The sequence below is a fragment of the Triticum aestivum genome, chromosome 4A (assembly GCF_018294505.1).
Source record: "Triticum aestivum cultivar Chinese Spring chromosome 4A, IWGSC CS RefSeq v2.1, whole genome shotgun sequence".
NCBI lineage: Eukaryota > Viridiplantae > Streptophyta > Magnoliopsida > Poales > Poaceae > Triticum > Triticum aestivum.
Genome location: NC_057803.1, coordinates 736,825,645 through 736,969,823, shown reverse-complemented (window position 1 = coordinate 736,969,823; position 144,179 = coordinate 736,825,645). Strand labels below are relative to the sequence as shown.

General features: G+C 46.3%; 3 protein-coding genes and 1 pseudogene across 5 annotated transcripts; 1 reads left to right on the top strand and 3 right to left on the bottom strand.

The window, feature by feature from the left end:
* Window positions 1–86,303: 86,303 nt before the first annotated feature.
* On the bottom strand, window positions 86,304–102,060 carry LOC123084460 (disease resistance protein RGA5-like; annotated as a pseudogene).
* Window positions 102,061–112,749: 10,689 nt separating this feature from the next.
* On the bottom strand, window positions 112,750–119,380 carry LOC123083491 (chitin-inducible gibberellin-responsive protein 2). Of its 3 annotated transcripts, none has more exons than XM_044505524.1 (7): window positions 119,154–119,380; window positions 118,534–118,722; window positions 118,212–118,470; window positions 115,965–116,178; window positions 115,732–115,855; window positions 115,084–115,384; window positions 112,750–114,091 (listed from the first exon to the last, which is right to left on the bottom strand). In XM_044505524.1, the coding sequence occupies exons 2-7, from the start codon at window positions 118,714–118,716 to the stop codon at window positions 112,935–112,937; spliced, it is 2,238 nt and encodes a 745-aa protein (XP_044361459.1). In that variant the 5' UTR covers window positions 118,717–118,722; window positions 119,154–119,380; the 3' UTR covers window positions 112,750–112,934. The 3 variants fall into 3 exon arrangements, with proteins under 3 accessions (XP_044361459.1, XP_044361460.1, XP_044361461.1); XM_044505525.1 differs by having other exon boundaries at window positions 112,750–114,079; XM_044505526.1 differs by having other exon boundaries at window positions 118,553–118,722.
* Window positions 119,381–125,815: 6,435 nt separating this feature from the next.
* Window positions 125,816–131,312, bottom strand: LOC123088457 (disease resistance protein RGA5-like). Its single transcript, XM_044510666.1, has 6 exons — window positions 130,416–131,312; window positions 130,232–130,324; window positions 129,225–130,140; window positions 126,975–129,095; window positions 126,735–126,862; window positions 125,816–126,641 (listed from the first exon to the last, which is right to left on the bottom strand). Exons 1-6 carry the CDS (start codon window positions 130,525–130,527, stop codon window positions 126,064–126,066), a joined length of 3,948 nt encoding a protein of 1,315 aa, XP_044366601.1. The 5' UTR covers window positions 130,528–131,312; the 3' UTR covers window positions 125,816–126,063.
* Window positions 131,313–132,530: 1,218 nt separating this feature from the next.
* On the top strand, window positions 132,531–138,390 carry LOC123084458 (disease resistance protein RGA4). The gene is made up of 3 exons (XM_044506052.1): window positions 132,531–134,061; window positions 135,861–137,959; window positions 138,047–138,390. The coding sequence occupies exons 1-3, from the start codon at window positions 133,271–133,273 to the stop codon at window positions 138,388–138,390; spliced, it is 3,234 nt and encodes a 1,077-aa protein (XP_044361987.1). The 5' UTR covers window positions 132,531–133,270.
* The last annotated feature ends 5,789 nt before the right edge of the window (window positions 138,391–144,179 follow it).

Here is a 144,179-nt window from a genome sequence, read left to right as displayed (position 1 = left end):
ATGAGGATAATCCTCAAGTTACGGACCCATCCCATGTAGTTGCTACCATCATCTTTCAACCTAGCTTTCTCTAGGCCATTGATTTACAACACGGATATGCAAAAAACTATCAGGACTAAGTTCATGATAAATTAAGTTCAATTAATCATATTACTAAAGTACTCCCACTTAGATAGACATCCCTCTAGTCATCTAAATGATACGTGATCCAAATCAACTAAACCATGTCCGATCATCACGTGAGATGGAGTAGTCTTCAATGGTGAACATCACTATGTTGATCATATCTACTATATGATTTACGTTCGACCTTTCGATCTCCAGTGTTCCAAGGACATATCTGTATATGCTAGGCTCGTCAAGTTTAACCCGAGTATTCCGCGTGTGCAAATTTAGCTTGCACCCGTTGTATTTGAACGTAGAGCTTATCACACCCGATCATCACGTGGTGTCTCAGCACGAAGAACTTTCGCAATGGTGCATACTCGGGGAGAACACTTATACCTTGAAATTTAATAAGGGATCATCTTATAATGCTACTGCCGTTCAAAGAAAAATAAGATGCATAAAAGATAAACATCACATGCAATCAAAATATGCGACATGATATGGCTATCATCATATTGTGCTTTTGATCTCCATCATCAAAGCAGCGTCATGATCTCCATCGTCACCGGTTTGACACCTTGATATCCATCATAGGGTCGTGGTCGTCTCGCCAACCATTGATTTTACGATTGTCGCTACCTCTTAGTGATGAAGTAAAGCAATTACATAACGCTTGTATTTCATACAATAAAGCGACAACCATATGGCTCCTGCCAGTTGCCGATTACTTTTACAAAACATGATCATCAACAATCTTTATATCATATCATGTCTTAACCATATCACATCACAACATGCTCTGCAAAAACAAGTTAGACGTCATGTACTTTGTTTGTTGTAAGTTTTACGTGGCTGCTACGGGTTGTTAGCATGAACCGTAACATACCTATGGCACAAAAACTACAACGGTGATTTATCAAGTTTGCTGTTTTAACCTTCACAAGGACCGGCCGCAGTCAAATTCGATTCAACTAAAGTTGGAGAAACAGACACCCGCTAGCCACCTTTATGCAAAACTAGTTGCATGTCTGTCGGTGGAACCGGTCTCATGAACGCGGTCATGTAAGGTTGGTTCAGGTCGCTTCATCCAACAACACCGACGAATCAAAACAAGACATTGGTGGTAAGTAGTATGGCAATCACTGCCCACAACTCTTTGTGTTCTACTCGTGCATATCATTGATACGTCCATTTTACATCATGCTTTTATATCGATATTTATTGCATTATGGGCTGTTATTACACGTTATGTCATAATACGTATCCCTATTCTCTCTTATTTTACAAGGTTTACAAGAAGAGGGAGAGTGCCGGCAGCTGGAATTCTGGGTTGGAAAAGGAGCAAATATTAGAGACCTATTCTGCACAGCTCCAAAAGTCCTGAAACTTCACAGAGGTAGTTTTTGGAATTAATAAAAAATACTAGCAAAAGAATCAACCAGAGGGGGGCCACCAACCATCCATGAGGGTGGGGGGCGCGCCCTACCCCCCGGGCGCGCCCCCTGCCTCGTGGGCCCCCTAGCAGGCCTCCGGTGCCCATCTTCTGCTATATGAAGTCTTTTACCCTGGAAAAATCATAAGCAAGCTTTCGGGACAAAACACCGCCGCCACGAGGCGGAACCATGGCGGAACTAATCTAGGGGTTCAGCAGAGCTGTTCTGCTGGGGAAACATCCCTCCGGGAGGGGGAAATCATCACCATCGTCATCACCATCGATCCTCTCAGTGGGAGGGGGTCAATCTCCATCAACATCTTCACCAACACCATCTCCCCTAAAACCCTAGTTCATCTCTTGTATCCAATCTTCGTCCCAAAGCCTCAGATTGGTACCTGTGGGTTGATAGTAGTGTTGATTACTCCTTGTAGTTGAAGCTATTTGGTTTATTTGGTGGAAGATCATATGTTCAGATCCTTTATGCATATTAATACCCCTCTAATTATGAACATGAATATGTTTTGTGAGTAGTTACGTTTGTTCCTGAGGACATGGGTAAAGTCTTGCTATTAGTAGTCATGTGAATTTGGTATTCGTTCTATATTTTGATGAGATGTATGTTGTCTTTCCTCTAGTGGTGTTATGTGAACGTCGACTACATTACACTTCACCATGATTTGGGCCTAGAGGAAGGCATAAGGAAGTAATAAGTAGATGATGGGTTGCTAGAGTGACAGAAGCTTAAACCCTAGTTTATGAGTTGCTTCATAAGGGGCTAATTTGGATCCATATGTTTCATGCTATGGTTAGGTTTACCTTAATACTTCTTTTGTAGTTGCAGATGCTTGCCATAGGGGTTAATCATAAGTGGGATGCTTGTCCAAGAACGGGAAGTACCCAAGCACCGGTCCACCCACATACCAAATTATCAAAGTAACGAACGTGAATCACATGAGCCTGATGAAAACTAGCTTGACGATAATTCCCATGTGTCCTCGGGAGCGCTTTTATCTATATAAGAGTTTGTCTAGGCTTGTCCTTTGCTACAAAAAGTATTGGGCCATCTTGCTTCACCTTATTTACTTTCATTACTTGTTACACGTTACAAATTACCTTATCACAAAACTATCTGTTACCGATAATTTCAGTGCTTGCAGAGAATACCTTTTACTGATAACCGTTTGTCATTTCCTTCTGCTCCTCGTTGGGTTCGACACTCTTACTTCTCGAAAGGACTACGATAGATCCTCTATACTTGTGGGTCATCAAGACTCTTTTCTGGCGGCATTTCCGGGGAGTGAAGCACCTTTGGTAAGTGGAACTTGGTAAGGAAAATTTTATATAGTGTGCTGAAATACTGTCACTTGTTACTATGGAAAGTAACCCTCTGAGGGGATTGTTATGGGTATCTTCACCCGGACCAGTAGAGAAAAGAGTTGCTCCTCAACCTACTGAACCTATTGAAAATGTTTACTTTGAAATTCCTTCGGGTATGATAGAGAAACTGCTAGCTAACCCTTTCACAGGTGATGGAACATTACATCCCGATTTGCACCTAATTTATGTGGATGAAGTTTGTGGATTATTTAAGCTTGCAGGTATGCCTGAGGATGTTATAAAGAAGAAGGTCTTACCTTTATCTTTGAAGGGAAAGGCATTGACATGGTTTAGGCTATGTGATGATATGGGATCATGGAACTACAACCGATTGAAATTGGAATTTCATCAGAAGTTTTATCGTATGCATCTTGTTCATCATGATCATAATTATATATATAATTTTTGGCCTCGCGCAGGAGAAAGCATCACTCAAGCTTGGGGGACGTTTAATTCAATGTTATATTCATGCCCCAATCATGAGCTCTCAAGAGAAATTATTATTCAAATTTTTTATGCTTGGCTTTCTCTCAACAATCGATCCATACTCGATGCTTCTTGTACTGGCTCTTTCATGATGAAGAATATTGAATTCAAATGGGATTTATTTGAAAGAATTAAACGCAACTCGGAAGAATGGTATCTCGACGAAGGTAAGGAGTCAGGTATAACACCTAAGTTTGATTGTGTTAAATCTTTTATGGATACCGATGTTTTCCGTGAATTTAGCACTAAATATGGACTTGACTATGAGATAGTAGCGTCTTTCTGTGAATCCTTTGCTACTCTTGTTGATCTCCCTAAGGATAAGTGGTGTAAATATAATCCTCCCATTGAAGTAAAAGTAGTTGCTCCTATATATTGAGAAACCACCTTTCCCTGCTAGAATAAAGGATCATGCTAAAGCTTCAACTGTGGTTCGTAAGAGTAACACTAGAACACCTACACCCCCTGAGCAACTTAAAGTTGAACCTAGTGTTGCTATGGTTAAAGATCGCTTGGTTAATAATATTGATGGGCATGTTATTTACTTCTGTGATGAAACTGCTAGAATTGCTAGACCTGATACTAAGAATAAACATAGACCTGTTGTAGGCATGCCTGTTATTTCTGTTAAAATAGGAGATCATTGTTATCATGGCTTATGTGATATGGGTGCTAGTGCAAGTGCGATACCTCATTCCTTATACAAAGAAATTATGCATGATATTGCACCTTCTGAGATAGAAGCAATTGATGTTACAATTAAGCTTGCCAATAAGGATACTATTTCACCAGTTGGGATTGTTAGAGATGTTGAAGTCTTGTGTGGGAAAGTTAAATATCCTGCTGATTTTCTTGTTCTTGGTTCCCCACAAGATAGCTTTTGTCCCATCATATTTGGTAGACCCTTCTTGAATACTGTTAATGCTAGGATAGATGCAAAAAGGATGTTGTTACTATTGGTTTGGGGGATATGTCTCATGATTTTAATTTTGCTAAATTTCGTAGACAACCCCATGATAAAGAATTTCCTAGTAAAGATGAAATTATTGGTCTTGCTTCTATTGACATGCCTCCTAATGATCCTTTAGAACAATATTTGCTCGACCATGAGAATGATATGTTTATGAATGAAAGAAGGGAAATAGATGAAGTATACTTTAAACAAGGACCTATTTTGAAACACAACTTGCCTGCTGAAATCCTAGTGGATCCTCCTCCACCCAAGGGTGATCCCGTGATTGAGCTTAAACCATTACCCGATACTCTTAAATATGCTTAGCTTGATGAAAATAAGATATATCCTATTATTATTAATGATAACCTTTCAGAGCATGAAGAAAAGAAATTATTGAAAACTCTGAAGAAGCACCGTGCTGCTCTTGGATATACTCTTGATGATCTTAAGGGCATTAGTCCCACTTTATGCCAGCACAAAATAAAATTGGAGAAAGACGCTAAACCAGTTGTTGATCACCAATGGCGGTTAAATCCTAAGATGAAAGAAATGGTAAGAAAAGAAATACTAAAGCTTCTGGAGGCAGGTATAATTTATCCCGCTGCTGATAGTCAGTGGGTAAGTCCTGTCCATTGTGTCCCTAAGAAGGGAGGTATTACTGTTCTTCCTAATGATAAAGCTGAATTGATCCCACAAAGAATTATTACATGTTATAGGATGGTAATTGATTACCGCAAATTAAATAAAGCTACTAAAAAGATCATTACCCTTTACCTTTTATTGATCAAATGCTAGAAAGATTATCCAAACATACACATTTCTGCTTTCTAGATGGTTACTCTGGTTTCTCTCAAATACCTGTGTCAAAGGAGGCTCAAGAAAAGACCACTTTTACTTGCCCTTTCGGTACCTTTGCTTATAGACGTATGCATTTTGGTTTATGCAATGCACCTGCTACCTTTCAAAGATGCATGATGGCTATATTCTCCGATTTTTGTGAAAAGATTGTTGAGGTTTTTAGGGATGATTTGTCTGTATATGGAACTTCTTTTGATGATTGTTAAGCAACCTTGATCGAGTTTTGCAAAGATATGAAGAAACTAATCTTGTCTTGAATTGGGAAAAGTGCCACTTTATGGTTAATGAAGGTATTGTCTTGGGGCATAATTTTTTTGAAAGAGGTAGTGAAGTTGATAAAGCTAAAGTTGATGCTATTTAAAAGATTCCATGTCCCAAGGACATTAAAGGTATAAGAAGTTTCCTTGGACATACTGGTTTTTATAGTTGGTTCATTAAGGACTTCTCTAAAATCTCCAGGCCTCTGACTAATCTCTTACAAAAAGATATTCCTTTTGTCTTTGATGATGATTGAGTAGAAGCATTTGAAATACTTAAAAAGGCTTTGATTTCTGCACCTATTGTTCAGCCACCTGATCGGAAATTATGTGTGATGCTAGTGATTATGTTGTAGGTGCTGTTCTAGGACAAAGAGTTGATAAGAAATTAAATGTTATCCAATATGCTAGTAAAACTCTAGACAACGCCCAGAAAAATTATGCTACTACTGAAAAAGAATTTATAGCAGTTGTATTTGCTTGCGATAAGTTCAGACCTTATATTGTTCATTCTAAAGTAACTGTTCACGCTGATCATGATGCTATTAAATATATTATGGAAAAGAAAGATGCTAAACCTAGACTTATTAGATGGGTTCTCTTGCTACAAGAATTTGATTTGCATTTTATTGATAGAAAGGGAGCTGAGAACCCCGTTGCAAACAACTTGTCTAGGTTAGAGAATGTTCTTGATGACCCACTACCTATTGATGATAGCTTCCCTGATGAACAATTAGCTGTCATAAATGCTTCACGTACTGCTCCATGGTATGCTGATTATGCTAATTACATTGTTGCTAAATTTATACCACCTGGTTTCACATACCAGCAAAAGGAAAAGTTTTTCTATGATTTAAGACATTACTTCTGGGATGACCAACGCCTTTATAAAGAAGGAGTAGATGGTGTTATTAGATGTTGTATACCTGAGCATGAACAGGAACAGATCCTACGCAAGTGTCATTCCGAGGCTTATGGATGACACCACGCTGGAGATAGAACTGCACATAAGGTATTGCAATCCGGTTTTTATTGGCCTACTCTCTTCAAAGATGCCCGTAAGTTTGTCTTGTCTTGTGATGAATGTCAAAGAATTGGTGATATTAGTAGACGTCAAGAAATGCCTATGAATTATTCACTTGTTATTGAACCGTTTGATGTTTGGGGCTTTGATTATATGGGACCATTTCCTTCCTCTAATGGGTATACGCATATTTTACTTGTTGTTGATTACGTTACTAAGTGGGTAGAAGCTATTCCAACTAGTAGTGCTGATCATAACACCTCCATTAAGATGCTTAAAGAAGTTATTTTTCCGAGGTTTGGAGTCCTTAGATATTTAATGACTGATGGTGGTTCACATTTTATTCATGGTGCCTTTCGTAAAATGCATGCTAAGTATGATGTTAATCATAGAATTGCATCTCCATATCCCCCGCAGTCTAGTGGTCAAGTAGAACTTAGTAATAGAGAGATCAAGTTAATTTTGTAGAAGACTGTTAACAGATCTTGAAAGAATTGGTCCAAGAAACTTAATGATGCATTATGGGCCCATAGAACTGCATATAAAAATCCTATGGGTATGTCTCCGTATAAAATGGTTTATGGGAAATCTTGTCACTTACCTCTCGAACTAGAACATAAGGCATATTGGGCCATTAAAGAGCTCAATTATGATTTCAAACTTGCCGGTGAGAAGAGGTTATTTGACATTAGCTCACTTGATGAATGGAGAACCCAAGCCTATGAGAATGCCATACTGTTTAAAGAAAAAGTTAAAAGATGGCATGACAAAAGGATACAAAAACGTGAGTTTAATGTAGGTGATTATGTGTTGCTATTCAACTCTCGTTTAAGATTTTTTGCAGGAAAAATTCTCTCTATTGTTCCGGTGCCATAAAAATCAACAACTTCGAATGCACAAATCCGAAGGTGGTGAACGGTCAAAGAATCAAACGTTATATCTCAGGTAATCCTATAAATGTTGAAACTAATGTTATTGAAACCGTAACCCCGAAGGAATACATAAGGGACACTTTCCAGAATGTTTCAGACTCCGAAAAGGAATAGGTATGTGGTACGGTAAGTAAACCGACTCCAAAACTGTTCTAATAGCAATTTTTCTCTGTTTTGGAATATTTAAGAAAATAGGAAAATAAGAAGTAGTCCAGGAAGGACACGAGGCATCCACGAGGGCGCAGGGCGCGCCCTACCCCCTGGGCCCACCCCCTGCCTCGTGGGCACCTCATGTACTCTCCGGACTCTATTTTCTTGCACGATACTTCTTTTTGTCGGTAAAAATCCATTATATAATCTTCCAAAGGTTTTGACCCTCGTATCACGCAAATATCCTCTGCTTTTGTTTCAAGCTGTTTTTCTGACAGATCTGGATCACCATGACGTCTTCAAGCATTCCCAAGGACAATTTTTTCGAGAAGGTCATCAACCCCTACCTCGTCGAAGTGCTGCAACACCCTCAAACCATTGAGATGCGTGAGGGGGTGCTACACATCCGTGATGTTGAGGGACCAAGGAGGACCGGAAGCGTGGAGACAAGGCTTGAAGCAATGGAGCAACAAGTTTTCAAGTGCTAGGAGATGGTGGAACATGAACTCGATGCCAACCACATAATGATCACAGAGTGCACCAACAACCACAAGCTGGATGCCGAGAACATTAGGGAGACCTTCTTCAAGCTTCACGAGAAAATCGAGCACCTCCAAGCCCAGATCTATGACCTGCAAAACCAAAACTATGAGTATGAATACAGATTAAAAAGGATGAGTTTGGCTGCAGATTTGAGGATCCCGGGGACTCGATCATCCTTTTATGATGGTGAGTCTATGCCTTGGAAGATGGACGACAAGCCTACATCATCAACAACTCCATCATCATCACTTCCGAAGGAGACATAATCACATGGGTATGGGCACTCCCCTTGGCAACTGCCAAGCTTGGGGGAGTTGCCCCGGTATCGTATCACCATCACACTCCTATCTTTACCATTTTTCTTAGTTTGATCCTTTTGGTAATATCTTGATCTAGTAGAATAAATTTTTGGTATGATTTAGTTTTGAGTTTTGCCTTATGACCCTTCTATGTAATCGAGTCCGTGAGCTATATATAATAAAGATTAGTGTTGAGTCAAGGGCTTGATTATCTTACTTTGATCTTGAGGGAATAAAAGAAAGAATAAAATAAATAAAAGAGATCATATTGATCTTATGGAGAGTAATGACTTCACATATAAAGAGTATGATGAATAAAAGTTGTTGAGAGTTGACAAGCATAGTTTTGGTCATCATTGCAATTAATAGGAAGTAATAAAGAAAGAGAAGTTTTCACATATAAATATACTATCTTGGACATCTTTTATGATTGAGAGCACTCATTAAAATATGACATGCTAAAGAGTTGATGTTGGACAATGAAGACAATGTAATGGGTTATGTTTTCTTATATCCGAAATAAAGTATATTGTCATGGATCATCCAACATGTTTAGCATGCCTTTCCCCCTCATGCTAGCCAAATTCTTTGCACCAAGTAGAGATACTACTTGTGCTTCCAAACTATCCTTAAACCTGGTTTTGCCATGAGAGTCCACCATATCTACCTATGAGTTGAGTAAGATCCTTCAAGTAAGTTGTCATGTTGCATGCAATAAAAATTGCTCTCTAAATATGTATGATTTATTAGTGTGGAGAAAATAAGATTTATACAATCTTGTGATGTGGAAGCAATAAAAGCGATGGACTGCATAATAAAGGTCCATATCACAAGTGGCAATATAAAGTGATGTTCTTTTGCATTAAGATTTCGTGCATCCAACCATAAAAGCACATGACAACCTCTGCTTCCCTCTGCGAAGGGCCTATCTTTTACTTTTGTATTATACCTTATGCAAGAGTCATGGTGATCTTCACCTTTCCTTTTTACATTTTATCCTTTGGCAAGCACCTTGTGTTGGAAAGATCCTGATATATATATCCAATTGGATGTTAGTTAGCATGAACTATTATTGTTGACATTACCCTCGAGGTAAAAGGTTGGGAGGCAACACTATAAGTCCTTATCTTTCTCTATCTCCGATTAAAACTCCATACCCATAAGTATTGCGTGAGTGTTAGCAATTGTGAAAGACTAAATGATAGTAGAGTATGTGGACTTGCTGAAAAGCTCTTATATTGATTCTTTCCGATGTTATGATAAATTGCAATTGCTTCAATGACAGAGAGCATACTTTGTTAGTCCTCAATGAAGTTTCTGATTCATACTTGACATTGTGGATAGATTATTAATTGAGCATAAGAAACCATATGACAATATATATATATATATACATATATATATATATATATATATATATATATATATATATATATATTGTTGTTATAAGAATGATCATGATGCCCTCATGTCCGTATTTTATTTTATCGACACCTCTATCTCTAAACATGTGGACATATTTTTCATTGTCGGCTTCCGCTTGAGGACAAACGATGTCTAAGCTTGGGCGAAAGAATCAACCAGAGGGGGGCCACCCACCATCCACGAGGGTGGGGGGCGCGCCTACCCCCCTGGGCGCTCCCCCCACCTCGTGGGCCCCCTGGCAGGCCTCCGATGTCCATCTTCTGCTATATGAAGTCTTTTACCCTAGAAAAAATCATAAGCAAGCTTTCGGGACGAAACACCGCTGCCATGAGGCGGAACCAATCTGGAGCTGTTCTACCGGGGAAACATCCCTTCGGAAATCATCACCATCATCATCACCATCGATTCTCTCAGCGGGAGGGGGTCAATCTCCATCAATATCTTCACTAGCACCATCTCCCCTAAAACCCTAGTTTATCTCTTGTATCCAATCTTTGTCCCAAAGCCTCAGATTGGTACCTATGGGTTGCTAGTAGTGTTGATTACTCCTTGTAGTTGATGCTAGTTGGTTTATTTGGTGGAAGATCATATGTTCAGATCCTTTATGCATATTAATACCCCTCTAATTATGAACATGAATATGATTTGTGAGTTGTTACGTTTGTTCCTGAGGACATGGGAGAAGTCTTTCTATAAGTAGTCATGTGAATTTGGTATTCGTTTGATATTTTGATGAGATGTATGTTGTCTCTCCTCTAGTGGTGTTATGTGAACATCGACAACATGACACTTCACCATTGTTTGGGCCAAGAGGAAGGTATTGGGAAGTAATAAGTAGATGATGGGTTGCTAGAGTGACAGAAGCTTAAACCCTAGTTTATGAGTTGCTTCGTAAGGGGCTGATTTGGATCCATATGTTTGATGACCCACAAGTATAGGGGATCTATCGTAGTCCTTTCGATAAGTAAGAGTGTCGAACCCTAAGAGGAGCAGAAGGAAATGATAAGCGGTTTTCAGTAAGGTTTTCTCTGCAAGCACTGAAATAGTAGGTGATAGATAGTTTTGTGATAAGATAAATAGTAACGAGCGAAAGTAAATAAAGTAAATAAAGTGCAGCAAGGTGGCCCAATCCTTTATGTAGCAAAGGATAAGCCTGGACAAATTCTAATAATGAAGAAGGAGCTCCCGAGGACACATTGGGAATTATCGTCAAGCTAGTTTTCATCACGTTCGTAAGATTCGCGTTCGGTACTTTGATAATTTGATATGTGGGTGGACCGACACTTGGGTACCGCCCTAACATGGACAAGCATCCCACTTATGATTAACCCCTATTGCAAGCATCCACAACTACAAAAAGGAGTATTAAGGTAAACCTAACCACAGCATTAAACATATGGGTCCATATCAACCCCTAACGAAGCAACGCATAAACTAGGGTTTAAGCTTCTTTCACTCAACCCATCATCTACTTATTACTTCCCTATGCCTTCCTCTAGGCCCAAATAATGGTGAAGTGTCATGTAGTCGACGTTCACATAACACCACTAGAGGAGAGACAACATACATCTCATCAAAATATCGAACGAATACCAAATTCATATGACTACTAATAGCAAGACTTCATCCATGTCCTCATGAACAAACGTAACTTTTTTTTGGGGGGAAAGGAACAAACGTAACTACTCACAAAGCATATTCATGTTCATAATCAGAGGAGTAATAATATGCATAAAGGATCTAAACATATGATCTTCCACCAAGTAAACCAAATAACATCAACTACAAGGAGTAATCAACACTACTAGCAACCCACAGGTACCAATTTGTGGTTTTGATACAAGATTGGATACAAGAGATGAACTAGGGTTTTGAGATGAGATGGTGCTGGTGAAGAGGTTAATGGAGATTGACCCCCTCCCGATGAGAGGATCGTTGGTGATGACGTTGGTGATGATTTCCCCCTCCCGGAGGGAAGTGTCCCCGGCAGAACAGCTCCGCCAGAGCCCTAGATTGATTCCACCAAGGTTCCACCTCGTGGCGGCGGAGTTTCGTCCCGTAAGCTTGCCCACGATTTTTTCCAGGGGGAAAGTGATGATATATCAGAAGATGGATGCCGGAGGCCCACCAGGGGGCCCGGGAGATAGGGGGCACTACTAGGAAAAGGGCTATAGATGGAATTGTCACTAATGGTGCACTAGACATGTGGTGCGCCATTAGTATATACTAATGGCGCACCACCTTCTGATGCGCCATTAGTGTTGAAACTACTAATGGCGCACCCTGCCCACGGTGCGCCATTAGTACCAATTTTTTTTTTGAACTAGTGCCCCTGTCCAAACATACTAATGGCGCATCCACTGGTGGTGCGCCATTACTAGTTGTAACTAGTAATGGCGCACTAGCAAGAAGGTGCGCCACTAAAGTTATTTTTTTATTATTGTTTTTATTCCTTTTTTTGCAAAAGTACTAATGGCGCACTCACACGCGATGCGCCATTACTAGTTCAAACTAGTAATGGCGCACCGTGGCAGAGTGCGCCATTAGTATGTTTTTTTTTGCAAAACTACTAATGGCGCACCACCAGGGGGTGCGCCATTAGTAACCTGGATTACTAATGGCGCATTTGTTGCTGGTGCGCCATTAGTAAGTGGGCAGCAACAAGATATTTTGGACAGCCTCTCCTCCCACACTCACTTTCTCCCCACTTCATTCTCTCCACCGCCTCCTCCTTGTCTCGGGTGCCTCCTCTTTTTCACCTCATTTCCACCATAGATTCATTCAAATTAAGTGGTTAAGTTACCTTGTTTTGCTAGGTAAGTAAGGGGGGAAGCTATATTTATGTTGTTCTCCCTACAACAATGTGCACATGCACTTTTTATGGCCTAGCTAGATCTATGTATGTTCGTGGTGTTGCATATGTTTGTGGTGTTGCATATGTGTTTGTGTTTGGAGGTGTACCGGTATTTGAAATGCGATAGTTGCCAATATTTTGCCGGAATGTTGATTCATTTCCGTTTCGGCGAGAATTTTGGCATTAAGCATTCTTTTTGGTCCTATTTTTAGGGAAAGTCATGCCAAATTTTTTCTTGGTTCTAAAATATCGTTTTGCTCTACCCCGCAGGCGACCATGGTCCGCACGATGACCGAAGGCATCGTGAATAGGTTTTTGAGGTCCGCGAAGGCCGAGATGCTTCAAAAGAACGAGACGGAGATAAGATGTCCGTGTCGAAGATGCAAGCTGAATAGCCTTATTGCGGACCCGGATTCCGGGCAGGTGCGGGACCACCTGCTCTTGCATGGTTTCATGGATGGCTATCGGTGGCAAGGTGATGAAGATGACTACGAAGTCGTCCATGGGGGCCGGGCAAGAAATGAGGAAGGGCAGCAAGACAACCACCGCGGCTCGGGGGGGGGCGAGAAGACGAAGAATCCCCAGGAGATGATCACGACGGTGATGCTGTACACAGTCATCATGTAGAAGATGCAGGACATGATGATGATGCCGGCGGAGCAGACGACGCTGGACCATCGATGGGCTGGGTGCAGGACCCTCATATTCAAGAGCTGCTTCTCAAGAAGACGGATAACGCAAGAGCTGCCGCCCGAGAGAAAGCCAAGATGGATCAACTTGAGTTAGACGCGGTTACTCCATTGTATGAAGGATGCAGGCCCGAGGATACCCGCCTGAAAGTAACGCTCATGGCTCTGGAGATGAAGGTAAAACACAAAATGACCGACGCATGCTTCGACGAGAACATGTCATTCTGGCACGAACGTCTTCCCAAGGGGAACAAGTGCCCGACCAGTTTGGAGGAGGCGAAGAAAATCGTGTGTCCTCTGGATTTACCGCACGTGAAATACCATGTGTGCATGAACAATTGCATCATTTATCGGGACGAGCACGCGGAGTCTACCATATGTCCGGTGTGCGGTGTCACTCGATACAAGAAGAGGAAGAAAGCTCCTCGAAAAGTGGTGTGGTACTTTCCGATCACTCCTCGTCTGCAGCGGTATTTCGCGGACCCTAAGGTAGCAAAGCTCCTGCGTTGGCACGCGGATAGGGAGGAGAAGAAGCGAGAAGATGACGCAAATGATCCGGAGATAGATAAAAAAGACAAGATGCTGAGTCACCCTAAGGATGCGAGCCAGTGGCAAGCGTTGAACTTCGAATACCCAGAATTTGGGAACGATCCAAGGAACATCGTGCTGGGCGCGAGCACCGATGGAGTCAATCCGTTTGGCAGCCAGAGAAGCACACATAGCACCTGGCCTGTGTTTGTGTGGATGTACAACCTTCCCCCCTGGTTGTGCATGAAGAGGAAGTACATTCACATGAGTATGCTAATTGAAGGGCCGAAACAACCAGGGAACGACATCAATCTGTATCTGGGGCTGCTGAAAGAGGAGCTTGACACGCTGTGGAAAACGCCAGCCAATACGTGGGACGCCGCAGAGAAAGAATATTTCCCTATGAGAGCCGCACTGCTCACGACGGTGCACGACTATCTCGGTTACGGATATCTTGCGGGGCAGGTAGTCCACGGATTTTCTGGATGCGTAAGGTGCATGGATGACACAACGTATCGCCAGCTAGATAGAGATCCCGGGTCTTCGAAAACCGTGTTCATGGGACATCGAAGGTGGCTTCGCGACGATGACCCGTGGAGGAAACGCAAGGATCTGTTCGATGGTGAAACCGAACCCCGAAAACGCCCGTGTACGAGGAGCGGCGAGGAAATAGACAAGCTGTTGAAAAATTGGAAAGACTGCCCACTGCCGGGAAAGAAGCAAAAGGCGCCAGAGCCGGGAAAGAAGCGAAAGGCGCCAGAGCCGCTGCTGAAGGTATGGAAAACGAGGTCTGTTTTCTGGGACTTGCCGTACTGGAAGATCCACCGTGTGCCTCACAGCCTTGATGTCATGCATATCACGAAGAACGTGTGCGAGAGTCTGCTTGGTACCCTGCTCAACATGCCAGAGAGGACCAAAGATGGGCCGAAAGCAAGGGCAGACTTGAAATCAATGGGCATCAGGCAGGAGCTTCACGCTATATATGATGATGATGATGATGATGATGATGATGATGATGAGGCGAAGCAGGACACAGAAAGTCGTCGCAAAGGCAAAAAGGCCAAGAAGACCGGAAATGACTACCCTCCCGCGTGCTTCACTCTAAGTCAGGAGGAGATCGAGCAGTTTTTCACCTGCCTCCTAGGAGTAAAACTTCCTTACGGTTACGCGGGGAAGATAAGCAGATACCTAGACCCAGCGAAGCAGAAGTTCAGCGGGATGAAGTCTCACGACTGTCACGTGCTGATGACGCAGATACTTCCAGTTGCAATCCGTGGGATCATGGACGCGCACGTCCGTGAAACGCTATTTGGCCTATGCAACTTCTTCGACGTCATCTCTCGGAAGTCGATTGGCGTGAGGCAACTCAGAAGGCTACAGGAAGAGATCGTGGTGATACTATGCGAGCTTGAGATGTACTTCCCGCCCGCATTCTTCGACGTTATGGTGCATCTGCTGGTCCATATAGTGGAGGATATCATCCAACTCGGGCCGACGTTCCTGCACAGCATGATGCCGTTCGAAAGGATGAATGGTGTCATCAAAGGATACGTTCGCAACATGTCACGTCCAGAAGGAAGCATAGCCAGGGGCTTTCTGACCGAAGAGTGCATCTCCTACTGCACGAATTATCTAGGCATCGAGAACCCCGTTGGTCTGCCCGTCAACAGGCACCTCGGCAGGCTCGCTGGATGGGGTCACCGTGAGGGTCGCCGCGAAATGCATGTCGACTTCGAGGGTCGACTCGCCGACTTTGAAAGAGCAAACCTAGTCGCGCTACAACACATAGACGTGGTCGATCCTTGGGTGGTAGAGCACAAAACCTTTATTAAGAAGACGTACAATGACCGAGGCCAACAGAGGACGGACGGAGATATACTCAAAGAGCACAACTCATGTTTCACGCGTTGGTTCAAGCAGAAGCTTCTGTCGTACCCTTTACATGAGGATTCTTCCGCGGAAGAACAACTCATATTCGCCTTGTCACAGGGCGCCGAGCACAACCTGATGACCTATGAGGCGTACGATATCAACGGCTACACATTCTACACCGAGGCCAAGGACATGAAGAGCGATGGTTATCAGAACTCCGGGGTAACGATGGAATCCTACACCGGTAACGACAAGGACAGATACTACGGAAGGATCGAGGAGATCTGGGAGCTGAGCTACGCTGGAGAGAAGGTCCCGATGTTCCGTGTCAGATGGGCCAAGAACGTCATAAAAGAAGACCGGTATTTCACCACCATGGTTATACCCGAAGCCAAATCCAAGACCGCGGGCGCAAACGTCACCGCGAAAAATGAGCCATGGGTACTGGCTTCCCAAGTGGACCAATGCTTCTTCATTACCGACCCGTCAAAGCCCAGTCGTGTTGTCGTGAGGAGAGGCAAAAGGAAGATCATCGGAATGGATGGAGTAGCCAATGAGCAAGACTTCGACAAGTATGGCGACCCGAGGATCGAACATGACGACGATGATGAAGTAGCAGCATACACCACAAGAAGAAGTAGGACCACCCTACCTAAAGGACATCCGTTCCACAGAAGAACTCCATTTGCGAAAAAGAAGGGCAAGAAGATTGTGAACAGATAGCTAGCTAAGATCGATTGTATTTAAATCGTAACCTTCATTTCTCGATTGTATTTCATCGGCAGTTTTTGAACTATCATGAATATTTTTAAATTTCATGGACACTCGATCTCGATCCCCCTCCATCTCGATCGCTATCCCACCTCGCCAGATCCGGCCGTCCCCCTCGCCGCCGAGCACCCCCCGGTCCACCGGCCGCCGCCGCCGACCCCCCGCACCCTCAATTCCCCTACTCAACCGCCGCCGCCGACCCCCCGCACCCCTCCCCTACTCAACCGCCGCCGCCGACCCCCTGCACCCCCCCCTCCCCCGCTCCACCGGCATTACTGTTTGATGATATTTTTTAAAAAATTATTACTGTCTTATAAAAAAATATATTACTGATATGATTTAAACAAGTTTGAACATATTTAAACACAAATAAGTATCAAACAACATTTTAAATGCATAAAAAAATTTGTGGAGCCTGGGAATCGAACCCAGGACCTCCTAGTGTGAGAACTGGCTGCTGACCAGTTGAGCTAGTAGAGGGGACTTGATGTGGATCAGCTCAGGTGGTAGATAACCTGTTGGCTCGAGCAAAATACTAATGGCGCACCAGGGTGAGGTGCGCCATTAGCATGGATGTACTTATGGCGCACCGAGGGGTGGTGCGCCATTAGTATTGTGTCGCCCCCGCCCATCCATACTTCCTCCCGGCCCAAACCTATCGATCCCCTCTCTCTCCCTTGATCCCCTTCCCCTCTCCTCTCCCGACGCCGCTGCCCCGCCGCCTCGACGCCGCCCCGACGCCGCTGCCCCGCCGCCTCGACGCCGCCCCCACGTCGCGACGCCGCCCTTGCCCCGACGCCTCGACGCCGCCCCTTGCCCCTGCGCCCCTGCGCCTCGACGCCCGACGTCTCCAACCACCGCCTCGACGCAAGCAGAAGGGCTTCTCCACCCCCTCGACGCCAGGCAAGCAGAGCGGCTCCTCCTCCCCTTCGACGCCAAGCAAGCAGAGCGGCTCCTCCTCTCCCTCGACGCCAAGCCAGGTGAGCTGCCCCCTCCCCCCTCGGCTGCTTGCTTCTATCCATCCTAACCCTAGCCCCTTCTCCATTGCAGCAACCCGCCACACTCCTCTCGGGGAGGAGAGGAGAGGAGAAACCCGCGCAGCGCCGCCATTTCCCGCACGGCCTCGGCACCGTCTCCTCCCCTCCAAGCTCCATTGAATCCAAGCTGCTGCTAAGGTGAGCTTTTGCATCTGAATTTTGCATTTGAATTCTCCTCCTCTCCTCCCCTCGGCACCTATGTACTCATTTTGCATCTGAATTTACTTTCTGGAAATATGGATTAACTTTCCTGAAATTTGAGCTTTTCTTAACTAATCAAGAACTCCCCTCTGTATGTGAAACACCTATGCATGACTAATTATGACTAGATGGTGATGCTAGGTGTGCTGATGTATACTTTCTGTCAATTGGATCATGCTTCTTTAGGTTTCATTGGTCATGCTGTCAATTTTCTTGTGGAATGTGGGTGTCAATGCGTACTTTGATGTCAATTGGATCATTCTTCTTTAGGTTTCATTGGTTGGCCTGTTATTTTGTTTGTTGCCGTCTTTGTCTAGTAAAACTGCCTGATTAGGTTTCTGTTCAACCTCAGAATGCTTTTAGTTCTGTTTTGTCAGACTATACTGTTTAGTTTATACACTAGTTACCCAGAAAGTTGGTCTTCCTCCTAGCAAGAATATACAGTATTAGATAATACATGATGGACAGTACTACTTGTCTATTTACAATGAGACAGGGGCCCGTGGTATCATTATGGGGCTGTGCTGCTGTATTATGCCTATGAAAACACTTGTTCGGTCAATTAAACAGGGCATTGAAAATTGACAGGGCATTTTTGTTTTCTGTTGAACCTAAGCAATTTCATACGCTTGACAAAGTTGATGCTTTATTCCTGATGTATAATTTGTTTGTCACATGCTACTGTTGATCCCAAGTTTGATGCATAACAATTGTTGTATGAGTTCTCCAAATGAACAGGAGTACTCCTCTATTTTGATATGAAATCACCATGATAGGTCCACATGCTACTGTTGTCAACATGATAAATAGTTTCAGTTAGTTACCTCTAAAACTATTCCTAATTAACTGAAGAAGAGAAGAGAGGAGGAGTAGTTTATTTCATAGAGTAAACATTAGCACTATTTGACAGTAAAAGGTTTTAGCTAATTTGAATTAACTGAAAGCAGCAGTACATCATTTTTATTGACAGTAAAATGTTCAAAGAAACAGAAATATCAGTACAATAGCTAGATTACACTATCAGTACACTACCAGTAAAATGTTCATTTAGTTTCAGTAAACAAATATTGCCAAGCATGACATGGCCTTTGTGAGCTCCTTTGTATAAAATCAAATGCAAGGTTGCTGATACTGTAACCCAGATCACACAGATCAAAAAAATTCAATTTATGCAACTGTAAGAGTACCAACCAGATTACACAAATCATTTTTTCTTCAGAAGTGTGTCATAATTTCCCTGTCCTAATTGTTGTTTTGATTCAGAAGTGATGATTTGCTACAACCAGTGCATGCATGCCTTTTTTCTTCTTCATTTTTAGTAAAGTGCTCTATTCTGGGTCATGGACTTTGTGCCATGGACCAGTGCATGCATGCTGCTGCTGCTGTACTACTTGTCAAGTGATGCTGCTGCTGCTATCTGCGAGTTGTTGCTGCTAGTTGTGATTTTGTCAAGTGATGCTGCTGCTACTTGTGATCTTCTAAAATAACCCCTTTCTCCTGAAACGTTGATTAATTTCCGTTTCGGTTGAGAAATGGGGCACTCCTAGGTCAAGAAAATTAGCAAAGGTCATGCCCAATTTTCTTGACCTAGAAGGTGCCCGATTCTCAACCGAAATAAAAACATACACACATTTGCTCAAGTCCACATTTGCTCAAGTCCACTCTGGCCCATGTAGAGCTGAAACCCAGTTTAGTTCCTTGTATCACTTGTCGCTGAAAACCGTTTGATTGTTTTCACGGAAATGATTTACAAGTTCAGCAAGTGATGAGCTGTGAGAATAACATATTCATTAGGGTAGGCGTCTCCTGCCCTATGCTGAACGTGGTGCAATTTTCGACGCAGATTCATAATTTGCAGCTTAGCTTATCTCTTGGCCCTCCAATTAAAATATAAGGGTTGACCTTCACCACGGCCGAAGCTTCTCTGCATCTATATATAATGGACATTCCCTAGCTTCTGAACAATCAACACAACGCAGCAGGCCTGAGTGTCTCCAATAGTCATCCTTGTGTTTGTGTAGGTTTTCTTTCCTTGGTCCATTGAGCCTTCATTCATGGTTATGAATGATATGCAATGATCAGCCTTCTAGCGTTTATCCTATCCGCGTGTTTGAACACCCTGCGGTGTAGTAAAAAGTAATTACAGATACACTCACCCACATAAGTATTCAACACAATGAAAAAATAGTACAAATTAAGGAAAGGCAATACCATTTCAGACGCTTGTCTTCTAAAAAGAAGAGTGAACTTTCTAGACACACCCCTCAAGAACTAGGTTACCCTGAGAACGTGGACTTGGACCTTAGCAACAACACACTAACAGGTTCTATCCCAAAACACCTAGGCAATATCACAAACATCTCTCAATTGTTCCTTGACAATAACCAACTTTTTGGCGACATTCCTCGAGAATTAGGTTATTTGGTCAACTTAGAGATCTTGTTCCTTGACAATAACCAACTTTTTGACCAAACTTTGTTTCTATTTAGAGAGAAACATGGCCCACAATGATGAGGCCGGGGGTTCGGGCGGCAAGGCATTCTGGGAGCTGTCCCAGGAGATGGAGGAACAACCTCACTTGTATGAGGCCGCCGCCTTCCCCACCGATCCTGAGACCACTGATGGTGCCGCCGAGGATGACCACACTGATGCCACCACTGATGGTGCCGCCGAGGATGCCACCACTGATGATGGCGGCGCCCGCACAGATGGCAGCCAACCGAAGAGGCAACTGAAGGACCGGCGCCCGATCGTGCTCCTCACCCTCAAGGAGGAAGTTACTGAAGTGGACTCCAACGGAATCCAACGGCGCCCGAACGAATAGTCAAGGGGTACTCGCTTCAGCTCGGGTGCATTGTCCGGAGCACCGTCTCGATCAACACCGAGAACCTGAGGCATCCTGACCGAGGGAATTTGCGCCACCTCCTCTTCACGAAGCTGCACGAACGATACAAGTTCCCCGCTGAATTTGCAAACACAAGCCTCAAAGGGAATAAAGTGAACAATGCTGCCCTCACGAAGATGAGCAAGGCCCTGTCTACTTGGAAAAGCAATGTGAAGAAAATGATCGAGAAAGGTGAGAGTTATCAGAAGATCAAGGAGAAAAATCCTTCGATCACCGAAGATGACTACAACGACTTCAAGATCAATTGCTCGAGCACCGCAAGCTCCCAATCAAGTGAGTGGGGGAAACAAATGCGGGAGCTGAACATAGGGGAACACACACTCGGTCCCGGCGGTTACAGAGTGGCGGAGCCTATATGGGACAAGGAGGAGGCGGACCGTGCCGAGCAAGGCCTACCGCCCCTCTTCGAGAAATACAGCGGTAACAAGCAGACCAGGAACTTTGTCAGGGCCCGGTACAAGAAGGACCCGAAAACAAAGGAGCTTACCACGGATCTGAAGACCAGGCAGCTTGAGCTTGTTCTGGTAAGGAATACACCCCCGCGTAATTAGCTCCATATGGTTGCATTCTAATTAATGAAGCCAAATTTCTAAATGGTTCACATTCCTTCCGCAGGCGACTGAAAGCAGTAGCGCGGGGTCGACTAAGAGCAACCCTTGGGACACCACTCTAAATAGGGCGTTGAATGTAATGAAGAACAAGGATAAGCTCAGTAAGCCGACGTCAGCTGGTCGTGTGGCCGGCAAAGGCTTGTCGACAAAATGGGGGTCATACTATACCGCTGGTGTGCGGAAGGAGAAAAAGACCAGCTCGGAAAGCCAGGCGCGAGAGGTTCAAGAACTCAAGGCACAGGTGGCGCGGATTCCGGAGATTGTCCAAGAGCAAGTGGAACAACGACTCGGAGCGACGATCACCGCCATTGTGCCTACCTTGATCTCGGGGTTGAGTGCGTGGATTGCGGGCGGCCAACAGGGGCCGCCCCCGATTCCTAGCTTCACGGCCAGCAACTCGCATAATGCGATGGCGGGGCCATTGGTGCCTCCGGCGGAGGCGGCATTGGTGTCTCCGACGCCGGCACGGGAGCTTAATGCACCCGGGTGTACGCCGGGCGGCACCTCTTCAGCAAGCGGCCCCTCCGTCAACTGCACGCCCGCCGTTGGCGGTGCGTCGACATTAGCCGAGCTCGACGCCATCATCACGGTAACTAATTAAGCCTCTCTCGGCCGAGGACTTCATCTCCTTGCCTTTGACTGGGCATCCCTGACGCCCTACATGTTTTCGCAGGGCGCCGCCGACGTTCCGTGCACTCTCCTCCACTTCGTGAACAACGAGTTGGTCGATGTCGCCAAGGGCAAAATCGTTCAACCGGGCAACCCCTTGTTCCACGGTACCCAGATGCCACCCAACTTGTTTAGGGTTCAACTGGTTCGGGTGCTGCCAGGCTGCGACGACTTGTTACCTCCGATTCGACCCGTCGGGGCCGACGATGAAGACGTGATGACCCTCAGCGCCTGCCTGAGCTGGCCCCTGCTTTGGCCGAAGAGCCAGATTCGTTTGGGGGCGGGGGACACCACCCCAAAGACAACACCGCCAGTCGTGCCGGCGCCAAGTCGGCCCCATGGCAAGACCGCCGTAACGGTGCCGGACATCCCTATGCCACTGGATCCAAACATGCATATGGCACAGGATCAGAACGACGACGACGACGATGATGATACATTTGGCAACGTCGATCAGTACTTTGCCGATCATGGGTACGATGGCGACTTCATGGGGCCTCCTTCTCAAGAACCAAACCCAACAAAAGACGTGTGCGATCTAGCTGGTACCGCGGAGAAGCCAAGTTGCAACAGGCGCCGTCTGGCGTTCAGCTCTCAGGAGACGCCTCCAGCTGCCGACTTCATCGAGCCTCAGATAGGCGAGGTGCGAAATATTATCAGCCCCAACACACTCAAGAAGGCGGTCTATGAGCAGAACTCGGTCCCATTACAGGAGAAGAAGAAGGCACGCAAAAGAAAGACTAAGAAGGGTGCGAGCCAGCCGGCACCGAGTACGATCCGTGCTCAGGACGGGCCACCTTCACCGCAGGATATCTCGAGGAGGGTGCATGTGGCGGGTAGGGCGATGCTACCGACAAATATGCTCAATGCTGCAACCGGTGCTATGCGGAGTCTGCATGACAGTGTTCTTGCTTTGGAGAAGCGGCGTCTCAGAGAGAAGGATGTGGCATACCCGGTTTTCGCGGCCAAGGTGCCAGAGGGCAAGGGCTTTGTGGATAACTCCATCGGGCGTATGATCGTCCTGCGTTTTGATGACATCCACGCTATGTTGAACCTTCATCCGCTGCACTACACCTTCGTTCGGCTATTTTCGCTGAGTGTGGAGATGCGGATCATTCGCGACAAGACCCCGGACATCGTGATAGTCGACCCCTTCTACATGCGTGCCAAGATCTTGGGCAGCGCTGGGGACCGGCAAGTCGCGAGTTCTTACCTCGAAGGCGTCATTCTGGCAAACCAAGATAAGGATAACTTCCTCGTGCCTTACTTTCCCGAGTAAGTCCTCCCCTCAACCGTCCCGTAACATATGAATTCTTACATTTTGATCGTTTTTCTTTTAACATTCCGTGTTTTCTGCAGTGACACACATTGCAGCTCATCCTCCTAAGCCCCAAATATTCCATGGCCACGTATTTCGACCCGGACCGTCAGTCGAACGTAGACTACACAAATGTCAAGAAGGTTCTTGATGATGTTCTCCCCGGCTACGCCAAATCTGGAGGCACCTTCACCAGGCCTATTCGTAAGTACGGCAAGCACGTGTTCTCCCACAATACGACGTTCTGCTGCGTCAAGCAGCCGCCTGGCGGTCAGAAGGGTGCCTACCCATCCATCATGCGGGCGATCGTACGGGACCATCATCAACTTCTGCTACCGAGTAAACTCAAAGATTGGGCAAAGAGCGTGTCGGCAATCCAGGACGCGGACCTCCGACAAGAATTCTTTCGCATCCAGTCGGAGTTTGCGGAAATCATCCATCAAGATGTCCTTCGTACCTCGGGGCAGTTCTACCTCAACAATCAACCGTCCAACAGTGACATCGACACAATGCTACAAATGCAGGCTGACAACCACCGTTATTTCATGACTCCCACGATAGACAGCGGCGTCATCCATGCTCCGGTCCCTTGAGTCGAGTCGAAAGCAGTGATGCTGTGTCTAGTTCTGAAACATCGATTGGCTCATGTTGTAATTAAACTTTAATGAACTTGTAGTATGTCTCTTTGGTTTCGAGAGTCGTTCAACTTAGATGTAATCGATGCTATTAATGTCTTGCTTTTCTCTTCTGATCGTTCTGTTGCATACTTATATATTGCTTATGTATTGTCTGTGAATTGGTACTAACGTTTCGTTTGGCTAGTGCATAGCGATGCCGACGTATGTCGTGTACAAGGGTAAGGTTTCCGGAGTCTACGATGACTGCGAGGAGTGTCGGAGACAGGTTCACCGATTCAGCGGTAACAGTTACAAAGGGGACACCACTAGGGCCGAGGCCGAATCTAGATACGCCCGCTATCTAGCGGGAGAGGGGAGGGAGCGTTGGAGGAACCGGATGAAGACGAGTTTCATCGTGATGATGCTCATCGTGATGACCGCATCTCTCTTCTATGTGATGGTAGTTTAGATGATCGATATCGACTTGTAATGTGAAGACAAACTCGCTACTCACGGTCTCGAGACTTGTAATATAATGTTCTATCTTTGTTCGGTCTTTTCAATTCGGAGACTAATATGATGAATTGTATTCGGAGACTAATATGATGAATTGTATTCAAAGACTAATCTTCTATTGTATTCGATGAATCTGTTGTTGATGTGTGCTGTCTATATTTTGTCAAATTATACATTTTGTAACCTGTGCAAAAAACAGAAAATAAAAAATAAAAAAAACCTAATATTCATACTAATGGCGCATCACATGACAGTGCGCCATTAGTATGACAGTGCATACTAATGGCGCATCACTGGGCAGTGCGCCATTAGTATGCCGCGGTTACTAATGGCGCATCCAGTGGTGGTGCGCCATTAGTATGCCAAAGCACCTGGGTATACATGGCCCCTGGGAGGCATATAGTATACCAGATACTAATGGCGCACCAGGTGGTGCGCCATTAGTAAAAATTACTAATGGCGTGCTATTAATGGCGCACCACAGATGCGCCATTAATGGCCATATTAGGTGCGCCATTAGTAGGAGTTTTTCTAGTAGTGGGGTGTGGGGCCCCTGGCCTATTTCTTTTGCCCAAAAATTCTTATTAAATCCAAAAAGTTGTTTCATGGAGTCTCAGGTCTTTTGGAGTTGTGCAGAATAGGTTTCCAACGTTTGCTTCTTTTCCAGCCAGAATTCCAACTGTCGGCATCCCCCCTCTTCATGGTAAACCTTGTAAAATAAGAGAGAGTAGCCATAAGTATTGAGATATAATGTGTAATAACAGCCGATAATGCAATAAATATTGATATAAAAGCATGATGCAAAATGGACGTATCAATGTTTCATGCTATGGTTAGGTTTACCTTAATACTTCTTTTGTAGTCGTGGATGCTTGCAATAGGGGTTAATCATAAGTGGATGCTTGTCCAAGAAAGGGTAGTACCCAAGCACCGGTCCACCCACATACCAAATTATCAAAGTAACAAACGCGGATCATATGAGCGTGATGAAAACTAGCTTGATGATAATTCCCATGTGTCCTCAGGAGCGCTTTTCTCCATATATTAGTTTGTCTAGGCTTGTCCTTTGCTACAAAAAGTATTGGGCCATCTTGCTGCACCTTATTTACTTTTATTACTTGTTACCCATTAAAAATTACCTTATCACAAAACTATCTGTTACCGATAATTTCAGTGCTTGCAGAGAATACCTTACTGAAAACCGCTTGTCATTTCCTTCTGCTCCTTGTTGGGTTCGACACTCTTACTTATCAAAAGGACTACGATAGATCCCCTATACTTGTGGGTCATCAATCATCTACGCATAGACCTGGCTCGGATGCCACTGATGGGTAACATAGCATGCAATTTCAAAATATTTCCTACGCTCACGCAAGATCTATCTAGGAGATGCATACCAACGAGAGGGGAGAGGATGTCCACGTACCCTCATACATCGAAAGAGGAAGCGTTAACTTAATGTAGTTGATGTAGTCGAACTTCTTCTTGAATCAACCGATCAAGTGCCGAATGTACGGCACCTCTGAGTTATGCACACATTCAGCTCGATGATGTCCCTTGAACTCTTGATCCAATAGAGGTACGAAGGAGTCGATGATTTCCGCGAGCACGACGGCGTGATGATGGTGTTGGTGAAGTGATCCGCCCAGGGCTTCGCCTAAGCGCTACAACAATATGACCGAGGAGTAAATGGTGGAGGGGGACACCACACACGGCTAAACAATTGATGTGCTTTGGGGTGCCCCTTGCCCCCGTATATAAAGGAGGAGGGGAGGAGCCTGGCCACAAGTGTCATGCCAAGGGAGGGGGGAGTCCTACTAGGACTCCATTCCTAGTAGGATTCGCCGCCCCCCTATTTTTTCCTTTTTACGGAGAGGGAAAAGGGGAAGGGAGAGAGAAAAACTAACGCATTAGTCACATTGCTTGCAAGGCTTCATATGATGTGCATTATCGAGAGGGCCCAGAGATACCTCTCCGATACATGGAGTGACAAATCCTAATCTCGTTGTATGCCAACCCAACAAACACCTTCGGAAATACCTGTAGAGCATCTTTATTATCACCCAGTTATGTTGTGAAGTTTGTAGCACAAAAGGCATTCCTCCGGTGTCCGAGAGTTACATAATCTCATAGTCGGAGGAATATATATTTGACACGAAGAAAGTAGTAGCAATAAAACTGAACGATCATTATGCTAAGCTAACAGATGGGTCTTGTCCATCACATCATTCCACTAATGATGTGATCCAAGTATCAAATGACAACTCATGTCCATGGCTAGGAAACTTAGCCATCTTTGATCAACGAACTAGTCTAGTAGAGGCATACTAGGGATACGTTGTTTTGTCTATGTATTCACACATGTATCAAGTTTCCAGTTTAATACAATTCTAGAATGAATAATAAACATTTTTCATGAAAAAGGAAATATAAAATAACAACTTTATTATTGCCTCTAGGGCATATTTCCTTCAATATACACATCCAATATGGACATAGAAGAGAGAGAAGGGAGTGCTTGGAAAGCTAAAACATTGTCATCAAGAGCTACATAAATGGAACAAGTACATGGCTATCCGATGCTACTTTAAGCAAACGATCATTCAAAGAAAAATTCAACACTTGGAATGATGACATGGCACGAGTGGCTAGTGTGGGTGCAATACCCGGTAGATTTTGCCCTTCTTTAAGAGATATAGCATCGTTCCTTGGCATGCACGTCCACGGAGGCTGCCGCCCTTAAACTCCTACGAGTCGTGCATGGTGGAGCAGGTGGGGCTACAGCTGCAGGGACCTTAGTTCCTTCCATCTGTGTTGGATCGCTTTCCCCTGCCTCCATGTCTTGGAACGCGGACAAGAATTCCTCCAAGGGCATAAATTCTCAAGGAAATCTTCGCTCTCAAAACACGCCATCAGCGAGATTGGCGTCATCTTCGGTGCGGGTGCGGCCTCCTCTGCAGGTGCCACCAAGGTTTTCGGTGAGATGGATTGCCCGGACGTCGGGGAAGAAGCCAGGGATGCCTCCCAAGTGGGGGATGGCGTGGCGCTTGCCATGGAGAACGACAGTGAGGTCGTCACCCCTGAGTTAATACCCACTCGACAGGCGCATCAGCCCTAACAAGTAGCGGCTCACCCTCCATCAGCAGCTACATCCTCCCTGATTAACTCCTGGAAATGGCAGCGCACACCCCTAGGGCCCCGTTCAGGTTGGAGTTGTATTGATCATCGGCCAGCTCGAGGGTGGCCGATTCCTTGCGCAACACTAGAGGGACATCCACCAGAGGACGCGCCCCTTGCGTAGGCTGGGAGCGATAATGGCGGGGGCCTTAGGTGCCGGAGAGGGGAAAGAGGCCAACTGGGCCTACTTCGAGCCGTGTGAGGTGACTGCCACTGAGTCACCCCCACCTTGTAATTCGGTTTCCTCTTGGAACCGGCCACGTCACACTCTGATGTAGTGATTGTGTTTGGTCGATTCATCGTCGTCGTGCTCATCATCAGGAGGTGCATGTGGGATTGGGGCAGCAGGTAGCAGTGGAGCCCCACCCTCAGGCTGATTGCGCATGATGAAGCCACTAATTCCCTAGAACATCTCAAACCTGCCCCTAACCTTGGTCGGGTCCCGACACCATAGCTTAGTATGCACCGCCACTCCCTTGATGCTAAGGGTGGACTCGTCGACAACCACCGCCTTCCCATCAATCTTAAGTATATCCTTCATGGTAGGAACAACGCAAAGCTTGTCAAGGATTCCATGAACCTTGACCAAAGTCTCCTGGAGGAAAGAGAGAATGAGCGGCTTGGACACAGGTTCCCCACCTCTGCGCACACCCAGCTCACCAGGAGGGTAGTGTAGTCACCCATCCGTGCCATTCTCAGTGTGACTTTGGACAGAAACACCACTAAGAAGCCGTTCTTGCGCGCCTCCTTGATCTACCAATCCCACGACATCTCCACCATGTCATTTAGCTCTTCCTGAAGAGCGGCACTAGTGATTTCTCCTTCAATGATCACCACGGACGCCACATTTGGTTCCACCACCACTTCTTCTTTCCGTCCACCTTCTAGAAGGTAAAAGCCTAGGTCTTTGTCCCCAAGGCCGTACATAGCCAGCTCCTGAAGGAAATATGCCCTAGAGGCAATAATAAAGTTATTACTTATTTCCTTATATCATGATAAATGTTTATTATTCATGCTAGAATTGTATTAACCGGAAACATGATACATGTGTGAATACATAGACAAACATATTGTCACTAGTATGCCTCTACTAGACTAGCTCGTTAATCAAAGATGGTTATGTTTCCTAACCATAGACATGAGTTGTCATTTGATTAACGGGGTCACATCTTTAGTAGAATGATGTGATTGACATGACCCATTCCGTTAGCTTAGCACTTGATCGTTTAGTATGTTGCTATTGCTTTCTTCATGACTTATACATGTTCATACAACTATGAGATTATGCAACTCCCGTTTACCGGGGGAACACTTTGTGTGCTACCAAACGTCACAACATAACTGGGTGATTATAAAGGAGCTCTACAGGTGTCTCCAAAGGAACAAGTTGAGTTGGCATATTTCGAGATTAGGTTTTGTCACTCCGATTGTCGGAGAGGTATCTCTGGGCCCTCTCGATAATGCACATCACTATAAGCCTTGCAAGCAATGTAGCTAATGAGTTAGTTACGGAATGATGCATTACATAACGAGTAAAGAGACTTGCCGGTAACGAGATTGAACTAGGTATTGAGATACCGATGATCGAATCTCGGGCAAGTAACATACCGATGACAAAGGGAACAACGTATGTTGTTATGCGGTTTGACCGATAAAGATCTTCGTAGAATATGTAGGAGCCAATATGAGCATCCAGGTTCCGCTATTGGTTATTGACCGGAAACATGTTTCGGTCATGTCTACATGTTTCTCGAACCCGTAGGGTTCGCATGCCTAAGGTTTCGATGACAGTTTTATTATGAGTTTATGAGTTTTGATGTACCGAAGGAGTTCAGAGTCCCGGATGAGATCGGGGACATGACGAGGAGTCTCGAAATGGTCGAGACGTAAAGATCGATATATTGGACGACTATATTCGGACATCGGAAAGGTTCCGAGTGGTTCGGGTATTTTTCGGAGTACCGGGGAGTTAAGGGAATACGAGGGAAGAAGTATATGGGCCTTATTGGGCTTTAGGGTTGAGAGAGAGAGGCAGGCCGCCCCCCCTCCAATGACTAGTCCGAATTGGACTAGGGGAAGGGGCGGCGCCCCCTCTTTCCTTCTCTTCCCTCTCCCCCTTCCTTGTCTCCTACTCCTACTACATGGAAGGGGAGGAATCCTACTCCCGGTGGGAGTAGGACTCCTCCAGGGCGCGCCATAGGGGCCGGCCCTCTCCCCCTCCTCCACTCCTTTATATACGGGGGCAGGGGGCACCTCCAGACACAACAATTGATCTCTCGATCTCTTTGCCGTGTGCGTTGCCCCCCTCCACCATAGTCCTCCTCGATAATATTGTAGCGGTGCTTAGGCGAAGCCCTGCGACGGTAGAACATCAAGATCGTCGCCACGCCGACGTGCTGACGGAACTCTCCCTCGACACTCGGCTGGATCGGAGTTCGAGGGACGTCATCAAGTTGAACGTGTGCTGGAACTCGGAGGTGCCGTAGTTTTGGTGCTTGATCGGTCGGGCCGTGAAGACGTACGACTACATCAACCGTGTTGTTCTAACGCTTCCGCTTTCAGTCTACGAGGGTACATGGACACACTCTCCCCTCTCGTTGCTATGCATCACCATGATCTTGCGTGTGTGTAGGAATTTTTTTGAAATTAATACGTTCCCCAACAGTGGTATCAGAGCCAGGTTTTATGCGTAGATGTTATATGCACGAGTAGAACACAAGTAAGTTGTGGGCGATACAAGTCATACTGCTTACCACATGTCATACTTTGGTTCGGCGGTATTGTTGGATGAAGCGGCCCGGACCGACATTACGCGTACGCTTACGCGAGACTGGTTCTACCGATGTGCTTTGCACACAGGTGGCTGACAGGTGTCAGTTTCTCCAACTTTAGTTGAACCAAGTGTGGCTACGCCCGATCCTTGCGAAGGTTAAAACAACACTAACTTGACGAACTATCGTTGTGGTTTTGATGCGTAGGTAAGAACGGTTCTTGCTCAGCCCGTAGCAGCCACGTAAAATTTGCAACAACAAAGTAGAACACGTCTAACTTGTTTTTGCAGGGCATGTTGTGATGTGATATGGTCAAGACGTGATGCTATATTTTATTGTATGAGATGATCATGTTTTGTAACCGAGTTATCGGCAACTGGCAGGAGCCATATGGTTGTCGCTTTGTTGTATGAAATGCAAGCGCCCTGTAATTGCTTTACTTTATCACTAAGCCGTAGCAATAGTCGTAGAAGCAATAGGTGGCGAAACGACAACGATGCTCCGATGGAGATCAAGGTGTCGCGCCGGTGACGATGGTGATCACGAGGTGCTTCGGAGATGGAGATCACAAGCACAAGATGATGATGGCCATATCATATCACTTATATTGATTGCATGTGATGTTTATCCTTTATGCATCTTATTTTGCTTTAATTGACGGTAGCATTAGAAGATGATCTCTCACTAATTATCAAGAAGTGTTCTCCCTGAGTATGCACCTTTGCGAAAGTTCTTCCTGCTGAGACACCACATGATGATCGGGTATGATAGGCTCTATGTTCAAATACAACGGGTGCAAAACAGTTGCACATGCGTAATACTCAGGTTAAACTTGACAAGCCTAGCATATACAGATATGGCCTCAGAACACGGAGACCGAAAGGTTGAGCGTGAATCATATTGTAGATATGATCAACATAGTGATGTTCACCATTGAAAACTACTCCATCTCACGTGATGATCGGACATGGTTTAGTTGATTTGGATCACGTGATCACTTAGATGACTAGAGAGATGTCTGTCTAAGTGGGAATTCTTAAGTAATATGATTAATCAAACTTAAATTTATCATGAACTTAGTCCTGGTAGTATTTTGCAAATTATGTTGTAGATCAATAGCTCGCGTTGTTTCTTTCATATGTTTATTTTTATATGTTCCTAGAGAAAATTGTGTTGAAAGATGTTAGTAGCAATGATGCGGATTGGATCCGTGATCTGAGGTTTATCCTCATTGCTGCACAGAAGAATTATGTCCTTAATGCACCGCTAGGTGACAGACCTATTGCAAGAGCAGATGCAGACATTATGAACGTTTGGCCAGCTCAATATGATGACTACTTGATAGTTCAGTGCACCATGCTTAACGACCTAGAATCGGGACTTTAAAGACGTTTTGAAGGTCATGGACCATATGAGATGTTCCAGGAATTGAAGTTAATATTTCAAGCAAATACCCGAGTTGAGAGATATGAAGTCTCCAACAAGTTCTATAGCTAAAAGATGGAGGAGAATCGCTCAACTAGTGAGCATGTGCTCAGATTGTCTGGGTACTACAATCGCTTGAATCAAGTGGGAGTTAATCTTCCAGATAAGATAGTGATTGACAGAGTTCTCTAGTCACCATCACCAAGTTACTAGAACTTCGTGATGAACTATAGTATGCAAGGGATGACGAAAACGATTCCCGAGCTCTTCGTGATGTTGAAATCAACGAAGGTAGAAATCAAGAAAGAGCATCAAGTGTTGATGATTGACAAGACCACTAGTTTCAAGAGAAGGGCAAAGGGAAAGAAAGGGAACTTCAAGTAGAATGACAAGCAAGTTGTCACTCCTGCGAAGAAGCCCAAAGCTGGACCAAAGCCTGAAACTGAGTGCTTACACTGCAAAGGAAATGGTCACTGGAAGCGGAAATGCCCTGAATATTTGGTGGATAAGAAGGATGGCAAATTGAACAAGGGTATATTTGATATACAGGTTATTGATGTGTGCCTTACTAGTGTTTATAGTAGCCCCTGAGTATTTGATACTTGTTCGGTTGCTAAGATTAGTAACTCGAAACAGGAGTTACAGAATAAACAGAGACTAGTTGAAGGGGAAGTGACGATGAGTGTTGGAAGTAGTTCCAAGATTGATATGATCATCATCACACACTCCCTATATTTTCGAGATTAGTGTTAAACCTAAATAAATGTTATTTGGTGTTTGCGTTGAGCATAAATATGATAAGATCATGTTTATTGCGATACGATTATTCATCTAAGATAGAGAATAAATTGTTATTCTGTTTACATGAATAAAACCTTCTATGGTCATACACCCAATGGTGATGGTTTATTGAATCTTGATCATAGTGATACACATATTCATAATGTTGATGCCAAAAGATGCAAAGTTAATAATGATAGTGCAACTTATTTGTGGCACTGCCGTTTGGGTCATATCGGTGTAAAGCGCATGAAGAAACTCCATAAAGATAGATTTTCAGAATCACTTGGTTATGAATCATTTGATGCTTGCGAACCGTGCCTTTTGGGCAAGATGAATAAAAATCCGTTCTCCGAAACAATGTAACGAGCTACTAACTTGTTGGAAATAATACATACTGATGTATGCGGTCCAATGAGTGTTGATGCTCGTGGCAGGGTATCGTTATTTTCTGACCTTCACAGATGATTTGAGCAGATATGCGTATATCTACTTAATGAAGCACAAGTCTGAAACATTTGAAAAGTTCAAAGAATTTCAGAGTGAAGTGGAGAATCATCGTAACAAGAAAATAAAAGTTTCTACAATCTGATCGTAGAGAAGAATATTTGAGTTACGAGTTTGGCCTTCATTTTAAACAATGTGGAAGAGTTTCACAGCTCATGCCACATGAAACACCACAGCGTAATGGTGTGTCCGAATGTCGTAACCGCACTTTATTGGATATGGTGCGATCTATGATGTATTGTACCGATTTACCACTATCGTTTTGGGGTTACGCATTAGAGATAGCTGCATTCACTTTAAATAGGGCACCATCCAAATCCGTTGAGATGACACCGTATGAACTATGGTTTAGCAGTAAACCTAAGCTGTCGTTTCTTAAAGTTTGGAGTTGCGATGCTTATGTGAAAAATGTTTCAACCTGATAAGCTCGAACCCAAATCGGAGAAGTGCGTCTTCATAGAATACCAACTGTTGGGTACACCTTCTATCACAGATCCGGAGGCAAAACATTCGTTGCTAAGAATGGATCCTTTCTAGAGAAGGAGTTTCTCTTGAAAGAAGTGAGTGGGAGGAAAGTAGAGCTTGATAAGGTAATTTGTACCTTCTCCCGAATTGGAAAGTATTTCGTCACAGAAATCAGTTCCAGTGATTCCTACACCAATTAGTGAGGAAGCTAATGATGATGATCATGAAACTTCAGATTAAGTTACTACAAAACCTCGTAGGTCTTCCAAAGTACAGTCTGCACCATAGTGGTACAGTAATCCTGTTCTGGAAGTCATGTTACTAGACCATGATGAACCTACGAACTATGAGGAAGCGATGATGAGCCCAGATTCCACGAAATGGCTTGAGGCCATGAAATCTGAGATGGGATCCATGTATGAGAACAAAGTGTGGGCTTTGGTGAAGTTGCCCGATGATCGGCAAGCCATATTGTATAAATGGATCTTCAAGAGGAAGACAGACGCTGATAGTAGTGTTACTATCTACAAAGCTCGACTTGTCGCAAAAAGGTTTTCGACAAGTTCAAAGTGTTGACTACAATGAGATTTTCTCAACTGTAGCGATGCTTAAGTCTGTCCGAATCATGTTAGCAATTGCCACATTTTATGAAATCTGGCAAATGGATGTCAAAACTGCATTCCTTAATGGTTTTCTTAAAGAAAAGTTGTATATGATGCAACCAGAAGGTTTTGTCAATCCTAAAGGTGCTAACAAAATGTGCAAGCTCCAGCGATCCATCTATGGACTGGTGCAAGCATCTCAGAGTTGGAATATACGCTTTGATAAGTTGATCAAAGCATATAGTTTTATACAGATTTGCGGTGAAGCCTGTATTTACAATAAAGTGAGTGGGAGCACTACCGCCTTTCTGATAAATATATGTGAGTAACATATTGTTGATCAGAAATGATGTAGAATTTTTCTGGAAAGCATAAAGGAGTATTTGAAAGGAGTTCTTTAAAAGAAAGACCTCAGTAAAGCTACTTACATATTGAGCATCAAGATCTATTGAGATAGATCAAGACGCTTGATAAGTTTTTCAATAAGTACATACCTTGTCAAGATTTTGAAATAGTTCAAAATGGAACAGTCAAAGAAAGAGTTCTTGCCTGTGTTGCAAAGGTGTGAAATTGAGTAAGACTCAAATCCCGACCACGGCAGAAAATAGAAAAGAGAATGAAAGTCATTCCCTATGCCTCAGTCATAGGTTCTATAAAGTATGCTATGCTATGTACCAGACCTATTGTATACCTTGCTCTGAATTTGGCAAGGGAGTACAATAGTGATCTAGGAGTAGATCACTGGACATTGGTCAAGAATATCCTTAGTGAGGACTAAGGAAATATTTCTCGATTATGGAGGTGATAAAAGAGCCCGTCGTAAAGAGTTACATCGGTGCAAGCTTTCACACCGATCCAGATGACTCTAAGTCTCAATCTGGATACATATTGAAAGTGGGAGCAATTAGCTAGAGTAGCTCCGTGCAGAGCATTGTAGACATAGAATATTTGCAAAATACATACGGCTCTGAATGTGACAGACCCGTTGACTAAGCTTCTCTCACGAGCAAAACATGATCACACCTTAGTACTCTTTGGGTGTTAATCACATAGCAATGTGAACTAGATATTGACTCTAGTAAACCTTTTGGGTGTTGGTCACATGACGATGTGAACTATGGGTGTTAATCACATGCAGATGTGAACATTAGTGTTAAATCACATGGTGATGTGAACTAGATTATTGACTCTAGTGCAAGTGAGAGACTGAAGGAAATATGCCATAGAGGCAATAATAAAGTTATTATTTATTTCCTTATATCATGATAAATGTTTATTATTCATGCTAGAATTGTATTAACCGGAAACATGATACATGTGTGAATACATAGACAAACATATTGTCACTAGTATGCCTCTACTAGACTAGCTCATTAATCAAGGATGGTTATGTTTCCTAACCATAGGCATGATTTGTCATTTGATTAACGGGATCACCTCATTAGTAGAATGATGTGATTGACATGACCCATTCCGTTAGCTTAGCACTTGATCGTTTAGTATGTTGCTATTGCTTTCTTCATGACTTATACATGTTCCTACAACTATGAGATTATGCAACTCCCGTTTACCGGAGGAACACTTTGTGTGCTACCAAACATCTCAACGTAACTGGATGATTATAAAGGAGCTCTACAGGTGTCTCCAAAGGTACATGTTGAGTTGGCGTATTTCGAGATTAGGTTTTGTCACTCCGATTGTCGGAGAGGTATCTCTGGGCCCTCTCGGTAATGCACATCACTATAAGCCTTGCAAGCAATGTAGCTAATGAGTTAGTTACGGAATGATGCATTACATAACGAGTAAAGAGACTTGCCGGTAATGAGATTGAACTGGGTATTGAGATACCGACGATCGAATCTCGGGCAAGCAACATACCGATGACAAAGGGAACAACGTATGTTGTTATGCGGTTTGACCGATAAAGATCTTCGTAGAATATGTAGGAGCCAATATGAGCATCCAGGTTCCGCTATTGGTTATTTACCGGAAACGTGCTTCGGTCATGTATACATAGTTCTCGAACCCGTAGGGTCCGCACGCTTAAGGTTTCGATGACAATTTTATTACGAGTTTATGAGTTTTGATGTACCGAAGTAGTTCGGAGTCCCGGATGAGATCGGGGACATGACGAGGAGTCTCGAAATGATCGAGATGTAAAGATCGATATATTGGACGACTATATTCGGACATCGGAAAGGTTCCGAGTGGTTCGGGTATTTTTTGGAGTACCGGGCAGTTACGGGAATACGGGGGAAGAATTATATGGGCCTTATTGGGCTTTAGGGGAGAGAGGGAGGCAGGCCGCGTGCCCCCCAATGACTAGTCCGAATTGGACTAGTTGGAGGGGCGGCGCCCCCTCCTTCCTTCTCTTCCCTCTCCCCCTTCCTTGTCTCCTACTCCTACTACATGGAAGGGGAGGAATCCTACTCCCGGTGGGAGTAGGACTCCTCCAAGGCGCGCCATAGGGGCCGGCTCCCCCTGCTCCACTCCTTTATATACGGGGGCAGGGGGGCACCTCTAGACACAACAATTGATCTCTCGATCTCTTAGCCGTGTGCGGTGCCCCCCTCCACCATAGTCCTCCTCGGTAATACTGTAGCGGTGCTTAAGCGAAGCCCGGCGACGGTAGAACATCAAGACCGTCACCACGCCGACATGTTGACAGAACTCTCCCTCGACACTTGGCTAGATCAGAGTTCGAGGGACGTCATCGAGCTGAACGTGTGCTAGAACTCGGAGGTGTCGTAGTTTCGGTGCTTGATCGGTCGGGCCGTGAAGACGTACGACTACATCAACCGCATTGTTCTAACGCTTTCGCTTTGGGTCTACGAAGGTGCGTGGACACACTCTCCCCTCTCGTTGCTATGCATCACCATGATCTTGCATGTGCGTAGGAATTTTTTTGAAATTACCATGTTCCCCAACAGCTCAGGCCCCAGAACCGGCGGCGGTGGCAAGATAGCAGGCGGCGCCATCCCTGGGAATTGCGTGGTAGTGTGGCCATTCTCCTTGAATACCGGAACCGTGGGGGTAGGTGCAGTCATTTTGAAAGTGCCCTGGTCTTCCACAATGAAAGCATGTGAGCTTAGGCCTGTGCTGCCTGATGAACTGTCGATCGTTGTAGCTCCCCCCCAGTTCCCTTGCTGACTGAGATTGGTTAGCAGGCTCCTTGCTGTCATGTCTAGGCCGCCGCCCATTGGCCCCCGGGGGCATGAGATCGCCCTCTACCGCACTCAGCACCATGGTGAGAGCCGCTTGCCTCACCGGTCCCCCTAGACGGCGCGGCCGCGGTTGGTCGCCCTAGGGGAAGAGGAGGCAACACCTGGTTTTGAGAGGCCGAAGAGGAGGACTGGCGCGGCAATGGCGGGTCCCGGCCCTAGGATCCCTCGCGTCCCTCCCCCGACGGACAGTGCACGTGGACATCCATGTCCCGTGCTGCCCCCTCATCGCCGTCCTGCAATCCCATTCAACTCGGTTAGTGATGAAGTTTCAGGAAACTGCATGTCCTTCAAATGTCGTGATCGTCACAACACTGGTTATCTCTGTCCATGTTAATAACTTTGGTGTATTTGACTTTTTCACCTTCGTGCTGACCCAATCAGATAACTATGTTGTGCAGCATTGGGCATGTTTGCCTTGTTCAACTGTTCTGCATGTCCTTCAAAAGATTGTTTCCGAGAAAACTACAGAAGTCGGATGTAGATTTCTGGGTGACAGGGCACCCGACCCAATCTGCGTCGGAGTAAGCCACAATATCATGGGCCGTGGACTTGTACAATTGCAGCCCAATGTGCGACGTGCCCTCGAGGTAACGTAAGATATGTTTGATGAACTGTATATGAGAAGTGTGAGGATCATGCATGAATAAACACGCCTGCTAAACAACATAAGACATATCAGGACGTGTGATGGTAAGATATTGGAGAGCAGCCACAAGACTCCGGTACAGGGTAGGGTCAGGAACGGGGTCGCCGTCATGGGAGGAGAGCTTGGATTTGGTGTGGACGGGTGTCGGAATAGGGTTGCAGTGCAACATGCGTGTGTGATCCAAGATCTCCAAGATGTATTGTTGTTGGGAGAAAAACAGGCCAGTAGGGGAGCATGTGACATTGACTCCAAGAAAGCAACGGATATTGATACGTCTCCAATGTATCTATAATTTTTGATTGCTCCATGCTATTATATTACCCGTTTTGGATGTTTGTGAACTTTACTTTACACTTTTATATCATTTTTTGGGACTAACCTACTAACCGGAAGCCCAGCCCAAATTGCTGTTTTTTTGGCCTATTTCAGTGTTTTGAAGAAAAGGAATATCAAACGGAGTCCAAACGGAATGAAACCTTCTCGAGTGATCTTTTTGGAACAGACATAATGCAGGAGACTTGGAGTGGACATCAAGAAGCAGCTGAGGCGGCCACGAGGGTGCCAGGCGCGCCCTAGGGGGGTGGGCGCGCCCCCCACCCTTGTGGGGCCCTCGAGGCTCCCCTGACCGACCTCCTTCGCCTATATATACCTCCATACCCAGAAAATATCGGGGAGCACCACGAAAACCTATTTCCACCGCCGCAACCTTCTGTACCCATGAGATCCCATCTTGGAGCCTTTTTCGGCGCTCCTCCGGAGGGGGAATCGATCACGGAGGGCCTCTACATCATCTCCAAGGCCTCTCCTATGAGTTGTGAGTAGTTTACCATAGACCTTCGGGTCCATATTTATTAGCTAGATGGCTTCTTCTCTCTCTTTGAATCTCAATACAAAGTTCTCCTTGATCTTTTTGGAGATCTATTCGGTGTAACTCTTTTTGCGGTGTGTTTGTCGAGATCCGATGAATTGTTGGTTTATGATCAAGTTTATCTATGAAAAATATTTGAATCTCCTCTGAATTCTTTTATGTATGATTTGTTATCTTTGCAAGTCTCTTCGAATTATCAGTTTGGTTTTGCCTACTAGATTGATCTTTCTTGCAATGGGAGAAGTGCTTAGCTTTGGGTTCAATCTTACGGTGTCTTTTCCCAGTTACAACAGGGGCAGCAAGTCACGTATTGTATTGTTGCCATCGAGGATAAAAATATGGGGTTTATATCATATTGTTTGACTTTATCCCTCTACATCATGTCATCTTGCCTAATGTGTTACGCTATTCTTATGAAGTTAATACTCTAGATGCATGCAGGATAGCGGTCGATGTGTGGAGTAATAGTAGTAGATGCAGGCAGGAGTCGGTCTACTTGTTGCGGACGTGATGCCTATATACATGATCATGCCTAGATAATCTCATAACTATACACTTTTCTATCAATTTCTCGACAGTAATTTGTTCACCCACCGTAATACTTATGCTATCTTGAGAGAAGCCACTAGTGAAACCAATGGCCCCCGGGTCTATCTTTTATCATATAAGTTTTCGATCTACTTTATTTTGCAATCTTTACTTTTCAATCTATATCATAAAAATACCAAATATATTTATCTTATCTTATTATCTCTATCAGATCTCACTTAAGCAAGTGGCCGTGAAGGGATTGACAACCCCTTTATCGCGTTGGTTGCGAGGTTTTGTGTAGGTACGAGGGACTTGTGAGGAGCCTCCTACTGGATTGATACCTTGGATCTCCAAAACTGAGGGAAATACTTACGCTACTTTGCTGCATCACCCTTTCCTCTACAAGGGAAAACCAACGCAGTGATCAAGAGGTAGCAGATATCACCTAGGTCAGACATGGCGAAGTCGGCGTTGAGGGAAGAGATGATGGACCGGAGGGTGGTGTTTGTATTGGCGCTGAGGATTATGTCGTTGACATATAGGAGGAGATAGGCGAGGGAGGAGCCATGTCGAAAAATGAATAGAGAAGTGTCACAACGAGAGGACACAAACCCGAACGAGAGGATAGAGGATTTGAAACTCAAGACCCAAGTGTGTGGGGCCTGTTTTTTAAGCCCTAGAGGGACTTTCTCAGGAGGCATACATGATTAGGGTGAGAGGAATCAATGAAACCAAGGGTTGAGTGTAGTAGACGATCTCACCAAGATCACCATGGAGAAATGCGTTTTTCACATCAAGCTGGTGGATGGGCCAAGAGCGGGAGGTGGCAAGACTGAGCACCATGTGAATAGTAGCGGGTTTGACAAACGGACTGAATGTCTCGGTGTAGTCGACGCCCGCCTGTTGAGTGAAGCCGCGTAGGACCCACCATACCTTGTACCGAGCCAGGGTCCCATCAGGGTTGAGCTTGTGACAGAAAAATCCACTTTTCGATCACCACATTGACACCTGCAGGACTAGGAACCAAACACTAAGTGTCGTTCTTTAACAAAGCATTAAATTCATCACGCATTGCATTGTGCCAATGGGGATCCTTAAGAGCTGTTTTGTATGAAGAGGGAATAGGGGAAATAGAGGAAGTAGTCGTGATAGAGAAGAGCCGACGGGGTTGGGCAAAACCTGATTTAGCACACGTTCTCATTTTGTGTGAGTTGATGGGGGGTGCAACAGGAACTACGGGGCGACGTGGCGGAGAAGGAGTGGAAGGCGCGGATTGCGAGGTATATCCGGTGGGGCCTGCAGCAGCACACGATCCAGACGCAGGATCAGCGGCCGATCCGAGGCAGGCGGGCGATCCGATGGGGATCCACTGGCCAGGTGGGGTCCCACCGAGTGGGGAGGCAGGGTCGGGCGGTTCGTTTGTTGACGCGTGGGGCGCGACAGAGGGCGGGGTCAGGTTGGTCAGGGGAGTGGTGGATCGGGGGCGACGTGGAGGGAGTTGGGTGGAGGCTGGCAGATCGAGGCAAATGCACCTCGGAAAGGGGAGTCCGAGGTTGGAGGGACGGCGATCCCGGGGGTATCGGGCGTCGAGGGGGTGCTGCCGGATCGGCTGTGGCAGGTTGGTTGTGGGTGTCGGTGTGGGAGGTGTGTATGGGAAAGGGCTTTCATCGAAAATCACATGTCGGGATATAATCACACGACGAGATTGGAGGTCAAAACACCTGTAGCCTTTGTGCTCCAAGGGATATCCGAGGAATACACAATGTGTGGAGCATGGTGCAAGCTTGTGGGAGCTAGTGACGTACAAGTTGGGGAAACAAGCAACCAATGATCCGAAGATGATCATACCATGGAATGACGCAGGTGAGGAGAAAATAGGGTGTGTACGGCGTGGTTTTGGCAGAGGGACGACAGTTAATGAAGTGGGTGGCGGTGTGTAGGGCCTCGACCCAAAATGGAGGAGGAAGATTGACTTGGAGGAGGAGAGTGCGGAGCACATCATTTGTAGTGTGAATCATCCGTTCAGCTTTGCCGTTTTGCGGTGACGTGTGAGGACATGAGAGGCGGTAGGTGATGTGGTTTGAGAAGAAGGTGCGGAGAGACGTGTTGAGCAATTCACCGCCGTTGTCACTTATCATGCACTTGATGACCGTATGAAATTGCGTAATAATATAAGTGAAGAAACGTTGTAGGGTGGTGGAGGTGTTGGATTTGTCACATAATGGAAAAGACCACGAGTAGTGGGAATAGTCATCAAGCACAATGAGATAATACTTGTAACCCGAAAAGCTTACAACCGGTGATGCCCAAAGATCACAATGGATAAGTTGGAAAGGAGCTGTAGTAAAATTATTGGAAGTGGGAAAAGCTAAGCGCGGATGACGCCCTAGTTGACATGTAGTACAAGTGGAACTAGGCACATTATTACAATCCAGAAGAAAAGACTTGGAAATAGCATCCAAGGAAGCCTTCCTCGGATGGTCGAGGCCATGATGCCACAAATCGCTGGTGGTGATGGAGAAAGCAGCAGCGCCGGGGGTGTGCTGGCCGTAGAAGTGGTACATGGGGCCGGGGCTACTGGACGTCGTGACGAGTCTCCGGTGGGAAACAAGAAGGTGTGAATTCGACAACAACATTATTATCATTAGAGAGTTTGCGAACCGAAATTAAATCAGAAACTATGTGTGGGCAGGCGGCAAGTCGGCAACATCATGCAAAGAGAGGCGGGTGGGAGGAGAGTAGTGGATCCAGTACCGATGATAGGTGAACAATGCTTAGGAAAAGAACGAAAAGAGGTGAGATTACCAGAGTTGCAGTGACATGGGTGGATGCACTGGAGTTGAGGATCCAGTGGGCGCTCGGGGTGGGAAGACCTTGCTGGTTGTAGGCATTGGAGAAGAGGGCAGCCTGATCCCAGGCAGGTGCGCCGAGTGAGTAGGGCAGGGGCGCGGGCGGAGGCTGGTACGACGAAGACGCGCGGATAACATCACCGGGTAGGCCTGGGAGTGGACGCTCGGCCGCGAGTAAATAGCACTGGCGGTCTATGAACTTGCACTGCGGGTGCACTTTAGTCACACAACTTGCAAACCGGAAGAACACGTCACAGAACTTGCATTGCGGGTGCAATCAAGTCACACGCGCCAGCTGAACCGCGCCGACGCCCGGTTTTCTCAGTACTTTTGCAGAAAAGTCCTTCGCGATATTGTTTGAGGGCCGTATTGCAATCTCTGTAGATTTATAACCGAATCGAACCATAGTTCCCAAATCGAAACCAAATCCCTAGTTCTCGTCTCTCCTCTCACACCTACGGCGGCGGCAGATGGGCGGCGGCGGTGGTGACGGTAGCGAGAGCTCGAGCGGTGGCGGCTTTCCTGGCTGGAGTTGTTCCTCCTCCCTCGCCGGAAGTAGCCGTGGTGCCGCCATCATCGTGGCGGACAGTATGGCAGGCGGCAGCTCGGAGAGCGTGGCACTGGCCAGCCGCGCCGTCGCCGGCGTCCGCGATGGCAGGTCTCCGGCGCCCGCTGTGGCATGGCCTCGCATCCGGGACTCACGTTTGTTTCCTCAAGAGGTGTGGCAGCGGGGCGAGCCGGAGTTGCGGCCGGAGTGCGGGCGGGTTGTCATCGCTCGCACTGCTGGCATGGCGGCTCTCGAGGGAGATTTCTATGGCCGTGTCCTGTACGCCACCATCATTGGACAGCCGCGGAGCGTGGTGACGCCGGAGGCACTAGCGGCGGCGATGGAGTCTCACTGTGTTGTCCGACGGACGACAACCAAGGTGGAGGTCACTTGCCCACCATTCCATTTTTTCGTTCGCTTCGAGTCGACAGATGATTGCACTCGTGTGGTGCACGCGTCGGAGCAGCTTCGTTGTTGTGGCAGCAGGATTTCTTTTCAGCGCTGGTCAAGCTTCTCGCGTGGCAAGCCGGGGGAGCTCAAGTACAAGACGTTGTTGAGTTTGGAGGGGTTGCCGGAGGAGGCTTGGGATCCACACACCGTCAACCTGGTGCTCGCCGGTGTCGACGGCGAGCTCATTGACATGCTCCCGGCCACCGACAAGTGGGTGTTGCTGGTGACCGCGTGGCTGCGCAACCCTTCAGGTGTGCCAAAGGTGCTCACCGTGGCTGTTCCTGCACCTCCTACGGGGCCATGGAAGCCAGACTCCGACGACGAGAACGCACATTCACCGCCGGCTCCAAATTCTCCCACAGAGCGTGCAACCGTAGAATTTTCAGTGATTATGCATGTCAAAGAGGTCGTCCATCGTGGCCCATTGCTAACTGAAGGCTTGGCTGTAGAATTTCTCCCTGATGAAGATGAAGACCTTACCCGGAAGCATACCTTCACCACCTGGCGCGGCAAGATAGATGGCACTGGCCCTGGACAATATGGCACAGCTTAAGCGATGATCAGTAGTTTGGTGTTTTCATTTGAATTTGTCGGTCTGTAGTGTTGAATGTGAACTTGTCGTGTCGTGTTGTTAGTTTGTTACTGTCAGTTTGATGTTATAATCCTGAATGTTGTCTGTTACAACTGTTGTCGCTTATGTGAATTTGCTGATTTTGTTTCATGTGTGCAAAAGTATGCTCTACATATATGATTGCAAATATGTAGAAGATCGGTCCATAATTTCAGCCACAGTTTAAGTAGTAGTTCAGCAGAGTTTCGTATCCACCAAAAGACCAGTACATAACACTACAGAAGTTCAATTAGTTGCCACTTCATACTACAACAAAATGAAATTGTAGCACATGTCCACTTGATACTACTTAGTACTACTAGTTCATGAGAACATAAGGCATCTCAATCTTCTGGGTGACCTGGAACTCATCTTGGGCTTCCTCTTACACATGTCCAGTTCTACTTGTTCCTTCCCCAAGTAAGAGCCACTCCATTCCCCTAGTTTTTCTTTTCCTTTTCCCTCTTGTTCTTGTAGAATTTGTTCTTCCTATTCTTCTTGGTTGGTCTGGTTCATGTCCATGTGCTGGTCCTCTTCCTGCTGTCACTGACCCACCTCTTGCTCCTCTTGCTCCTCTTCTTCCTCTTGCCCCTCTTGCTCCTCTTGCTCTTTGTGTTGTGTGTGCTGGTTCATTTGGAATGTTGGCCCTAAGCTCAGCAACAAATGCACTTTCATCTGGAATTCAGTGCATCCTAGAAACAGGTACTCCTTGTGCTGGCCCCTAAACACATAAATAAATAAGATGAGGACAGGGTCAATTTCACCATATGTTAGTTCATGTCATTTGTGAAACGAATTATTTCACCAACTATTTTATAAGTACCTCATGTGATAAAATATGTACCATGCTGTCTTGTACTTGTGTTGGGTCCAAATGTGGCCTCATAGTTCTATGTTGAATATGCTGACAACATCAACAAACACTATGTAAGTAAAGGATTTAATTAATTTTCTTTTAGTAAGTAGAAAAAGTAGAACTCACAGTTAATATTACTGGAAAGTCAACATCTCCATTCTCATCAATAACCATTTTGGACTTCTTTTTCTTTGCCTTTTCCATCAGCTGCTGTACTAGTTCATTCATTTTGTCAGTGGGCTTTCTCTTCCTTCCTCTAGAACTTTTTGATCTAACTAGATCATTTGGCTCTGCAACATGCTCAGTTTGCTCTGGAACTAACCCTAGGATCATATCCTACATTTGCAAAGTGGACTGATTGTGAGCGGAGGCAATATGAACTAACCCTAGGATGCAGCCCAACATACAAAAAGAGGTACCAACCATGTAAAGTACCTAGTACTGCACATCTCAGACCTAAAACTAATTAGATGCACCACCAGTATTTCATCTATTGCATGAAGGAGAAAACCCTAACTAAAATTGGGGGAGGGGGAAACTCACCGTAAGTCGGACCCCCATGCCATTCAGTGCGAAGAACCGGCAACTCCACCGTCGGATCGAACACCATCTGGACCGGCACCCTGTCCGCCGACGATCTCCATGACGGCGCGGTGCCGCCTGTCTCCTCTCCCATCGGCAACGAACAGAGGCAGCGAGAGAAAACAGAGGAGTATTTCAATGCGGCATTGCTTGAGACTTCAGGGGGCTATCTGCAAAAAAAGCGGCCGTCACGTGCGACGCGCGTGACCTAAAATCAGAGAAAACCAGGCGTCGGCGCGGTTCAGCTGGCGCGTGTGACTTGATTGCACCTGCAATGCAAGTTCTGTGACGGGTTCTTCCGGTTTGCAAGTTGTGTGACTAAAGTGCACCCGCAGTGCAAGTTCATAGACCGCCAGTGCTATTTACTCCTCGGCCGCGGTCCAAGCACGCCGACAGCATTCGGGGGAAGCCAGCTGGGGCGCGGAGCGGGCAGAGCCATGCAATACGGGGCGAAGTACCTAGTCCAGGGCGCAGGCTGCTGCTGCTATGGTTGTTGCCCGCGACCACTAGAGTCAAAGCGGCCGCGCCCATGGCCGCCAGAACGACCACGGCCACGCCCGAGATCAGCAGTGCCATTGGAGTTACCACGGTTGCCGCCGGAGCCACGCCCGGAGGGAGGTGCCCGATCACCGCGGAGGGAGCCGCCAGTGATGGTGAGAGCCGCTGATCCTGCCTCGGCTTGACGCAGATTGAGGTGTACTCCGCGAGATCCACCCGGGAGCGGGCAACGTCGAAGAGGGGGAGAGGCACCGTGTCCCCGAAGATGGTGCAGATGGTGTCAAAACGGTTGTCGAGGCCGTGGAGAAACTGCATGGTGAGGTCCGGATCATAGACCGGATTGCCAGTGTCGGCAAGGCCGTCTGCAAGGTTCTTGAGGCGGCGGGCCGCAGGCGTAGTCGGAGATGGGGAGATCTCCTTGCTTGAAGTTGCGGTATTGGCGGGTGAGATGGAGGTAGAGGGCACCTTGGTTTTCGAGGAAGTAGTCACGGATGCGCTTCCACGCCCTGTAGGCGTTGGTGGCGCCGCCCATGATGAGCTCGAGCAGGGAGTCGGCAAGGGTGAAATAGATCCAAAGGATGAGATGGCTGTCGACGGCAAGCTAGGACGCATCGGGATTGGCAGGAGGCGGCCGCAGGACGTGGTCCTGGACGCGGTATTGTAGGAAGACACAGGTGAAGTAGGTTCTCCACTTGTTGTAGATGTGCGCGGCAGTATCAAGTTTGAAGCAGATGTGATCATTGTGAAAATTCTGAAGGAGAGGATTCGCCGTCGGTGCAGCCGCAAGAGGAGAGCGGTAATGGTGGTGGAGAGGGCAGCGGAGGTAGCGGAGGATAGGAGGGAAGGAGAGGTCGCGGGCGACGAGGATTGGGGAGCGGATGCGGTGGCTGGAGAGGAGGGAGGGAGCTCACCGAAGATGTCCTCGAAGCCCATGGTGTCTGATACCAAGCTTGAGGGAGGAGTTGCGCACTGTGTCTATTGCATTTGCAGTGTTACAGAGATGATACACATACAGGGCGACCCCAACTACTCCGGTCAATATAGGCACGCAGGCCATGAGCGAGTGTTGGCGCGAGAGATCCTATAATCTAGGAAATATAGTACAATGAAGGTACATACAATATGAATACATATACAACAGGTTAACAATTAATTCTAAAGGGCTTTTTTTTATGGAATTCTAAAGGGCTTTACTAAGATCTACTTTGTCTTGCACTGGATTACGGATCATTTATCTGTCGTAACATGACAATTCTTTTCTCTACAGGAAAACTCCAGAAATTCCAAAAGTAGATTCTGCTACAAGGAGGTGCCTTCTCTCCCGAGGTAGGAGACGCCTCCGCCAAATGGATCCTTTGTCAAAAGCTTGTGACACTGCAAACTGCTTCATCCAAGCTTGTGACACTGCCAGACACTGAAGCAGAGCAAGCAAGCGCTGTAACAAAGCAGCCAACGAGCAATGAATCAAGCAACGATGGTTCAGGCTGATCATAGTGGTGAGTATCATATACTACTATCGTGCATATAATACTAGTGTATAATACTATATCCATAGTGCATAGTATCATAGTTTAGTATGATAGGTGATCTCATTTATTGCCATACATGACACATAGTAGTATAATATTTATTATGTTATGGTATCTACCCATGTTACTATAACCATCTTTCTCTTCTTTAATTACCTGCCACATAAGCATGTTTGAGAGTCTCAAGTACATGATACTACTTATGTTACCCCCACTATGGCCAGCCTCAGGCAAGGGGAGCCAGCCCAAAGATTAGCGGCGGGTCCACCAGCCATCAAGTCAGCTACGCTCAAGACGTCTGGACCAAATAATACCCTCCTCCCTCTATATCTTCACCAAATAGTACCCAAAACCCGAATACTGAGATAAAATCAATCCAAGAACATAAATTTTAGAACGGGGCAAAGCTTTTGCCAATGGTTACAAAAATATTGTTTACATACAGGTGGGTCAAGCATACAGTGAAGTGTGTGCACAAAATTCAGAAGAAGATGCTATGAAGTAGTTCAAGCATGCAGGCAACACTGGTGGTGGTAGAATTAGCAGCAGGTGGAAGCTAGTGCCCGCTACAATCAGTGATATACATCCATGATCTACAAATATATATTGGCGTACACGACAATGAGTTGCTCAACTGAATGACACCGAGCTAAAAGAAAACCATTCAACATACAATGAACAGGAGTACTACGCATTCAAGAAGACTCATGAAGCCATGCTAAATGCACAGTAGCAAACTGAATGAATCTAACCCATCGGCTAATGATTTCTTGCTACTGTTAACCATTAGTACTACTTAATTACATGCAGTGTTTGGCAGAATAATAAACTTGGATTGAAATCACTGGAATAATCCGATCTGCTTCTTTCACACTGCTACCGCACCCATGAAATGGAGACAGGGAGTTTTCATCCTCTCTAAGTAATGAACGATTCCTTGCCCATTGTCTTCATACTGTCTGCGGGGCCCTTTGCTTCAGGCAGCTTTTTTGCGTCTTTACCGAACCATGAAGCACTGGCGACATAATGATTTGTTTCGCTTTTCTAAAGATAACTTTTACATCCTTGCAGGTTTCCATCGTAGCTTGTGCAGATATCAGCAAGATACTGACATTATGATTTTCATTTTTGACAGAACTTTGGAGTCCGACAATGTACACAGCGATTTTTCTTCCTTGTCGGCTACAGTATCGATGCACACAGCCACAAGGCACATCGACACTGCATTACCATGGCTTCAAATTATATGGCTGCTAAGAGCGCACAACTCTAAGCATCTAAACCAACAGACATGCCTACTATATGTTATGGTCACAACATATCTGAAACAACAAAAATGGACCAAACGCACATACACCCAGCAGGAAAAAAAATTCATCAAATCTTCCAACGTTATTTTATTTTACTGACATTGATGCAAGCTCTACTGAATTCATTAGGTACAGAAAACATTAGGTACAGATCCAAGCTCTACTGAATTCATTAGGTACAGAAAACATATATAAAAAGAACTTGCTCAAAGGCAGTGTTTTACCAAAATACTGAATGAATAAGGTCAACTAGACATGGCACCGGTAACCAGTCTGATCAAAACTTTTAGTAGTACACTAACAGGTTGACAATATGCACTAGGATTTAGGATAAACATAATAACTGATTGTTATCGAAAAGAAGACCAATTACAGTATAATTTAGACCCATGCAAGAAATACATGCCTGTCCAGAACAACAGCCAGTGCAAGGCAAATAAGAACAAGAGTAACAATGTCCTTCGAAATAACATTATGCTTATAGGTTTACCAGGCTTTTGCTCTGAACTGGAAATCAGGCAAGTAGGAGTGTAAGCACCAGCAAATTGAGCGGCATGATTCAAGCAGATTCCAATGTAACGGAGAAATACTTCAGCCGATAGAAAAACCAATTCTTGGAGGAAGCACAGGGCGTGCCTTGAAGGTAAACCTACTGCCCATATACATCTTCTAATGACTCTGGGAACAGAGGAACATATGCTAGAGATCGTTTTGTACTGTTTTTCTCAAGCTTAAAGATACATCCAACTTGCTTATGTCTCATATCGTACGCTACCAAGGTATCACCACATCCACGTGAAAGCAGGAAAATGGTGTCACAATCTGGATGAATTGCAACAACCCTGTGCTTCTTCCCAGTCAAGCTCATAAGCTCACTGAATCTGGCAGTATGCTTTAGGACCAACTCTTTACTATCACAATCCTGGAGGCACCAGAGTTCTATCCTAGAGATTTGCTTGTTATCATCGAAGGAAGGTAATAGCATAGTGTAAGCACCCCTGAGATGATCCAATTATACCAAATCCTCGGCCGTATGGCACACTGATGGTCTTACACACTTTGCCCTCGATGTCTACCCCCAGCAACACATAATCGTCGATGACGTAATTATGGTTGCCCATCACGTAAAGCAAGCCGCCAACAAAGACGCATCTACCACCGAAAAATAACGTATATTTGTGGGCCATCCCACAATTCCTATGACTCCAGGCTCCTGTCCAGGAGGAGTAGATGTTCACTCGAGTGATGTAAATTTCCAGATAGGAATGCTCGAAATGAAGAACATGGAAATGGGACGAGACCGCCGGGTCGAAAGCCAGACCGGTGGTACGGGTACGTCTGTTTGCCAGCTCCAACGGTTGAGGTTGAGGGGGTAGCTCAAACCACCTCCTGGTGGTGGGATTGCACACGACCAAATGGGAATCATCCTTGCTGTTGTAGCGGCGATAGAGAAGGAGGCCATTGCAGGCATCCACCTGGGTGATGCCATTGTACTTGTTTGGCTGCAGGTAAGGGAGGGGAGGGTCAAACGGGATTGCCGCGTCGGAGACGCTGGCAAAGTGGTGGTGTCGACCGTTGTTGTTGATGGTCGTGTAGAGGAAGCCAGCGAGGGCCTGGGGCAACTTCTTGCGGTTGGCGGGGTCGGCGATGAGGTCACGCCAAAGTACAGAGACACACTTGAAGCGATGGACGGATCTCGTAGGGAGACGGCAAAGGATCTCCAGGATGAGGTCATCGGTAAGCAGGCTGGCCGCCGTCTCCCCCGGATGGCTGCCCAGCCTCCGCTTGGTGTTCCTCCAGAACATCTCCCCCTGCTCCGCCTCCTCCATGGGGCGTACGCGGAAGGGCCTAGCCAGGGGATAGATCTGCAAATGGATAGAGGAAATCATTGATCTGGCTAATGAAAAACAAACCGGGTGGTGGCGACCTCGCCGTGGTGAGTCGGGAAAGATAGTACGTTGGCTTAGAGCGGCGATGGGTGACGGGGCGGCCACCGGTGGAGCTTCGCTTCTCGAAGGGTAGTGGTCAACATAGCAGTGGCGGAGCTACAAATAAATTGTTGGGCGATCCAAGCTAAGAAGAATACGGAAATCTGAAATTCTGAATTGTTGTCATTATAATAAGTAAACAAAAAAAGCTATACCAAAATACAGTTTCCCATTGAACTATTTTAGTTAGACATTTCAAAAGCTTGGAAATATCAGACCAGAGACTGAAGTGAGCGCATTGTTTCCGCTTCAAAATTGGAACTTTATGTCAAAATGTAAAGAAACATGCCTTTACGTAAACTGTAAACAATAATGGTTCTGCATAAAAGGTACAACAGCAAGATCTTAAGTTGTGTATTTATGCTGCCACAAGACACATACGAATAGACAGTAACCTAACTGAAATAAATTGGGAATGTTATCAAAAAAATTACCTGTACCTGTGATTCAGAAAAGGTTGGAGAGGATCGGATTCAGAGGAGCTGCAGCGCCGGCTTGCCGCTGCTAACTACGTGTGGTTGCGTGGCCGCGTGGCGTGGGGTCGTGGGTCGGCCTACTCGCCGTCGTCGTGCTGCTCTGTGCCGGTGAGCGGCGGCCGATGTGTGCCGGCCCCCTCTCCCCTTCCCCTATATATAGTGGGGGGTTTTGGGGCTGCCAAGAACATGAGTTTCCCTCTCTCCTGGAGCAGCCCTACCCCTTTCCCTCCTCGTCTCTCGCAGTGCTTGGCGAAGCCCTGCTGGAGTGCCACGCTCCTCCATCACCACCACGCCGTTGTGCTGCTACTGGACGGAGTATTCCCTAACCTCTCCCTCTCTCCTTGCTGGATCAAGGCACGGGAGACGTCACCGGGCTGCACGTGTGTTGAACGCGGAGGCACTGTTTTTCGATGCTTAGATTGGATTCGGCCGCGATCTGAATCGCTTCATGAACGACTCCACCGACCACGTTCTTGTAACGCTTCCGCATCGCGATCTTCAAGGGTATGAAGATGCACTCCCCTCTCCCTCGTTGCTAGTATCTCCATAGATTGATCTTGGTGATGCGTAGAAAATTTTGAATTTCTGCTACGTTCCCCAACAGTGGCATCATGAGCTAGGTCTATTGCATAGATTCTATGCACGAGTAGAACACAAGTTGTTGTGGGCGTTGATTTTGTTGAATATGCTTACCGTTACTAGTCCTATCTTGTTTCGACGGTATTGTGGAATGAAGTGGCCCGGACCGACCTTACACGTACACTTACGTGAGACAGGTTTCACCGACTGACATGCACCTGCTGCATAAGGTGGTTAGCGGGTGCCAGTCTCTCCCACTTTAGTCGGATCGGATTCGATGAAAAGGGTCCTTATGAAGGGTAAATAGCAATTGGCATATCACATTGTGGTTTTGGCGTAGGTAAAAAACGTTCTTGCTAGAAATCTATAGCAGGCACGTAAAAACTTGCAACAACAATTAGAGGACGTCTAACTTGTTTTTGCAGCATATGCCGTCTGATGTGATATGGCCAAGAAGGATGTGATGAATGAAATATATGTGATGTATGAGATTGATCATATTCTTGTAATAGGAATCACGACTTGCATGTCGATGAGTATGACAACCGGCAGGAGCCATAGGAGTTGTCTTTATTTATTATATGACCTGCGTCTCACTGAATAACGCCATGTAATTACTTTACTTCATTGCTAAACTGTTAGCCATAGGAGTAGAAGTAATAGTTGGCGAGACAACTTCATGGAGACACGATGATGGAGATCATGGTGTCATGTCGGTGACGATGATGATCATGGCGTCCCGAAGACGGAGATCAAAAGGAGCAAAATGATATTGGCCATATCATGTCACTATTTGATTGCATGTGATGTTTATCATGTTTTTGCATCTTATTTGCTTAGAACAACGGTAGTAAATAAGATGATCCCTCATAATAATTTCAAGAAAGTGTTCCCCCTAACTGTGCACCGTTGCGAAAGTTCGTTTTTTCGAAGCACCACGTAATGATCGGGTGTGATAGATTTTAACGTTCACATACAACGGGTGTAAGCCAGATTTACACACGTGAAACACTTAGGTTGACTTGACGAGCCTAGCATGTACAGACATAGCCTCGGAACACAAGAGCCGAAAGGTCGAACATGAGTCGTATAGTGGATACGATCAACATGAAGATGTTCAACGATGATGACTAGTCCGTCTCACGTGATGATCGGACACGGCCTAGTTGACTCGTATCATGTATCACTTAGATGACTAGAGGGATATCTATCTGAGTGGGAGTTCGTAAGATGAACTTAATTATCCAGAACATAGTCAAAAGGATTTTGCAAATTATGTCGTAGCTCGCGCTTTAGTTCTACTGTTTTAGATATGTTCCTAGAGAAAATTTAGTTAAAAGTTGATAGTAGAAATTATGCGGACTGGGTCCGTAAACTGAGGATTGTCCTCATTGCTGCGTAGAAGGCTTATTTCCTTAATGCACCGCTCGGTGTGCTGAACCTCGAACGTCGTCTGTGGATGTTGCGGACATCTGACATACACATTTTGGTAACTACGTGATAGTTCAGTAATGTTAAACGGTTTAGAATTGAGGCACCGAAGACGATTTCGAAACGTCGCGGAACATATGAGATGTTTCGAGGGCTGAAATTGGGATTTCAGGCTCGTGCCCAGGTATAAGACCTCCGACGAGTTTCTTAGACTGCAAACTAAGGGAGAAAAGCTCAATCGTTGAGCTTGTGCTCATATTGTCTGAGTACAACAATCACTTGAATCGAGTGAGAGTTAATCTTCCAGATGATATAGTGATGTTTCTCCAAAGTCATTGCCACCAAGCTGCTAGAGCTTCGTGATGAACTATAACATATCAGGGATAGATATGATGATCCTTGAAATATTCGCGATGTTTAATGCCGCGAAAGTAGAAATCAAGAAGGAGCGTCAATTGTTGATGGTTAGTGAAACCACTAGTTTCAAGAAGGGCAAGGGCAAGAAGGGATACTTCATGAAATGGCAAATCAGTTGCTGCTCTAGTGAAGAAACCCAAGGTTGAACCCAAACCCGAGACTAAGTGCTTCTGTAATGAGGGGAACGGTCACTGAAGCAAAACTACCCTAGATACTTGGGAGATGAGAAGGTTGGCAAGGTTGACAGAAGTATATTAGATATATGTTATATTAAATGTGTACTTTACTTGTACTCCTAGTAGCACCAGGGTATTAGATACCGGTTCGGTTGCTAAGTGTTAGTAACTCGAAATAAAAAGCTACGGAACAAATGGAGACTAGCTAAAGGTGAGCTGACGATATGTGTTGGAAGTGTTTCCAAGGTTGATGTGATCAAGCATCGCATGCTCCCTCTACCATCGAGATTGGTGTTAAACCTAAATAATTGTTATATGATTGAGCATAGACATGATTGGATTATGTTTATCGCAATATGGTTATTCATTTAAGGAGAATAATGGTTACTCTATTTATTTGAATAATACCTTCAATGGTCTTGCACCTAAAATGAAAGGTTTACTGAATCTCAATCATAGTGATACACATGTTCATGCCAAAAGATATAAGATAGTAATGATAGTACCACATACTTGTGGCACTGCCACTTGAGTCATATTGGTATAAGACGCATGAAGAAGCTCCATGTTTGATGGATCTTTGGACTCACTCGTTTTTTAAAAGATTGAGACATGTGAACCATGTCTATTGGTATATTTGCATGAAGAAACTCCATACAGATGGATCATTTGGACTCACTTGATTCTGAATCACTTGAGACATGCAAATCATACCACATGGGCAAGATGACTGAAGGCCTCGGTTTCAGTAAGATGGACAAGAAAGCAACTTGTTGGAAGTAATACATTTTGATGTGTGCAGTCTAATGAGTGTTGAGGCACGCAGTGGATATCGTTATGTTCTTACTTCACAGATGATTTGAGTAGATTATGAGTATATTGACTTGATGAAACACAAATCTGAATTATTGAAAGGTTCAAGTAATTTCAGAGTTAAGTTGAAGATCAACGTGACAAGAGGATGTAATGTCTATGATATGATCATAGAGATAAATTTCTGAGTTACGAGTTTGGCACACAATTAAGACATTGTGGAAATTGTTTCACAACTAATACCGCCTGGAACATCATAGTATGATGGTGTGTCCAAACATCATAACTGCACCCTATTGGATATGGTGCATACCATGATGTCTCTTATCGAATTACCACTATCATTTATGGGTTAGGCATTAGAGATAACTGCATTCACTTTAATAGGGCACCACGTAATTCCGTTGAGATGACACCGTATGAACTATGGTTTAGAGAAACCTAAGTTGTCATTTCTCAAAAGTTTGGGGCTGAGACGCTTATGTGAAAAGTTTTGCCTGATAAGCTCGAACCCAAAGCGGATAAATGCATCTTCATAGGACACCCAAAATAGTTGGGTATACCTCCTATTTCAGATCCAGAAGCAAAAGTGCTGGAAACGGGTCCTTTCTCGAGGAAAAGTTTCTCTCGAAATAATTGAGTGGGAGGATGGTGGAGACTTGATGAGGTTATTGAACCGTCACTTCAACTAGGGTGTAGCAGGGCACAGGAAGTTGTTCCTGTGGCGCCTACACCAATTGAAGTGGAAGCTTATGATAGTGATCATGAAACTTCGGATCAAGTCACTACCATACCTCGTAGGTCGACAAGGATGCGTACTACTTTGGAGTGGTACATACTCCTATCTTGGAGGTCATGTTTCTAGAAAACAATGAACCTACGAGCTATGGAGAAGCGATGGTGGGCCCGGATTCCGACGAATGGCTCGAGGCCATAAAATCTGAGAGGATCCATGTATGAAAACAAAGTATAGACTTTGGAAGAACTACTTGATGGTCGTAAGGCTGTTGAGTACAGATGGATTTTAAAAGGAAGACAGACCATGATGGTAAGTGTCACCATTAAGAAAGCTCGACTTGTCGTTAAGATGTTTTCCGACAAGTTCAAGGAGTTGACTACGGTGAAACTTTCTCACTCGTAGCGATGCTGAGAGTCTGTTGGAATTATATTATCAGTTACTGCATTATTTATGAAATCTTGCAGATAGGATGTCAAAACATTGTTTCCTCGACGATTTTCTTGAGGAAAGGTTGTATGTGATACAACCAGAAGGTTTTGACAATCCTGAAAGATGCTAACAAGTTTGCAAAGCTCCAGCAATCCTTCTAAGGACTGGAGTAAGCGTCTCGGAGTTGGAATATACGCTTTGATGAGATGATCAAAGATTTTTGGTTTATACAAAGTTTATGAGAAACTTGTATTTCCAAAGAAGTGAGTGGGAGCACTATAGAATTTCTGATGAGTATATGTTGTTGGCATATTGTTGATCAGAAATGATGTAGAATTTCTGGAAAGCATATAGGGTTATTTGAAAAGTGATTTTCAATGGAAAACCTGGATTAAGCTACTTGAACATTGAGCATCAAGATCTATAAGGATAGATCAGAATCGCTTGATAGTACTTTCAAATGAACAGATACCGTGAGAAGATTTTGAAGGAGTTCAAAATAGATCGGCAAAGAAGGAGTTCTTGGCTATAAGGTGTGAGTTTTGAGTAAGACTCAAGACCTGACCACGGCAGAAGAGAGAGAAAGGACGAAGGTCGTCCCCTATGCTTTAGACGTAGGCTCTACAGTATGCTTTGCTGTGTACCGCACCTTAAGTGTGCCTTGCCATGAGTTAATCAAGGGGTACAAGAGTGATCCAGGAATAGGATCACATGACAACGGTCAAGGTTATCCTTAGTAATTAGTGGACTAAGGAATTTTCTCGATTATGGAGGTGGTAAAAGAGTTCGTCGTCAAGGGTTACGCCGATGCAAACTTTGACACTAATCTGGATGACTCTGAGTAGTAGAACGAATTCGTATAGTAGAGCAATTATTTGGAATAGTTCCAAATAACGCGTGGTAGCTACATCTAGGAGATGACATAGAGATTTGTAAAGCACACGCAGATCTGAAAGATTCAGACCCGTTGACTAATAACCTCTCTCACAAGCGAGATATGATCAAACCCAATGGGTGTTGGATTCATTACAATCACATAATGATGTGAACTAGATTATTGACTCTAGTGCAAGTGGGAGACTGTTGGAAATATGCCCTAGAGGCAATAATAAAATGGTTATTATTATATTTCCTTGTTCATGATAATTGTCTATTATTCATGCTATAATTGTATTAACTGGAAACCGTAATACATGTGTGAATGCATAGACCACAACATGTCCCTAGTGAGCCTCTAGTTGACTAGCTCGTTGATCAATAGATGGTTATGGTTTCCTGACCATGGACATTGGATGTCATTGATAACGGGATCAGATCCTTAGGAGAATGATGTGATGGACAAGACCCAATCCTAAGCATAGCACAAGATCGTGTAGTTCATTTGCTAAGCGCTTTTCTAATGTCAAGTATCATTTCCTTAGACCATGAGATTGTGTAACTCCCGGATACCGTAGGAGTGCTTTGGGTGTACCAAACGTCACAATGTAACTGGGTGGCTATAAAGGTGCACTACAGGTATCTCCGAAAGTGTCTGTTGGGTTGGCACGAATCGGGACTGGGATTTGTCACTCCGTATGACGGAGAGGTATCTCTGGGCCCACTCGGTAATGCATCATCATAATGAGCTCAATGTGACTAAGTACTTAGTCATGGGATCATGCATTACAGAACGAGTAAAGTAACTTGCCGATAACGAGATTGAACGAGGTGTTGGGATACCGACGATCGAATCTCGGGCAAGTAACATACCGATTGACAAAGGGAATTGTATACGGGATTGCTTGAATCCTTGACATAGTGGTTCATCTGATGAGATCATCATGGAACATGTGGGAGCCAACATGGGTATCCAGATCCCGCTGTTAGTTATTGGCCAGAGAGCTGTCTCGGTCATGTCTGCATGATTCCCGAACCCGTGGGGTCTACACACTTAAGGTTCGATGACGCTAGGGTTATAAAGGAAGTTTGTATGTGGTTACGGAATGTTGTTCGAGGTCCCGGATGAGATCCCGGATGTCACGAGGAGTTCCGGGATGGTCCGAAGGTAAAGATTTATATATGGGAAGTCCAGTTTCAGTCACCGGAATAGTTCGGGGGTTATCGGTATTGTATCGGGACCACCGAAAGGTGTCCGGAGGTCCACCGGGTGGGGCCACCTGCCCCGAGGGGCCTGATGGGCTGAATATGGGAGGGAACCAGCCCCTAGTGGGCTGGTGCGCCCCTCCCCAAGGGCCCAAGGCGCCTAGGGTTGAAAACCCTAGGGGCGGGGGCGCCTCCACCTTGCTTGGGGGGCAAGCCTCCCCTCCTGGCCGCCGCCCCTCCCCTCTAGATGGGATCTGGAGGGGGCCGGCCCCCTCTCCCCTTCCCATATATATAGTGGGGGGTTTTGGGGCTGCCAAGAACATGAGTTTCCCTCTCTCCTGGCGCAGCCCTACCCCTCTCCCTCCTCGTCTCTCGAAGTGCTTGGCGAAGCCCTGCTGGAGTGCCATGCTCCTCCATCACCACCACGCCATTGTGTTGCTACTGGACGGAGTCTTCCCCAACCTCTCTCTCTCCTTGTTGGATCAAGGCATGGGAGACGTCACAGGGCTTCACGTGTGTTGAACGCGGAGGCACCGTTCTTCGGTGCTTAGATTGGATTCGGCCGCAGTCTGAATCGCTTCGTGAACGACTCCACCGACTGCGTTCTTGTAACGCTTCCGCATCGCGATCTTCAAGGGTATGAAGATGCACTCCCCTCTCTCTCGTTGCTAGTATCTCCATAGATTGATCTTGGTGATGCATAGAAAATTTTGAATTTTCGCTATGTTCCCCAACAATATGCTCCATCACGTTCAAAACGTCGTTCAAGTACCGGTTCTAAGCCGTAAAGCATGGCACACTGAACTATTGAGTAGTCATCAGCTTTGCTCTGCCAGACATTCATAACATCTGGTGTTGCTCCTGCAGCAGGTTTGGCACCTAGCGGTGCTTTCAGGACGTAATTCTTCTGTGCTACAATGAGGATAATCCTCAAGTTACGGACCCAGTCTGTGTAATTGCTACCATCATCTTTCAACTTTGCTTTGTCAAGGAATGCATTAAAATTCAACGGAACAACAGCACAGCCCATCTATCTACAACCAACATAGACAAGCAAGATACTATCAGGTACTAAGTTCATGATAAATTTAAGTTCAATTAATCATATTACTTAAGAACTCCCACTTAGATATACATCCCTCTAATCCTCTAAGTGATCACGTGATCCAAATCAACTAAACCATAACCGATCATCGCGTGAAATGGAGTAGCTTTCAATGGTAAACATCATTATGTTGATCATATCAACTATATGATTCACGCTCGACCTTTTGGTCTCAGTGTTCCGAGGCCATATCTGCATATGCTAGGCTCGTCAAGTTTAACCTGAGTATTCTGCGTGTGCAAAAACTGGCTTCCACCCGTTGTAGATGGACGTAGAGCTTATCACACCCGATCATCACGGTGTCTGGGCACGACGAACTTTGGCAACGGTGCATACTCAGGGAGAACACTTTTATCTTGAAATTTTAGTGAGAGATCATCTTATAATGCTACCATCAATCAAAGCAAGATAAGATGAATAAAAGATAAACATCACATGCAATCAATATAAGTGATATGATATGGCCATCATCATCTTGTGCTTGCAGTCTCCATCTCCGAAGCACCGTCATGATCACCATTGTCACCGGCGCGACACCTTGATCTCCATCGTAGCATCGTTGTCGTCTCGCCAACTATTGCTTCTACGACTATCGCTACCGCTTAGTGATAAAGTAAAGCAATTACAGGGCGATTTCATTGCACACAATAAAGCGACAACCATATGGCTCCTGGCAGTTGCCGATAACTCGGTTACAAAACATGATCATCTCATACAATAAAATATAGCATCATGCCTTGACCATATCACATCACAACATGCCCTGAAAAATAAGTTAGACATTCTCTACTTTGTTGTTGCAAGTTTTACGTGGCTGCTACGGGCTTAGCAAGAACCGTTCTTACCTACGCATCAAAACCACAATGATAGTTCGTCAAGTTAGTGATGTTTTAACCTTCTCAAGGACCGAGCGTAGCCACACTCGGTTCAACTAAAGTTGGAGAAACTGACACCCGCCAGCCACCTATGTGCAAAGCACGTCGATAGAACCAGTCTCGCGTAAGCGTACGCGTAATGTCCGTCTGGGCCACTTCATCCAACAATACAGCCGAACCAAAGTATGACATGCTGGTAAGCAGTATGACTTGTATCACCCACAACTCACTTGCGTTCTACTCGTGCATATAACATCTACGCATAAAACCTGGCTCTGATACCACTGTTGGGGAGCGTAGTAATTTTAAAAAAAATATCCTACGCACACGCAAGATCATGGTGATGCATAACAACGAGAGGGGGAGTGTATCTTCATACCCTTCAAGATCGCTAAGCGGAAGCATTTATCAAGTACCGAACGCACGTTCAGCTCGATGACGTCCTCGCCTTCTCGATCCAGCAAGACGGGCGAAGTAGTAGATGAGTTCCGGTAGCACGACGGCGTGGTGACGGTGTTGGTGAAGAACAATCTCCGCAGGGCTTTGCCTAAGCACTACGGAAACTATGACGGAGGATAAACTAGAAGGGACGGGGTTGCCGACACACGGCTTGGTGTTTCTTGATGTGTCTTTGGTGCTAGCCCTGCCCCTCTATTTATATGTTGAGCCCTGGGGTCGAAACTTGCAGTAAAATCCTCCTCAAAGTCGGTTTTGCCCGAAAGGCAAGAGTCCTACACGGACTCCAGGGCTAGACGCCAGGGTTCCCGGCGTCTACCCCCTAGACGCCAGGGTTCCTGGCGTCTAGCCTCTGGTCTCCACAAAACTTCCTTTTGCACTTTCCAAAAGCCTTGTGGGCTTTCCCCTTTGGCCCAAATAACGTGTTCTCATACCCAAACATTTCGGGAAACATCCGGAACCCCTTCCGATGAATTCCGGAACCCTTCCGAAGATCAAACACTATTATCCCATATAATAAACTTTATCTCCGGACCATTCCGGAGTTCCTCGTCATGTCCATGATCTCAACCGGGACTCCGAACAACATTCGGTCACCAACATACATAACTCATATAATACTATATCGTCAATGAAACGTTAAGTGTGTGGACCCTACGGGTTCGAGAACTATGTAGACATGACCGAGACACGTTTCCGGTCACTAACCAATAGCGGGACCTGGATGCCCATATTGGCTCCCACATATTCTACGAAGATCTTTATCGGTCAAACCGCATAACAACATACGTTGTTCCCTTTGTCTTCGGTATGTTACTTGCCTGAGATCCGATCGTCGGTATCTCAATACCTAGTTCAATCTCGTTACCGACAAGTCTCTTTACTCGTTCCATAATACATCATCCTGCAACTAACTCATTACTTGCAATGCTTGCAAGGCTTTAAGTGATGTGCATTACCGAGTGGGCCCAGAGATACCTCTCCGACAATCGGAGTGACAAATCCTAATCTCGAAATACGCCAACCCAACAAGTACCTTCGGAGACACCTGTAGAGCACCTTTATAATCACCCAGTTACGTTGTGACGTTTGATAGCACACAAAGTGTTCCTCCGGTAAATGGGAGTTCCATAATCTCATAGTCATAGGAACATGTATAAGTCATGAAGAAAGCAATAGCAACATACTAAACGATCGAGTGCTAAGCTAACAGAATGGGTCAAGTCAATCACATCATTCTTCTAATGATGTGATCCCGTTAATCAAATGACAACACATGTCTATGGCTAGGAAACATAACCATCTTTGATCAACGAGCTAGTCAAGTAGAGGCATACTAGTGACACTCTGTTTGTCTATGTATTCACACAAGTATTATGTTTTCGGTTAATACAATTCTAGCATGAATAATAAACATTTATCATGACATAAGGAAATAAATAATAACTTTATTATTGCCTCTAGGGCATATTTCCTTCAATTGTCGCATTACAGGTCTGGCCTTTGATCTGGCAGTCTCATCCCATTTCCATGTTATTCATTTCGACGAGGCCTACTCGTTGAGCATGACATCACTGAGCGTCTACTCATCGCGGACAGGAACATGGAGTCGCAGGGATAGTGGGATGGCTGATAAAGTGGGTCTGTCCTTCTCTAGAAAATGTATCTTTGTTGACGGTATGATGTACGTGATTGGCAACATGGAGGACAACAACAAGTATGTGCTAGTGGGGGTGGACACGGAGGGGAAAGTGTGGAAGACTATTAGCTTGCCGTATGGGTCGAGATTTGGCAGGACTGGATCATCACAGGGGTGCTTACACTATGCTATTACTTCCGTCGATGATAACAATTGTAAAACGTAGGTTTTGGGGGAACTGGCTCAACCCTCAAAGGGGTGGCCTATCACATATATATAATGATGACATATAAGTTCAATACCAATAAGGTATGGTTTACATAGTAGGGCTACAATACGAAGTCTAACACCCTCCCTCAATCTCAACTCACTCCTGAAGTATCTAGGAGGTTGAGATTACGCCTACAGACCTCAAACATGGGAGAAGGTAGAGGCTTGGTGAAGATGTCCGCAAGTTGATCTTTTGAAGAGATAAACCTGACTTGTAGTAGCTTCTGTGCAACACGTTCCCTCACAAAATGATAGTCACTCTCAATGTGTTTAGTCCTTGCATGGAACACCGGGTTTGATGACAGAAACGTAGCACTGATGTTGTCACACCAAAGGACCGAAGGATGTGGTTGAGCAACTCCGAGCTCTCGAAGTAGGGACTCAATCCATATAAGTTCGGCAGTCGCATTGGCAACCGACTTGTACTCAGCTTCTGTGCTGCTGTGGGAAACAGTGGCTTGCTTGCATGCACTCCAGGCGATTAGATTAGGACCCAAGAACACAGCATCTCCCCCCATGGACCGCCTGTCATCTGGACACCCAGCCCAATCAGCATCAGAGAATGCAGAAAGAACTCCGCAGGAACTGGGGCGCAGGTGAAGACCTAAGGAGACAGTGAGACGCACATAACACAGTATGCGCTTCACAACAGACCAGTGTACATCAGTAGGAGCATGAAGATACTGGCACACCCTATTAACCGCAAAGGAGATATCATGACGCGTGATCGTCAGATACTGCAGGCCACCAACAATACTCCTGTACTCAGTAGCATCCTCGGGAGAGAGAAGAGCGCCATCAGCAGCAGAAAGGGTGTCAGTGGAGGACATGGGCGTAGGCGATGGCTTGCACTTGAGCATACCAGCATGGCGCAAGAGATCAAGACAGTACTTCTTCTGGGTGAGAGCCAAACTGCCATGAGACTGATGAGCGACCTCAATACCTAGGAAGAAATGAAGCTGTCCCAGATCCTTAACTGCAAAATCACGACCAAGTGCAGTCACAAGAGCATCAGCAGCCGTCGGAGATGAGCTCACCAGGACAATATCATCCACATACACAAGGAGGTACATGGTCACACTCGGTCACTGAAACAAGAACAGTGAAGTATCAGCCGTCGAAGGAATGAACCCATGAGTGCGTAGAGCTGAAGCCAGGCGAGCATGCCAGGCACGGGGAGCCTGCTTCAGTCCATATATGGCCTTCGTCAGATGACAGAGATGATGAGGCTGAGTGTGTGTTCAACAAATCCAGGTGGTTGCCGCATGTAAACCTCTTCTTCAAGCAATCCATGAAGAAAAGTGTTCTGCACATCAAGCTGGCAGAGAGACCATCCGCGAGAATCTGCCAGAGACAGAAGAATTCGAATAGTGGTAGGCTTGACAACTGGGCTGAATGTATCTTCATAGTACAAGCCCTGACGCTATTTAAAGCCCTTAGCCACGAGGCGTGCTTTGTAGCGCTTGATGGAACCATCTGCATGTTTCTTCACCTTGAACACCCACTTCGAATCAATGATGTTGACGCGAGACAGAGGGGGAACAAGTGTCCAGGTCTTATTCTTCATAAGAGCATGATATTCTTGTTCCATAGCAGCCCTCCAGTGTGGAATTCTCATAGCGGCTTGATAACTGCGTGGTTCGGCGGTTGGATCATCCACAACATGAGCCAGGCGAGCAGCAAGATAGGTGACCGTGCCATCGGTGCGCTCCTTGGGACGAACAATGCCACTACAGCTGCGAGTGTGTGGACGCCGCAGAGGAGCAAACACCGGGGCCGATGGGATGTCCGGAGCAGGTGAGGCCGGTCCAGGGGACTCCGGCGAAGAAGGACCGGGTGACGGCGGGCCGGGCGACGACGGACCAGGCGACAACGGGCCAGGCGACATAGGCCTCGGCGGCGTGTGAGCCGCTGCAGACCCGGGCGAAGTAAGCACCAGGGACGCCCGCGCGGATGCCGAGGGCGACAATGGAGGGGACTCCGGACGAGGAGGCGGCGGCGGAGACTGCTCAGAGGAGGCCGTCGCAGGCTTTGGCCCGGTCGTAGTAGCCAGCATGGGCTCCAGCCCAGGCGCGGTTGAAGACGGGGCGCCCGGTGCGGGGTCGAGGGCGGGAGACGGTGCATGCACCGGCCGATCGACGTGCACCACAGGCGACATAGCGGGTACGTCAGGTAGGAGTTCCAGGTGAGCTCCACGTCCAATTCCTGCAGCATGATTAGGTAACAACACAGGCGAATATGCAACATCTTCAAATTGGCCAGGCATGCATAAGAGGAGATGAATGCATAGATGGTGCTGTGATGGATGACTGAGGCATGGCAGAAAAGGGGAAGACGGTCTCATAAAAAAACATTCCGAGATATGTAGACTCGATTGGTTGGGACATGGAGACACTTGTAGCCTTTATGAGAGAACTATACCCTAAGAACACACACTTTTTGGAGCGAAACTCAAGTTTGCGATCATTATAAGGATGAAGATGAGGCCAGCAGGCACACCCGAACACCTTAAAAAAGGTATAGTCAGGAGTTTCACCTAAGAGAAGCTCAATAGGAGTTTTCATATTAAGAACACGCGTAGATAATCTGTTAATGAGAAAACACGCGGTAGCAAAAGCATCACTCCAAAATCGAAAGGGTACAGAAGCATGAGCAAGAAGTGTGAGGCCGGTCTCAACTATATGGTGATGTTTGTGCTCGACAACGCCATTCTGCTGATGTGTATGCGGGCATGATAAACGATGAGAGATCCCAAGCTTATTAAAGAAAGTGTTGAGGTTGCGATATTCACCCCCCTCCCCCAATCTGACTGAACATGGATAATTTTATGCTTGAGTAGACGTTCAACATGCAATTGAAACTGTAGGAATATATGAAACACATCAGATTTGCGCTTAAGAAGATAAAGCCAAGTGAAGCGACTATAGGCATCAACAAAACTGGCATAATAGTTGTGACCACTAACAGATGTTTGTGCCGGACCCCACACATCAGAAAACACAATTTCAAGAGGGTTCTTTACTTCTCTAGTAGATGAAACAAAAGGTAGCTGATGACTCTTGCCTTGCTGACAGGCATCACACACGGACATCTCTTTATTGCTAGATGCTAATGGCAGCTCATGACGGTGGATTATGTGGCGAACGATGGGTGTGGCAGGGTGACCAAAGCGAGAGTGCCACTGGGAAGGCGACACACGAACACCACTGAAGACGCAACGGGCGGATGGATCCTCCAAACGGTACAAACCTTGGCTCAACCGGCCACTAAGCAGAACGTCCCGGGTTGCTCGATCCTTAACAAAAAGATTAGAAGGGTGAAATTCACATAGGACATGATTATCAAGGGTGAGCTTAGGGACAGATAAAAGATTATGAGTCACCGAGGGTACCCGTAAAACATTACGAATATGGAGCTGCCTAGAGGGATGACTAGTTAAAAGAGATGCTTGGCCAATATGAGAGATGGTCATACCTACACCATGGGCGGTGTGAACCTGATCGTGCCTGTAGTAGGGCTGGTAGGTGGAGAGTTTGTTGATCTCGTTCGTCATGTGATCCGTGGCGCCGGTGTCCATGTTCTAGGCTGGATCAACAGGATAGGATGGTGTGTATCCCTGCTTGACGCGCGGGTCCTTGCCCTTGGCGGCGATGTGGGTAGACGGGGTGGCAGCTATGTGGGCAGCTGGGACGGCGGCGGGAGGACCAAAGTCTGCCATGGCAAAATGGCGCTCGTTGCCCTTGTCGTCGTTGCCGATGCCAAGGAAGCTCCTCTGAAAGCGGCGGTGACACTTGGAGGCGACATGGCATTCACAACCACATAGCTGGCACACCACCCTAGTGTTAGGGCCCCCACCCAGGGTCGATGCAGGGGGCGGGGCTGCCTTGCCAGGTGACGGGGCAGGGGGGCGGTGGCCACGAGAGGCCCAGAAGGCCGCCGGCTGGGCGGTGATGGTGGCAGAGGAGCGACGAGCCTCGACGTGTTGCTCGGTGAAGAGGAGGCGTGAGTAGAGCTCGTGAGGAGGCATTGCTGGCTTGGCGTTGTGAACGGCCTCGACGAGATTGTCGTAGTCGGCGTCGAGGCCTTTGATGACCAAGCCGGCGAACTCCTCATCACTAAGTGGCCGGCCAATAGAGGTGAGCGTGTCCGCCAGCACCTTCATCTTATTGAAGTAGGTCGTAGCGGAGGAGTCCAGATTCTTGATGTCGGCGAGCTTGCTGCAAAGGGCCATCGAGCGGGAGGTAGAGACCTGGGCAAGGGCGTGCTCCAGGTTCGTCCAGGCGTCCATGGAGGTGGCGGCGAAGAGACAAAGGCCAGCGACCCCGTCGCCGACGGAACCCTGGATGGCAGAGAGGATCGCCTGGTCCTGCTGCACCCACATACAGTGTTCCGGGTTGATGGCCGGGCCGTGGAGGGTAGGGATGACCTGCGGAGGACACGGTAGCGAACCATCAACAAACCCTAGGAGAGGTCGGCTGCGTAGCAGCGGTAGGACTTGGGCGCGCCAGAACAAGTAGTTGTCCGGCGTGAGTCGAATGGCAATCAAGTTGTCAAAGTGGAATGGCCCGGTGGGCGTGATTGCGCCAGTAGCAGGGACGGTTGGCGGCGGAGCCGCGGCAGGATCCACTGCCGCGATCGGTGCTATGAGTGGGCAGGGGCGGGATCACGGCCGCAGGCAGAGTCGCGAGTGTGGCCGCGGGTGGCACCACGGGAGGAACCTCCCCCGAGGCCGCCGGGAGGATGGCAAGTGATGAGGAAGAGGCCGCGGGTGGCGCCGCGGGTAGGATCGCCGTCGTGGCGGCGGAGGTTGCAGGCGACGGCGGCGGGATTGGAGCTGAGAACATGGAGCCCACAGCGATGGTGCCGAAGAACTGAGGCACCGATGGAGCCAGGGGGTGAGGTGGGAGGTTGAGGAGGGCGGCAAGCGACACGGGGATGGACCCGGAGCTGGCGGCGCCCGAAGCGGAAGCGGTCATGGCGTCGGCGGCGGCGGTAGCCCTAGGGTTTAGGGTTTTTTGGCGCGGCGACGGCGGGTAGGGTGGAGGACCTAGCTTAGACTCGATACCATGTAAAACGTAGCTTTTGGGGGAACTCGATCAACCCTCAAAGGGGTGGCCTATCATATATATATAATGATGACATACAAGTCCAATACCAATAAGGTATTGTTTACACAGTAGGGCTACAATACGAAGTCTAACAACAATAGATCCTCGATTATAAGATATCACTCTGGTGCCTCAAGGATCGCAATAGTAAAGAGTTGGTTGTGAAGCACGCTGCCAGCATTGTTAAGCTTATTAGCACAACGGGGCTAGAGTACAGGCAGATTGCGACACCATTTTCCTGGTTTCATGAGGTGATACCTTGGTAGCGTACGATATGCAACATCAGAAAGTTGGTTATATCCTTAATCTTGGGAAAGACAGTCTACAAGAATTTGTACCCTATGTTCCTCTGTTCTCAGGGTTGTTAGCAGATGTTGATGGGCAGTAGTTTTACCTTAAAACCATGTCCGCGCTTCCTCTGAAAATTGGCTCTTCTGTCACTGAACTACTGATTTGTGTACCTCTGAATCTATTTCAATCATGCCGCCCAATTTGCTGATTTGATAGCAATGCCTGGTAAGATTAAGCATAATGTTGTTTCCAAAGATTTCTTTCCTGCCACCTTAAGTTTAACTTTCTCTTTATCTTTTTTTTCTTCTTTACTTTTGGTTACCTCTTCTAATCATGTTGTTGTAACTGTTTGACTGGTTTTAATAAAGTTTTGAAATGCTGTGGGGGTTTTGCCCCGCAGTTCACAGTCGAAAAAAAAATGTTGTTTCCAAAGAACATTGTTACCCTTGTTCTTGTTTACCTAGCACCGGCTGTTGTCCCAGGCATGTATTAATTCCATGTGGGTAAATTATTCTGTAATTGGTCTTGCATTCCACAACAATCAGTTATAACGGTTATCCTAAATCCTATTGCAGATTGTGAAGCTGGCAGTGTGTAGTAAAAGGTTTAATCAGACTGGTTACTGGTGTAATTTCTAGTTGACCTTATTCATTCAGAATTTTGGTAAAACACTGGGTTTGAGCAAGATTTTTTTATGTATGTCTGATGTAGGTAGTGAATTTAGTAGAGCTTTGGATCTGTTAATCACAGAGAATTTCATCAGCATCAACAAAATAAAGTTGAAGTACGCGCTCTTGTACAAATAGCAGTGTTTAGGTGAAAGAAATCAGTACGCCAGAGTTTCACTGACAGTGATAACAACAATTTTATAGAGATGCAGCTTCAAGAGGACATGCACGGTGATGCACCACTGGGACTCCAATACCCGGCGCTTTATCGAATTGCGCAGCGACGTGATGCTCTGGTTGCAACGAGTCTGCAATCGGCTCCTCTTAACATCCGATTTAGGCGGGTGCTTGTGGGTGACCGGTGGGAGGATTAGATTCATCTGGTGAGTAGACTGATGGAGGTTCAGCTTACTCATCAGCCTGATCAGTTGTGCTGGAAGCTTACTAAATCTGGTGCGTTCACAGTCAAGTCGATGTACATTGATGTCATCAACTCTAGTGTAATTCCTAGTTCCAAACACGTTTGGAAAGTTAAGGTTCCTCTGAAAATCAAAGTGTTTATGTGGTTTTTGCATAAACAAGTCGTTTTAACAAAGGATCACTTGATTAAGCGCAACTGGACAGGATCTACTAGATGTAGTTTCTGTGATCAGGATGAAACCATTAAGCATCTTTTCTTTGAGTGCCCGATGGCAAGGGTGTTATGGCGCTCGGTTCAGATTGCCTTTAACATTACTCCTCCGAATTCGATCAGGTCGTTGTTTGGAATGTGGCTGGTTGGTATAGAGGCCGAAACAGCCAGACAAATTCGCGTAGGAGCATGTGCGTTGTTATGGGCAATTTGGAACTGCAGAAATGACTTGGCTTTTAACAGAACAACAACTATTTACTTTTTGCAGGTTCTATTCCGGGCTACGGCGCTAATCCGTACGTGGTCATTACTCACTCCGACGGAGGCCAAGGCGCGTTTGGTTACTGGATCTATCCGGTGGGAGATGGTAGCGCGGGATATCTTCAACCGGTTTGGATGGCGGTCATGTAATAGGATAGGCGCCTAGTTTACCTATCTTTCTATATTTTGCCAGCCGGTTGTGGCTTTTGGGCCTTATTTTCTTTTGCTAGCTCTGTGTGAGCCAGTTTCCTTTTGTTGCAGCACTTTATACGACATTGTTGAACGACTTATTTATCTATTTATAAATGTGGCCGTACGCATCTTTCTGATGCAGAGGCCGGGGAATCCCCCTTTTCGAAAAAAAAAAGGACATGCACGGTATTTGTCTGTCAATACGGCAGAATGACCCCCAAAAGTAAGGCCTCTTGGTGTCCACTGTGTTGATTGATTTCGCTGTGCTGCTACCCTGTTGTTTCTGTATTTTTTTTACAGGGTTTATGTTTGTGATGTGGCGATTCCTGATTGTTGAATGGTTTTTTAAGACTGAGATGAGAACAGACAATATGAACTGAAAACAGTCGAGATTAATCATTTAAGAATGCCATTTAATTCCAAGAAAAACTACGATCTCTGAGAACCAATGATGCATTTATTTTAAACTTGGCATGGACTGAGTCAGACGCATGTAATAGTTCCATATTCATAAAGAGCTGCGCAGTCATTTGTCAGTCTGAGCATTTGCCGCAACGAGCAGAGGATTGAATCCCGACTAGTATCATGCATAATCTTGGTCTAGTGATATTTATCTTTTCCCTACATGTATAGTTTCTTCAGTTCCTTGGATTGGATCATAACCTGCTTAGTAAGTGGACATGAAAGGGAGAGTGCAGATATGCCAGGTTTCTGATCTTTGTGCAGAACAAGTTTGTTCTTGCTGCCTTCTGATTTTTCTTATAAACTGCTTGTATTCAATGGCTGTAGTCCCGATGATAATGAATGAATGATCCTCTGATCTCCCTGGAAGAAATGAAGATCCTGCTGGTGGATACCTCGTGTTTGGTCTAGTACGCAGTACCATCTCACGGCTGGGCAACGGGCGGCTGGGTTCAGTCCAACTCCAAACATGGCCTAAAACTCAGAAATTAATATAACCCATAGTTTACTGAATGTATGAAGGCTTTGGTGAATGCACAGACTGCTCTCATGTTGCAATTCTCTCAGATAGATGGTTTCTTGCAAATAGTTGTGATATTTAAATTTGATGCTGAGACACGCAGTTGAATGTTTTGGCTTTCCCATTATGACATTCTGATCTAGCTGCCTGCTGATTAGCACTATTGAATCGAGAATGAAGTTCTGAATGTGCTTTCCCGTTGAAGCCTGCTTGGCCACTACGGTCGACGGCTATTAGCCTCCTCCTGCTGCTGCTGCTTGTACTGCGTTTTTGAACTACTCAACCGTCCTGAACTCTTGATTTCCTTGTGCCGATCTGGCTAAGTGTGCTCCAGGGAACAAGTATGCTGACGCAACAATTCTGTTATTTTGCACGCGGGTATTTGATGGTTCGACATGCGTGCAGTTACTGCCTGTAAACTGGAGAAGGGGGGCGATCTGAGAAGCAAAGATTCATGTCTCTGTTATATGTAAGAGAATTAAAGCTGCTAAGCATCGGCGTCTCTGCTGAGTTTGGAGTGCTAACCGTGACCTCTTCTATGTGTGACACGTGTCCCGACTATTTTGATTTTTCTAACATAATTCACTCTCGGTTTTGTATTATGTTTAAACCACTGAAAAAAATAGCATGCTATAGCACAGCTAATAGCAGCTATAGCGTTGTGAGCAATGACTCACTAAATAAATTAGTGTACTATCAGCGACACATGTTTGGTTTTTTCTCTGGTTCACTCTCGATTTTTTAACACAAGTCACTACCAGTTTTGTAGTGAGTTTAGACCACTGAAAAAATTAGCACGCTACAGCGTTCTAAGCAATGCCTCGTTAAATAAATTAGTGTATAATATCTCGTCAATAGCATGCTAATAGTTTATTTTAAAGGTGACACTATTCTGATATAGCGCTCTAATTTTTTCATTGGTTTAGACTAGACTTGATGTTCTCATGGACCTCATAAACTGCGCAGGTCCCATTCTATCGCTTTATCCTCTCGCATCGAACTGGCACAACCACATCAAAAGCACCTACTTTCCCACGGCCTTTGAACGACGCACCACCTCTCCCCATGGCAGCAGGGCATCACATGCCCCCAACCTCACCCACTCCACCGCGCCTACCCTGGCTAGCTATGGGAGCTAACAGCCGCCGACATGGATTTCTTGGGATGGGCTACGTAGCATCATGGCATCCTCACACCTGACCTTACCACCACCATTAGTAGAAACAAGGCTTATGTTTGGGCCAGATAAGCCAATTAGTCCCGGTTCAGTCATGAACCGGAACCCATAGGCCCATTGGTCCCGGTTCGTGAGGCCAGGGGGCATGCCGGCCCTCGGCGGGGCATTGGTCCCGGTTCGTTTGGCATCTTTGGTCCCGGTTGGTAGGACGAACTGGGACCAATGGGCCTCGCTCCTGGCCTACCACCATTGGTCCCGGTCGATGGCTCCAAGAGGGACCAAAGGCTGCCCTTTAGTCCCGGTTCATGCCATGAACCGGGACCAATGAGATGCCTAAATAAGTAGGAACAAAATAAAATAAATACATAGAAACAAAATAAATTTTAATAAATAAGTAGAAACAAAATAAACTTCAATAAATTAAAATAAATGAACTTTAATAAAATAAATAAAAATAGCAATGGTAAGTAGAAACAAAATAAAATAAATAAACCAATGAGTAGTAGCATGCTGCTCTTAACTAGTAGTATGAAGTCTGCTTACTCCTCAGCTACCATGCCATTTACCCGTGACTGCTGAGAACAGTTTATGAGTTGTAACATCGTCCCAAAAATTAAATTTGCTTAGATGCATGAGATTGTGCTACTCTTTTTTTTGTATTGGTGCATCTGTTCAACCGTCAGCAGTTCGCACTTTTAAGCCTGCACAATGGGAGGAGTCAGTTGGCACCGTGGCCCATCCTGGATTACCATGTCTCTGAACATTGCAATTTCGCAAACTTTTGAGCATCTCTGCCATACTTTTCATTTGCTGAACAACTTTTTGTTTGGTTGGCCATCATTAAGAGCAGGTAGAGGTGCAGAGCGCCTTTGTGGTAGAAGTTTCTTTGAGAATTGAGAGAAGAACTGACATGTTTTCTTTTAGAGAAAATAATTGACATACTACAGCAGATTAATTACAGTCCAACCCAATCCAGTCAAAGAGAGTTTTCAACTCAACATACATTTTAGTATGCCCTTTAGAATTACAAACAGGGGGGGAAATGATGGAAAAAGGAGAACAACGAGAGCAGAATCTATTTGTCGATTCCCCTGCATATTTGAGTTCATTGCTCTGTTTCTACTTTTGTGTGATCTCTTCTTCTTTTCTTGTCCTTGCTGTGATCTCAACCACGGCTGGGTTCATTTCAAAGATGGCTCAAAAGGCCAACCCCTTTTTTCCATTCATGGTGACTAACAAAACAGTTTTGAAGATACCCAGTGTTGTATACCATAGTTTTCTGATTGGGGCAGCATGCAGGTGAAGCCAAGTACACCAGACTTCTTAATATATACCGAGATAGCCAGAGTGTTGTAGGGTTGGTTGGCGGACATGCGATTTCCTGAAACTGCATCGTTAACCCGGTTGAATGGCGCTTTCACAAACTGAAACTTTCCTTTTATGATCTGCATTTGGATCACCGCAGTTTGTAACAAGTGACCAACATCTGCAACTCTTTTATATCCATAAAGAGCTGGCCATTCTTTTGTCAGTCTGAATATTTGCCACAGCGAGCAGAGACTCAGGCTATGTCGGCGGATGGCTCTGACAGATCCGAGGTTGACAGGGCTGCTAAGTTTGCTAAGAAAAAAGAGAGAATGCTCTGTTATAGATGTGGCGATAAGGGACATTTCATTGCTGAGTGTGTGGCGGCTCTTTGTGATTCTTGTGGTAAGCCTGCACATGAATCTGGAGTGTGTCCGCTGGTGCGGGAGCAGAGACCGAGCCTCATGACTTATGGTGTTTTTTGTTCTGAACTCACTTTTTTTGAGTCACCGACTGAGAGGGAGGTTCCTCAGGAGGAGCACAGTACGACAACTGGGATAGTGAAAGTGACGAGAGGGCAAGTGTCCGAGGCTCAGATCATTCAGCGTCTCAGGGAGCTGGCACCAGGTGACTTCCATTGGGAGCTTGTCAGGCTGGAGACCAACACTTTCAGAGTTCAGTTCCCTTCTGTGGAGGATATACAGCGGTTGCTGAGTTTTGGGATGTGTAAGGTCTTGGGTACTGAGGCCATTCTTGAGTTCCACGAGTGGAAGCTGGTTGAGCCCCAGGGTACACCCCTTATCCAGGCCTGGTTGCGCTTTTCGGGGGCTCCGTCTAAGTTGCTGCGGGATGCCACGGTGGTGGCTAGTCTCGGTATTATGGTTGGTAAGACCGAGCGAGTTGATATGGATTTCACTAGAGCTCATGGGATAGCTCGCCTATTGGTCAGTATTCTGGACATCGACTATGTACCCGACATGGTTAAGTGGGTCTTTCGAGGGAAGGTTTACACTCTTGAGATTCAGTTTGAGGATGATAGTCTCTTCGCAGAGGCTCCAGCGGCCACTGGTGATGACATGAGTGAAGGTGATGATGATACTGCGGGTAAGGAAAAGATGGCCGATGATTCTGTCAGTGAGGTGGCCAAGAGGCCGGAGCCGACGGGTAGGGCAGCAGGAGGAGGGACGGCGCCTGGAGTATCTGTGCCGACCACCACTCTGCGTTTTGGTTCCTTTGGTCCAGCTTCCGCTCCTCCGAGACTGTGGAGCGAGCGGGTGGAGTCGGGTGAGGAGATTGAGTTTTCTTTACCGCCGTTGGATTTTGCGGGTACGGAGGTGGAGGGTTCCGGTGGGCCCGAGAGCTTGGATATTGACTCGTCTACATCAGCGTGTGGTGACGTGGCTGTGGTGCAGGCGGGTGGTCTGACCTCATCTGGGAGTCCGGATCGGGTTTCTTTGGAGGCCCCCTCTCATCCTCCGGGTGGGGAGCCTTCTCCTCGCTCGCCTGTGGCTGGGCGATCACCTCTGGCGGATGCGCAGGTTCGGCGGGAGGGCGTGGGGCCGGTGGCCTTTACGCCCCCGTCGGCCTCGGTGCCCGAGGGGGGAGCCATATTCGAGATGGCGACGTGCACTCCGGACAGGCGGTCCGGGGTGGATGGGGGGAGGGGGCAGGTGGCCTTCTCCTCCCCAGTGCTGGACTCGGCGCGCTCACCGCGCTCACCTGGTGGCGACCGGGTGGATGTTCGGGGAGTGACAGGTGGTCGCTCGCCGGATAAATTCTCGCGGGAGGAGGTCATTATGTTTGGCGGGATCCCGGACCAGGCAGCTGAGGGTCGACGCATGAGTTGTCGGCTTCAGAGCCATCCGGAGGTGGACGACATGCAGCAGCGCTGTGCCGCGAGGGCGGCCAAGCTTCGTGACGTCCAAGTCACTACTGGTATGTCTGTTAATACCTCCAATACTATTTTGCATTTCTCGCATGATCAAATTATGGATAAGGCACAACAGTTAGGAATTTCACTTGGTAGAGATGAGGGTGAAGTTACTAATTCTGTTAACGATTTGCTTGATCTAGAAGCCGAGAGGGCTTTAGAAGTAATTCGTAAATTAGCTGCGGTCAAACCTATGAATGACTCTGAAATTGATGCCTTGGGAGTTCGAGTACTTGAGAACTTTTGTGATGATCTAGCACCGCCCCTCCAGGAGCAGGAGGAGGACGATGAGAATATCGGGACGCAAGTAGATAATCCATCGATTACGAGTACGATGGACCGGGAGGGCACGTCCAGCCCTAAGCGCAAGTGGAAGCGCAAAACTTACCCGATGTCTGTAGTCCGTAGGAGTGCTAGGATTCGTACGGCTAAAAAATTTCATGATGAAATATGAAAGGGATCTTTTGGAATAGCAGAGGTCTTAAGGACTTGGCTAAAAGGAGGTTCCTTGCGGAGGCATCTATTGAGCATTGTTTGGACTTTATTGCCCTGTCGGAAACGGGTAGAGCAAATTTCTCACCTCAATTTCTCAATACTTTGTCGGGAGGGATTGAGTTTGACTGGCATTGTCTACCGCCTAGAGGTAGGTCGGGGGGTATCTTACTGGGTGTTAGATGTGACTCTCTTGAAGTTCGAAGTGTGGTCATGGGGGATTTTGCTGTTAAGTTCAGGGTGCGGTCCAAACAGGATGGTTTTGACTGGGCTTTGGTGGCGGTGTACGGGGCAGCGCAGTCCGAGTTCAAACCAGATTTCCTGGCAGACCTTGTTAGAGTATGTGGGTCTGAGCAGCTTCCAATTCTGGTTGGGGGGGATTTTAACATAATTAGGAGACGCGATGAAAAGAATAATGACAACTTCGATGGGAGATGGTCATTTATGTTTAATACCATTATTGAAAGCTTAGATTTGAGAGAAATTGAGCTTTCAGGTAGGAAGTTCACGTGGGCTAATGTGATGCCTAATCCAACATACGAGAAGTTGGATCGGGTTCTGGCTAGTGTTGCTTGGGAACAGAAGTTTCCCGTGGTAACTGTTCAGGCGCTCACTCGCGGGATCTCTGATCACACGCCGTTGTTGCTTGATTCTGGCGGGGCTACATACTCGGGCAACAAAAATGTTTTCTCGTTCGAGATGGCGTGGTTTGAAAGAGAAGGATTTTTGGATCTTATTGCCAGAGAATGGGCGAAAGAGGTAGGAGGTAGAAGTGCCATTGAGAGGTGGCAGAACAAGATTAGGAATCTCCGTAGCTTCCTTCGTGGGTGGGCTAAACATCTAGGTGGAATGTATAAGGTTGAGAAGGAACGGCTCCTTTCACTTATAAAAACCTTAGATGTAAAAGCAGAAACTATGGTTCTGGTACCCACTGAGCTTCATATTAAGCATGAGGCTGAGATGAGGCTGAAGGAATTGCTCCGGGAGGAAGAATTGAAGTGGGCATTAAGGGCAAAGGTGAGAAAAGTTGTCCAGGGGGATGCGAACACACAGTTCTTCCACATGATTGCTAATGGCAAGCATAGGAAGAAGAGGATCTTCCAGCTGGAGCAAGAGGAGGGTACAATAGTTGGCCAAGACAACCTGAAAACATACATTACTGAATATTACAAAAGGTTGTTTGGACCACCAGAGGAGAGTAGTGTATCCCTGGATGAGTCTAGGGTCAGCGATATCCCTCAACTTTCTTCAGTGGAGAACGATGTGTTAACAGCCCCTTTCTCGGAAAAGGAAGTTTTCGAGGCTATTGCCAAGATGAAATGTAATAAGGCGCCGGGGCCGGATGGTTTCCCGGCTGAGTTTTACAAGAAGTGTTGGCATATTATCAAAGGGGACCTGATGCCAATGTTCCATGATTTGTTCTCGGGACACTTGCAGCTGTTCCAACTGAATTTTGGCACGATAACGTTGTTGCCTAAGAAAACTGATGCCGTCAAAATTGAACAATTTCGGCCGATCTGCCTGCTCAATGTCAGCTTCAAAATTTTTACCAAGGTTGGTACGATAAGGCTGACTCAGATAGCGCACGCTGTTGTTCAACCTACGCAAACGGCTTTCATGCCGGATAGGAACATCCTAGAGGGGGTTGTGGTCCTACATGAAACGCTTCATGAAATTCATACGAAAAAAATAGATGGGGTTATTTTCAAAGTGGATTTCGAGAAGGCTTATGATAAAGTCAAATGGCCGTTCCTCCAGCAAGCTTTAAGAATGAAGGGTTTTGATGAGCGCTGGAGGCATCAGGTGGAAACGTTCACGCAAAAAGGTAGCGTTGGCATTAAGGTCAATGATGACATAGGCCACTATTTCCGAACACACAAGGGTCTGCGACAGGGCGATCCTATGTCACCTATTCTGTTCAATATTGTGGTTGATGTGTTAGCGATCCTGATTGGGAGGGCCAAAGAGGCTGGTCAGGTGGAGGGAGTGGTGCCTCATCTGGTTGATGGTGGTTTATCCATCCTGCAATACGCTGACGATACAATCATTTTTATGGAACATGATTTGGCCAAGGCGAGGAACATGAAACTAGTATTATGCCTTTTTGAACAATTGTCTGGGCTGAAGATTAATTTCCATAAAAGTGAGTTGTTCTGTTTTGGTAGAGCCAAAGACGAACAGGAAGCTTATACACAATTGTTCGGATGTGAGAGTGGGTCTCTTCCTTTCTCTTATCTCGGTATTCCAATACACCATCGTAAGTTAACGAATGCTGAATGGAAGACCATCGAGGATAGATTTGAGAAAAAACTAAGTTGTTGGAAAGGAAAACTCATGTCTTATGGAGGCCGGTTGATTCTCATTAACTCGGTGCTCACGAGTTTACCTATGTTTCTGCTATCTTTCTTCGAAGTACCAGTTGGGGTGAGGAAGAGACTAGACTTTTATCGGTCTCGCTTCTTCTGGCAGAGTGATGAATCTAAGAGGAAGTATAGATTGGCCAAATGGGATATTATTTGCAGACCAAAGGACCAAGGAGGACTTGGCATTGAAAATCTTGAAGTTAAAAATAAGTGCCTCCTGAGTAAGTGGCTGTTTAAGCTGTCTTCTGAGACAGAGGCAACATGGGCGCAGATTTTACGGAGTAAATATCTGTACTCAAAGACTTTATCCCAAGTCACTATGAGACCTACAGACTCGCCGTTCTGGAAAGGGCTAATGAGGGCTAAATCCACTTTCTTTAACAGAACGAAATGTATTGTTGGTAATGGAGCTGATACGCGATTCTGGGAGGATACGTGGCTGGGTGACACGCCTCTGGCTTCTCAGTATCCAGCGCTGTATCGTATTGTTCAGCATAGGGATGCCCTTGTGGCCACAGTAATGCAGACGATTCCCCTTAACATCCAGTTTAGAAGAGTGCTTGCTGGACCGAGATGGGAAGCATGGCTTCACTTGGTCCGTAGGCTGATGGAGGTGCAGCTAAATCCTCAGCCCGACCAGTTGTATTGGAAGCTAACTAGAACTGGGGTGTTCACGGTCAAGTCTATGTATCTTGATATCATTAATTCATCCGTGATACCTACGTCCAATGTAGTCTGGAACGTTAAGGTTCCTTTGAAGATTAAAGTGTTTATGTGGTTTGTGCATAAACAGGTAATTCTTACAAAGGACAATCTAGTTAAGCGCAACTGGACAGGATCTACTAGGTGTAGCTTCTGTGATCGGGATGAGTCTATCAAACATTTATTTTTTGATTGCCCGTTGGCACAAGGGTTGTGGCGCACCGTGCAAATTGCCTTTAATATTACTCCACCGAGATCGGTAAACACGCTTTTTGGGGCGTGGTTGCTCGGGACGGAGCCCGAAACAGCCAGACAAATTCGTGTAGGAGTATGTGCGTTATTATGGGCAATTTGGAACTGCAGGAATGACTTGGTTTTTAACAGGACATCAAATACTCATTTTTTGCAGGTGTTGTTCCGGGCTACGGCGCTGATCCGTACTTGGTCCTTACTCACTCCGACGGAGGCCAGGGAGCGTTTGGTTACTGGATCTGTCCGGTGGGAGACGGTTGCGCGGGATATCTTCAACCGGTTTGGATGGCGATCATGTAATAGGATAGGCATCTAGTTTACCTACCTCATATTATGCCAGCCGGTTTGTGGCTTTTCCCGTTTGTGTCTTTTAGTCGTTGCTCTGTGTGAGCTACATGCTATCTTTTTTCATTTGTTTGTAAGACTTATGTTCTGAACCTCTTTATTTCATTAATAAGAGAGGCCGTATGCATCGATCTGATGCAGAGGCCGGGGTAAACCCCCTTTTCCAAAAAAAAAAAAAGCGAGCAGAGGATTAAATCCCAGGTAGTACCATACATGATCTTGGCCTGATTTGTTTTGGTTTTTTCCTACCTGTGTAGTAGTTTTTCTCAGCTCCTTGTTTGGATCCAAAGTGGAATCCTCCAGAAAAGCATGAAATAGCTACGGAATATAAGCCGGGAACACTGCTCATCGTATATATGTCAAACTTGTTGCACGGTGACAAAAAAGGCAGGCGAGCAGACGGATACCTCTTTTCTTGGCCTGGGAAGAGCATCGCACACTCCGGGTACCACCCGACCGCCTTAAGAATATTATTACGACAGAAGAAGATCGTTTGTTCTCTGAAAAAAAACTATTTAGATTATGCAGCAGACTTCCAGATACTTCGGCATGGTTCAGGAGGAGTACGGAATCTCTCCGCAGAAAAAAGGAGAAGTAAAGAATCTGCCTGACATGTTTATGTGGTCTAAATAAAGCTGAGCTGGGAGTTTTTCTTATGTTCATTGTTATTTAGTTGTCTCTCGACAATGTAGCCAAATTTGCCTCCCCTGTATTGTATTTTGCACTGTACACCTGATCATCTAAGAAATTCACTAGCAGAGGATTTTGGTGGATGCAGGTAGCATATTTGGCGGAACGAGTGTAGCCTGTAAATGGTGGACCGGTGCCAGGTTCATGCTACTAAAACATGCAAAGTGCAACTTTTTAGTGGTTCATATTTAGTGCTGACAATCTTCAACGAGCGTGGTTGGCCTGATAACTGCGTCCACTGCCAATTGACCCAGTGTATCGTGGAATCATGTGCGTGCATGAAAAGCTGCTGACTTTCCTGTCCCATTAGGCTTCTGAAGACTGGCAGCTACAGGCAAGGAAGAGGGCTCCAAAAAAAAAAACATCTTCATCAGTCTTTTTCAGGTGTAGTTTTGTTAGCTGGGTCTGTTCTGTACCTCGGCTCCCTCTGCTGATTTTCTTGATGATCACATCGAGATAAATCTAAGACAAGAATTTTGGGACGGAGGGAGTAAAATAGAGTAGCAGATCAATCGGCAAACTATAGCCGCACAGAGTGTAATAGGGCGGCAGGGATGGAGCTCACGTGCAGGGCACTGGTGTCAACCGTTCGATGCTTCAAGCTAATAGCCTGAGCGATTTGTGTGTTTGACCCCAGCAAAAAAAATCAATTGACACCAGCCCACCGCAGAACATATATAAGCCCAAAGTCTTAGCTTAGATAATTACAGCCGTCAAGAAAGCATAGCACGGAGCCCCATATAGCATAGCACGTAGCCCACATAGCACGGAGTCCACGAAGCCTACGCGACCCATGAAGGCACAGCAAACGCCTCTCATGGCCATGGAGAGTGGTTCTTCGTAGAACGGGCTACACGGCACCCTTTATCACCACCGTACAAGCTGCAGTCAGGTGCATGCGGATGTGTGCAAAACAGGCTTAATCATCTGGCACATCTACTGTTCACGCTCTAACTCTGTCTCTCAGCTTTGGACATGCATGCAGAACACAGTCTCCATTTGCTCACTTTTTTCTCTGTCGACGCATGCATGCGCAAAGCTCTCTTTCTCCTCGTGTTTTCTCTTTTCAAAATAGTCTGACATGCATGCACACCACAATCTTTCTCTTCTCACATTTTCTCTCCTTAGAAGCAATCTCACATGCATGCACGAAGCGCGCGCTCTCTCTCTCTCTCTCCTCAATCTCTTTCGAAGAATAGGAAGATTTTTTATTCTTTAGTCAGTGCATTCGAGGAATAGTAGAGATAAGAGGGGGAGGTCAGAGCTGGGCATTGAACAGTACCACAAGATTTTAAATAGGCTGAAAAATTCTCAGGCTATCGCCAACACGAGAGGAACAGTGCCATCGGCTGCATGTGAACAGTGGACCCTATGGACTAGCATGCAGGACAAAAACGACATGACATCTCCTACTAATCACCTGCAAAACATGGCACAGAAACTGATGAGTTGCACATATCACGAGGCAAACTGACGGTCTAGATAGTAGATACCATGTAGCTCGGGCTAGGAAGGAACTTTGCCCATGGCCATGCGCCTCCTCCTCAATCAGACCCACCGCGATTAGGCAAGCCCTCAGGCCTCTGGAGGAAACTACACAACGCTGGGCGGCGGTAATTTTGGTTCAGTGAAGTCCACTTCTGTGGCATAATCCACAATCTTACCATTTTAGGTTGCCCACTTCGGCTCTTCTAGGCACCCGAGGTATATATGCCGGCTCTGCACGCACTGACACTGTGTGTGTAATATTCATATTGAAATTTTAAGTTTATCTCCCTTGATTCATGTAGGAGTAGAAGGTTATGGATATATTTCTGTTGAGCGGATACAAGACATTGATGCGCCAGGTACTTCAAGGCCTGGCAGCACAAGGACTACCATCTACCAAAATAAAATTTGGTGATATTCATTGGTCCTACTACTCCGGCATAAAATAACTTAGATGAACTTTCTACGGATGTATCTGAGTAAAAAGGAATACCACAATATACTAAGAATCTTGGAAATTCACGAGGGCACGTCCAGCCACAAGATTGCCACGCGATCCAGAAACACGTTTGATTTCCCGCAATTTTCTGCACGGTTTTAAGTTTTAGTTTATGAAACTTAGTGAATTTATCATTCATTCCGATCAAGTTGTAGTCATGAACTTCCAAGGGTAACCAGTTTGCTATGTAGACAAGATATATATTCTGCTATTACAAATGATGTCGTGATTGAACTATTTAAGAAGATGGAAGACGAGAGGGAGTTATAAAATGCGAGTCTCACATCATTTTTTATTTTTGTTTTATGATATTTTATATTTTATATTTTTTGGTTCATACCATTGTTGTGAATTAATTTGTTTCTTTTGTATATACTTTTCAGGAAGTTGCAAATTAAATGCCACAAAGCCACAAGATCATATGTCTGTCTGCCGACCGGCCTACTCTGTGCTGCAATGAAGTACCAATCCCAGTATGGAGAACAACATTCTTGCTGCTACTCTGAAAATGAACAAAAAAAAACAATAATCTGCTGCAAATGAAGCACCACTCCCAGTCTGGAGATCAACATTCTTGTTGCTTCTATGAAAATGAACACAATATTCTGCTGTTGTGAAACCACAGATCACACGCCCCTGTCGCAGTGGATTGCTGCGCTGGTTGTGGATCCCCTGATCTGAACCAAAGCAAATCCACCACACACGCATGATCTATGCAGCACCCCCCCCCCCCCCCTCGACCTAATCGTCTCTAACCTAAACTCTCCCGACATGCCCTTCCGCCCTACAATCGTTGCGCCGTCGGCCTCCCCCCGCCCCAAGAGCGCCGCTCGTTGAGCCCTCGTATGCATACCCCTAATTTTGTATCGAAACTTAGCATTTCAGCTCAATTTTGAGGCAGGTGTGAAAATACCTGAGCGCAGTGCCTCAGTCGATGCTCTCAATCGCCGCCATGCACGCCTCCACTTCCCGTTGTCGCCATGGCTTTGCCGTTCTGGATGCTCACCGCCGCATTGCCTCTCGCATCAGCTGGATCTAACGCCTCTGCTTTGATGTAGGTGAGCGTGGGTCGAGCCAACGACAATGTCCTGATAGACACGTGAGAGACGCTAGCGCCACATGATCAAACTTGATCGGACAGCTCACTGGGAGGTTTGCGCTAGCTAGAAATCAGTCGGTCTAAGTGAAAGTTTTCCTTTCTTATTTGCCTAGAAAGGAAGAATCATGTTTGAAAAAAGGTAAATTATGAAAGTTGTGACTCCTTTACAAACATACCATTTTTATGTTTGTATATGTACGACTCTATGCAATCCAAGCATCCCCGTTTCCTCTTCGTCTTGTCTAGTCTAGAAAAGAGGGGGTCTAGCGGCCGTGCAGTTGTTCCCCATTGTCCTTCGAGAAGGGAAGCGCCGCCGGTCACATCCCCGTTAGCCGCTGGCGCCAGCCGCCAGCGCCAGTCGCCGCCGTAAACCAAATGAAGGTACTTTTTCCCACACAGCATAGCAGGAGCATCACCTCCGGGTTGATTTTCCTCAGCTAGATCCATGATTTCCTCTCTCCATTTGTAGATCTGACCTGACCATGTCCCCTGCCTAGCCCTTCCTCTTCCGTTCCATGAAGGTGGCAGAGAAGGGGGAGATCTTCAAGATGAGCACTAAGCCGAGCTCCATGAAGGAAGCGGAGAAGGGTGAGGTCTTCGAGAGGAACACCAAGTTGAGGTTGGATAACAATCCGAAGGCGACGGCAGAGGCGGCCAGCCTATTCACGGATGACATCATCCTAGAGATCCTCTCCCGCCTCCCGGCCAGATCTGTCCACCGCTTCAAGTGCATCTCTGTGTCCTGGCGCAACCTCATCGCCGACCCCGCCAACCGCAAGAAGCTCCCCCAAACCCTCGCTGGCTTCCTCTACTTCACCACCGATGACAGTGGGCATCACCACCACTTCGCCAGCGTCTCCGGCAGGGCACCCCTGTTCGACCCTTGCCTCCCTTACCTGCAACCTGACAAGTACAAGGACATGACCCAGGTGGACACCTGCAATGGCCTCCTTCTCTATCGCGGTAGCAACAACAAGTTGGTCACTTGCAATTGGGCAAAGGACGATTACCGTTTTGTCGTCTGCAATCCGGTCAACGGGAGGTGGATGGAGCTGCCCCCTTCACCACAGTCACCGGAAAACAGATTTAGCTGTATTGCAGGTCTGGCTTTTGATCCCGCAGTCTCATCCCATTTCTATGTTCTTCACTTCGAGCAGACCATTCAGGGATCTTACATCACAGCAGTGAACATCTACTCGTCGCGGACAAGAGCCTGGACTCACAAGGATAGTGGGATGGTTGAGAAAGTGGCATTGTTCTATCTTACTAGATGTGTATTTGTCGGCGGCATGATGTACTTGATGGGCATTCATAAAGGCATTAACGAAGAGAATGTGCTGGTGGGTGTGGACATGGAGGTGAAAGTGTGGAAGATTATCCGTGTGCCGCACAGTTCAAGAGTTGGCACGCTTGGAACATCGCAGGGGTGCTTACACTTTGCTATAGCTTCTTCCATTGATGAGATTGAACTCTGGTGCCTCAACGATTGTGACAGTAAAGAATTGGTCCTGAAGAATACCACCAGCATCGATAAGCTTACGAGCATGACTAGGAAGTGGTACGGTGTGGCTGAGATTCATCCAGATTGTGACACCATTTTCCTGGTTTCATGGGAAGGTGATGCCTTGGCAGCGTACGATATGCAACATCAGAAAGTTCGTTGTATCCTTAATGTTGAGATAAAGAATGGACAACGACAGCGATTTCTACCCTATGTTCCTCTGTTTTTAGAGTCATTAGCAGATGCAGATGGGCAGTAGTGTGACCTTTGAACCACCTTGTGCTTCCTCCAAATATTGGATCTGTTGTCAGTTGAAGTACTTGTTTGTGTACCTCTGAATCTGCTTGAATCATGCTGCCCAATTTGCTGGTGCTTGCACTCCTGTTTGGTTGATTTCCAGTTCAGAGCAATGCCTGGTAAACCTATAGATTAAGCATAATGTCATTTCCGAAGAACATTGTTACCCATGTTCTTGTTTACCTAGCACTGGTTGTTGTTCTGGACATGTATTTGTTGCATGGGGCTAAATTATACTGTAATTGGTCTTCTTTCGATAACAATCAGTCATTATGATTATCCTAAATCCTAGTGCATATTGTCAGCCTGTTAGTATACTACTAAAAGTTTCAATCAGAGTGGTTACTGGTGCCATGTCTAGTTGACCTTATTCATTCAGTATTTTGGTAAAACACTGCCTTTGAGCAAGTTCCTTTTATATATGTTTTCTATAGCTAATGAATTCAGTAGAGCCTTGGTTCTGTTAATCCCAGAGAAATTGCATCAATTCCAGTAAAAAGAATAATAACATTGGAAGCTTTCATGAAAAGTTTTCCTACTGGGTGTGTGTGTTTCGTCCGTTTTTGTTGTTTCGGATGATAAACCGAAGGTACGTATCATATAAGCTTGTGTTTCGCATATCCAAATAGGATTTTGGCAGGTGCCAGGACATGTCATTTACTATTTTAGGAATGTAGGGACCCTAACATATAGGCTTGTCCGTTGGTTTGGACGCTTAGTGTTGTGCGCACTTAGCAGCCATATATATTGAAGCCCTGCTATTGCGGTGTCGATGTGCCCTGTGGCTGTATGCATCGAACTATACGTGGAAGGAAGAGAAATCGCTGTGTACATCGCCAGACTCCAAAATTCTGTCAAAAATGAAAATCATATTGTCAGTATAATGCTGATATTGCACAACCATGGAAACCTACAAGTTGTGAAAATTATCTTTAGGAAAACCTAAGGAAATCATCATGTTGCCAGTGCTTCATGGTTCGGTAAAGAGGCAAAAAAGCTGCCTGAAGTGAATCGTTCATTCCATAGAGAGGAGGAAAATTGTCAAAGCGTGGTTGCAGCTTCAGAACTGCATACTCAGTAGCAGCGTAGTACACAGTAGCAGTGTAGCAGAAGCAGATAGGACTATTTCAGAGGTTTCAATCCCAGTTTCTATTTCCGAAGCTGCCCAAGGTATGTGCATACTAGTAACAAACAGCAGCATTTGGTAGATTCCTTTCTTCATGTCGTCTGTCTATTCTGCCAAAAACTGCATGTAATTAAGTATACTAATTAATGGTTAAGAGTGGCCAAGCATGAACATAACATGTTTTCCATGTCGGCAGTGTCAAGAAATTTTTAGCTGTTGGGTTAGATCGAGTCAATTTGCTGTTGTACATTAATCATGAGTCCTGAATGTGTAATGCTACTGTTAATTGTATGTTGAATGGTTTTTCTTTTAGCTAGGACTTGTTCAGTTGAACAATTCATGGTGTGTATGCCAATAATTTCACACCATGCATGCATATCTTATTCGATATCACTGACAGGAGGGGATACTAGGTTGTGAAATGGCATTAGGTTATTTTATTATGTTCCGAATCCCATACAAGTGTTGTACTACAGATGGAGTCCTACCGGACAACGGCATGGCAACCGTGCTAGACGTAGCATGACTACAACTCTGTTTCGTGTCCACCAAGAAAGAGAGTTGTTTGCACCTTTATATAGTACCAGCTAGTCATAGAAAGATGAGAGAGAGATCTTCACCAGATCAGCACGTATAGGGTTTGTACTCTCGTGTAATGTAATACTCCTCCCAATTATAGTGATACGCCGCCGTGCGTTCCGTGGTTTTCTCCCGCAAGGGTTTCCACGTAAAAATCCGTCTCTCTGTCTCGTTTATTTGTCGTTATTATCTAACAAACTGCTTGGGCACCACCAGCCGATTCAGCATCCCCACGTCACTTGCTGTCACCACCTTGTCAAACATGTGCTCCCGCACATCATCACCGCCGCCTGTAATCTGCACAAGTGTTGGTGTAATTTCTGGAAAAATAATGGCCAGTCAGTGCGTCTTATTTGGTGATGTAACTTTATTAACTTGATGGAAGAACTTCCAATTAGACAGACACAGATATACCTGGAACATCCAACCGCGAATTAGACTCAAGTGACGTTGAAATCCTGATTACAACAACCATTTAATTAGCTTCACTAGAACATGACAGATTGAATCTTGTTAATTGTGGAATCCTAGTCGAAGTAAAGGAGGGCATACTTCCTCGTTTGTAAGGATTATTGATACCTTTGATCAGCTGATCTCTCCAATCTCTTGTCGTATTCACCATCTGGTTGTTCCTCCAGAATGTCATCTGGCTGTTGTTTTTGTTTCGTACTTCTGTCAACATTGGAACTATAACCTACCAATTGCATCTTGATTGTAGGATTGCTTGGATGGTTACTAACAACAGTCCTCGAGGCATACTCTAGATCAGAAGCTGTGCCACCAAATTTTGTGGAAATCTCTCTAAGCCCTGGCATATGCTCGATGCTAATATGAATAACTCCGAGATTGATGCTTTGGGGGTTAGGATACTCGATAATTTGTGTGCGGATCTCGCTCCTGAGGAGGAAGATGAGCGAGTGGATTTTGTTGAAGTGCGCGCCTCTGAGGCTGGTTGTGAGGACCAGCTGGAGAGTTTTAATATGCCTAAACGCAAATGGAAGCGGAAGATTTACCTGGCTTCCGCAGTGCGTAGGAACGCGCGGATTAGAACAGCTAAAAAATTCCATGACGAGTTATGAAAGGAATCTTTTGGAATAGCAGAGGTCTGAAAGACTTGGCTAAAAGAAGGTTTCTTGCTGAGGCTTCTATTGAGCATAACTTGGACTTTATCGCTTTATCAGAAACTGGTAGAGCCGACTTTTCGCCTCAATTTCTCAATACGTTGTCGGGAGGTATTGAGTTTGATTGGCATTGTCTTCCCCCACGAGGAAGATCGGGGGGGATTTTACTCGGGGTTAGATGTGACTCGTTAGAAGTCCGAACCGTGGTCATGGGGGATTTTGCAGTTAAGTTTAGGGTCAGGTCGAAGGCCGATGGGTTTAACTGGGCTTTGGTGGCGGTTTATGGAGCCGCACAGCCCGAGCTTAAACCAGATTTTTTGGCTGACTTGGTTAGGATTTGTGGTTCCGAGCAACTGCCTCTCCTAGTAGGGGGTGATTTTAATATTATCAAAAGGCGTGATGAGAAGAATAATGATAATTTCGATGGTAGATGGTCGTTCATGTTTAACACCATCATTGAAAGTCTGGATCTGCGTGAGATTGAGCTTTCGGGCAGGAAGTTCACCTGGGCTAATGCACTACCTAATCCGACGTTTGAGAAGTTGGATCGGGTTCTGGCTAGCGTCGAATGGGAGCAGAAATTCCCTTGTGTTACGGTGCAGGCACTTACACGGGGTGAGGGAGTCCTGGACTAGGGGGTGTCCGGATAGCCGGACTATCATCATCAGCCGGACTCCAAGACTATGAAGATACAAGATTGAAGACTTCGTCCCGTGTCCGGATGGGACTTTCCTTGGCGTAGAAGGCAAGCTTGGCAATACGGATATGTAGATCTCCTACCATTGTAACCGACTCTGTGTAACCCTAGCCCTCTTCGGTGTCTATATAAACCGGAGGGTTTTAGTCCATAGGACGAACAACCATTACAACAATCATACCATAGGCTAGCTTCTAGGGTTTAGCCTCCTTGATCTCGTGGTAGATCCACTCTTGTACTACCCATATCATCAATATCAATCAAGCAGGAGTAGGGTTTTACCTCCATCGAGAGGGCCCGAACCTGGGTAAAAACATCGTGTCCCTTGTCTCCTGTTACCATCCGCATAGACGCACAGTTCGGGACCCCCTACCCGAGATCCGCCGGTGTTGACACCGACATTGGTGCTTTCATTGAGAGTTCCTCTGTGTCATCACCGATAGGCTTGATGGCTCCTTCAATCATCAACAACAACACAGTCCAGGGTGAGACTTTTCTCCCCGGGCAGATCTTCGTGTTCGGCGGCTTTGCACTACGGGCCAATTCGCTTGGCCATTTGGAGCAGATCAAAAGCTACGCCCCTGGCCATCAGGACAAATTTGGAAGCCTAAACTTCACGACTGACATCCGCGGAGACTTAATCTTTGATGGATTCGAGCCACAGTCGAGCGCGCCGCACTGTCACGATGGGCATGATTTAGCTCTGCCGCCGGATAGTGCCCTGCAGGCCGCACATGAGTCCGCTCCGACCCCTAGTTCGGAGCCGACCGTGCAGACCGAGGACAGGTGGCTGGACACCGCCTCGGGAGCTGCGATCCCTACAGCGATGGAGCCGAATACTGACCTTGTCCCTCGTAAAGCTCGTGACTCTGAGGTGCCGGACTCCTCGCCGGACTCCGAACCTCCGGCGCCCCTACCAATCGAATCCGATTGGGCGCCGATCATGGAGTTCACCGCCGCGGACATCTTTCAACACTCACCCTTTGGCGACATCCTGAATTCGCTAAAACATCTCTCGTTATCAGGAGAGCCCTAGCCGGACTGCGGTCAGGACGGTTGGGATGCGGATGACGAAGAAATTCAAAACCCACCCACCACCCACTTTGTAGCCACTATCGACGATCTAACCGACATGCTAGACTATGACTCCGAAGACATCGACGGTATGGATGACGATGCCAGAGACGACCAAGAACCAGCGCCTACGGGGCACTGGAAGACCACCTCGTCATACGACGTATACATGGTGGACATCCCAAAGGATGGGAACGGCGAAGAAGCAGTGGAGGCAGATTCCTTTAAGAAACAACCCAAGCGCCGACGTCAGCGGCGCCGCTCTAAATCCCGCCATAGCAAGAATGGAGATTCCGGCACCGGAGATAATAACACCCCAGAGAGTGCCGAAGACAACCCCCTCCAGCAAGATTCAGCACAGGAGGACGGAGAAGCCAGCCCTCACGAGAGAGCGGCAGATGAAGAGGTAGAGGATGATAATTACATGCCTCCCTCCGGAGACGAGGCAAGCCTCAACGACGACGAATTCGTCGTGCCCGAGGATCCCGTCGAACAAAAGCGTTTTAAACGCAGGCTCATGGCCACGGCAAACAGCCTAAAGAAAAAGCAGCAACAGCTCCGAGCTGATCAAGACCTGCTGGCCGACAGATGGACCGAAGTCCTCGCGGCCGAAGAGCATGAACTCAAACGCCCCTCCAAAAGCTACCCAAAACGCAAGTTGCTCCCCCAATTAGAGGAGGAGGAGTATAAACCCTCATCACCAGCGCACAATACGGCAGACCGACCACCTCGTGGCCGCGACAGAGAGGCCTCTAGGCCCTCCATCAGGACCGTACCCCAGCACCGCTCGAAAAGTACGAAGCAAAGGGGGAATGCGCCGGACTTGCGAGACATATTGGAGGACAAGGCAAGACAATCAAGATCGATCTACGGATCACGTGGGCGCCCCATGATGCGCGACGACTACCATCGCGTCGGATACAACAACTCCGGTCGGGCCGAACACAGTAGACAAAGCTCTGAGCTACATCGTGATATTGCCCAGTATAGAGGCGCCGCACACCCACTATGCTTCACAGATGAAGTAATGGATCATCAAATCCCTGAAGGGTTTAAACCCGTAAACATTGAATCCTACGATGGCACAACAGACCCCGCGGTTTGGATCGAAGATTATCTCCTTCATATCTATACGGCCCGCGGTGACGATCTCCACGCCATCAAATATCTCCCACTCAAGCTTAAAGGACCAGCTCGGCATTGGCTTAACAGCTTGCCAGCAGAGTCAATCGGGTGTTGGGAGGACCTGGAAGCCGCATTCCTTGACAACTTCCAGGGCACATATGTGCGACCACCAGACGCCGATGACCTAAGCCACATAATTCAGCAGCCAGATGAATCGGCCAGACAATTCAGGACACGGTTCCTAACAAAGAAAAATCAAATCGTCGACTGTCCGGATGCAGAGGCCCTCGCAGCCTTCAAACACAACATCCGCGACGAGTGGCTGGCCCGGCACCTAGGACAGGAAAAGCCAAAATCCATGGCAGCCCTCACATCACTCATGACCCGCTTCTGTGCGGGGGAGGACAGCTGGCTAGCTCGCAGTAACAACCTAAGCAAAAATTCTGGCAGTCCGGATACCAAGGACCGCAATGGTAGGTCGCGTCGAAACAAAAACAAACGCCGCGTTAATGGCGATAACATTGAGGATACGGTAGTCAACGCCGTATTCAGAGGCTCTAAACCCGGTCAGCGGAAAAAGCCTTTCAAAAGAACCACTCCGGGTCCGTCCAATTTGGACCGAATACTCGACCGCTCTTGCCAGATACATGGCACCCTCGAAAAGCCAGCTAATCACACCAACAGGGATTGTTGGGTATTCAAGCAGGCAGGCAAGTTAATTGCCGAAAACAACGACAAGGGGCTGCATAGCAATGACGAGGAGGAGACCCGACCGCCGAACAGTAGAGGACAAAAGGGTTCCCCCCCACAGGTGCGGACGGTAAACATGATATACGCAACCCACATACCCAAGAGGGAGCGGAAGCGTGCACTTAGGGACGTATATGCGATGGAGCCAGTCGCCCCGAAGTTCAATCCATGGTCCTCTTGCCCGATCACTTTCGATTGAAGGGACCACCCCACCAGTATCCTCCATGGCGGATTCGCCGCATTGGTTTTAGACCCAATCGTCGATGGATTTCACCTCACCAGAGTCCTGATGGACGGCGGCAGCAGCCTGAACCTGCTTTATCAGGACATAGTGCGCAAGATGGGCATAGACCCCTCAAGGATTAAACCTACAAAGACGACCTTCAAAGGCGTCATACCAGGTGTAGAGGCCAATTGTACAGGCTCGGTTACACTGGATAACATCCGAAGCGAGGAGTTAATCTTCGATATAGTCCCGTTCCGCAGCGGCTATCATGCTCTGCTCGGACGGACCGCGTTTGCAAAGCTCAACGCGGTGCCGCATTATGCATACCTCAAGCTCAAGATGCCAGGCCCTCGAGGAGTCATCACGGTCAACAGAAACACGGAACGCTCCCTCTGAACGGAGGAACATACAGCGGCTCTCGCGGCAGAAGTACAGAGCAGCCTCCTAAGGCAATTCTCAAGTCTGCGCGTTAAGCGACCGGACATGGCCAAGCGCGCCCGGAGTAACATACATCAAGACCACCTGGTACGTTTCGAGCACGCGTAGCAATGCGGCCCCAACCCCAGCCCTTGCATGATTGCAAGACTAGTCCTTCGCGTACATCATTAGGCTCTCGAGATACCATGGGCATAGGGGGAGGGGCACGACCACGACAGGCCCAGAGTGCGGCTCAACCACACCAGGGGCTCCCAAGTGTGTCGCTCTTTTTCTTTTTTCTTTTTCTTACCCACAGGACTCCGTTCACCAGAGGCCCTGTCCGGCAGCAGACCTGCTGAACTAACGATGCAACAGCCAGGGAAGGAGAAAGGCTACGACGAACACTCAGGTGGTCTCCATTACGAGCATTAAAATCTGTTTAATACACCATTCCGCAGCCTACCCCTGGAGGGGGACATGTTTAATAGTCCAACCCCTTGCTTACCGCACTATTTGTATCATTCTGCATTCATGGCGGTATTTCTGAATAAACAATGCATCGCTTTTTGCTTATAATTGCATCCCTTTTTTATATATGTTCGTTTATGACATTTTGCATCCGTACACTTTGGTACGGCCGAATACACCAGGGGCTTATGTTCCCCGCATTATGGTGTGATAAGTTCGCACACTTTCACAAGGGCGTCACCCCGAACTTATAGCATTATATGCATCGGCTCCGAATCATGTCTTGGGTCAATAGTTGGGTTTACCCGGCTCCCATGTTTTGGTACCTTACGTTCCGTTTTATCGGCTAAGGTAGCACTGGGAGAACCACTGCGATTGCGCCCCGGTTGAGCTGGGCGAGCGCCTCAGTGGAGAAAGCTAAAACTGACCGTCATGATAAGGCGAGAGCTGGTCGCTGTTCGAGAGGTCTTTTCGAGTCCCTAAAGACTTATGCCGCTTAGAGCGAAGAACCGGCTTTGTCCGGCGCAGGCGTGGATAGCGCCCCGAACTCGGTCTTCCGAATACTAGGGGCTTCGCCGAAATTTAAAATTATAGAATTCTATGACTAAGTGAGAGTGTTCAAGCATTATAAGTCCGGTTGCCTTGTTCGTCGTGTTGAGCGCCTACCTAGATGGACCCAAAAATGGGAACAAGAGCGCTCAAGTTTATACCGAACACCCCAGCACTCGCGGCATGGGGGTTGAAGCCGACGACTTGCCATCTCTCAGATTTGATAAATGGCCGCACACAAGGTAATATTTTAAATTAATAAGCGTTGCTTAGCGCATATGAATAAAGTTTTCAGCGCACAGGATAACACATTGCGAGTCTACTCAAATATTACATCTTTGGAGCACTCATCTCCAATCTTGCGGGCACCCTTCAGGACACTCTAATAATACATTTCGGGCGTGCGATACTCCTTGCCCGCCAGCGGCGCGTCCGTCAGAAGCTTCTCAGCATCCAGCCTGCCACAGTGCACTTTTGCACGGGCAAGGGCCCGACGGGCACCTTCAATGCAGGCGGAGCGCTTGACGACTTCCACCCAGGGACACGCATCCACCAGCCGCGGCACTAGGCCGAAGTAGATCCCAGGCATGGCCTCCTCGGGCCACAGCCGAACTATGAGGCCCTTCATGGCCTGTTCGGCTACCTTGTGGAGCTCGACCAGCTGCTTCAGCTGGTCACTAAGGGGCACCGGATGTCCGGCCTCAGCATACTGAGACCAGAAGACCTTCTCCGTCGAGCTCCCCTCCTCCGACCGGTAGAATGCGGCGGCATCGGATACGCTGCGAGGCAGATCTGCAAATGCTCCTGGAGAGCTCCGAATTTGGGTAAGTAACAGGTAATTCACATTCACATGCTTGCTTTGCATGAAAAATGCCTTACCCGCCGCTATCTTCTTCACCGCCTCGATCTCCTGGAGGGCCTTATGGGCTTCGGCCTTAGCGGCTTTGGCACTCTCAAGAGCCGAGGCAAGCTCGGACTCTCGAGTCTTCGAGTCGCGCTCCAAACTCTCGTGCTTTTCCACGAGAACCTCGAGCTCTTGCTGCACCTCCGCCACCCGCGCCTCCTGCTTCTCTCTCTCAGCTTGTTCCGCGGCCGCATTACGCTCGGCCGCGGACACGGCCTCCTTCAGGGTCGCCACCTTGTTCGTGGCCCCTGCAGTGCCCACGTTATCCTCGTTATTTCTCTTGCAACCAAAATCCTTTTCTGTAAGGTACAAATTCAATACGGTGTTACTCACCTTCTTTGTCCTCGAGCTGCTTCTTGGCAAGACCGAGCTCGTTCTCGGACCGCTCAAGGCTCTGCTTTAAAGCACCGACCTCCGCAGTCAGTGCGGCAGAGGTCAGCAGGCGCTGCCTGCAATCCCATATTGACATAATTTTTAGAACTCCTGCGTATATCTTTATTAGATCCTCAGTCCGGCTTTTCTTTCCGAACACCGAACCGAGCATCAGGGGCTACTGTCTATGCGGTATCACATTACATATTTTAAATTTCTTACCTCAAAGCCTGTTAGAAGGCTGCTGCAGGTTTCGGTCAGCCCGCTCTTGGCAAGCTGAACCTTCTGAATCACCGCACTCATTATAGTACGGTGTTCTTCCTCGATGGAAGCGCCGTTGAGCGCCTCCAACAAGCTGTCCGGCGCCTCCGGTTGGACGGAGGCCGCTGGTGTCACGGTCTTTCCCTTCTTATGAAGGGGCCGCCTGCCGGACTCCGGAACCACTGCTGGTTCCGGTGCGGAGTCCGGTGCAAAGTCCGGGAGGTTGCCTTGCGGCACCTCCGGAGCCTCCTCCTCCCGATGGGTCCCTTCATGGGATCCCACCTCGGCGTCGTTAGCATCATGGGGAGTTGAGGCAGTCGGAAGGGAATCCACATCCGACGGTGCCAAGGACCCGCTTGATGAAGCGGGAAGATCGTCCTCGGCCGGACTAGAGGTTGTATGCGGCATTAGAAGGACACTACGTGGCACAAAGAGAAATTATAAATCATTCAGGAATCCGGATACTTACGATCTTGCTAGGGGCTTGGCCCTTGAGGGCCACTCCTCGTTGCCGTCATCGGCGTTGGCGGAGCAGTCCGGAGGAAGGGTCCTTCCCTTCTTGGACCCTTCGGCCTCCCTCATTGGGGAAGCCTTCCTCTTCTTCTCTCCCCCCTCTTGGGAAGAGTCCTCTTTCCCCTCCTCGTCTTCGGGGGAGGAGTCCGCCTCGGAGCCATCGGACGACGAGTCCGATACCACCTGGCGTCGGGAACTCCTTCGGGTTCCCGTGGCCTTCTTCTTGGCCTTCTTCTCCGGCACCACATAGAGGGCCGGAACTAGCAGCCCCGTTAAACGGGTGTCCGCTGGGTCTTCAGGAAGGGGAGCCGGACAGTTAACCTGTCCAGACGTCCTCCGCCAGTCCTGTTAAAGGCATTGGGAGTTTTAGATCCCACATAGAGTCAAACTATGAAAGAAATGAGTGTCCCATAAAGGATAACAAAGCTTACCTCGCAGGCCGGGCGCTTCGTGCTGAACCCGCTATCTTTAGTTGCGGATGCGGGGGCCTCTCCCCCCTTGAACAGCACCCTCCAGGCAGCTTCGTACGTCATGTCGAAGAGCCCGCTTAGGGTCCAGTGCTATGCCGGATCAAACTCCCACAAATTGAAGGCCCATTGCTGGCAGGGGAGAATCCGGCGGACGAGCATGGCCTGGATCACGTTGACAAGCTTAAGCTTCTTGTTCACCAGGGTCTGGAGACAGGACTGGAGTCCGGTCAGCTCCTCCGAACTGCCCCATAGCAAGCCCTTCTCTTTCCAGGAGGTGAGCTGCATAGGGGTACCAGATCTGAACTTGGGGGTCGCCACCCATTTAGGGTCACGCGGCTCGGTGATGTAGAACCACCCCGATTGCCACCCCTTGACGGATTCCACAAAGGCGCCCTCGAGCCAAGTGACGTTGGGCATTTTTCCCACCATGGCGCCTCCGCACTCCGCTTGAACGCCCTTCACCACCTTCGGCTTGACATTGAAGGTCCTTAGCCACAAGCCGAAGTGGGGCTGGATGCAGAGGAAGGCCTCGCACACGACGATAAACGCCGAGCTGTTGAGGATGAAGTTTGGCGCCAGATCGTGGAAGTCCAGACCGTAGTAGTACATGAGCCCCCGGACGAAGGGATGGAGTGGGAAGCCCAGTCCGCGGAGGAAGTGGGGAAGAAATACGACCCTCTCATGGGGCCTGGGGGTGGGGATGAGCTGCCCCTCGTCGGGCAGCCAGTGCACGATGTCGCTGGACAGGTATCCGGCGCCGCGCAGTTTTTCGATGTGCCCCTCCATAACGGAGGAGGCCATCCACTTGCCTCCCGCTCCGGACATGGCTGGAGAAGGTTGAGGCGAGGTGAGCGGACTTGGGCGCTGGAGCTCGAGTGCACGGAGATGGATAGGCAAAGGAGGAAGAAGGCGTAGGTAAAAAAGGTGGATCCTTATCCCCTTATATATACGAGCGGACGAAGACTATGCGTCCCACCGGCCTGGTAAAACTCGCCTATCTCCCAAGCACCACAATCAATGGCGCGGTTGGGTTACCCACGTCCGTATTGATGGGAATCCCGGAATGAGGGGAACACGATCTCTGCTTCGACAAGACGTGCCAAGGAAACCGCTTCGCTAAACGCGCTGAGGTGGTATAATAAAAACGATTCAAGTAAAGGCTTGGTAGTGGTGTGACGTCACGCCACAGAGTACTCAGCAGATTGAACTTGTGTACATATTATTCTCTCTACGGCAGTATGTGGAATTTATTTTGCAGAGCCGGACACTATCCTGGTGTTCACTATCTTCTATGATTATTCGGAGGAGGAACCCGCCTTGCAATGTCGAACAATATGCGCGGCGGACTCATCGTCATTGAAGCCTGGTTCAGGGGCTACTGAGGGAGTCCTGGACTCGGGGGTGTCCGGATAGCCGGACTATCATCATCGGCCGGACTCCAAGACTATGAAGATACAAGATTGAAGACTTCGTCCCGTGTCCGGATGGGACTTTCCTTGGCGTGGAAGGCAAGCTTGGCAATACGGATATGTAGATCTCCTACCATTGTAACCGACTCTGTGTAACCCTAGCCCTCTCCGGTGTCTATATAAACTGGAGGGTTTTAGTCCATAGGACGAACAATCATTAAAACAATCATACCATAGGCTAGCTTCTAGGGTTTAGCCTCCTTGATCTCGTGGTAGATCCACTCTTGTACTACCCATATCATCAATATCAATCAAGCAGGAGTAGGGTTTTACCTCCATCGAGAGGGTCTGAACCTGGGTAAAAACATCGTGTCCCTTGTCTCCTGTTACCATCCGCCTAGACGCACAGTTCGGGACCCCCTACCCGAGATCCGCCGGTTTTGACACCGACACGGGGCATTTCGGACCATACGCCTTTATTCATTGACTCTGGGGAGGCCACCCATGTGGGAAATAAGAATATCTTCTCGTTTGAGCTTGCGTGGTTCAAGAGACAAGGGTTCCTAGACATTGTTGCCAGAGAATGGGCTAAGGATGCAGGAGGTAGAACTGCACTTGAGCGCTGGCAGAATAAAATTAGGCACTTGAGAAGCTTCTTACGAGGGTGGGCTAAACATCTTAGTGGAGTTTATAAGATTGAGAAGGAACAGCTCCTTTCGCTTATTCAATCCCTAGATGTAAAAGCTGATAACATGATCCTGCCAGCCTCGGAGCTTCAGGTGAAGCTCGATGCGGAAATGCGGCTGAAAGAGCTTCTTCGTGAGGAATAATTAAAGTGGACGCTTCGGGCCAAGGTCCGACGGGTCGTCCAGGGGGACGCGAACACACAATTTTTTCACATGATTGCTAATGGCAAGCATAGAAAGAAGAGAATCTTTCAGCTTGAGCAAGATGAGGGAACGATTCTGGGTCAGGAAAATTTAAAGTTGTATATCACTGAGTATTACAAGCAGTTGTTTGGACCTCTAGAGGAGAACTGGGTGTCGCTGGATGAGTCTAGGATTGAGGATGTGCCTCAACTGACAGCGGTTGAGAATGATATCTTAATTGCTCCTTTCTCTGAGAAAGAGGTATTTGAGGCAATTTCCCAGATGAAGAATAATGGCCCGGATGGTTTCCCGGCCGAGTTTTACAAGAAATGTTGGCACATTATTAAAGGAGATCTATTGCCTTCGTTCAATGATCTCTTCGCTGGTCAGCTTCACCTTTTAAGCTGAATTTTGGGACGATAACTCTTCTTCCCAAGAAGACAGAGGCAGTGCGGATTGAGCAATTTAGGCCAATCTGTCTTCTTAATGTGAGTTTCAAAAATTTTACCAAGGTCGGGATGAATAGGCTCACACAGATTGCGCATACTGTGGTGCAGCCTACTCAATCTACTTTCATGCCGGATGGGAACATTCTTGAAGGGGTGGTCGTCCTGCATGAAACGCTTCATGAAATTCACATGAAAAACTGGATGGAGTGGTTTTTAAGGTGGATTTCGAGAAAGCGTACGATAAAGTCAAATGGCCCTTTTTACAACAAGCCTTACGTACAAGGGTTCTGACGCATCTTGGGGGCGCCAAGTTCAATCTTTCACGCAAAAAGGGAGTGTTGGAATTAAAGTGAATGACGATATAGGGCATTATTTCCAGACACACAAGGGCCTGAGGCAAGGTGATCCAATGTCTCCTATCCTATTCAACATTGTTGTTGATATGTTGGCAATCTTGATAAGAAGGGCAAAGGAGGCAGGACAAGTAGGTGGCTTGGTGCCTCATCTTGTCGATGGTGGTGTGTCCATTCTGCAGTACGCCGATGATACTATCATTTTTATGGAGCACGACTTGGTAAAGGCGAGAAATATGAAGCTGGTATTGTGCCTATTTGAGCAATTGTCCGGTCTGAAGATCAACTTCAATAAAAGCGAGTTGTTTTGTTTTGGTAGAGCCAAAGAGGAACAAGATGCTTACAAGCAATTGTTTGGTTGCGATCTGGGGACTCTTCCGTTTACTTACCTTGGTATTCCCATTCACCATCGTAAGTTAACTAACAGCGAATGGAAGTGTATCAAGGATCGGTTTGAGAAGAAACTGAGCTGCTGGAAGGGCAAACTTATGTCGTATGGAGGCTGGTTGATTCTTATTAATTCGGTGCTCACGAGTTTGCCTATGTTTCTCTTATCCTTTTTTGAGGTTCCAGTTGGAGTTAGGAAAAGGCTGGACTTCTATCGATCTCTTTTCTTCTGGCAGAGCGATGAAACTAAGAGAAAGTACCGTCTAGCCAAATGGGATGTCATCTGCCGACCAAAAGACCAAGGGGGTCTTGTGGTTGAGAACCTTGAAGTTAAGAACAGATGCCTTCTAAGTAAGTGGCTTTATAAGTTATCTGCCGAGACTGAGGCAACTTGGGCGCAGATTCTTCGTAACAAGTATCTGTACTCTAAAACCTTGTCGCAGGTGACGGTTCGACCCACTGATTCGCCCTTCTGGAAGGGGTTAATGAGGGTCAAAGCTACTTTCTTTAACAGAACAAAGTTTGTTGTCGGTGATGGCAATAACACTCGTTTCTGGGAAGATACCTGGCTAGGTGATGTACCACTGGCACTCCAGTACCCGGCGCTTTATCGTATTGTGCAGCGACGGGATGTTCTGGTTGCAACGAGTCTGCAATCTGTTCCTCTTAACATCCGATTTAGGAGGGTGCTTGTGGGTGACCGGTGGGAGGCTTGGATTCATCTGGTGAGTAGACTTATGGAGGTTCAGCTTACTCATCAGCCCGATCAGTTGTGTTGGAAGCTTACTAAATCTGGTGAATTCACGGTCAAGTCGATGTACATTAATGTCATCAATTCTAGTGTAATTCCTAGTTCCAAACACGTTTGGAAAGTTAAGGTTCCTCTGAAAATCAAAGTGTTTATGTGGTTTGTGCATAAACAAGTCGTGCTAACGAAAGATAACTTGATTAAGCGCAACTGGACAGGATCTACTAGGTGTAGTTTCTGTGATCGGGATGAAACTATCAAGCATCTTTTCTTTGAGTGCCCGATGGCGAGGGTGTTGTGGCCCTCTGTGCAGATTGCCTTTAACATTACTCCTCCGAATTCGGTCAGATTGTTGTTTGGAACGTGGCTGGTTGGTATAGAGGCCGAAACAGCTAGACAAATTCGTGTGAGAGCATGTGCGTTGTTATGGGCAATTTGGAACTGCAGAAATGACTTGGCTTTTAACAGAACAACAACTATTCATTTTTTGCAGGTTCTTTTCCGGGCTACTGCGCTAATCCGTACTTGGTCATTACTCACTCCGACGGAGGCCAGGGCGCGTTTGGTTACTGGATCTGTCCGGTGGGAGATGGCAGCGCGGGATATCTTCAACCGGTTTGGATGGCGGTCATGTAATAGGATAGGCGCTTAGTTTACCTATCTCTCTTTATTATGCCAGCCGGTTGTGGCTTTTGGGGCTTGTTTTATTTTGCTTGCTCTGAGTGAGCCAGTATCCTTTGTTGCAGCACTTTACAAGACATTGTTAAACTACTTTTTTATTTATTAATGTGGCCGTATGCATCTTTCTGATGCAGAGGCCGGGGAACCCCCTTTTCGAAAAAATAATAATAATAACTGCAGTACCATGTTCATGTTGTACTTTCTGTCGGACTTGACCCATACGGAAAAAAAAGGTTGGCCCATTGGTGGGATGGCATTGAAAACTAGCTTGAGCTTCAAGAGATTAGGCATTGCATCTTACTCGAATTTTAGGCAAGCTATACCAGTCGTGAACCTCAACTTGAAGTGCTTGAGAACTGAGAACCCGACCGCTCTATCAAAAATGATCTTTTGAATGGGTGGCGTCTCCACATACAGGGATAAATCAGTGAGAGCACATAATCCACCAAGAGTATCAATACAAATCATCTTCAGTTCCCTCAGTGGAATCTTCAAAATGCATAGGTTGCCATGTTTCTCAGTCCATGGAGGAATTCGTGAGAATATGCAGCAGCTGTGTGGCGAGAATTCAAGTCTTTGCAGAAGGGGGGGGGGGGGGGGGGGGGGGTGCCATGCGATACCATGGAGGGATTACTTTTGAGGCGCCAGGAACCACAGTAGTTTCTACCGAGGAACCATGAGCAATTACTACAGTTTTCAAATTGCCATGTCCTCCAATTAAATAAGCCAGAACTTCCATGCTTGTTTCCAGATGGTCGTCAGAAGGTGATGTAGAAGAAAATGTTAGACGAAGATCCTGCAGGCAGTTCAGCTTACCAAGGCTCCACTGATGGATAACTGAGTCACTCATGTTGCCAACCAAATCCAGCAGATTTGTGTCAACAGGAAGAATTAGGTGCAACAAGTGTGGGAGTTGTATAATATCCCATGGAAGAGCAGTGACTCTTGTTGCGTCCATAACATCCAGTGTTTCCAAACATTTCAGGCCCCGCATACTGTTTGGTAGTTTTATACAGACATCACTTGCAATCTTCAAGTATCTCAGCTGAAAAAGTTCTGAAATACCAGTGAGGTCTATGGGGTCATAGTCGCCACAATGACCAGATAGTATAAGGTTCAGAACACGGAGAACCTTGAACTCTCTGATACAAGGCATACACTTGAATAATCCAAAAAATCTAAGTGATCGAACTTGTGACTTTGTGATGTTTTCTGGTGTCTGGCGTATTTTCCATCACCAAAGATGAGAGATAGTCGACGAACCTTGTGGGTAAGTGCTATATTCTTTCGATTGCAATCTACTACCACAATGAAATTCTCTTCTGCAGACTTGTGTGCAATAAGATCACGTACCACGTCATGAACCGTACAGGACAACACCTTATTGACGTGTCGCAGTTGGCTGAACGGCAAGGGGATCGGCACGGGGCTGCTCTTGACGAACTACCTCCCGTGCTCCGGCGCCGGCGTCTTCTTGTCCACGTCGCCTCCGTGGTGGATTTTGGGCCATCCGTTCAGCAAGTTCCAGAAGTTTGTGCCGTCGCCCACGGAGTGGTTCATGGACACGGCGACCAAGACGCCGTCCATCAGCTCAGTCACCTGCGCGGACAGCACGGGGAGGGGGGGGGGGGGGGGAACAGACGCGTCCGGGTTAAGCACGCCGTTCATCGACAACAAGGCACGTTCCACCGGCGACGAGGTGTGCACCGAGCCGACGAGGTCCGCGACGGCCACGACGGGCGCCTCCGCGTGGACGAGCTCGGCGCCTTCCCCGGTGCATCGCGGAGAGATGGTGACCGTGCCGTTGCCGAGCTCCTTGACGGCCAGCCGGCCGGCAAAGTGATAGTACCGGACGAGGGCGCGCGCCAAGGAGGACGCGAGGGCGTCGGCCAAGCGCTTGCCGCCGACAGGGGGCTTGGGCAGGACGATACCCATCTGGACGTAGTACAGGGGGAGGAGGCGGAGGTCCCAGGGCGTGAGTTGCACTTCCTCCGGCGGTGGCAGCGTCCCACCGCTCGACGGCCGGACCATGCGCCGGGATATGATCCGCACGGTGCCGGCAGCTCCCATGTGCTCGTTGCTGTTAGCTACCTCTCCCATGATCAGACGCACGCAAACACGCACGCTTGAGTAGAAGTTAGCTGACGTACATACATAGTAGGAAAAGAGTCAGCAACAAATACAAAACACACAACAAGAACAAGTTCAAAAACATGGCTCGAGATTTTTTTTAAAAAAGGAGTTGCACATACTAGGTGAAGCAACATCCGTGAGGCTTAAATTTTTCTCAAGGCTCAAAGCAACCTCTTGTTCACAGACATTTTTTTAGAACTATTAAATTCATCATCAACTACAAAATGGAAGTAAAAAGGCAGCTGAGTTATAATCCACAATTTACACCAAAGGAAGTACTACATATACATGAATGTCCAATGTCCAGAAGTTTAACAATACCTAACAAAGCAGTAAAACAATATACTATCTACAATCTACATACTAAAGATTGTAGACGTCAAACTCTGCCATTAGAGCATCCACAGTGTGATGTTTTGCTGCCTCTAAGGCAGCCTCTAAAGGCCATAGAGGCAGACGCTATACACTGTGAGAACAGCCTCTAAGCCAAATTTGCTTAGCATCGATGCTATGCTTGGAGGCAGCCTCCAACTCTGTCCATGCAATAAAATAATTCACTGGCCCTACATGTCATAGAAGAAGAGTATGCATGTGTCATGTCAAGAGGATGAAAAGGAGCCCCTTGGTAATCAATATATTATACATAGTGGGGACATCTTAGAGGCTGGTAACATTTGCTATACACTGCGGAATTTTGAGCTGACTCTAACAGGAGGACGTGGGTCCCAGCTTGAAGGCAAGCCAGCCTCTAAACGTTGTGGATGCCCTTAGCCACCTAACAGGGTTAACGTCAGTGCTATGCCGTCCACCATCTTTGCTGTTTGCTTGGCCTGTATGGCAGATGACAAAGGTGTTTGCCGTCCGCTTTATTTATGCAGGCGGCAAAGCAGCCCTTTACCGTGGTTTTCTGTGCTAGAAGTGGGGCCGTCTGCCAGCGGACGGCAAAGGCCTTTGCCACCCGTTATTCTGCCTTTGCCGTCTGCCATGGCAAACGGCAAAGTCCCTGATTCCTGTAGTGTTTGGTGCTTTGGTTGGCTGTCCATCCCAGCACATTGTTGATTCTAGCGTACTTTACGAGCTGCGACCCTCCTCCACACACCCCCCCCCCCAACCCGCGTTGGGATCTGGAGGTTCATCCCGGCCGGTTGCAATGTTCCTTGACTCACTGCGGTCCTCCGGCGGGCAGGCACGTCGTCTGTGGTGTGGCCCCTCTCCCCTACCATTCCCTCGCGAGCTTCGGGTCGTCCCCCTCTCCGGCACCCCTAAGAAGGCATCGAAAGAGTGGCCTTCGGAGTGATTCTACATTGAAGACATTGTTCTTCCGGACCGATTCTTTTTCAGGAAGGCATCCAAAGAGTGGCCATAGGTCTCACTTAATCTTTTTCTTCAGTTAAGCTTAGTCGGATATACTCCGGCTACCTTTGACAGGAATGGAGAAAAGTCGTTGAAGGGATCTACTGCCCCGCTCCGGAGCCGGAGGACTATAATTGAGACCTGGATCCGGATTTGAAGAAGATCCGGATATTTTTATAGAGTTCAAAGACGACATGTTTTATCAGACGAGCTATGACGGCATATAAGTGGCCATCATAGCCGATTACCCCGGCATTGTCCCCTCCTACCATGTGAGTACTCAAGAGACATCTCCTCAAAAAGAGTTTTCCCCTTGTGACTCACCCGCCGCATTGTATCATGCTCCCAAGGGGCGTCGCTAGTCGCATCGCACTACGGCAAAGGCGCCCTCTAAGAAGACGACGCCTGAACAAGGCGAGCCTTCAAAAAGAAAAGCAAATGATGATACCGGCGGGCCCTTTCATTCATCAAAGAGGTATGAGTTTTATCACGTACTCAGGGGATAGACTAGCTAGTGACGTTTCCTGATGCGCCATATTGTAGGAGGAGCATACGCCAGACTGTATCCGGAGACCTGTCCGGTCATGCACAGGCAAATCCGGTCCCGGACCCGACTACAAGGTCTGGGGTCAATATGGGGGAGATGTCGGATTGTCGTCTCTACGAGGATTCGGATAATGTATCCGTCACCAACTCCGAAGTGGAGAGTGCAATGAATCATCGCCGGCAGAGAGCGGCTATGCGCAATCCAAACTTTACCGAGGAGGCTTTCAACGCTATCAGCTCGGCGGATGCTTACATCCGAGCTGCTCGTGATGGACTTGCTGGAACCACTCACCAGCTCTCAAAAGATATGCGGGTATGAATTTTTGTGTGGATTCAATAATCATATGCCAGTAGCCCTCGAGTCTTGAAGCAGTTGGCCCAACTGATTTAAGAATCTTTATATCCTCAGGTACTCACAGAGAAAAATAGCGCCTTATCCAAGGAGCTAGAAGAATGCCGAACTAAGCTATCTGTTGCCACCGCCGAACTAGAAGATTTAAAAAATCCCAGAAGGAACCTCAAGGTGAGCACAACAGTAGCCTAGAAATAATATTCCGTACTAATAGTGTCGATGCTTAAATATGCATCATCTTATTGGTAGGGTCGATAGATCAACTAGAGGAGAGGCTAAGAGCTGCTCAAGCAGACAAACAACATGTTGAAGGGCAAGAAGCCGCTGATCAACGTGTGTTAACACGGACCATTAATGAGAAGAACAAGCTACAGGATGCAAACGTCAAACAAGCCTAAGAACTGAAGGACTTAAGAGCCCAACTATCCGATGCTGTGAAGGAGAATAGGAAGCTGAAAGGTAGCATATTAAGTATGCTTTTAACCTCACTTTGACACGGTCTCCGGATTGAAATTTTGACAAGTTTTCAGCTGTAGGTGTGCTAACCGGACGTCCCGAGGGAGAAGTGTCCGGATTTGAAGGCGAGCTGCTACAAGAGCTGTCCAAAGTGAATGAGCGAGCTCAGAAAGCTATGAAGAACATGGCTAAGGCTTTATGGACATCCGATCCACCTCTAGGAAGTATGGAGGAGCTTGTGAATTTTTTCAAGGGAGCTCGTCGCCGTTTTGGGCTATGGAAGATATCAGCATGTCGAGAAGGCGCATGAGAGGCCTGGGCCATGGTGAAAACACGATACACCAGACTTGATCCAAATCATATGTCCTGGATCAGACCTCGGGGACCAGATGGGCAAGAAATTCCTGTTAGCTTACTGTACGACCAAGTAAACATAGCCGCTAAGTATTCTCAACAGGATTGTAAACTAGACAACCTGTTAGAGGGTCTAGAGGTACAAGATAGCCGCTAATGTACTTTTATCGGCAAACTTGTCCCCGGCCGAATTGTAAAACGATTGTCATGGCAGACTTTCTGCTTCGACCTCGGAAACCCAAGGTTTGGAGTGCTACCGAATAATATACTGTCGGTGAATACCAAAGTATGTTCGGAAACCAGGCAGTCCGGTCATAATTGCTTGAACAGACAAGTTGTATTCGGGGAGTTATGTTATATTGCATTTAATCGTAAGAAACATCTTCCAGAGAGTATAGTTCCGTGAAGGGTTCCTTTCCCTGGGCTAGCCTGCGCCTTTTTGGCGTATGCCGCAGCTGTGATGCTAAAATCCATAGTACTTGTTATATTCTGAGGGCTTATATTGCAACGAGGGCAGTTCATCTTATTTCGGCCGACCAATTATCCCCTTAAGAACGCTAGTTTTCGGCTTCACCCATGTGAGGTACACGTCCAGATGACCCGGTTGTAACAATTGCATAGGTGCTCCCTTTATGCCCTAGCCGAACAAGCGGGAACGTAGGGCATAAGCACAGGAGCCAGGCAACCCAGCTTGGCAAAAACTGAAGTCATAAAGGTGCATATAATGGCAAGAAAAAGACATATATGAGTAGACAACACATATATACGGTGAGCTAATGCTCAAAAAATAATAATGATAATAAGCTTCTGTAAAAAGAAGCCCCCAGGTATTATGGGGTGTGTACATTTAAGGATGTAAGCCCCTCAAGTGTGTGGTTTATTCGAACACGAGCTAGAAGTCGTGAAAACGAGAAAAAAGGAAAAAAGACGAAGGAGAGAAAAGGAAGAACGAAAACAAAGGTAAGAGTGCAGACTTAGGCGTAGAATCTTCGGAGCCGGGAAGCGTTCCATGGGTTTGGCTCCAAGCGATTATCCTAAGCGTTGCGAAGGTGATAGGCTCCTATAGTGAGAACTTCATCGATAATGAAGGGACCCTCCCATTTGGGCTTGAGCTTGTCCTTTTTCTTCTCTGGTAGGCGTAGAACGAGTTCACTGACGTTGTAAGTCTTTGCCCGTATCTCCCTGCTTTGATATCGCCGAGCCTGCTGTTGGTAGAATTTAGAACGGGCCTTCACGACATCGCGCTCCTCCTTTAGGCCGTCCAGATCGTCCTTCCGATCGAGCTCGGCTTCTCTCTCTTCGTACATGCGCACTCGAGGTGAGTCATGAATAATGTCACAAGGCAATACTGCCTCGGCACCGTACACCATGAAGAAGGGTGTATATCCGATCGTGCGATTGTGCGTGGTCCGCAGCCCCCAGAGTACGGAATCGAGTTCCTCAACCCAGTGCTTGTCTGATTCTTGCAGAGGTCAGACTAATATGGGTTTGATGCCGCTCATTATCAGGCCATTAGCCCGCTCGACCTGACCATTTGTCTGCGGGTGATATACGGAGGCGTAATCGAGCTTGATGCCCAGATTAGTGCACCAAGTTTTCACCTCATCGGCCGTAAAGTTAGAGACATTGTCAGTAATAATACTGTGCGGGACACCATAAATGGTGTACGACACCGGATATAAAGTCTATAACCGGTCCGGCTTTGGCCGTTTTGACTGGTTTGGCCTCTGTCCACTTAGTGAACTTGTCAACCATAACCAGTAAATATTTCTTCTTACGGCTTCCTCCTTTAAGGGGTTTGACCATGTCCAGCCCCCAGACCGCAAAAGGCCAAGTAATGGGGATTGTTCGCAAGGCAGTGGGTGGCATGTGGCTTTGATTGGCGAAAAGATGGCATCCAATGCAGCGTTATACGAGGTCATGTGCGTCTGCTCGGGCCGTGGGCCAAAACAAACCTATACGGAAGGCCTTACTTACAAGGGCCCAAGCTGCGGCGTGATGGCCACCAAGACCGGCGTGTATTTCAGCCAAGAGCTGTCGTCCCTCTTCTTCGGAGATACATCTTTGAAGGACTCCGGTGGTACTTTTTCTCGTACAATTCCCCTTCATGAACTTTGTAGGCTTTCGAGCATCGAACAATACGACGGGCCTCAGTTTGATCCCCAAGGAGTTCATTCCTGGTAAGGTAGGCGAGGAAAGGTTCAGTCCATGGGGCAATTACAACCATAATTTCATGGGCTGATGGTGTTGTTTCGGTGCCCGAACCCCCGATTATATCCGGACTGTGTTCGGAGTCTGGGGGTATGGTCGGCTCCGGACTAGTGTTGCCGCTCTCATCCTGGCACATCACGGATGGCTTGAAGAGCCTCTCCACAAAGGTGTTGGGTGGGACGGGGTCGTGTTTAGCGCCCATGCGAGCAAGGATATCCCCATCTTGATTACTCTGTCGAGCCACGTGATGAAACTCGAGCCCCTCGAACCGAGCTGATATTTTGAGTACAACGTTACGGTAAGCTGCCATCTTCGGATCTTTCGCATCGAAGTCTCTGTTTATTTGGGATATTGCGAGGTTTGAATCCCCGCGTACTTCGAGGCGTTGTATGCCCATGGAAACGACCATCCGGAGACCGTGCAATAGGGCCTCGTATTCGGCTGCGTTGTTAGAGTCCATATATAGTATTTGGAGCACATAACAGACTGTGTCTCCTGTGGGGAGGTCAAGACGACACCAGCCCCGAGTCCAGCTAGCATTTTAGAGCCATCGAAGTGCGTCACCCAGTTGGAATATGTGCCGTACTCCTTAGGGATTTTGGCCTCTGTCCATTCGGCGATGAAGTCAGCCAACACCTGAGGTTTAATAGCTTGGCTTGGCTTGTAAGTTATTTCAAACGGTAAGAGCTCAATGGCCTATTTGGCAATCCGGTCGGTGGCGTCCCAGTTATTTATAATTTCATTGAGTGGTACTTCAGAAGCCACCATGATTGAGCACTCTTGAAAGTAGTGCCACAGCTTGCAGGCTTGCGGGATGCCATGAAGACCGCATATGCTATCTTTTGATAATGCGGGTATCGGAATTTGCATGGTGTAAGGACTGTCGATACGTAATATACTGGTTTTTGGAGTGGGAATTTATGTCCCTCTTCCGCTCGTTCGACGACGAGCACCGCACTCACCACCTGGTGGGTTGCAGATATGTAAAGCAACATTAGTTCGCCGACGCTTGGTGCAACCAAGATTGGGTTGCTCGCTAGCAGAGCTTTTATTTCCTCTAATCCGACAGTGGCAGCGTCCGTCCACACGAAGTGATCGGTGCGTCGGAGAAGTCGGTACAATGGCAATGCCTTCACTCCTAATCTGGAGATAAAACGGCTTAAGCTGCCATGCACCCGTCTAGGTTTTGGACCTGCTTGAGGTCTGTTGGTGTTGCCAACTGTGTCAGGGCTCAGATTTTGGTTGGGTTTGCTTCAATTCCTCTATTGGAGACAATGAACCCAACAAGTTTTCCGGCGGGAACGCCGAAAACGCACTTTTTCGGATTAAGCCGTATATCATATGATCGGAGGTTGTCGAATGTCAGGCGTAAATCATCCACCAGTGATTCAACATGTTTGGTTTTAATGACTACGTCATTTACATATTCCTCAACAGTCTTACCGATTTGCTTCTCCAGACATGTTTCAATCATGCATTGGTAGGTTGCGCCGGCGTTCTTGAGACCGAAAGGCATAGTGTTGAAGCAGAAGAGCCCATACGGGGTGTTGAATGCCGTTGCGGCCTGGTCGGATTCTACAATCTTAATTTGATGGTATCTGGAGTATGCATCGAGGAAACACAGTCAATCATGTCCTGCAGTTGCATCAATAATCTGGTCAATGTGAGGTAAAGGGAAGGGTCCTTAGGGCAAGCCTTATTAAGATCTTTGGAATCGACACACAGGCGCCAGGACTTATCCTTCTTCGGCACCATGGCCAGGTTTGCTAGCCAGTCCAAATGTTTGATCTCTTTGATAAACCCGGCTTTGAGTAGCTTGGTTAGTTCCTCCCCCATAGCTTGTCGTTTGGGTTCGAAGAATCGGCGCAGTGTTTGCTTGACTGGTTTGTATCCTTTTAGTATATTGAGACTATACTCGGCCAGTCTTCGTGGGATGGCTGGCATATCCGAGGGGTGCCAGGCGAAGATCTCCCAATTTTCACGGAAGAATGCGCATAATGCGGCGTAGACCCCTAGATCCAGTTGTGCCCCAATGGAAGCTGTCTTCTTGTGGTCCGTTGGGTGGACTTGAAATTTAACTATTTCGTCCGCTGGTTTGAAGTGGATTTGGGTCTCTTATCGAGGATTACATCGTCCCTATCCACTGTGGAACGTAGGGAGGTTAATTCTTTGGCCGCTAGGGCCTCAGATAAGGCCTCGAGAGCCAGAGAGGTGGTTTTATTTTCGGCGCGCAGTGCTATGTCCGGATCACTGGTGATAGTGATAACTCCATTGGGCCAGGGCATTTTGAGCTTCATATACCCATAGTGGGGTATGGCTTGGAGGCATGTGAATGCATCATGCCATAGCAGGGCGTGATACCCGCTGTTAAAAGGTGCCACACGGAAGAGTAACTCTTCGGACCTATAGTTCTCCAGCGTGCCGAATACCACGTCGAGTTTGTTTTTTTTTGAGCATCTTGCTTCTCAACTAGGGATAATACCTCGAAAGGTTGTGTTACTTTGCTCAATGCGACTAGTGTACATTTGCATTTTATTGAGTGTGTCCTCGTAAATGAGGTTCAGCCCGCTGCCACCGTCAATTAGCACTTCAGTGAGCCGATAGCCGTCCACAATTTGGTTTAGGAGTAAAGCGGCTGGTTCTCGGACTGAGCGGGATCTTGGTTCGTCATCGGCATTGAAAGTGATTGTCGTATCGTTCCAAGGATTTATTGCTGCCACTTGGTAGACTTTGGCGAGGTCGCGAAGCGCCCTTTTGCGCTGATTACTGGATGAAAAGGTCTCGAAGACCATGAATACTTTGAGATCGTTGTCCTCCGAAGAGTAGTTCTCTGGGGTTTTGTTGGTGAGGATATCCTCGCCGCTCTTGGCCACTTGCCGAAGTATCCAACATGCCCGAAGGCTATGCATTGATTCGGGTATTCGGCGTCATGTGAATTTGACAAGGCTTGTTGAGCAATGCATCGAGGACAGTTCTATGTCCCGTAAAGGGTTTTATTTTCTTGTCCCCGGGATGATGATCAGGTGCCCCGTGAGGGTGCATCCTTTTGGCCCATTCAGGAGATGGCTTAAAGGCCTGCGGTTCCCAGTGGGTTGTCTAGGTCTTCTAGGCGCTTTCCATTGTGCAGTACTTCTGTACTATGTGTGCCAAATCCGTGAAGCGCAATACGCGATGGCGGTTGAGGGCGTTAAGTATTCCCTCATCCGTACAGTTGTTGCAAAATACTGAGATCGCGTTGTCGTCGCAACAATCTTTAACCTTGTTTTTAACAAGGAGGAATCTAGCCCAGAAGTGATGCACTGTTTCCTGAGGCTGCTGCCGTACGTACATTAGGTCGCATATATCTGGAGGACCGGAATTTCTTGGGGAATATTGCTTGTGGTGGGTCGGCGAGATTAAATCTGTACCCTGACCCATTGTGGAGTCTGGAGTTTGAAGAGTTTCCGGGGCTACCAGCCTAGGCTCCAGAGTGTCTGGTGAGTTCTCAGGTTCAAGGCCTGATCCTATGTTCGGAGAGCAGGACATGTCTTCCCGATGAGGGGTGTCCGGCTCTCCTAGTTCGGAAATTCGAACATATTTTGTTCTCAGTGTAGGAGAAGAATTGTTGTCCACTTGTTCCTCCACAACCGCTACCTGATGCGTGATCGGTGGATATTTGATTTCTCTCTGATCGAGTTTAAGCCCAATCCGATCATAGTCGGTTGCGCCCCCTAGGGCGGCGATGCGATCTAGCAGTGCGTTCAAGGACGCTACATCTGCCGGATCCATCTTGTCGGAGTACTCCGGGCTAACGCGAAGACGGTTTTCAGTGGCAGGCTGGGCTGTCTTCGGCTTAAAAGGCCGAATGGGCGCCTAAGATGAAGTTGCCAAGACGGAGGGTTTGCCTTGAAACCAGGGCTCCTCCGGAGGTGATGCTGTCCTTGATGACAAGGCGGGCCATCAAGCCTTCTAGCGACGGTACAGTGGAACTCTCAATGAAAGCACCAATGTCGGTGTCAAAAACTGGCAGATCCCTGGTAGGGGGTCCCGAACTGTGTGTCTAAGGATCAAAGGTAACAGGAGGCGGGGGACACGATGTTTTACCCAGGTTCGGGCCCTCTTGATGGAGGTAATACCCTACATCCTGCTTGATTGACTTTGATGAGTATATGGGTTACAAGAGTTGATCTACCTCGAGATCGTAATGGCTAAACCCTAGACGTCTAGCCTGTATGATTATGATTATGCCTCTACGGACTAAACCTTCCGGTTTATATAGACACCGGAGGGGACTACGGTTGTACAAAGTCGGTTTACAGAGGAAGGAAACTACATGTCCGGACGCCAAGCTAGCCATCCACGCCAAAGAGAGTCCCAACCGGACACTAGAGAAGGCCTTCGGTCTTGTACCTTCACGGCCCATCAGTCCGGCCCATGTCCAGGCCGGCTCCCCGAGGACCCCATAATCCAGGACTCCCTCAATGGCAGGGGGTTAGGCATAGTGAGGTGGGTGGTTTGATAGAGTGGACGACAAAAACAACAATAGCAGGAGGAAGATGAACCGCAATAGTAACATTGGGTCATCATCGGCGAAGGAGAGGGAGGGGTTATTAGATTCGAGTGCGCCTAGGTGAAAGGTCGCTGGTACCAAATATGATGGCAGGCTTAGAAGGATGGACGACGCTGATGAAGGTAGTGATCAGGGCAGGGGGCGACCAGGCGGCGCACAACCGCACCCGCCGGCGTGGGTGGCACTGGCAGGTGGCTAAGCAGGGGAAGGTGGGCAAGTTGATAAGGTGGATGAAAAAAAGGGAATGGGGGTACATTAGACTCAACTGGGTTGTTTTCCAGATAACTGGCACATAGATGCTCCCTTAAAATTGTGTTGTCTGGATAATATTCTGAAAAATCTCTGAAAAATCTCAGAAGGATAAAATATGAATAATTTTCTTATCAGAGAAGCCCAATAGTATCCTCCTCTATATTTTTTTTCTTTTCTTATATCAACAACCCATTATGCTTTTGGGAGTGTTTTGTCTAACTGCAACTAAATTGTACAACATTTTGTTTGCGCAATCCATCCTGAGTAATCATAGACATGAGCCCCAAGACGATGTCGTTGTAACGAACCAAAAATCCACCAAGTTTTGTAACAACACAAGTATATATATATGTAACCGGTAATTTTCTTTAAAAGGCCTGTGGCAACGCACGGGCGTTCTACTAGTACTATTAGTAGTAACCTATACCAAGTACCAACCAAGCATAATAAATTTTTGAAATTGTCTACAATTACAGCCATGAAGGAAATACGAATTAATTAGTACTACCTCCGTCTCGGTGTATAAGTCATTCGCGTAGTTCTAGGTCATCGATTTGAGGAATTAAATATGTGCTATATGTCATGAAAAGTATATCACTAGATTTCTACACGGATGTAGTTTCTAAATATATATTTTTTGTTACATATAATACATATTTAGATAGTTAAATTGTCGACCTAGAACTACGCGAATGAGTACCAGCGTGCGGCCACGAACGTCATCCATCATAGTACTAGTGTATATATAAGCATGCTGATCAATTGAGATCAATGCCAGGCGGACGTAACCACCAGTGGCCTGTCCTTCCATCCGAGGTAGAGCACACCGTCCCTCTCTTCGAACCGGTAGTGGCAACTGTACCTCAGCAGCATCTTCTTGATGGTGTCATTTACGTGCGAGCTGAGCGGAGAGGGTGTGAAGCCAGCCTTGATGAGGCGCGCCTTCCACTGGCCGAAGAGCTCGTGTCGTTCCACCCTTTCCGCGCCCTCACAGGCAATGAGGTTCACCATGTCCTTTCCGAGGCAGTGCTGCTCCATGTCGATCCTTTCATTGGCATCCCTCCGGAGTGATAAGTCAACGGACTCGAAGACAGCGGTGTAGTAGTCAAGCGTCTCCGCGAACCTATCTGCGAAAGTGGTGGCTTCGTTGGTGTTGAGCTCATGCTCCACAAGGGTGACTAACCTGGGCGACAAGCTCCTGGCCAGTTTCAGGATCCGGTCTCGCTGGCTTAAAGAGGACTCATCATCATCAGAAATTTTGTGCAGCCCCAGGTTGAAGTTCACCGCAACAACTTCACCACGGATGACACCCAGGTGGCCCGCCTTCAATTGGCTTGCAGTGATGGCAACCGCGCAGAATTCAAAGGGGACGTTGCATGCGCCAGCAATACGCGACAGCCTCCTTCCAACTAGCTCTAGCTTGCTTCTGCCTAGCGTGTATGCTTGTACTGAGTCATCTATTCCTGTGATCCTCACAGCTGGTGCACCACCAGCACGTCTCGCAAGTGCCTGGAGGAGAGTTACCCACTGAACCCCATCGCAGATAGAGAAATCGATGATATGAATCCTATCTTCTCCATTTGTAGCCTCTGCAATCGCGCCGGTAGCCGACAGGTAAGCAAACTTCAAGTAGGGGCAGGACTCAAACAGTAGATTCCTGTATGAGATGAAGTCTTCAGCGTCAGACTCCAAGGCTTTGCAGACCGAGTGTCCTGATGAGAAAATCCTGGCAATAAGGGCCTCCAACATGTAGGCTCCCAACCTCTGGAGTGGGTCACCACACACTGAAACCATTTTCCTCAACTCTACAATTATGTCCTGACTGATACTTGAACAAGAGATGTTGGTGGCCTTGTCGTCCGCCACAGCTTTAGCACAAACAATCAGTAGCTCCTTCATCGTTAAATTCTCCGCTGCACAACACACTCTCCCACAAGCAAGCAATCAGTACAAATCAAATCAACGGTAGAGGCAGACACAACAGTGAATACATCAATTGCAGATCGAACAACATTGTTAATTGCCAAGCATTAATTTGAATATGTATGATGTGTCAACAAGAAGATTTAATTAGTTCGCTTCACTTTTGCTACCCGCCCACGACAAAGGGTAGAAATTTTAGCATCTAGCTAACCTAGCTTTTGACAACGAAAGAAGAGCAAATTAATGAAACAAGCAGTTTTGATGAATCAAGTAAGTGAACTAATTAGAAGAGCAGGCAGGATTGTATAGAAGTGGACTAGCCAGCAAACCTGCTGCGCTAGAGATCGTGCGTGGCGCTAAGATCCAAATGTACATTAGCTAGCTGCTAGCTACTTGTGTATCCAAGGTAATTGGTGTTGGGATATACTCCTCATGCGGGTTGTGGGGATATGCTTTGAGTCCTTGTGGTAACACAAACACATGTCTAAGAGCATACCACCCATTGGTGTTACGATCAAGGATTACTTTACACGCACGTGAGAAAATGGAGGATCCTTCACCTCTGTAAGTTCATCAAGGTAGGATCTTATATATCTCTTCAACATCGAAGGTGCATCCTTTCCTTGATCCTCTTATAGGCAAGCTAATGAATTCCTGAGTAGGAACTAGCAGATGTCAGGGGCTTGGTGACAAGTGGTCTCATGGTGCCCAACAAAACACTCAACGAGTCATCTACTTAATCAAGCACACGCAAGATAGAGGTGATAGAGAATAAGAGATATATTAAGAGAATTCAAGTGTGTAGCTGGGGCGTGGACAGGGCGGACCATGCACCACCCTGGAATTTCTCCAATAGCTTATATATAGTATAGTAAAAATATATTTCCTTCAAAATAAATAAATTTATATAAATATTTCTATTACCAGTCACTAGACCACCCCGCCGCATTGGGCTGGCTACACAAGGTAGGGAGATGGATCAAGCAACACTCACCAGACAAAGTTGGTATATCATATGATGTGAGTAAGCGAGATTCCTCAAGGACAGTGTTGGTTATAACTCGCTCTCGAACAGTAGATTGCCCTTCTGTTATAGCTTCATCACTTGTAACAGACCTTCTTGAAGTTTCCTGTTCAACCATCTTTTCAAATTCACTGACGATAAACCATGTAGCAGGCCTGTTCCCAGGGTCATAGTTGGTGCATTTAATCCCTATCTCAGCACATACTTTTACTTGTTCGAGTGATGTCTGGTTCTTTGATGCCCCAAACTTGTTCGTCCAACTTTCAACTACCTGCCAATTTGACAACTGTAGTGAGTTACAAAAAAGAACGGCCTTCATTTTAGAAAAGAAAATGAAAACACGTAGCAATATTGATTTAATATTTGATAAATTTAAGTTTTATTAATCTTTCAATGCACATTATGACTTCAGAAATCAGAACCATCTTTATGTCACACTTTTTCGGTGGATATCACTACAAAGACAACATTTAAATCTTTCCATTTGCAAAATCTACTTTTAATTAGATACTGTGAATGAACATGTCTTGCATTTTTGTTCAACAACATTCAGGTTTTTGCTAAACACGCGATCTAAAATGTTTTTTCTTCGAACCTTCCTCATATATAATAGATTACCTTCTCAACATTGGAGCATTCCTTATGTCCCATAAGGATCTCCATGATTATAACACCTAAACTGTATACATCTGTCTTGAAGGTGATTTCACCACGATTTAAGAATTCCGGTGCCATATATCCCCTACATAAATATTTGTGTAGTTTGTCCGATCCGATTAGTGAATAAAGTGTGTGCAAAAGAATTGGATGACTGCTAAAAATTAAGTTCTCAAATAGAATTGCTAACCTACATCGTCCCAAGCTTGTTTTCAGTAATAACCCGACTCTGGCTTCCACTTAAGCGCCGTGAGAGACCGAAATCCGCAATTCGGGGCACCATATTATCATCCAATAATACATTTTGAGGTTTGAGGTCCATGCGAATAATACGTTGCTGATGAAGATAATGTACACCCTCACATATCCCCTTGATTATTGCAGTCCAGTGAAGTTGATAAGAAGCGTCTATGGAAAGTATATGGTACAACAAATAGTTAGTACTATATGCAACATGATAAGCAACGGAAAAAAAAAAGCCTTCGTGATTGATTGCCCAATTTACAAAATCAATATACTAACAAGTTCAAAGGAAAATTTGGGAAGCAATTTCATTGACAGAATGTGGGTGCGACAATTGGCAACAAAGTAAGTACCACTTTATTTTAGAATTCGGGTGTGAAGGTGTAGGCTTGCCAACATATTTGGCTTGGCGGAGATGCTCGGAATGTTCTTTCGGTCAATAGATTAAGATCTATGCACAAAATAAGTACTCCCTCCGTTCCTAAATATTTGTCTTTCTAGACATTTCAAATGACTAACACATACAGATATATGTAGACATATTTTAGAGTGTAGATTCACTCATTTTACTCCGTATGTGGTCGCTTGTTAAAATGCCTAGAAAGACAAGTATTTAGGAACGGAGGGAGTAGCACTTATGTTTTCATGACATACATGTCGGTGCAATCTTCACTTTAAGGCAAAGATAGGACTGGGAATCAAAATATGGCCAGATGGAAGAGCGCATATATTAAGTGAATTGCGGAAATATCGGCATTGAAGGCTATGATTGCAGGAACCACAATTTTACAGTTTTGTGCCAAAAACCACTAATTTTAAGGCTAATTTTTTTTGCAAAAAAACACTAGTTGACTACTTTGGCACATTTATTGACGATTATGATAGGTGAAGCCCACTTTTCTTGACGTAGCGTAACGGTTCGGGATAGACGTCGTTAGACTTTTTTTTGCCAAAAACTACTCCTGAAAAAACAAAACAGCCAACACCCCTCGACATGCTGCTCACTGCGCAGCCGGCCTATCCACTCCCCCCGCCGCCGCCGGCAGGGCCTGCTCACACCGCCGCCCCTCCCTCCCCGGTCCGCTACCGTTTCCAAGCCAGGTCCGCCGCCGTCGCCAAGCATATCCGGCTACCGGAATCAATGGCAGCGTGGAGGTGGAGGTCGGCCGCCCGGCGCCATCGCAGATGCGCACTTCAGCAGTGGGTTCCTTCTTGGCGCCGCCCCATGCCCGCCCTCCCGGAGATGCGCAATTCAGCAGCGGGTTCGTCCGTGCGCCGCCCCACGCCCGTCCCTCCCCGCTGATGCCCACTTCAGCAGCGGGTCCCTCCCTAGCGTCGCCCCATGCCCGTCCTTCTCCGGTGTCGCCCCACGCCCGTCCCTCTCCGGCGCCGCCCCACCTGCATCATGGTAGATGGGCCGCCCGTGTCCGCCGGCGTACGATCCCAGGGCCGCCCGTGCCCGCGGGCGCACGACCCCGGGGCCGCCTCTGTCTGTTGGCGCATGACCACGGGGTCACCCCTGTCCACAGGCGCACGACCAGGCGACGTCCCTATCCACTGACGCACGACCCCGGGGCCGCCCATGTCACCTGGCACACGACCATCGAGCCCGGCCCGTCGGACGAGCCAGACGGGTCATTGACCCACTGCTGCTGCGGCCCATCTGTGGCAACTTGTTCCTTCGATGGTGCGCCTCCTCACTGGCGACGAGACTTCATGGCCGGCGTGCTGCTGCTATGCCGATCTGCTTGGGCTTGATTGCTAAACTACAGGGACTTTTTTGTAATCCAAAAATCCCTCATCTAACGATGTCTAACTTGAACTGTTATGCCACGTCACATTTGTGGGACCCATCTATCATAATCATGCTCAGAACGGTCTAAGCCGTCAACTAGTTTTTTTTTTGGCAAAAAAAATGCCTCAAAATTAGTTGTTTTTGGCACACAACTGTAGAATTGTGGTTTTCCTACAATTCTAGCCTTCGATGTCGATGTTTTCTGCAATTCAGTCCCCATATATTTGAGTGGTACAAGAACATAGCTCAGAAGTACCATTTAGTTCTGAAAAGAATTAACAAAGCTCACAAGATCGGCAAACAATAAATGACTATAGATTAAAGTTAGACAGGTGCTACAAAGCAAGCTGTATAGTCGTATAGTACAAATTAAAAGAGGGCTATAAGAATGATCTGATTGTACCGGAGAGATAGTCAGCAATGCTCCCTTTGCATATGTACTCGAAGCAGAGCAGCCTCTGCCGTTCTTCTGCACATACAAGCTTCCCGTCGTATGGCATTACCACGAGCTGTGTCTCAGAGCAGTACCCGAGGAATCTCAATGTGTTCTTGTGCTTTACCCCAACAAGACATGCGACCTCACTCTCAAAATTCTTGTCCAGGATCTCAAACCTCTCGAAGAGCTTCTTCACGGCAATAATGCGACCACTTGGAAGCACTCCCTGCAGCTCACATGAATCATGTTAGCTCTCGTCAATTCAGGACGGAGGGTCTGCCTATGTTACCTTGTAGACTGCTCCATACCCGCCCCTGCCAATTTCTTGAGCTTCACAGAAATTCCCTGTGATGGACTTGAGTAGAGAGAAAGGTAGATCGATTGGATCCACGCTCTCATCGAGCAACGCCTTCTCCAGGGCAGCAATTTTCTCACTGTGTTGGTCACCGTCCGCCATCTTTGTGTTGGACATGACTCCCTGATCAGTGGAAGTGACAAGGGGTTACTCCTAATCCATGATGAACTAAGGCCCTGCTTGGATTGGGTGTAAGTTTTTACACCTGTATTTATCTTACAGGTGTAAATTATTGGTCGCCTCTTGATTTCGGCCTCAAATTAAAATGACGGGAGGAGATCCGTATTCTAAACCAGCCAAAAACGAGCTGAAACGCCAATCCAAGCAGGGCCTAATGCTGTTCATTAGCCGTGCGTGGAAATACTGAAAACTTTATCTATAGGTGGTGTCAAAGAGAGAGGTTTTTTGTGCACTAGCATTTAGCAGCAAGCATCGCAGGAAAATGGCGTCAGAAAATTTTGCGATAGCCCTGCACCTAATTATATTTATGGTACAATACGAATCTAGCACTACAAAACAGAGGATTAGTCTCCATCACCATCTTCATGTCTTACCTTTGTCCCTTTCCCTGCTAGAGAAACGGCGCCGGGCGTCGCTTGACGAAGAGGATGGCTGCAGTTACAGGGCCACAACCTAGTAGAGGTGGCGCCCTCGCCGGAGAAATTGAAAGGATGAGGTTGGGGAGACGGAGGCAGGAAAGGGTGTGCGGAGAATGGAGGAAGACCAGCTTTGGCAATGGTAAGGACAGGTCCACTCTACTTTTCGACCTTTGTGATGTAAAGTATGTTCGTTCGGCAATGGTCCGTGTGGGGTAATGGCAGCTGGTAGATGTCTCTAATTTAATAATGTGGGTGGAACACCTTTGTAGATGCGTACTATACGTGGTACCTATTGTAATGCATGTTGATAGCTACCTGAACTTGGTATGTATTTTAATCAGGTGGCGGTAGCCACTAGCCACCAGCCTGATGCTCAAACCAAGGTGGCAGCAGAGGTAGAACTTGTGGGTGAACTTGTAGTAACAAGGAGGAGGACGAGGCCGACCATCGATGGTGATCCCTGTCGAGTCATCGGAGGAGGATCACGAGGAGTACTAGATGCCTCGGAGGAGGATCACGAGGAGTACTAGATGCCTCGGAGGAGGACGACTAGTTTGATGGTTGTGTAGTCGTTTAATTTATGTTTTTAATTTAGAACTATCTTTGAAATATGTTTCAAATGAAGTAATAGTTGAAGTTTCTAGTCTTTACATCTCCACTTCGTATCATCTATTGGGGTTGCACTTTTACATCACCAATGTATATCATCTGTTGGAGTGGCCTCTCTTTTGAAGATGTAAATTGCACTTCTTGATAATGTAAATTTTACCTCTCCTAATTTACATCTTCAAATTTGCACCATCTACTGAAAATACTCTTAGAGTGAACAAAAGGGTACATCGATCGACGAGTTTCTTAATTAGAACCCACTCGATTTCCAAGTCGATCTTAGTTTATTATTAGTAGGACCGCGATCCATGTTAGGATAAAGTTATATTGCAGGAATGAGTGAGTATGCATTTACATAGCTAAAAACTTAGGACAGTGAGAAAGGACATGATTCGAAGGGCCAGCTTCAGCATCTGCAGCAATTTTAGGACAGTGACTTTTTCTGTTTGTTCAGCTTCTTTTGGTGAGGAATATACTCCAAATCATCAAGGAAAGCACATTCAGATATACCCCATGCAACTCTTGGAACCGCCATCGAGGTTTTCCAGAGGTAGAAGAGGAAGACATGGAAGAATTAGGCCATGATGCTCAGAAACCAACCAACGAGCTGCTGTTCAGAGTTAGCTAGTACTTGGAGATAGCTGTCATCACAGGTACAATAATTAGCTCAAACCATAACCTAATAGACGTGGGAACTCACCAACCCCGCAGGACGAAGTCAGTCAAATCAAATTAAGCAAAGGAGACAACTTGACATGTATAAAAAGCAGTGCAGATGGAGAGAGATGTTTGGACTAACACACTTGTTTGTTTCAGAACAGTCGAACTAGTGGTCAGCATGCGTAGTAATTTACGGGGCTATGGACAGTACACATGGCTTTAATTTTTTTCGTAGCAGGAAATTTCCACTCATGTTCCTACAAGTTCCCACACATTAATATTTAGATAAACTACCTGCTACCGTCTTGTTTATTTGCCGTGCATGACGCATATTCCCCACTGAGCTATATAATTATGCAGAGCTAGTATATACAACCAATTTGAAAACAAAATTAAGGAAAATGACTCTTGAACTAATCTGCCTACGTCTTGGTCCAACTGCTAGAAAAATAATGGCCAGCTACCGCATCTTGTTTGGTGAAAATTTGTAGTTATCTATCTCTCACACCCGGAAACATCGCAGAAATATAATGCACATAAAAACAAATACCACCTCGGTTCCTAAATATCAGACATCGAAAAATCTTCATAGAAGACAATCCTAAGGCTAACGGAATGAAGCTTTTGAGAGATAACATCTTGGTGCTAGTTTGTAGCTTACTGGCCTGCCGTAACCTATGTGGCGGTGGTTGGAAATGGTGAAGCTTCTGACAGTGCCGGAAGCTTTTCAGTTTTCACTTCCTCCCCGCGCCTGCTTCCTGCAGCTAGCATGCCAATTCGCACTCACTCAGAATGGAATTGAACACTGTAGTGCACAGACTTGGCATTGAGCACCGCCGCTCGCGACAGTCTGAGCCTGGTATGCACGCAAGGGGGCGGCCCCCTCTCTGAATCTGTCTAGCATGTTGGAAATTCCAGTGCAAGGTTAGCTGCTTAACTAGTGATAAAATTCAATCACTAAAAAAATACCTAAATTGCAGAGCACATGAACCAGTCGTCCAAGGATGATGAAGTACTCCAGGAGCTTCGGGAGCCCAGCGTGCTCCGGGCCTTTCCGGGAGAGTTGAGCTACGTAGGCGCTGACTGAGGAGATTCCGACGACGGAGGAGATGCCGAAGGTGCATGGAGCAGCCTGCGCAGGCGGCCACGCTTGTGGACATTGAGCGTGCGTACTGATCAGGAGGAGCGGGCTGGAGCCAGCGGAGATGCGCCGCCGCCGCCGCCGCCGGCGCTGACCCCTGCTGCAGAGATGGGGGAGACGGCTGTGGTCGCTGGACTATTTTTTTCTTTCAGAAATAGTAGCAGACTGCCAATTTGGCTAAAAAAAAGGCCTCACGTTGAGAGCGGCGTTTCGGTGCCCGGGTGTATCTGCACCCGGTCAAAAAAAATTCGTAAAAAATTCATAAAAATTCCAAAAAAAATTTAGGTGGTAGACAATTTGATGCGTGAGGTACGCTCCAATTTTCAAAACATTTGGACTTCTGTGCAGCTCTCAGCAAAAAAGACAAATCAGACCAGAACAGTATATGAACAGTACACATTTTTACAGACCTCCGATTTGTCTTTTTTGCTGAGAGCTACACAGAAGTTCAAATGTTTTGAAAATTGGAGCGTACCTCACGCATCAAATTGTCTACCACCTAATTCTTTTTTGGAATTTTTTGAATTTGTTTAGTATTTATTTTGATTTTTTTCGTGAGCGCAGGTGCAGATGAGCTCGGGTTCAAATTCGAATTTTCCCCTCACGTTCTACTTCTCCAGCACCCGTCTTAAGTGGGCCTCTCGAATTTTGTATCAACATTTTGAAGCCCTTCGCATGGAGCTTTTTCACCTCTCAAAAGAAAAAACATGGAGCTTTTTTCTCTTTGTAATAAAACAACATATTCAAAGAATTTTGAAACCACTGCAAATAGACATATGTGATGCCCTTTGACTCGTAACCTCTTACATGAAGCACTGCTTTGATCTCACGATCATTTTCATATATGCTCAAATTAATTCTGCCTACTCCAGCTAACAAAAGAAAAATGGTATCAAGGGACTTTTTTCTTCAAGACCAAATCGTAGGCGGGAGGGACAGAGGAAATGGACAAAGGTAAGGACGTATCTGCGTGGATCCTGTTCAGTTCAGTATTCTTGTTGACTTCGCATGTGATGTTCATCGCGGGTAGGTATTCCGCTTAGCCGAGTTATGTGTCACCCTCCCCCCTACCCTGGGCGGCACCTTCGACCGCATGCGTTGCTCTCCACACCCTACCCCGTTGGTCCTTCGCTATGCCTTTTTTTGTTTCCCATTTTCGTTTTTCCTTATGTTTCTTTATGGTTTTCATTTTTCTATTTCAAATTTCATGAGTTTCTTTCCATTTTGTGTATTTTCGGAAATAATGGAGATTTTCTAAATTTTTAAGCTTTGAAATTCCATGAACTTTTTGTAATCGGAAGTGTGTTAATTTTAAAATTCAGTAAGTATTCTCAAATTTGTGGTTTAAAAAATGTAAAAAAAATTGCAATTGTGTGAATTTTTTTCTATATTTACGAAAATTTATCAAATTCACAAACTTGTTCTGTTTTCAGTTTTTCTTCCAAATTCATTTTTTTCAAATTGTTCAACTTTTTAGATTAATATTTTTTTAACTTAACCAATCAACTTAGCAAACCGAAAAACCGTGCAAGTGAGAGCAGGTGCGTGAGCATCAGTTTGGTTAGCTCGCACAATAGGCACTGATTAGGTTACGCCTTGTGGACGACCTCAAGGGTTATTTTTTATGGCATGGGAGTGCGTCAAGTGATGCATCCAGCCATCGCATACGTTGCATGTTTGGATGCTCGCTTTGGACTTTCTCTTTTATGATGCTTTTTCGGGGTTTAGTTAGGTTTTTTGGGGTTTTTTGCTTTTTGCTTTTCAGTCTTCGCCTAGTTTTCTAGGTTTTGGAGAAAAAAATATTGTGCTTCGAGAAGAAGCTTAGATTTGCCTCGTGTGGAAGCACACATTTGTTTCTATGAGAAACATAACTATGCTTCTCAGGAAAAAAAAAGTGCTACTATGAGAAGCACAAATTTGCTTCCGCGAGAAGAACAGCCGTGTTTCTCGGGAAAAATGTGCTTTTACAAATTTGCTTCAGTCTATGAAGAAAAAGCATAGTCTGTGCTTCAAAAAAAAGTGAAAATTCGCAAGTGTGCTTCTGGGCTTAGTTTTTTTTTCTTCCGTTTTTCTTTGGTGTTTTGTTTCGTTTTGTGGGAACATTTTTTTGTTTTCATCATTTTATTTTTTTTCTCAATTTTTTTGTACTTGTTTTTATTCTTTTTTCGGGTTTTTTCATGAGAAAAGATAATTGAAACCCCCTAACATGGGATCTAGTTTCAAATGTATTGAAGCACGAAATCCAACAGTGAAAATTGATCGGTATTTGGATGCACAATTCAAGAAATAAAATGTTTTAAAAAAATGAATGTATGACAAAAAAAAGGAACTCCTATGTTGTGACAAGTGGCGCGCATGCAGTGCGTCATTTGTCAAACCAAAAAGGTGCGAATAAACCTATGGTTGGATGATTAGGAGGACAGTGGTATCTCCAGCCCACCAAGGTTCTCCAGCCCACCAAGGTTCAAGTCCTTGACTTGACACTGGTGCATGTATTGTCCTGAATTTATTTGGCCTTCCGGTGATGTGCGTTCAGTGGAAGGCGGCGTTCCCGTCAACTACGAAGGCATCTGTGGCAACTTCGCCAATCTCAAGGTGATGTGTCGGATTAGTCTCTCGGATGTGCTCATAGCGATAGAGTTGCGTGTGTGCGTTCATATTGGTGAGTGTATGTGCGTACATATGAGCGTCTGTGTTTGTACTGTGTTAAGAAAAGTTGGATGGGTGAACTTTGTAAGGGTACCCTTTTTAACTAGTGATTTCGGTGCAGAAGAAACAAAAGGAGTATTATTTTTTATTGGTTTTCGTTGACTATTCTACCTATTCAAAGTTCTAGGCCTAGCAATGCCACGCTTTGCTATACAATATTGTCAAACTTGTTTAAGGTTAGTTTTTCAAAATGAGAGCCACAAGTTGGCAAGCCTAAGAGAATCTTGTCACACTTTTTGGGAGGGGGTCGCGTGCAAGCGATTGGAGAGGAGATGGAGGCTAGTCACAGAGTAAGAGGGAAGACGCGGCGGCGGCCACCCTGGCCCTGGTAAAAGAGGTTACCGTATGACGGCAAGTGAGATACTCTCTCTGTAACTTAATATAAGACGTTTTCTAACACTATCAAAAAAGCATTTTATACTAAGTTGAGGTAGTATATGTTTATTTCACTCCCACACATAGCTAGCTGCCACCTAATAACTTGAATAGTACTACATGCCAAGAACAATTAGTTGAGTGTAGCAGATTTCGGCGTGGGTTGAGCTAATCTACTACTACCTCTGTTCCTTCATAAATATAAGATGTTTTAGCATTTTCTGATTCGCACATATCTAGACCCATTTTAATGCGTATGTTTAGTTGTTGACCCACTTCAATCCATATATAAAATTATCTAAAACATCTTGTACTCCCTCTGTTCCGTTTTATAAGCCGTTTAAGAGAATTTGGTACAAAATTTCGCAGTTCAAACAATTTCCACACTTTCCAAAAGTACCCCCGGTCGGAGAGGGCTCTCCCGTGCACGTTCCCCGGTCTCTCGCGCACGTTCACTTTCCCCACCCTCCTTTTTTGCAGATTTTCCGATGGTGAGCTCGATCTGGGGGCGGCGCCGATGAGCCAGCGACCCAAAACGAAGACAAACTGGGCCAAGCTACACGGGCGATCTGCTGGAGACCTGAAGCTTGATCTGCTGCTGACAATCTGTGCGCGGGCGAGCAGCTGCGGTCTACTGGAGGCCCGCCATGCCTCTCCGCCCCGTCGGCGACCGATTCCAATTTCAGTGTGTATCGCTTGCCTGTGTATTTTGGATCCGGGATAAACATGTAAATACAGAACAGAGGGAGTACTTAATTAGGAACGGAGTGAGTACTACGAGGTACGTACAAGTACCCCACACAATAAACAGAAACAAGCCCCCGTAACCTGGTAGTACCTTGGCTAGCCTCCATTTGACTTTGCCCATTGAGGAATATGATTCGCCATGTCTGGGATGTACATTAGCGAAGATAGCATTCAGTCTTGCTCAAGTTTCTGTAGAAATGACGGTCAGTTGCTGCGTCTTCGTTGGTGAAGTAAAGTAACTTTCTTAATTAACTTGATGACCAAACTTGTCTATTAACACAAGTTCGCAGACAGACACTAATAACTGGAAATAGAAAAGAACAACGCAGAAAAATAGCGAGCCAGCTACTGCGAAGTCTGCGATAGTGGCAAAGTCTGAAGATGAAGGAATTTCAACTGAATCCAAACAAATCCATGAAGGATTTGTTTAATTCGCCTAATTTCATTCTCTCTCTATCTACTAATTCTGAAACCAACACCAAGAATTTGAATGGCCTAAACAGAAGCTTAAATGCTGGCCTATATCAATCAATGTTATAACAGACAGAACCACAAAAGGTGGAGAAGAAAATAAAGATGACAAACTGAAGGAATTGTGCTGTTGAACTTTCCTTGGGCACGCATTCACAGACCGAGATCCAAGGAGGAATGTGCTTCTGTCTGGGAGGACGACGGTGATGAGGCAGCAGCTGAGGACTCCACTCCAGCTGCACCGGCATTGGCATCGTGGGTTAACTCGCCACCTTGGGGCTGCTGGGTGTCGAGATTGACTCCGAACTGCCGCACCCGCTTCTGGACCGCCCTCGACGGCCTGTCTACCTTTGGCAACGAATCATGGACTACGGCCCGGCACTTCCAGTCGATGAAGAGGCGATCCCGCGTGGCCTCGGTGGCGCCCCGGCAGAAGGAAACGGTGTCCCCTGCGTTGAGTTTCTTCTCCTTGACAAAGCGGCTCCACCCCTTGGTCATGACGTAGCTCTGGCTGCTGTTCCAGTAGGAGTAGCGGAACCGCCAGAGCTTGCCCCCACGATCCTCGAAGCTGAGCAGCATGCCCTTATCGTTTGCCGCTGCATCTAGAGGGAAGTACTTCTCTGCAAAGTGCTTCGGCACCACCAGCCGGTTCAGCTTCCCCACGTCGCTTGGGTTGACCACCTTGTCGAACATGTGTTCCCGCCCCTCATCACTGCCGCTTGGTGTAATTTCTGGAAAAATAATGGCAGGTTAAGACATCTTCTTTGGTGCAGTAACTTCAAAGGCAAAACTTCTCTATCAGCACAAGTTGATTACAGATATACCTGCATCATCCAGCCTCGAAGAAGACTCCACAGGTTGACAGATAGAAAAAGCTGGATAGTCAAAAAATTGGGACACAGACATAGGCAGATCATCCAGACTTGAAGAAAACTCCAGCGACGTTGCAATCCTGATTTCAACAATCATTTAGCTTAGTTAGAACATGGAGTCAGGTTAATTGAGGAATCCAAGCCGAAGTAAAGCAGGGCTTATTTCTTTGTTTTTACAAGGAAAATTGTTACCTTTTATCAGCTGGTATATCTAATCTCTTGGCGTATTCATCCTTCAGAGTGCTATCCGGTTGTTGTTTCCGTTTTCTGCTTCCGTCAACATTGGAACTACAACCCACCAACTGCATGTTGATTGTGGGATTGCTTGGATGATTACTGATGAAGGTCCTCGAGGCATACTCTAGATCAGAAACTGCACCCTTAAATTGTGCAGAGATCTCTTTGAGTCCTGGCATATGCTCGATGCTAATTACTGCAGTACCATGTTCATGTCGTACTTTGTGTCGTAGCTGGCCCGAAGTAAAAAAGAGAGGTTGGTCCATTGGTGGGATGGCATTGAAAACTAGCTTGAGCTTCAAGAGATTAGGCATTGCATCCGCCTCAAATTTTAGCCATGGGATACCAGTCGTGCACCTCAACTTGAAGTACTTTAGAACTGAGAACCCGGCAGCCTTGTTAAAGATGATCTTGTGAATGGGCGCCGTTTCCACATACAGTGACAGAGTAGTCAGGGCATGCAATCCACCAAGAATATCAACACAAATCATCATCAATTCCCTCACCGGAATCTTCAAAATGCATAGGTTGCCATGTTTCTCAACCCATGGAGGAATTTGTGAGAATATGCAGCAGTTGTGCAGTGAGAACTCAAATCTCTGGAGAAGGGGGGGAGGTGCCATGCAAAACAATGGAATGATTGCTTTTGAAGCACGATAGCCAATACTATGATCCACAATATTTTTAACTGAAGAACCATGAGCCACTACTATGGTTTTGAGGTTGCCATGTCCTCCGATTAATGAACCCAGAACTTCCATGCTTGCCTCCAGATGATTGTAAAAAGGTAATGTAGGAAAAAAAGTGAGATGAAGATCCTGCAGGTAGTTCAGCTTGCCAAGGCTCCACTCATGGATAACAGAGTCACTCGTGCTGCCAATCCAATCCAGCAGGTTTGTGTCAACAGGAAGAATCAGGTGCAACAAGTGTGGGAGATGCATAATATCCCATGGAATAGCAGTGACTCTTGTTGCATTCAGAATATCCAGTGTTTCCAAACATTTCAGGCCTTGCATACGATTTGGTGGTCTTATACAGACATCACTTGCAATCTTCAAATATCTCAGCTGAAACAGTTCTGAAATACCAGTGAGGTCTATGGGGTCAGGGTCACCACAATAACCAAATAGTTGAAGGTCCAGAAGACGGAGAACCTTGAATTCTCTAATACAAGGCATGCACTCAAATAATCCAGAAAATCTAAGTGACCGAACTTGTGACTTTGTGATGTTTGCTGGTATCTTGGCATACTTTGCATCACCAAAGACGAGAGATAGTCGACGAACCTTATGAGAAAGTGCTATATTCTTCCGATTGCAATCTACTACCACAATGAAATTCTCTTCTGCAGATTTGTGTGCAATAAGATCACGTACTACTTCATGAACAGTACAGGACAACACCTTATTGTTGTAGTTGATATATGAAGGTTGGATGAATCTTCTCTCAATAAGTGCATCGAAATAGAGTCCTGCAGCTTTCTCTATCATTTCTTGATCTTGCTTTCTCCCTTTTCTTGTAGCAATGAACCCTTCAGCCACCCATTGCTTCACCAGATCATCCTTCCAGATTATGGAGGCCTCTGGATAGATATGCAGATACAGCAAACATGTCTTCAGATAATGTGGAAGATTATTGTAGCTGAGGTTCAATACTTGTTTCGTTCTTTCTAAAGTAGAATTTGACCACAAATAGGACCTCAGCGTATCACGTGTGTATGCCAGAAAATCCATTGATACTTCTGTATCCTGGTTTGCCAAATGACTAGCTATGTTGATTGTTGCTAGCGGCAAACCACCACATATATCAACAATTTCTTTCAAAACTTGTTTGAATTCTTCAGGACAGTCACTTTCAGAACCAGAAAATTTATCAAAAAATAACTTTCTTGAGTAATCACCGTCGAGAGGTTTCATCTCGAAAACATGCTCTGAGTGATCACAGCAACATGTTAATGCAACATCATCAATCTGTGTAGTTATTATTATTCTGCTACCACAGTTTCCTTTCGGGAAAGCATATTTAATAATATCCCATACTGATGCATCCCACAAATCATCAATAACAATTAGATACCTGCATGCCAAGAATTCAGGCACATCAGTAACAAAGCATTTTGTCCCAAGCAAGTTGGGCTAATGAAACCCAACAGAAACCTATGATAACCCATAAACTAAAATAAATAGCATAAGGGGCCAATAGTACCTTTTATCTTGCAGATGTTTGCTGATGTTAATATCGCTGATGTCAAAATCATTACAATTGGCGGGCCGTGGCTGCTTCTTCTTGTGGAGTTGCAAGAATAAGTCGCGGAAAAGTCTCTTCATATCAGGATTTTTGGACACTTGAATGAAAGCTCTGCATTCAAATTGCATCCTAATTCTGTCATACAAAACATTGGCAAGTGTAGTTTTACCCAGACACCCAGATCCAACAACAGATACCACCTTGAGCTGCTGCTGATCTGCCGCATCATTGGCGGCCAGTGAGTTGATAAACTCATTCATCCGGCCATCAATTACAATGTGTGCAGCTTCTTCATAGGGCATTGGAAGCATAATGCTAGTGGACAAGAATCTACGCCTCAAGGTGCTGCAGCACTGAAGGCTATACCTGTCATACCGTTCAATAGCCTCCTGGACATAGCTCCTGAATTCCGATATTGTTTTTGCAATCTTGGGCTTACTAGGAAGACGAGGGACATTAACATGAATGATTTTACTGGTCTTGATACCATGTTCTGACACTTGCGCTCTGCATACAATCTGTTTGTACCACTTGAGCCTCTTCTTTATCATCATCTTCTTCTTCCTCCTCCTCTTTTTCTTCTTTTTGATGAAATGGTCAGGTGGAACAAATAATAAGATGTCAATATAATCCTCCATATCGTAAGACAGGTCATGCGCCTCATTCATCCAGCACTTGGCCATCGGTGGAGGGTCCTCCACCTCTGCGAGTTCATCAAGGTAGAAGCTTAACACTTCAACATCATGTTTGAGAAGCTGCATCCCATCCTTGATCCTCTTGGGCAAGCTACTGTATTCCTGAGCGGAGGCTAGCAGCATGTCGAGCTTCTCGACAAGCGGTCTCATGGCGCCCAACGAAGCACTCACCGAGCCATCTACTTAATCAAACACACATAAGATGGAGGCGAAAGAAAATAAGAGAAATTAAGTGAAATCAAGCTAGGGAAATAGATCAAGTGCACTTACCAGACAACATCGAGATATCAGATGATGTGAGTAAGCAAGATTCTTCAAGGACCGTGCTGTTTCCAACTCGTTGTCGAGCAACAGGATCAGAAACTGAAACCAGAAAAACATGCATGCTTAGTTAGTAATTAAGAGCACTAGCCACGGCCGGAAGGAGATAGAGAGTCTTTGCGGGCGCGCTCACATGTGGCTGTAGTTGGATCGTATATGAATGCACTGTGCATCAACGATTTCTGCTTGCTCAGGTCCGGCTCCTCATCCTCATCCTCATCTGTGAGATCTATCCCAATCCTCATCTGTGATTTCCGTTTCCTCAGGTCCGGCACCAACGATTTCTGGCGTCCCCAACAATCTCTCTTCCCACCCCCTCTCTAAGTACATAGATTTATTTATTTTCCTTTATCTATCTCTCAACTGTGCTTAAAAAAATCAAAGGCTAGCTTTACTATAGTTTATGCATGGTTTGTTCTGATCAATGCACCTAGTTCCTGCGGCTTTGCATTTAAGGCTCGAGGCAGATGAGATCCGGTATCTTTTTAGATCGACAATTCCAAAAACAAGCACAACCTAACATGGCAACTCTGTCTTGATAGGACTACGTGGTTATGTACTACTACTACGTATCCAACCAAGATGCATAAGAGTAAAAAAAGGGCAACCTGGTGCATGTAGCTCCCGCTTGCGCAGGGTCCAGGGAAGGGTCCGACCACTTTGGGTCTATAGTACGCAGCCTTTCCCTACATTTCTGTAAGAGGCTGTTTCCAGAACTTGAACCCATGACCTCATGGTCACAAGGCAGCAGCTTTACCACTGCGCCAAGGCTCCCCTTCCAAGATGCATAAGAGTATTGCTCTAAATCTCTGCATGTGAATGCACACAATACATAGCTAACCAAACCTATACGAAAATAAAATTTGTCAGAGTAAGCAAAGAGAGCAACTTGACATTATAATATCACGTTAATAATTACGGACGAATATGTTATTCCAAACAATTATTTGTGTCAGTTAGGTGAAGACTAAGCCGTGCTTGCATAGTTAAGCATCCGACTGCTAGCTACTGACACCTAATTAAAATACATAACAAAAATAAATTGGGAAAGATGCTTGAACTGACATCATGTGCCCCCCCTCCCTCTCCATATTTTTAAATTTCTCTATCTCTCTCTAAACTTCAAAAACCGGAAGATTGAATAATAGCATGGTTTGATCTTATCAATGCACCTAGTTCCTGCAGCTTTGCATTCACTGCTCGAGGCGGATTCCAAAAACAAGCAGAACCTAACATGGCACCTCCTGTCTTTCTTCTTTGTTTCTTTAGCAATTTTTTCTTCTCCACTTTATTCTGGATCTCTGCTCTGTATGTGTTTGTGTCCATGTTTAATGCGATGTTTGTATAGAACATTTTTTTAATGGGAGTTTTAATTGATTCTTTGCAATGTATCCAAGTGATACCACCTTGTTACTTACCGTGCATGACTGTCTTGAGGACACTCCCTATGCTTGTTTCTAGCATGGGTTCATAGGTAAAATGCTGATGTGCCACATCAAGAGAGGAGGGTTGTTTCTTAGTGGAGTTGCGGCCCTTAGCACGTTTCCCTACACAATGTAATTAATGCCTTGATCCGAAGTGACTTTCTCTCCCTATGTTCCTCTTGTTTCCTTCTCTCCACGACTAGGCCACAATATTGAGATGCAAACATGATCCCTAAACTAATTAAATGCTACACACTTAGATACAACATGTAAGAAACAATGCATTGGGGTGTTTGTCTCTAATTTTCTTCCACCACCTAGGACAAGGCATTAGGAGTACCCTGATAGGACTATTTAACTATGTACTACCACTATTATGTATAAGAGTCTTGTTCTAGTTCCCTGCATGTCAATGCACACAACTTATTACAGTAACCAAACCATATATAGAACAAAATCGATCAGATTAAGCAAAGGAAGTAACTTGGCATTATAATATCACGTGAATAACTAAGGAAAACACAGAACTCTATGGATGAATATGCTATTCCAAACAATTATTCGTGTGAGTTAGGTGAAGACTAACCGTGCTTGCAAAGTTAAGCATCCACGGGTGGTACTAACACCAAATTAAAATATGAAACAAAACAAATTGAGAAAGATGCTTGAACTGGCATCATGTCCCCATACAATAAATTAGAAATAGCTACCTGCCACCACCTTAGTTGCTGTCCATGATTCTATCTTGAATCTAGGGTATGAACTGGTTTATTCTCAGGAAATTTCCAATCATACCACACAATAAAATAAAAACAGCTAGTTGCAAACATTAAAAATGAGGAAGGAAATTGGGCTCCTCTGGGGCCTATGCATTCGGGAAATATTACCCCGAATAATATGCTCTGGTAGTATTAACCATTTTTTCCTTTTATGTTTTCCTCTGCGTCAACTATCCCTTAACTAATTGAATGAGGCAAGCTCTTTGTCTACCTTTCAAAAAATATGCACCCCTTCAGTTCACAAAAACATGATTCTTTGGACATGGATTTAGTCCGACTTTTGAATTCTGACTACTTGTCCAAACATTTATATCGAATACTTGTAAATCAATATGTGCAGATTTGTACCGACGAGTACTTTCATAACACCTCAATTTTATTGTATTTCATATACAAGCTAGTTGTCAAAGCTATGTACTGAAGACAAGTCCGTGTCCGAAATTTGAGCTTTTGTCGATCTCGATTGGAGGGAGCAGTTTAATTAGTGCATCATTTAAAAAGGTTCAGTGGATGGTGGCGCAGCGATGTGAACAGATTCTTGGCAGCATCATCTGTAAAAAATTAACTCCAGCAAGTTGGAGGATGCGTGGATGGGATGACTAATCAGGGATGCTGGAGTAAAATATCTCTAAGCAGGCACTCGCAGCTAGCTACCTTGATATGGCCATGGCCGCTCCTGTGTCCTCGGCTCCTCGCTGACCTCCTTTCTGTATCCATGAAATTCCATGATCTGATCTTCCAACCCGAGTGAGTGATAGAGGAAGACATATAGGCCAGCCAGGGAGATGGAGGCTGCAGCGGCCACCGTTTTTGTCGGTAGGATCGCACCAAAGCTCATAGAGTTCTTAGCTGCAAATCACAAGCTTCGGCAGAACTTGGAGCATGACATCACCTACATCCAAAGAGAGTTTGCGTTCATTTCTGCCGCCATTCAGCAAGACGATGACTGTCGCTGGAGGAGTGGCCGCAGGACTGACCAGGTGCAGAGAGCCTGGATCCAAATTATACGCGACTTGGCGCACGCCATCGAAGACTGCATCGACCGCTTCACGCCCCGCGTGGCGATATCCAATAAGTCGCCAATTCAGAAGTTGAAGACAAGGAAGGCCCGTAATGAGTTTGCCGAGGCAATCGGCAAGCTCAAGAAGATATCAAAGGAGTCATCCAAGCTGAGAACAACTTATGGTACTTCCACCTCCTCCTCAGCTTCGTCGTCGCCAATGGCATCTGAGACGATAGAGATTGAGACGAATGACTTCCATTCTGCTAACAGCCCTGTGGGTATGGACGCACAACGGGATGAGCTTCTGGAGCTGATCCAGCAGGAGCAGCAGCAACTCAAGGTGATCTCCATTGTTGGCTTCGGTGGCATAGGCAAGACTCTCCTTGCCAGACATGTATATGAGAGTATGAGCCAATACGAAGCGCGGGCTTGGGTTAGTGCCACGGAGCAACAACGCCCAATGGATGTTCTCATTGAGATAACCCAGAAACTTGGCATCACCACATCCATTGATGGCGGAGGTCGTTCCAGCAACCCCTGCGAACTCCTAAGATCTCACCTTGGGACCAAGAGGTATGTTTTCAACCATTGGTAATTTACTCAAAGGGATCTGGTAAGAATGACTAGCTTAGATAGTTATTTTTCAGTCAATATTGATTGCTCTCTGACCAAGATCTTCTTATCCCCTTTGTACTTGCATAAAGCTTGTGTTCTGATCAGGTGGTTCTTGGTGGTGACTTAGAAATGTTTTTTGTAGTTGTATGGCCAACACTTAGCCAAATTCACCCTAAGAGGTGAGAGGTGTATACTTTAGCGAGGTGACTAGAGAATTGCCCTTTGAAACTCCAAAAGTCCGAGGTGGTTCTGTATTTATAGGATCTGAGCTTGCGGTAATTACACTCCTGCTCTTAAGCAGGTTAGAGTATTACCATTCATCCTAAAATAAGGCTGTTGGTATTTCCATACTTTCAAGAATACCCTAGAGAAATATTCTATGCCATCCCATGGAGTAGGTTGTCATGTTGTAGTGTCGCGTCGTTTGCTTCGCAACATCAGTCTTAGCGTTGTCTCTCGTCATTGACGTCACATGTTGGCAACACTCGGCGAAGTAGGGAGAAATGCAGTGGGCTGACTAGCGAGTACCAACCCTTTAAACGGGAAGGGTGGCTCTCTATTTATACGACTGAGTGTGCAATAATTACATTCCTGCCAATGAGCCCTATTATTTCTGAAGGCAACAGACCATTTAAGCTGTATGATACACTAATGAGACCAACTTAGAAAAGTGGGTATAACATTTTGAGTTATGAACTATACAGTTTACAGTTAGAAAAAATGTCAACGATGCAAATAATAGACAGAAGTGCTTACCCTGGTCAAGAATAAGGTCCGTAAATCTATGGCTTCCATCAAAGTGAATATCCTGCGTGTCAAGTAACAAAATATCATATGATCCAATACTAAGCACTCTTTCATTGTCACTGACGCAATCAAAAGCTATATTCCTAAATACCATCTTAGCATACTTATGATAGATCAATGAGAGGTCAAAAGTTGATAGATAATGGTAAGAATGTGCCGAAGAAATTCCAACTGAGATACTCGTTGTTGGCCACCAGAAGATATCCTCTTATTTGACATGAATGTTGTACAAATATAGCAGAAGGCTAGATTGAGCAAACTCCTTAACGTGTATAGCATATAACACAAAGAAAGGAGCACACAACATGTAAGACTATAAAAACAAAGAGGGTAAGTGAAATTTTAACTTTATTTGCAATGGATGCTACCTCAAAGCACAATGACGGTCCAGACTTCTCAAATATTAGATGTGAAAAGAGTGTATGCTGATGTAAAGAAAAAATTGTGACAGCCAAGCAATGAAATACCAGTATACCACTGTTTCTGCACTAAATGAGGGGTTTAGACAAATGTATGGCAGCAGCCAAATTTTTACATCACAATTTCATACTGTTTACAGTCTAAACCAAATTTAGCATTGAAACTGGAGACGGACTAACATTTCAAATACACACACTAAGCGGAATTATTATGAGCAGCAAACTAGAAATTATCCAGACCATGAAAAATAAACACAACCAAACTGGCCCGTCGTTCTTCAAAAAACTGCCACTTAAGAACACTTCTTTTTTGCTACCATCTGACTGAAAAATAAAGAATTTGGAAATTAAAGCATACATAGACTGACCAACTCCTAGTTTACAAATTACAAAACGTATGATCCAAAATTAGTCACCATTGCCTCTTAAAATATTTGTTGGCACAAAATAAATATTAATCTTAATTTTAGTTTCCACTCAATATCTCTTCATGTTAAATTTTAATCATGTAGTCCTCCTGGCACCTTGTAGGTTCTTCATTGTAATTGATGATGTACGGACAGAATTTTGGCACGCTATAAAATATGCCTTTGAGGGGTTGAGCGGCAGAGTTATAGTGACGACAGCCATTCAGTCAGTAGCAAATGCATGCAGCAGCTCTGCTCATAGTCATGTGTACATAATGAGAACTCTTACCGAGACATACTCAAGAAGGTTATTCTACAAGGAATCTTTGGGCCAAGATGACGATCGGGAGGATCAGCTTGGCTCAGAAGCGCTGCAGAAGTGTGACGGTCTACCCCTTGCTCTTGTTACCACTGCCCGGTACTTGCAAAGCACAGATAGTCCGACACGGGAAAACTGGGCAAAATTGTGCCACAACCTTGGAGCACATCTGGAAACAAATGAGATGTTAGCAAGACTTAAGCATGTGCTTGTTCATAGCTATACCAGCCTTGTTAAACATGATCTCAAGACATGTCTGCTATATTTAGGTATCTACCCAAGTGGTCGTAAGGTCAGGAGAAGAAGCCTGATAAGGAAATGGTTAGCTGAAGGGTTTATCCAAGGTGATTATATATGTAGCGCCTTGGATGCCGCTATCGGCAATTTCAATGAGCTGGTCAACCGGAGTATCATCCAACCTACAGATCAAGGTGCCAGCAGGAGCAAAAACAGCACAGAGGTGAAGACATACCATACTCACGGCATGATGCTTGAGTTCATCGTGCACATGTCCAAGTGTGAAAACTTCATTACATTGTTATATGATCAGCTGGCTCGCCCAACCCCAACCAGCAAAATCCGCTGGCTTTCTGTGCATGATGCAAGTGCCAGCGTAGCAGCCAATGATCTATCTCTTGTCCGGTCTCTGACAGTCTTTGGCAGTGCGCACAAATCTGTCTTAGATTTTTCAAAGTATGAACTGCTGCGAGTTCTGGATCTAGAAGAATGCGGTAACCAGTTGGAGGACAAGCATCTCAAAGAGATATGCAGGAACCTGTTGTTGCTCAGGTATCTAAGCCTCGGGTCCGCTGTTAAGGCACTTCCAAAGGAGATCAAGAAGCTTCGATTCTTGGAGACACTAGATGTAAGAAGAACACAAATAGAGATTCTGCCCACTGAAGTCATTAAGCTTCCATGCCTGATTCATCTGCTTGGAAAGTTCAAACTGCAACATGGTGTAGGAGGCCGGAAAATGCTCAAGCTACAGACTTGGTTCTCAGAGAGTAGCAAATTGGAAACTGTGGCAGGATTTGTTGTGGACAGCAACAACAATAGCCAAGGATTTGAACAGCTCATGGAGCATATGAAACACTTGACAAAGGTGAAAATATGGTACAAGCAATCCACTAATAGTATTACGGATCCCATTGCAAGGCGCCGATACTTGAGTTGTCTATCTGACGCCATTAAAGGGTTTATCAAGAGAAGCACCGACTTGAAAAAAGCTCATTCACTCTCACTGAATTTCGCTGATGGATGTTTTCAAGACTTGCTGAATTTCTCCCTGGAAAAACAAGATTCCTCGCCAAGCTGCTATCTTAGCTCACTGAAGCTACATGGGAACTATATATGCAGCCTGCCTCCATTTATTACAATGCTGGGCAGTCTCACAAAACTGTGCCTTTCATTCCCACATTATCAGCTGACCAGGGATATTCTTGCTGCCCTGAGCAGAGTGCGCTGCTTGGCGTACCTGAAGTTGATCGCATCTCAACTGGACAAGCTTGTCATCTTAGAAGGTGCACTCGAAAGCCTGAGACACCTATGCATCGTGGTGGAAGTCATGACTGAGCTGGAAGTCGAAGAGGGAGCTCTGCCGCTCCTTGAGTCGCTCTACCTACTGTGTAAGGATATAAATGGATTTAGAGGCACAATGATCCAATCCCTGCGACGTATTAAGGAGGTCACCCTCCATGATGGAGTAAGCGATGAAACAAAACACGAGTGGAAAGAAGCAGCAAAAAAGCACCCCAGACATCCCAAGCTCTTGTTTGTTAAGACAGCTGAAGATATTCATATGGGAAGTGAACCTGCAGACAATTCTGAGAGCACAGCGGCACCAACTACTAGTACGACATTATCAGTGACAGTGCCCCATGATGCCATTTCTACTGGACAATCTGGTAATCAAGGGCACTGCATCTTATTTTGCTTATATATACACTCTCTCTTCATGCATCCATGTGACATTTTTTATTGTGCAGTACAAGTTGATGGCGATGATCTGCAAAGTTATGATGATGAGAAAGAAGACATGTATATTGATATCATAGAGGATTTTGCTAGCAAAACTTGTCTGGACCCTCTTATAAACAAGGAAAAATTGGAACAGGAGATGGAAGGAGAAGTAGGTTTAAAGAATCAGCAGATTGAAGATGTCATTCGGTCTACTCATCAGGCTGATCAAAATGGTGTACTTTTGGTGATGAGTGAGAACACAAGAAAGAGGGCAAGGTTGGATATTGCTGAAGACAACTTAATGGACAAGGTTGTTGATAGGGTGAAGCGCAAGAAGCCACAGGATGTCCCAGGTAATTTACAAGTTCCCTCTTAGTGACATAACTAGTAAAACTGGGGTGATGTTTGGAAGTAACACTGGTAGAAAAAGAGGCTTCCGTCCAGCCCCATTAGTCGCGAAACTGTAGGAACCGCGACTAATGAAGTCTTTAGTCGCGGTTCGGCAGACGAACCGCGACCAAAGGCCTGGGCCCAGGGCGCTCGGTGGCCAGCTGGTGCACGTGAGGGGCTTTAGTCGCGGTTGGCCAGGCCAACCGCGACTAAAGGTGCGCAAAGGCCTTTAGTCGCGGTTGGCCAGGCCAACCGCGACTAAAGCTCCTCCCCTATATATACCAGTTCAGCACGCTCACTTAGCCATTTGGTGCCACTTCTCTTCACAAGCTTCACAAGGGGGTGTAGCTAGGTTTGCTTTTGGTTCCTCTTATGCACACAAGGTGTTTGATGAAATGCCCTAAGAGGGTGAAACAAACATGATATGAAGTGTTGGAGCCACACTTGAGGTTCCTCATTTATTTTTTCCTCCTCGATCGCGGTTAGCAACTTGAACCTTTCATGCATGTGTGTCATTGATAAAATATGCATGTGTGCAGTTCATTGTTTAATTTATATTGTTTGTAGCTAGTTAGTTTAACAAATGCATGATGGTTAATTATATATTTTATATTATAATAATGCAGATGAATCGGCAATGGATGTACGGTAACCGACTCTCCGGCGAGTTCACTACGGGTTTGAAAGATTTCCTCGTAGTGGTTAATGCGAACAAGGAGGGGGGTTTTGTTATCTGTCCATGTGTTATCTGTAAGAATCAGAAGGGTTACTCTTCCTCAAGAGATGTTCACATGCATCTGCTTCGGCACGGTTTCATGCCAAGCTATAATTGTTGGACCAAGCATGGAGAAAGAGGGGTTATAATGGAAGAAGATGAAGAAGGGGATGATTTCATCGATGAAAGCTATCTTGCTCATTTCGGTGATACTTTCATGGAGGATGCTGAAGGTGAAGGGGAAGGTGAAGAAGAGGCACGTGATGATCCCGTTGATGATCTTGGTCGGACCATTGCTGATGCACGGAGACGCTGTGAAACTGAAAAGGAGAGGGAGAATTTGGATCGCATGTTAGAGGATCACAGAAAGGAGCTGTACCCCGGATGCGATGATGGTCTGAAAAAGCTGGGCTGCACACTGGATTTGCTGAAATGGAAGGCAGAGGCAGGTGTAGCTGACTCGGCATTTGAAAACTTGCTGATAATGTTGAAGAATATGTTTCCAAAGGATAACGAGTTGCCCGCCAGTACGTACGAAGCAAAGAAGGTTGTCTGCCCTCTAGGTTTAGAGGTTCTGAAGATACATGCATGCATCAACGACTGCATCCTCTACCGCGGTGAATACGAGAATTTGAATGAATGCCCGGTATGCACTGCATTGCGTTATAAGATCAGAGGCGATGACCCTGGTGACGATGTTGAGGGCCAGAAACCCAGGAAGAGGGTTCCCGCCAAGGTGATGTGGTATGCTCCTATAATACCACGGTTGAAACGGCTGTTCAGGAACAAAGAGCATGCCAAGTTGTTGCGATGGCACAAAGAGGACCGTAAGTCGGACGGGGAGTTGAGACACACCGCAGATGGAACGCAATGGAGAAAGATCGACAGATGGTTCAAAGATTTTGCAGCTGACGCAAGGAACATAAGATTTGCTCTAAGTACGGATGGCATGAATCCTTTTGGCGAGCAGAGCTCCAGCCATAGCACCTGGCCCGTGACTCTATGCATCTACAACCTTCCTCCTTGGTTGTGCATGAAGCGGAAGTTCATTATGATGCCAGTGCTCATCCAAGGTCCGAAGCAACCCGGCAACGACATCGATGTGTACCTAAGGCCATTAGTTGATGAACTTTTACAGCTGTGGGGTGGTGTCCGTGTGTGGGATGAGCACAAACAAGAGGAATTTGACCTACGGGCGTTGCTTTTCGTAACCATCAACGATTGGCCTGCTCTTAGTAACCTTTCGGGACTGTCAAATAAGGGATACAATGCATGCACGCACTGCTTACATGAGACTGAAAGTGTACATTTGCCAAATTGTAAGAAGAACGTGTACCTTGGGCATCGTCGATTTCTTCCGAAAATTCATCCAGTAAGAAAGAAAGGCAAGCATTACAACGGCAAGGCAGATCACCGGCCGAAGCCTGCGGAACGCACTGGTGCTGAGGTATTTGATATGGTCAAGGATTTGAAAGTCATCTTTGGAAAGGGTCCTGGCGGACAATCAGTTCCGAAGGGAGCTGACGGGCACGCAGCCATGTGGAAGAAGAAATCTATATTCTGGGAGCTAGAATATTGGAAAGTCCTAGATGTCCGCTCTGCAATCGACGTGATGCACGTTATGAAGAATATTTGCGTGAACCTCCTAAGCTTCTTGGGCGTGTATGGGAAGACAAATGATACAAAGGAAGCACGGCAGGACCAGCAACGTTTGAAAGACCCTGATGACCGGCATCCGGAATGGTTTCAAGGTCGTGCCAGCTACGCTCTGACCAAAGAAGAGAAGGTCATCTTTTTTGAATGCCTGAGCAGTATGAAGGTCCCGTCTGGATTCTCGTCCAATATAAAGGGAATAATAAACATGGCGGAGAAAAAGTTCCAAAACCTGAAGTCTCACGACTGCCACGTGATTATGACGCAATTGCTTCCGATTGCTTTGAGGGGGCTCCTGCCGGAAAATGTTCGAGTAGCCATTGTGAAGCTATGTGCATTCCTCAATGCAATCTCTCAGAAGGTAATCAATCCAGAAGTTCTACCACGGTTACAGAACGATGTGATCCTGATTCACCTAGTCGAAGAGATTTTCGTTCTCGGTCCTGTATTTCTACACAATATGTTCCCCTTCGAGAGGTTCATGGGAGTATTAAAGAAATATGTTCGTAACCGTGCTAGGCCAGAAGGAAGCATCGCCAAGGGCTATGGAAATGAGGAGGTAATTGAGTTTTGTGTTGACTTTGTTCCTGACCTTAAGCCGATTGGTCTTCCTCGATCGCGGCACGAGGGGAGACTAAGTGGAAAAGGCACGATCGGAAGGAAATCAACGATATGTATGGACGGCCATTCTCTGACTGAAGCACACCACACTGTACTGACCAATTCCAGCTTGGTGGCTCCGTACTTTGAGAAACACAAGAATATTTTACGCTCGGACAACCCGGGGAAGCCTGAATCCTGGATTAGGAAGGCCCACATGGAGACTTTCGGCAGTTGGTTGAGAAAACATTTAATGAATGACAATGATGTTGTAGATCAGCTGTACATGTTGGCCAAGACACCATCTTCGACTATAACGACTTTCCAAGGGTACGAGATAAATGGGAATACATTTTACACGATCGCCCAAGATAAAAAGAGCACCAACCAAAACAGTGGTGTCCGCTTTGATGCAGCAACCGAGAATGGGCAAAAGGTCACATATTATGGTTACATACAGGAGATATGGGAACTTGACTATGGACCCTCCTTTAAGGTCCCTTTGTTCCGGTGCAAATGGTTCAAGCTAACAGGAGGTGGGGTAAAGGTGGACCAGCAATACGGAATGACAATGGTGGATTTCAACAATCTTGGTTACCTTGACGAACCATTCGTCCTAGCGAAAGATGTCGCTCAGGTTTTCTATGTGAAGGACATGAGTAGCAAACCGAGGAAACGGAAAGATAAGAAAACGATCAGTGCATCATGCGATGATCCAAAGCGCCACATTGTTCTTTCAGGGAAAAGAAACATCGTGGGAGTGGAGGACAAGACAGACATGTCAGAAGATTATAATATGTTTGCTGAAATTCCACCCTTCAAAGTGAACACCGACCCAAGCATTAAGTTAAATGATGAGGATGCTCCATGGATACGGCACAATCGTAAGCAAGCAGGGACACAAGGGAAGAAATGATGTGTAATAATTTATTGTATCAAACCTTTTGTCAAACCTTCAAGGGGTTTTAAAATGAATTAGTTTTATTTTTCTGATTTTTTTGATATATAATTGTATTTTTAAGATTTTAAAATGAATTAGTTTTATTTTTCTGATTTTAAAAGGAAAAAGGAAGAAGAAGAAAGAAGGAAAAAGGAAGAAAAAAACAGAAGAAAAAAACAGAAGAAAAAAGGAAAAATAGAAGAAAAAAACAAACAGAAGAAAAACATAAAAAAACAGAAGAAAAAAACAGAAGAAAAAAGGAAAAAGGAAAAAAGGAAGAAAAAAAGAAAATATGCCACCTACTGGGCCACCACGGCCTGAATACGACTAGAAACCCATTAAAGGGCCAGAATTCAGGCCCGCAGAAGGCCGAGTAGGCCCACAGGCACATAGTGACAGAATAGGCCCGTAAGCCTGCATTTGAGAGGAGCCCGAAGTGGTGAGCGCAGCCGCGCTTATAAACCAATGTCGAAGCCTCTCGGCTAGCGAGGTGGGACTAAACATCCCACCGCACCGCGCCAGTTCTAGCACAGACCTTTAGTCGCGGTTGGGGAGGCGGACCGCGACTAAAGGGTACCCTTTAGTCACGGTTGTTGTCCCCAACCGCGACTAAAGGGTCTTTCTGCGCGGGAACGGAGGCGGCGCCAAAACCCTTTAGTCGCGGTTGGGGAGGCGGACCGCGACTAAAGGGTACCCTTTAGTCGCGGTCCGCCTCTCCAACCGCGACTAAAGGTGCGTCTATAAATACTGCACTTAGCAGTTTTGCCACTTCCCATTCTCCTCTCTCTCGACGCCGAAGCGCTGCCCCGGCCGACGCCGACGCCGAAGCCCTGCCCCGACGCCGACGCCGAAGCCCTGCCCCGACGCCGACGCCGACGCCGAAGCCCTGCGCGCCGCCGCCCCCGTCCCCAGTGAGCGCCGCCTCCGCCCGTGCCCTGCCCTTGCCCGCCGCCCGTGCCTTGCGCCCTTGCCCCGCCCGCCGCCCGCCGCCCGCCGCCCTGCCGCCCGCCGCCCGCTGGCCCTGCCTGCCGTCCTCCGGCCCTTGCCCGCCGCCCGCTGGCCCTGCCCTTGCCCGCCGCCCATCGTGGGAGAAGAAGAAGGAAGAAGAAAAAGGAAGAAGAAGAAGAAAGAAAAAGGAAAAAGGAAGAAGAAGAAAGAAGGAAGAAGAAAACAAAAGAAAAACAGAAGAAAAACAAGAAAAAGGAAGAAAAAAGGAAAAAGGAAGAAAAAAAGAAAAAGGAAGAAAACAACAGAAGAAAAAAAGAAAGAAGAAAAAAAAGGAAGAAGAAAAAAAGAAAGAATTTTTAAAATTAAATACGTGAAAATACGTGAAAGAATTTTTTGTGTCTAATAAAATCAATTTTTTGAAATACACGAATAATTTTTAAATTCACGAATATGTCATGAATCAGTGAAAAAATTAAATACGTGAACTATTCTGAAATCCCTAAACATTTTTTGAATACACAATATGTTTTTATTCCTGTTTTTTCCACAAAATCATCAATATTTTTTGAAAACCTTTTTTTTTGCAAAATCACAATGTTTTTGTATCCATGAACATTTTATGATTCATTTTTTTGAATTCACATACATTTTATGATTTCTCAAATATCTTTTTTCATTGCTATATTTTGATATACTGAATTGTTTTAAAGATGAAAAGGATAAAAACAGGAAAAGAAAAAATGAAATGAAATGAAAAAGAAAAGAAAAAAGAGTGTGGCCAGCACCCCCCGCCCTGCACATGGGCCATCCCGACCCCACATATATTCGTCTCCATCCGCATCCCTGGCCAAACCCTAGCCAGTCTACTCCAAGCTCTGTTCGGACAATTTGTTTATACGGAGAGGGGCGGCGAGGGGGG

Coding starts and splice junctions, on each gene's coding strand:
- LOC123088457 (XM_044510666.1), bottom strand. CDS start 130,527: ATGAGGATTGGGATAGATCTCACAGATGAGGATGAGGATGAGGAGCCG. Junction 130,141..130,231: donor TGATATCTCGATGTTGTCTG/GTAAGTGCACTT, acceptor TTGATTAAGTAG/ATGGCTCGGTGAGTGCTTCG. Junction 129,096..129,224: donor AAACATCTGCAAGATAAAAG/GTACTATTGGCC, acceptor CTTGGCATGCAG/GTATCTAATTGTTATTGATG.
- LOC123083491 (XM_044505524.1), bottom strand. CDS start 118,716: ATGTCCAACACAAAGATGGCGGACGGTGACCAACACAGTGAGAAAATT. Junction 115,856..115,964: donor GAAAACAAGCTTGGGACGAT/GTAGGTTAGCAA, acceptor ATATTTATGTAG/GGGATATATGGCACCGGAAT. Junction 114,092..115,083: donor TGATATACCAACTTTGTCTG/GTGAGTGTTGCT, acceptor CTTGTGGGAGAG/TGTGTTGTGCAGCGGAGAAT.
- LOC123084458 (XM_044506052.1), top strand. CDS start 133,271: ATGGAGGCTGCAGCGGCCACCGTTTTTGTCGGTAGGATCGCACCAAAG. Junction 134,062..135,860: donor TCTCACCTTGGGACCAAGAG/GTATGTTTTCAA, acceptor GGCACCTTGTAG/GTTCTTCATTGTAATTGATG. Junction 137,960..138,046: donor CATTTCTACTGGACAATCTG/GTAATCAAGGGC, acceptor GTGCAGTACAAG/TTGATGGCGATGATCTGCAA.